Source organism: Eucyclogobius newberryi, unplaced genomic scaffold, assembly GCF_026437365.1.
Source record: "Eucyclogobius newberryi isolate DKJ021-1_F unplaced genomic scaffold, fEucNew1.0.hap1 SCAF_18, whole genome shotgun sequence".
Taxonomy (NCBI): Eukaryota; Metazoa; Chordata; class Actinopteri; order Gobiiformes; family Gobiidae; genus Eucyclogobius; species Eucyclogobius newberryi.
In genome coordinates, this window is record NW_027315812.1 from 20,990,260 (window position 1) to 21,132,549 (window position 142,290).

At 40.4% G+C, this 142,290-nt stretch overlaps 9 protein-coding genes across 18 annotated transcripts in view; 5 read left to right on the forward strand and 4 right to left on the reverse strand.

Moving 5' to 3' along the window:
• malrd1 (MAM and LDL receptor class A domain containing 1) overlaps positions 1-3,532 on the forward strand; it is a 30,914-nt gene extending 27,382 nt beyond the window's left edge. Inside the window, 6 exon segments of the mRNA XM_072450432.1 lie at positions 1,700-1,791; positions 1,900-1,996; positions 2,097-2,157; positions 3,261-3,356; positions 3,439-3,488; positions 3,490-3,532. Of these exon segments, the coding sequence (XP_072306533.1) occupies positions 1,700-1,791; positions 1,900-1,996; positions 2,097-2,157; positions 3,261-3,356; positions 3,439-3,488; positions 3,490-3,532 (439 nt within the window).
• Positions 3,533-8,710: 5,178 nt separating this feature from the next.
• plxdc2b (plexin domain containing 2b) lies at positions 8,711-80,596 on the forward strand. The gene is made up of 14 exons (XM_072450966.1): positions 8,711-8,862; positions 41,418-41,638; positions 48,510-48,656; positions 50,629-50,698; positions 58,327-58,449; positions 62,095-62,213; positions 64,174-64,273; positions 68,170-68,265; positions 68,428-68,509; positions 71,287-71,347; positions 71,425-71,560; positions 74,663-74,701; positions 76,772-76,938; positions 78,830-80,596. The coding sequence occupies exons 1-14, from the start codon at positions 8,769-8,771 to the stop codon at positions 78,947-78,949; spliced, it is 1,575 nt and encodes a 524-aa protein (XP_072307067.1). The 5' UTR covers positions 8,711-8,768; the 3' UTR covers positions 78,950-80,596.
• A 12,786-nt stretch (positions 80,597-93,382) lies between these two features.
• gimap4 (GTPase IMAP family member 4) lies at positions 93,383-95,879 on the reverse strand. The gene is made up of 3 exons (XM_072450967.1): positions 95,739-95,879; positions 94,263-95,048; positions 93,383-94,175 (listed from the first exon to the last, which is right to left on the reverse strand). Exons 1-3 carry the CDS (start codon positions 95,767-95,769, stop codon positions 94,171-94,173), a joined length of 822 nt encoding a protein of 273 aa, XP_072307068.1. The 5' UTR covers positions 95,770-95,879; the 3' UTR covers positions 93,383-94,170.
• A 3,465-nt stretch (positions 95,880-99,344) lies between these two features.
• On the reverse strand, positions 99,345-101,186 carry chmp4c (charged multivesicular body protein 4C). Its single transcript, XM_072451368.1, has 5 exons — positions 100,929-101,186; positions 100,400-100,577; positions 100,209-100,317; positions 100,011-100,128; positions 99,345-99,769 (listed from the first exon to the last, which is right to left on the reverse strand). Exons 1-5 carry the CDS (start codon positions 101,140-101,142, stop codon positions 99,708-99,710), a joined length of 681 nt encoding a protein of 226 aa, XP_072307469.1. The 5' UTR covers positions 101,143-101,186; the 3' UTR covers positions 99,345-99,707.
• A 3,043-nt stretch (positions 101,187-104,229) lies between these two features.
• Positions 104,230-106,080, forward strand: zfand1 (zinc finger, AN1-type domain 1). Its single transcript, XM_072451369.1, has 8 exons — positions 104,230-104,359; positions 104,567-104,609; positions 104,745-104,784; positions 104,847-104,974; positions 105,056-105,147; positions 105,262-105,380; positions 105,457-105,612; positions 105,840-106,080. The coding sequence occupies exons 1-8, from the start codon at positions 104,305-104,307 to the stop codon at positions 106,014-106,016; spliced, it is 810 nt and encodes a 269-aa protein (XP_072307470.1). The 5' UTR covers positions 104,230-104,304; the 3' UTR covers positions 106,017-106,080.
• A 635-nt stretch (positions 106,081-106,715) lies between these two features.
• On the forward strand, positions 106,716-111,782 carry maf1b (MAF1 homolog, negative regulator of RNA polymerase III b). The gene is made up of 8 exons (XM_072450968.1): positions 106,716-107,240; positions 107,844-107,933; positions 109,232-109,363; positions 109,438-109,600; positions 109,678-109,799; positions 109,908-110,027; positions 110,108-110,200; positions 110,286-111,782. The coding sequence occupies exons 2-8, from the start codon at positions 107,851-107,853 to the stop codon at positions 110,308-110,310; spliced, it is 738 nt and encodes a 245-aa protein (XP_072307069.1). The 5' UTR covers positions 106,716-107,240; positions 107,844-107,850; the 3' UTR covers positions 110,311-111,782.
• A 178-nt stretch (positions 111,783-111,960) lies between these two features.
• arl8 (ADP-ribosylation factor-like 8) lies at positions 111,961-116,198 on the reverse strand. The gene is made up of 6 exons (XM_072450969.1): positions 115,976-116,198; positions 115,050-115,110; positions 114,819-114,966; positions 114,009-114,092; positions 113,681-113,832; positions 111,961-113,236 (listed from the first exon to the last, which is right to left on the reverse strand). Exons 1-6 carry the CDS (start codon positions 116,019-116,021, stop codon positions 113,188-113,190), a joined length of 540 nt encoding a protein of 179 aa, XP_072307070.1. The 5' UTR covers positions 116,022-116,198; the 3' UTR covers positions 111,961-113,187.
• A 9,085-nt stretch (positions 116,199-125,283) lies between these two features.
• On the forward strand, positions 125,284-129,138 carry nsun6 (NOP2/Sun RNA methyltransferase 6). Its single transcript, XM_072450981.1, has 11 exons — positions 125,284-125,477; positions 125,551-125,706; positions 125,776-125,867; positions 125,939-126,045; positions 126,102-126,255; positions 126,355-126,436; positions 126,521-126,640; positions 127,107-127,257; positions 127,482-127,627; positions 128,395-128,520; positions 128,620-129,138. Exons 1-11 carry the CDS (start codon positions 125,403-125,405, stop codon positions 128,797-128,799), a joined length of 1,389 nt encoding a protein of 462 aa, XP_072307082.1. The 5' UTR covers positions 125,284-125,402; the 3' UTR covers positions 128,800-129,138.
• Positions 129,139-130,640: 1,502 nt separating this feature from the next.
• Positions 130,641-142,290, reverse strand: part of cacnb2a (calcium channel, voltage-dependent, beta 2a) — a 43,796-nt gene continuing 32,146 nt past the window's right edge. For 7 of the 10 annotated variants that reach the window (XM_072450970.1, XM_072450973.1, XM_072450974.1 and 4 more), the window contains 11 exons: positions 136,862-136,984; positions 136,660-136,790; positions 136,479-136,555; positions 136,159-136,289; positions 134,816-134,896; positions 134,687-134,745; positions 134,032-134,141; positions 133,368-133,519; positions 132,983-133,078; positions 132,303-132,485; positions 130,641-131,626 (listed from right to left, as the gene is read on the reverse strand). In XM_072450970.1, the coding sequence (XP_072307071.1) occupies positions 130,859-131,626; positions 132,303-132,485; positions 132,983-133,078; positions 133,368-133,519; positions 134,032-134,141; positions 134,687-134,745; positions 134,816-134,896; positions 136,159-136,289; positions 136,479-136,555; positions 136,660-136,790; positions 136,862-136,984 (1,911 nt within the window). In that variant the 3' untranslated portion in view covers positions 130,641-130,858. Of the gene's footprint in view, positions 131,627-132,302; positions 132,486-132,982; positions 133,079-133,367; positions 133,520-134,031; positions 134,142-134,686; positions 134,746-134,815; positions 134,897-135,976; positions 135,997-136,158; positions 136,290-136,478; positions 136,556-136,659; positions 136,791-136,861; positions 136,985-142,290 lie in introns of all 10 variants that reach the window. The other 3 variants (XM_072450977.1, XM_072450980.1, XM_072450978.1) reach the window with 1 other exon arrangement.

Here is a 142,290-nt window from a genome sequence, read left to right on the forward strand (position 1 = left end):
ATGAAGCATGTGGGAATCTGCTCATTCCCTGAAGCTTAACTGAAGAGATCCTGCCTCTAATGCCTTCCAAGGGAATGGCTGATTGCTATTCCTAGTCAAAATGTCATGAGAAAAAGGTCGTCACATGAGCTGAATCCAAGAAAGTTTCTTTTGCCTATTGGAGGTCTCATAATACTTTACAAGCTGTTAGAGGGAAACGGACAGACTTGTAAACAAGTTTAGAGCAGCTTTCAGTTATAATAACCCCTCCCTTTGGGCAGGACCGATTTGAGCTCTGGAAAGTATAAATGCTGCTGCTCCAACTTTTCCATCAGAATGAAAATGGCTTTTGGATCGAAAATCTTTAGAGCCTTTTCTACAATGTTATTAGATTGATCTTTTAGTAGTAGTTTGCATATTTGTGGGATTTATGACTCTTCCCTTATATGGACACATTTTGTAGGACAAATTGCTATAACAGTCCTATTTCTTTTTTTTTTTATATCTCCTTGAAATCCACGGAGTTACACATAGTTATCTTATTTTTTTTATTTGATTGATGAAAATAAAAAGTTAAAAAAATGAAAATCAAAAAATGTGCTTTTATTTTAATTTTCAAAGCACAATGGAGCATTTCTTTCTTTCTTTCTTTCCTTTTTACACCATGCTTCCTCTATTGTGCATGGTTTGTTATATTAAAATGTAAATGTCCAAATACTGGGCCAATGTCTCTACAGAGTGTTACATTCTGTTACATTTATTGGCACAAAAATGTTCCCATATTTTCCCCACAGAATATTAATTCTGCAATTTATTCGCGTATTGAGTTTGGGTCTGCTTCCCATTTGTCCTTGAGTCCAACATTCCTCAGAGCGCTGTGGCTGTTGGTGCCTCCTCATTATGTATCACACAGTAGCCTGTCACCCTCCTCTGTCCCAGCCCTGACACAGCCACAGCAGCAGCAGCAGCAGCAGCATGACCTGGGGCCACCTTTGCCTCAGCATGGGCCCCTCCACAGCTCAGGGACGACCAAGCCATCGCCGGACCCACCGCCACTGCCCAAGCCTCGCCTGAATGATAATGACACGGCCTGGCTTAAATCTCTGGGCTGCGTGTTTCACATTAGAAGGTCGTTTGTGCCGAGAAACCAGACTGATCTTGAACAGATGTTGACTTGGAGCGCGCTCTCAGATCTGGAGGGGAGATGCAGTGTACCAAATCAGGCAAACTCTTTACAAGCACAAACTGTTTTCATACTTTAGTGGAAATACGCTGCCAAAATATTCACGGAGTCCATGATTTTCTATTGTGCGTTATACACTGAAATTCACTGGTTCAATATGTTACTAAAAGCCCATTTAACAGTGGATTATAAATGGTTTAATTCAAGGCAGCTGCAAGTTTTGGCATCGCCGAAACAAGTGAAAAACACTTTCAGCTCTGTGGTTTGTCTCAGCCGCTTTGGGGGTCATTCCCATTACCACCGGTCAGGACAGCGTATCCGTCACTTCATATGAGACCTTCAAATCTGTAAATGCAGCTTGCAATGTGGACGATAGGACAGTTCTGTGCTACAAGTGACGACTGGAAATATATAAACCGTTTTTTAATATAACGTTTAAAGATGGGATAATCATGTGGTGTCGTTTACTGTAAAGAAGACAGTGTAATGTCTAATGTTATATGCAGTATTTGTCATTTGTATGTATTTGTATCACAGGTGTTTAGCCGGTTGGACTGGTAACCGTTGTCACATTAAAGAGAAGCCTTCCCTGTCCACCCCATCTCCCACTCTGGAGGACATCAACTTAGGTATGAAACAACTCCTCTGTGTTAAATTGTCTCTCAATCTGCTCAAAACGCCGTTAACAATATGCGCTGAATTAGAGATAGCATAGTAACGAAGGTCTCTTTTATTAGACGCTGTGTACACTGGCATTGGCATCGGGCTTCTGCTGCTGACGGCTGGCGTGGCTGTGTGCGTCCTCGCAGCGCTCAAGAAAAAGGGCTGGTTAATGTAAGTATCGACAGCGACTAAGAACGCCCTCTGTTGTTGTTGTAGATGATGATGTTCTTGCGGGTAAAGCTTGTAATGAGTCCATTTGCCTGCCCCACAGAAAGCCCAAGCCTCTGGACTACGAGGTGATGGATGACCCCGTCTTTGACCAGAGAGCAGAGGTTGGTCCAAACACACAATCAATCATTCAAAGATTAAATTTGGGCGATATTTGGTTTATGAATCAAATTGTTCTCCGATTCATCATTGTTTGTGTCCAGTAAGTGGGTTTTCCATGTGAGCAGGTCATAGGTGTTACTGCTATATTATGTTTCTGATTTAAAACAATTGATTTTGTGGCCTCTGCCTTTGGGGACTGATAATTCAGTTTAGTCAGCACATGAGTGGTACTTTAATATTAAACCGACAAGAAAATCCTTGGTGTTCATGATCAGTGGCTGCTCTTAGTCATAAAATTCAGTGAGTTATATTTTATGCAGCTGTTTTAAATATTGAACATAAAAGGTAATGCGAGGGTACGGATGAAGGTATGTCCAGTTTCAAAGAATATTTATGGTATTTTAAGGTGCAATATGTAACGTTACTGTTGGAGGGTCTGCCACCAGCTCGACTTCTTAGAGATGTAATAGCTTTGCTTATCTATCCAGGTCAGATCTGTGGAAAGGCAAGCACACATACAGTAATAATGAATGTTTTTCTATGTAAAGAAAAATGCAATTGAGTGAATGCTAGATAGATGAGTTACATGTCAAACTGTGGAACATTCCAGGCAATGCAAAAACATCACCATGGAGACAAGCAGGTGACGGACCCCACACATAGAAAAATTACAGAACGTACCTTTAAGTCTATTTGAAAGGGATTTATTTTGTCACATAACATAGAAGTATTGTTTAGTATTGTAGTAGTTTTCATTAATAGAAATCACATGACATCACATACCGTAATTGTAGCTGATATTTCCTCTCCAGACACATTTTAGTGTATTCTCTGATGCTGGACATAGACTAAACAAAGCTCTGGATAACGATATTAAAATGTTTAGATGCTGTTATCTCAACATCCCAGGCCGATGTGCTTCAAAAATATACAACCTGCATTTATTTCCCCTCAGAACGATGATGGGATGTTTTACAAAGGTCAGACGTGTAATTAGAAACACATAACTGTCCAATTTGGTTTTGATTGCATCTGAGCTTTATGTGCTGTAACACATCAAGACTCATTTCACTTTAGCACTGTGTTCACGGTTTCCCTCCTCCAGTTACCGTCGCAGAAAAATAACAGCATTAAGCCCGGGGTGAAGAGCGATCGACGGGGGCTTTCGATCAGCGTGTACCCCTGGAAGAGTGAGCCCGAGGTGAGTCGGACGCTCCTCTTCTCTAATTATCAGTATAAAGTCCTCCAAGTGATCTGTGTCTTTTTGTGCGTCTTTTTTCCAGAATCGAACCTGGAACCGTTCCAATCTGTCTTTTTCTAATCCATTGTACAACTGCTGATGCTAATGGCCCAGACAGCGGAAGCTCTGGAGCATAGCAATAGGTCAGACTAACAATTTGTCTTGACCCGTTGCCTGCCTTGTTCAGCATGAGCTATACTTTTTCTACCATCTGTACCCATTATAAGACATTACCATTCAAAAGATATAGTATTTATAACATAACGTGGGATCTTTAAATGGAAAATCACTATGGCAGTCCAGATTTTCTCATTATTCTGAAACCCATGGATAGATAGTTATGAAGATGTCAAATGAAACCTTTGTAGCACATGCAGACATTCACAAAGCAAATTCATGTAGTCTTTACTTTAAAGACTTGGTAGAGTTGATCCAGAATCTGGCAATTCAAAAAGTGCACGTGCAATAGTTGGCATATGGTTGTTTCATTTGCAAATTAAAATCCATTGCAATTCAGGCTTCCAGCTGCTTTGTGTGCTGCAAGAAACGGCTCCACATTTTTCTTCGGAACAAATGCATCATTAACTTGCTCACTGGTTATTTTTTCAGTTAAGCAGCATAATAAATCTTCTCATATAAGTTATATCATTTCAAAGATATATTTCCATACCGTTTACATAACAATACGCAAGTTCATTTTTGTGTGTGAAACACTCAACCTCTATCAAAGTCCATTGTTTTAATCTCATTTAGAGTAATAGAAAAGTAAATCATACTGTGCAGCCCTCTAGTCTTTGAGTCCTTGCACTTAATCAAAAAATCATCAAAAACACACCTCAATTTTGGCCAAAGTTCAGCTTATGAATCTTTGACTTTCAGACTTTTTAGACTTAGATGACCACATTCAGCGCTGTCATGATAGTTTAGCCTTGTCCTCCATCATCTGGTGTCTTTGCTGAGTCAGTAGGTGGAGATTTATTACACTGTTATACAATTCAAACGCTGCTTATTGTTAAATGTCCCTAACTCCTTCAGTCTCGGAAAAATACTCCATTTTGTAAACCATTGGCTTGTATTTAACATTTTCAAACACAATTTGACTTAGTATCATGTACAAACTAAACAAAGATAAATGATAAACTAGTATTATAACAAACTGTGATATTGTGATAACTGTCGTGAAAGAATAGTAAAAATCAGCTAAACTACATAGACTGTGGTCCTTTGATTTGTTTGCAGCCAACATTTTACTGATTTAAATCTATTTGAATTATTTGTATTTAAATTAAATTATTAAAAGCACGTTATGGCTTTTTAACAGAAAAAATATCATTACAGTAGCACCACAATTGCAAGTTTATTTGTAGAACACAATTCACACACAAAGTATTTCAAAGTGTTTTACAGAAAAAGATGTATTCAAATAAAAAAACAAACAGATAAAACATTCGTAAATTATCACCACAAAATCAAAATTTTAACCAAGCGAGTCATCTGATAATAGTTTTATTTTTCTTCAGATTAAAATGCCGCTCTCAGATAAACAAGCCTTTGTTTTCAAGTTGCTCTGCTGCGTTTGCTTAATCCATTGACTAAAAATATAATACAGCGATGGTTTGGGACCCAACAATAATGTTTCTGGCAGTTTCGTCACTGTAGTTGCTGAATGCGGCGCAGCTCCAGTCTTTGTCAGTAACTCGTCAGCTATTGTTGTCCCCATTTGTTCATGACTGAGCCCTTGTAAAGGTCAGTGTTTTGTTTGTGATCAGATAACAAGATCATGAAACCCTGAGTTTTTCATTCTGTGTTTTAAACCCTCTTCCCACTCAACGTCTGTCTCTTGTGCTATTTTTGCATATGTTTTCTGCATTGTTGTAATTCCATGACGGCATCCGCGCGCAGTCTGAAGCACAGTTGGATTTCTGGTTGATGTCTAAAGCGAACGCACATCACTGGTTTGCTAACGTTGTGATGTGTTCTTTGTGTTTTGAGCTGTAAAACGCTTTTATCTCAGCCTATTGCTTCCTGTCTGATGCACAGTAAAGATTGATTAGGACTTTAAAGTGGTCATGAAGGCTTCTTTACACAATATTGTTCAAGCAGTTACCACCTGCTCATTCGCATCAATACTGAGTGGTTTTCATCAAAATACATCATTTTCAAGTCATTTTTATTGGAAGTAGATGCATAGGACCTCTCATTGACCCTATCTTGTAACATAATTAGAATAGAGAATCTTCTAGCAATGTGAAAATAATAGTTTAGATTAGAAATTAGGCGTATTTGCATAATACACTAAAAGTTGTACGGTATCTTGGAAAGTCCAGCTATAAAGTTCTCATTAGAATTATAGTCTTTGCAGTTTTTAGTAATATGTTGGCCCTGTCTTGTAATTGCAAAAAACAACTTGACATTTTCTTCTCAAAAGAGGGACGCAAACACTGTTGAAACCCGAACATGTATGTAATTATTAATATCATCACAAAACTCCATGTTTCTATCTTTAGATCCAAACCTTTTATATACTTCATGAGCTGTGGAAAAACTAAACCTGTCCAAAACTTTGATGGAAAACAAAACAGAAGGGAGCTTGTGTTGCAGTGTTTCACCGTCTGGAGTGGACCGGTCATAAACAGTACCTTACAACTCAACAAGTGGGCTGGCTCCAAAAATCATAAGAGCAGAATGGAAAATGCACACTCACCTCCACCACCGTCACGTCAAGAGTGTCCTGCTCAAATATACAACTTTCTCGGGGCATTTTGATGCGCTTTACGATGGCCTTGGGGGCGGCAGAGCCAGACAAAACGGACGTCTAATCTGTAACACAAAAGAAAGTTAGAACTGTGAATAGCACGGCAAAAGTCGCAAGAAAAAGTGCGTCAAAACATTCTCAAACTGAGGTAAACATTGAATTGTAATGGAATGAGATAAAGGCGATATGAATATTAAGTTCCCACGTTTACACCAGTGATTATGTTTCAGAAATGGCAAGCAAAGATAAAGAATCATAATATTTCCAGGGAGTTTGGACTAGATAACGCCCCATGGCTCCGGCTGTGGAATAAGGTGATTAAAGGAGCAGACGGCCCAGAGCTTTGGCTGCACTGTGTCAAATGGTGATGACTAAAGTTTGGATGAGGAAAAGAGCATGCTGGACAGAAGACTTTGACAGGAGGCCTCCTCACTTCTCTGCCTGTCAGCCACCACCAAACCACAAGGATGAAGTTGTTTTTGCACGAATAACATATATTACTGTGAAGTGTACTTTTGCTGTGGCTTCGTCCATTTGCTGAACAGACAGTTGATCCGGACCCTGTGGTTTGGGGAGGTGTGTGAGCGGGAGCTGATGCAGATCTATGTGGGAAACTCAATGTGACCCCTGCACATATGAGGCTGTCAGCACCAAGTCTTGTGCTCATGACAACCACATTTTAAAGAAGTGAAAGTTTCATGTTTCCTTTATTTGTTAAGGCTGTGTGGGATATTCACTTGTGCACGTTCCCCAGATCTCCAACTGCTTTTTGTTTTAGGTGGAATATATTAGCCACAGTGAGGACACATGTTTTTCAGTGCAATGAAAACATCCAAAATTAAAAAAAAAAAAAAATTTAGACATTTTAGACCAAATTTTTTTTATTTTTTGGTCTAAAATGAGCTTTAATTGTTTAGAATTAACCAATCCTAATACAGGGGTTCCCAATTTTTTCAGATCCCCAAGATAACCATGCAACAGACTCGGGACACCCACAGTAAGATAATAATTTCAAGTTTTAAACATTTAAAATTGGGTTTATTTGTATTTCTTTTCATGTTTATTATGTTATCTGACCCAATTTCAACAAAACTGACCAAACTTGATTCAACACAGTGTCATAATTTTGAAATAACATCTTGAAATCATCTCGCGACCACCATCTCATGCTTCGCAAACCCCACTTTGAGAACCACTATCCTGGTTTAGGCTTTGGGCATTCTGCTGCATATGCACTACAGTTGAAGGCTCTTGATTGTGCTATTTCTGGAAGCTTCCGCAATATACACACCACTCACAGATGAAGAATGCATGAGAACACTGTAATAAAACAAACACTAGATAAATAGGCTACATTCCTGGAGTTAAACAGGTGCCACCGTTTAGAAAAGCTGCATAGTGCACCTTTAATCATCTTTTTATCCGTTATTATTTGTGCCCAGGCTATAGCATAGTCCATCTTTATTTGCAGAGGAGACATTTCGTACAGACTTTGATTGTGATGAGTGTTTTCCCTAAGTTACAGCTCCTGAATCCTGCCGTGCGCATCTTAATTAGTTCAAGCGTGTGGTCAAAGTGAAGCTTCCTGTGCGCACTGACAGAAATGTTCCTCACAGTCTCTCACTCGAGGAGCTTTTCCCACGTCTCAGCCTTCTAAATGTCTGGCAATTCTCTACTGGAAAAAAGAACGAAAGAAGATTTGTGCTTTTTGAATATTGGCTGGACACAAACGGTGTCTGTGCGGGACTTTGACTTTGCCAAGTGCACCAAGAGAGGGCGCTCCGTGGTCCTAACACCTGACCATGACCAACTAGGACAAATGAAGGGATTCTCCAGCACAAAGCTGCAAAATGGCTCAGAAAAGCGTTTTAAAGATGACTGCAATGCGTAAAGGTAAGTGGATGTTTATTAAGGCTTAGGTTTATTAAGATCATTAAGGCTTTTACTGCCCGAGCACTTTCAACTCAGTTCTGCACCTTTAATTACGCATTAATGATCATGTAATGATAAGTAGCAAATGTGACGTAAAGCAAAAAATAATTTAATTTGATTTATGGTTCTTTTAAGGGTCAGATTTAATCGTAAAACACAGAACAACAACATTTCTAACAGAACCAATGTACCAGACAGAACACAGCCTTATTTACCAAAGTGCATGAAGAGGACTTGAATGTTTAACACATCCTTGTCCATATGCAGTGATATTATATATAAATAAGGCAGCAGCTTGACTTTCTGGCTCATCTTGTCCAGGTTCGTTCATGAAAGTGCCACGGCAAAAGGCTGCGGTCCCATTGGCTGAGAGGAGGCGGTGACGCCGCGAGCGCACTCGTCCCTCTCCAGAGGAATAAGAGATGTGCTCTCTGCGCTCCACATCAACTTTACACACTCTTTTCTTTCTCCACAGCGTCGTAGCTTTCTCCCTCCGCTCCAACCTGTTCAGCCGAGTGTGTTTGCCCCTCGGAGCGCATCGTGGTTCTCTCGTCTAAACGCGCGGAGGGAACAACAGGAGCTCCAGTGCAGCGGAGGCAGGAGCAGCAGCAGGAGCCCGGACTGTGAGAGGGAGAACCAGCAGAAGGAGTTCAAACACTTTGGGTTTTGGAGGAATCGACCTGGATATGGCGATGGTGAAGACACTCGAGAGGCTCGTTGGAGTGGTTTTACTTTTACATTACGTGGGGATTGTCCAGGCTGAGATCGCAACCCTCAATGGTAAGAAGCATCTGAGCTCAACATCACTTCTTATTGCTTAAAAAATCAACTTTATGTTTCAGTACCAAACCAACTTTTCTGCTGCTTCTAAACCAAACTCTCACCTTTTTTTATGTAAAGCATGTTTCTGCTCGCATTGAATAAGACTTGTGTAGTAACCATCAAACATGTTTTCTACTGAGCCTAAACACATTTTCAAACAGATGCAAACTGCAGGATTGTGTTTGAGGCTGATTGTCATGATTATTGCTGTTTTGATGACTTGTTAGATACAGCATGGAGAGTTTATCAAAGCCTTGTGCTGTGTCTTTCCTCTGTGTTTTTGTGCATTCTCCACCTCAGCTCTTTATCAGGTGTGACCTGGTTGTGCCAGGCTTTTGCTGCTTCATAGTTCCTCAGTAATTGTCTTGTTACAGTGGAAACAGCAGGTGCCATCCTTGGGTCATAAATGAACAGCCTGTTTGTTTGGACCAGGAGATCAGAACTCCTGTAAATGTATTCTGTGTGTTCAAAGTCCTCCTAATCTCTCCTGGAGACAGTGGAATAAGTTCATACCAGCGGCCGAATCCTCTTGTTTCCTCGTTTCCCATGGCTTTTATAACCAGCAGTGCATTTTCATCACGTATCAGAGTGTGGTTGGAGAAACGCTGGGCTGCTGACAGTGACTGTAAATTAAAACCCCGTGTGAGTGTGTGTGGAATGTATAGCTTTGTTTAGAGAGAGAGAGATGATATCGTCACAGCGGCACACTTTTACTATTTGTCTAGGAATACGCAGCTTCACTCATGGATTCAATCAATCTGATATGCCGCGCTGGGTTTATGGATTTACTGGCTCTTGTATGTGGAAAACAGCTGCCTGCTTCTATTTTCTTCTTTATATCTTTGAGCTGGAATAACATGAAGTTGTTTTTTTGAGCGTTACATTCACGGGACACGTTTGTTGCTCTTTCTGGAGACACTTTGCAGTATATAGGACAGTATTTTTAGACATGTAGGTGAGGTACTTCCTGGTTGTAGACTGACCTCTTCTCTTGTGGCTGTGAGGACTGGTCCCATACAGCGCTTTCATTATTACAGCAGGTGGACTCTTTTACTCAAGTCTAGTGGGACAATATTGTGTATAAATCTACATTCACCGCCTCGAAAGCTTTCAAACTGTCTGAATGTAGCTTTAAGGTGAAGAGTTGCCATAAATCTTGCAGAAAGCCTTCATTTCCGTGCTTGCATTTATTAGTTAGATGAGCACATCTGGGCAAAATTACACAGCATCCTGTGAGCTCAAAGTTTGTACTGTGTCGCCCACCAAGACACTTAGTGGGAGCTATGGCGCACTCGCACAAAAAGAGTCTGATTTGGGGGTTAATTTGCACTCTGGGCTTTTCACAGACTGGAAAAAGAGATGTTCCACTGGAGTCTGGAGTGCGTCTGCATGTGTGATAGGAATGAAAGGCACGGGAGAGGGAGGGAGCGTGAGAGAAAAAAGTGGGAGTGAGATTTTAATTTTCAAGAGTGAGTTTTAACGGTGTGGTCTGATTTAAGTGTATGTGTAGATGTGTAGCTGTTAATGTGCTAAGATTAGACAGTTTTGTGTGGTATACAGACATGGCTCTGGGTTTGTATACTCTTCCTCTGACAGTAATGCCATAACTTCACATGGAAACATAGATCCTTCATGTGTTTGAATGTAAACAAGACATGTTATGGTATTTTTGTCTTGTTAAAATCTATGACGCTCATGGATCATATTGTAAATCGCAAAGCTGATTTACCTTTATGGTACTTTACTGTTATTGTCATTGCAAAAAAGTGTTGTTCTGCCAAACTATGGAGATATTATTTATTCGATGTGTGTGTTTAGTACATGCAATTTCTGTAAATATCAGATTTTTACCAAATTTGATCCAGATGAAGTTAAAATGTTGCTACTTGAGGTCACCCTGATAGAGTATATTACAGATGAAATATTTTTTGATTAAAAACGCTCTACACGTGCCTTTCCTGTGTCATTTTGACATAATTCCTGCTTTGTACGAGTCATAAAACATGTTCTCTCACACATGGGATGTTTTGGAATCTGTTTGTCAGTCCAGAAAACGATTATTCAATCTCTAAATTAGTTGACAATTATCTCAATAATCAATTAGTTGATGGTGTCTTGAATGCAGAAGAATTTTACTAAGATTACACTCAAAATCTTAGTGTGTAAATGAGAAAGTGAAACAATTATAACATGGTTCAAAGCTTTTAAAAGTGTATTTTGTATAATTTATCCTCTTGTAATAAATAATGATACATCTGTGACTAGTACGTCGATGTTTTGCATATCAAAATTCAGTGTAACCATGGAGAGCACAAATTCATCTTTTTTGATTCCGTACAACCCTGATAACAGTGGCGTATAGGCGTAGCGATATGGACATCTCCTCCAGCTCTAGTGCGCTGCTCCTCATTCATCAAACTGCCAGCAGCTTCTTCTGCAGTCACACTAACACATGTGCGCAGAGAGATGCTCAGTTGTTAACCGCTCTCAAAGTAAATGGTTCGACCTTTCCTTTTCCATCAATTCTGAAGTCTGTTTTTATGCCTTGATTCTAAGATAATGCTATAATTCTATAATGTACTCAGAATGGGAGGTCCAGCGTCTTGGATAATTGTCTAATCCTTTTTTGAATCGTAGCCTTGCCACCGCCCTCTGTCTCTCTGACATTGCACATTTCTGAAGGTTTGGTATGAGCCAGCCCGTTTATTGGCCCTCGAAATGACCCGCTGAAAAGGACTCCCCTGAATGGATAAATGGGGGTAGGGTAGGGGTGTTTTGTGTTGCCCCGTTCGCCTCGACAGTGGGCCGTGCTATACATTGGCGGGATTGGGAGCTAAGGGGTCGTCCCGTAACCAGCATGCAACAGCAGCACCAGTCTCTGAGCATTAGTCACGCCCCTGTCGCTGTGCCCCCACCCCGCTCCTCCTCATAGTTTGTGGGCCGGAGCAGACCCCAATGGTTCAATAGGCGCTGCGACAAAAAGCAAAGGGGCCACTAGTTAATGAAACCCTGTGCTCTTAAGCTCCTTTAGGGATTTTCCACCATTGTCTTTCATGTGGTTCTTTCACTTTCTATTGTTGCACTGCTGTATTGGACTTACAAGACTGGAATGATAGTTTTTTTTTAGAAAGGTTGATAGTATTTTTTCTACTGAGGAACTTTTTAACCACTTCATAGTTAATCAAATGTAAAAACAATCGTTGCTGTGTTCATGGTTAAGGTTCACGGTATTGTCCCCCTAGAGAAAATTGTTCTCTTCATTTGTGCATGTTGGTGTGTCATTAAAGTGCTAAGGCTCCCCCAAATAAATTGTATGTTTGCTGTAACCCAACCCAACATTTTTCAAGTGGGTCGGTCGGTAGGTAAATTCTTTATTTTTTTTACTTTAAAGGCAAGAAAAAAAGATCAAAATCGTTGCCATTTTTTGACTCTGAGTGACCGCCAGGGGTCAGGCTTCAACAGTCAATGACGGAAAACGTCTCGATCAACCCGATCCGGAAACTAAATCTCCCGATTTTAAGATATTTCAATCAACCTTTTGTACGCCATTGTCCTTTGTTTTGGTAGCGAAGGCGAGCGAGGGGAACATGCGGGGGACACGGGCGCCGCCATGTTTGTTGTGATGATGCTGCTGGGCGTGTTTCCCTCCCAGAATGCAAAGCGCAGGTCAAATTTAACATGAAGCCACACCATGACGCAGAACGACATGAACGGTGGTGGCCAGGGCAGTGACGCTGACAAAGGCAAACCAACATGTAAAAGGCAATATGGGTTTCCTCCTGCATGGTCTGTTTAATACAGAAGCATTATGCGTTGTGCAATGTGTTAATTGTCCCTTGGGAAGAAAAATAAGTTCACCAGCTCGACAAAATTATTCTACATGGTGTTTTTGGAAAGTACGATCGCGAGTTGGTAAAATATTAGTAAAATAAAATAATTTGGCGTCATTTTGACAAAATGTTGATATTTGTGTTTCAGTCAGCTAGTTTTATACCGGGTCGGTCGGGTTACGGCAAACAGACATATTATTTAGCTCAACCTAATATCAAGCTCTTTTTGGTTGATATGTGCCGATATTGGCTCATGATAATATGAAAATGAAAAGGGTGTTGCCGTTCTACCACCACGTAAGTAGATTGAAAAAATATATATTGTATTTAGCCCTTAGACCTATTCGTAGAGATAACACACAAGAGTGGTTTGATTTTTTGATGGTTAATGTGGCCTTACTTCCGAATCGAAATGTAATTTGTGCAGTGGAGGATAGACCTTGTCCATTGACCATAAACATACCTTTTCAGCAGATGATTGTGATGCTGGCAGCAGAGTCCACAGACAGGCTGTTATCAGCATTAGTGCTCTGAGGCACACATGAGAGAGGGAAACAGCAAGATATAAAATGTCAAACAATTTGTATTAGGGGATTATTTATTACTTATTGGTCAGTTTAGATTTGCTTTGGTTTGCATGTATACACAATCTAAATAGACATTCTCTTGTTTTTGTTCATGCCTGACAGCTTTTTCATATAATTAAATGTAGTGAGATACATTTGGAGCTCTCAGTGTGTAACATTTTATCACACTGCAATTTTGACACTTACTTGTGTGGTCTGAGCGCAGGCCTCCGATTGGGCCAAATCTGTAAAATCATGACCAAATCATGTAATAGGAGTAATAATAATAATGTGAAACCCAGATGGTGTGATTTCATACTTTCACATGTGAGTTGAACATTTTATTAGCCTCATACCTCATTTACCCCAACAAAAATGTGAACCGAAACTAGAGACTTATTTAAAGTATCAGTATCAATACTGAAAGACATTAAATAAACATTACAACATTTTTTGCTATTCCTAAATACTTTTAGAATGGTCTTGGTCTATATCAGAACTACTTTAAGACCATGAGTAATATTGGTAATATTGGGCATCCTTTGTGTTGGTGTCATCAGGAGACATGGATAATTTTGAACCTTATCCTTAGAATATAAATCAAGTTCGTGTCAAAGCTGGTGCCACATTCTGGTCCTAACTACAGTCACTCCAAAAATGAAAAAGGAAAAAAAGAACTAGCTGAGTTTTTGAGGAGTGTTTGAGGTTTATTTTGATATCTCATCCAAATTATTTTTTTAGTGATTTAGTTTTTAACCATTTTAGTGTACAACACACAGCGTGACAGATCAGTAATGCAGTGTTTTTCCTCTCCAACCTCACCACTCTTCCCTTCCCACCCTCTGCCCCCTCAAAAAACAAAAACACATTACATTGTATGTACTAGAGATAGAGGCAAGCGTGTTTTCCATCATAATGTTTCCCTCTGTCTGTTCTGTCTAGTTCAGACCATTCCTTTGGACACCATGGCTGCACCACCAGCACTCGCAGATTAGAGAGTTGAAAGAAACAGCCTTCTAATGGGAATATTGTTATATGATAAAGAAAAGTCAGACCGGCTGGTGGTGAGGCGTCTTCCAGGCTTGTTCTAAGCAGATAAGGAGTCCCCTGCCCTGCTTTAGGCTTCATATCCTCAGCCTAGCAGGACCAGCACACTTGCCCCGCCCCACAAAGGCTGGTGTCACTCACAGGCTTACAGCATGCTGCTACATGCCTTTGCCTATATGCAACGGTGTGTGAAAGGCTCTCTCTGCTCTTCTTTGCAAATTGATGCCCATATGTATGGCTTCTATTTGCACTTCTTACACCATCTACACAAGACAATGAGGACAGCGAATGTAGTCAGCATGTGATTGGCATGGACGCAGACCCTCAGCTGTTTTGGGGACTCAAAATTAGTTTTTGAGAGGTTTCATGCAAATTGAGTTTGTGATGGTGTGCTGCTGCCAAAACTTAATTTTATTTGGCTCTGGTCTTCAAAATAAACGCACTTAGATTCTGCGACCAGCCTGGAAACAGTTACTCGAAGCATGTCCTGTGATGGCTTATGTTTGTGCGCTGCCCCATGCTTATCTAAGCTTAGTCATAGTCTTTACTCAAGATGCAGTTACATTTAGGACTGAAACAAGTTAATCATATAATCACAGCTAATCAATTTGTTTAGATAATTAGCCTCTCATTTACTAATCAAATAATCGGTTTCTGGTTGCTGACTCCAAAACATACCATGAACTGAGAAAGGAGGTTTCATAGTTAGCATAGTGAGCAGTTAAATACTCCTTCCAGATGACCTCAAGCAGCACCTATTAGAGGCAATTTTACAAACCAAAAATACCATTGCAATCTAGACAACAAATCAATTAACCTAAAAAAAGTACTGCTAGTTAATTTGCAACCCTTGTTATTTTCACCAAACACACTTGCATTCATCACATGTTAGCATTTTATCAAAATATGCTTGACAACAGTGAATTATCAAAGCAGTGGGTTGGTTATTATTGTGTACAGTGCTAATTAATTTGTGTGAGTCGAACCCCATTGACCCTTTGGCCCCCTGTTTAACCCTGTGGATGTGTTTATTGGGATTGCCCTTTTTACATGCGGTCTCTGCCTCTTCACTCTATGCTATCTCTCTCCGGAAACAGATTTTTGCTATAATTGGCCACTATTGGCGCACACACAGAGAGCTAACAGAGCCCTGCCAAAGAACTCCTGCAGACAGTGATGTGCCGGGCCGTGGTGGGTCCAACACTGCTGCCTTTGTCCCTCTGCCTGGAGAGCACTTGAGCATCTCTATCCAAAAAACATCGAAATCATCATCAAGTGTGCCCCACAGCAAGGGATGTCTGAAGACTGCAGTGCTCTGACAGGCCACAGCTATTGACGGGTTGCACTGACAAAGAAGTGTTCATAATATACTATCAAGGCACAATATACGAGGCCTAACACACTTTTGGTCTGATGTCATGATGATTCATTGCACTTCTAGTAAGTCTTCTCAGAAGGACTGGCCCTTATAGAAAACAAGTTTAACAGATGCATTGCTTTTCAGGAACATTTGTTTGGCTGTTTTGTTACTACAGCACAGACACAAATAGGCCATTTCAATATCCATTACATCTTTATGGAATACTGTAGAATGTAAAAAGAACAAAGCTGAATTTATGATGTCAGTCAGTCTGCTCAGGGGGAAGTGAACGTTATAAGGACACACGTTACTGTGGTCAATGGCGTAAATGAAAAAGTCAATGATCCAATAGCGGTAGAGTGCAGAGAGATGTTTATGTTTGAATTCGAAGCAGATCATAATGTTCTTTTTTTTGGTTCTGATCTGAACTGCATGCAGCTCTAGAGACTGGTTATTTTGTATGATTATGATACGTCTGCAATCCATAATACCATTTTTCTATTGCTTTATCATTGAGCCTCAATCAAGTTTTATTGAGCATTGGACAACACTGGATTATGAGTAGATGAGTAGTAATTCATTCATAAATAGTAATTTATGAGAAGACGATGTCTGGAGACAGTATCATGGAAAGGATTCTGTACTATTGCAACACGGGATCAAACATGTTATTGTGGTTCAAGATTCCACATAATTATCCCGGCAGTATTTACATTGAACAGTGCTTGAAGAGTGATGAAGAAAAATATTTAAATTATGTTAGATTTTTTGATGTTACGATCCTTGCGCATACTAGGTAACCAGACTGTCCAAACTAGTCAGTGCATCATCCTGTGTGTCACGCAGCCCTCACTTGCCTGTACTTGTTCTGGTTTCGACAACAGGGCCAAAACCAAAAGTCAACAAGTGATTGTGGGAAGTGAGCTGTTGCTGGTGCCAAATTCAGGTTTCACTCATCTGCTGTGGGACTCCCAACCGGGAACAAAGACCTGCATTGAGTGTTTTGGAGGTGAATTGTGAAGGTATAACAGCTGCCTTTGTGTGCTGCACTGTGGACTGGCGAGGCTGGTGCGTTCTCATGCTCTGTCCAGATTTTCAACTCTGAACTTGCTACCTGCGCTTCAGCCAGGGAAACATGCGCGCCTATCAAAAGATGTCAGCTGTGGTGAGGTTTGCACATGTTATGATCTACAAGGCAGTAACATGTCTAGTTAATGGGTGTGATGAATCAAAGAAGAGTGTTCAGACAAGAGAATTGGCTGAGGAAGATGTTTGCTGACTATTTTTCTAGATATTATCGTGTATTTTGGCAGAAACATTATTAAGTTTCTTTTTGTTGACACAGTTCAGTTACATTGAAACCAAAGTGACCTAATTTAGAGATGCAGATATGGAGTTGGATGTGTAACTGCTGTTTGGTCTGCAGTGCATAAGGAAAAAGGGCCAGAAATATAACTGAGCCACAACCACCTCCAGTGTCAATCTGCAGCTATTGTGTCGGCCACAGGAAGCATCCAGAGGTGTATCATTGCAATGGTTGCTCACGGCAACCACACTGATATGTGTTAGAAGGAGAGATGGTCCAGTTATTGATTAAATGTCTGGCGGACTGCCCCAAAGGCTCATGGGATATCAGCAGGAGGGGGTAAAGGTGCCAATGGAGTGTATAATCAGAGCTGCCAAGATCTAAGCTGTCAGCTCACTTCATCCAAACATTTATTTTATTTTAGTCATAAATAAGGGTTTTAGTTCTAATTTAACATTTGTAACAGTAAATCCGTTGTTGCTTTTATCCTTTTTCTCAGTTGACATGAGGGAAAAATAGTCTTAAAAAGGCTTGACACCCTTCAAATACAGTGGTAAATGTAGATTATTATTTGGTGGCCGACCATCATGTCATTTATCTAGGTTTATATTCTCAAAATAAATCAAACATTAGACATGAGGCAGTTTTATTACTTGGGGGTTACTTATTTTTTATGTTTGGAAGTCGTGAATGTCAGCGGTTGTTTTTTTGGGGGTTGTGACTGAAAAGGTTGAGAACTGCTGCTAGAAATGTCCCACTCCAGTGTCTTATGGAAAAGGGTCTGACATACATTTATAGTACTTACTTCTGTTTAAGTGTCAGTGGACTTAGATGGACTTAAGCATGTGTTCTACATGTCCACTTTATTTGAATTTCCATTTTCTTTTTATCTTGACTCTCTTTTCAAGACATCACTCTATAATAATCAACCATGTCATGTTCAAAATCACCATGGATCATTGTTCCTCCCTCTAATTATCAGATTAATTGACTGACAAATAACCAAAGCTCAAAGTTATGACTTTATAACACTACATTTTCCGGCCAGTTTGCCAGGATAGCTATTATTTTTTATTGGATTCTGCTGCCGGAGAAAAGTGACATGATGTTTTTTAAAAGAAACTCAGGTGTTGTTATTGAATGCTATCAAACCATGACAAGCGTTTAGGTGATATTTTTGTTCAGACTGGCGACTCACTAGCTAATGCTGTGGTATAGTGTAGTTTTTCTGCAAACTAGATGTTATTTTCCCTACCGCAGGCCTTGTGTGTGATCTATGTCCTCATGCAGAGGATTTGTGGGACTGTTTTTTCCTCTGTGGTTTGGAGAATCCTCTCAGATCCGATCATCACATGTTGTGCAAGAAAGTCTTTGTCTCTGTTTGCAATCAGGAAAGGACAACAGTGTATTTTGTTAGGAGAAATTATACAGCTGTTTATTCATATTAACAAAATTCACTAAAACAATTATTCTGCTGTTGATTTGTGATCAGTCCATGAATGCTAATGATGTCTCTCTATTTCTATAGTCATTATTTTCCACTTTATCGGGGAGGGACACTCACAGGAGGCGCAGAATCAGATACCTGAGCCTCAGCTGGCTCATCTCAGTGTCCATCTCTGAGGAAGAACCCACTCACCCTGAAACAATGAAACGTCGTGATTATTAACCTCCAGGTCAAGATATTGCAGCAGTTTCCTTCCTCTGCTCTCTAACCTAGTTGGCTTAACACTTGACGCCGCCATATGATGCATTCTGTTGTAAGATTTGAGCAGTAAGTCATCAATCACTTGTTGTGTAGTACGTTCGTCACTGTGTCAAGCTGAAACGACAAAGAGCCTAGAAATCAATACCATGAAATATCTCCAGAAACAAAATGAATCATGGACATATAAAAAATGCCAGTCTCCATCACGCTGTTGTACTAATGAAATCTTTCAGCACAAATCCCGCATTGGGAGTGTTACATGAGATGTGTGTGATTCATTTTTTGGCACATTTTAAAGCTTAGATAGATTTACAGTTTGTCCACAGGACAATGAGTTCAGCCAGTGTTGCTCTTAGGTGTGTCAGTTGAGCCGCACCTTGGACTTTATACAAGCCTTAATCTACTACCTAGTTGATATTATAAAACATTTACAGGCAACACAGTCAAGTCAGGTTTCTCAGCACAGACTCTTAAAGGCAAGGTCACCTGAGAGAGATGGATGTTGTTAAAACATCAATTCAGGAAAGTTGGATAATAAATATAGAGCTTTAGTTTTATTTTGATGATTAGGCATCTTAATTATTTCCCATTCAATAAACAGAATAAGGTTTCTACATTATGTGGATACACAAGAAATGCAGGAGAGTGAACTCATGCCAGTGCCTTAGTCTAAGATAGAGATGTCACAATATATCTTACAATTATTGACGATTATTCAGGATTATTTACAAAAAAACTAAACAAAAGTAAATTAAATCTAAAAAAGCCCGTAGGGAATGCAAAAGTAGAGTTATCGTGATATAAACAGCTGCACAAAAAGCACTATACAGTTTGGAGTACATACATATTCTTCCGCTTCTAAAATATTCACAATGATTAAATTTTTGCCCTTATGATTATATTGTGACCCGAATAATCGTGATCATCGATTTAACAAATAATTTGGACATTCAGAGGGGATTAAATAAATAACAAAATATGTTATGTTATGGACCATCGTACTCAAACACAGCTAAAGGCGAGTGTAAACATTAACAGTCGGCCCACATCATAATCAGGGCGCTCATTTTGACCTGTGTTTTGACCAGAGTATTAATAAAACCCCTGTCTAAGAGCCTTCCCTCAGCAGTGTCTGGGCGTCAGTGTCTGTTAAGTACACTGTCGAGCTGTGGCCTAGTAAGCATGGTTCACGCCAGCAGCTCATACACATGCAGCACCGGACCAGTCGGGAGGCTAATCAATAGGCAAATAGAGCTCTGAATGGGCACACAAGCGACAAGCCTTTACACTTTAAGTTCAGACCAGAGCACATTTGCACTGCAGCTAAGCCTCTGTAAAGCTCTCCGTCAGGGCTGGAAGAGAGGACCACACAGCGACATAAAACAAACAGAAATCCTAGAAGAGCAATCATGTCTATTATTATACTTGGGTTAATTATAGATGCTAAGAAATTAACATGAAGCACTTCTGTGAAGAAACTCGACAGGGCATTGCGACTTCTCTTTGTAATTGACACTAGTCACATATGTTTTTTGTATTGGCTGGTTTACATTTGACTGTGAATCAATTATTTACCATTATATTTTCATAAAATTGTCTCTTATGGCTCATTGGAGCAGCATCATTTTAAGCAATTATGTCCACTCGTCCTAGACACTTCCTCCAGCATCTCCAACCTTTAGTGGTCTTCCAGTCATTCCCAATAGAATAATATCTTATGCATGATATAAAGCTTGTGCCGAGAGCACATTTCCAGGCTGCAAAGAGGGAAATTAACAAACCTAAACAAATTTAGCTTTGCACTGTACCATATATTCAACATATTAAACTATAAATGTGCTTCTTCTAAACTAGATTATGTTATTTCTGTACTTGATTTTGAATAGCATCAGATTGCAGTACTGTTTGCCAGCTAAATCCCTTTTTTTAGACTGGGGGATGACATGACATGGAGTTGCTTTGCCTTGAGCATTAGTGTCCCATGGCAGATTTGCAATGACAAGCCCATGTGTATACAGGACAGGTCTGATAGAGGCACAATCACACTGACAGTCAGTAATGAAAGACCCCTGCTACCTTTCCATCATGGCCACCGTGCCTTGTGTCTGCTTAAGCGTGATGGACATTTTGACCCTGTTTGTCACTGTGTCATTGTAATGTATGGCAAGCAACATTACAGGACACCTTTACATTTACTGTATGTGTATTAAGAGGAGAAGCGAAGCAACAGCAGAGCTAAATTTCAACAAACGGATCTTTTAGAAGTCACATTAGTTAGAAATACAGTCATTTAACAACATCATTCTGTAATGAATCGGTTGGTGAAGTGATCTTATTGAATCCATTCAGTACTTCTTGATGATATGGCAGTTTAGCTCAGTAGGTTAAGTGTCTGCCCTTCATGTGGGAGACGATTCAAAACCCAACCTTGCATGTTATTTTGTTTTTTTAATCGTTGTGTTTTCTACTAAATATTTATGAACACCCTGAGTCTGCCTGCCCATCCATAAAAGTCACCACACGCTACTGCTTTTAATTATTGGTATTGTTAATAATAATAACTGTAGCCTAGTTTCATTTATGGCATTCAAATTTATTTCATAGAGCTTAATACAGGCTTGTATCATTTAATTAAATTTAGATTATTTTATTAGCTTTTTTCTACTGCATAAACCAATGTTTCTGCATCTTAACAGAAGTTTTGTGAAATGTTTTGAAATGCAATGTTTACTTTTTGGAAACACTTAAATGTGTGCGTGTGCGTGTCACCTTCTGTACAATATCAATGTGTGAATAAAATCCTGTGAATCGATATAAACACAGATATATTGCTCATCCCTAGTCAACAGTGGTTTTGCAAATCTAGGTCATTCCCTTTTCCAGTTATTCATGAATAATTGAAGGCCAATATAGCGTCTTGCCCAAACATGTTGCTCCAATGTTTCTGTTTTTGATTGTTTTAGTTCTTAGATTGGCTGTAGAATTTAGAATGTATGAGGTGGACTGCACAAAACCTATACAAATAAATGTCATTCCCCATTATTTAACTACGGTATATGGCAGATATGTTTACGGGGTGCACCTGCCAACATAAGAGCCAGCTGGGTAATTGTGTAAGTTTTGTAAACCTTTTATTGGACATGATTTCACAGTTATTTGTCTCTATCTCCACCGTCCCAATTAACTGTCCAGTTTTAGCCTCTTCCATGATCTATTTGTGTCGGACACGGCATTTGGATCTCAACCATGGATTGTACTGTACTGTAAGTAACAGAAATTGGCCGGCCTTGTGTTCTGTTGTTTTGTGGAGGAAAATGAATGAACAGTGAAGGACAGAGAGAGGTCGTGGAGGGAATTTCAGGGCAGGAAGAAGAACTCTCTGAAGTCTTGGCCGTGGGGTCGAACAGCTGGACTGGCACCAGACGAGCACAGATGCAGTGTTAGAAGAGATCTTTATGGATGTGGATACTCTTGTAATGCTTGTGTTTCGCACAAACTGGGCACTATAGCAGTTTGTTTGTACTTAGGAACCGTTTATCATGTCTCAGCCTTCTTCTGTATGTGATGAGTGCTTGTTTTTCATAAACACTACAACACTCAGACTGCAGGCAAACAAAGCCCACGCTCCACTGCCTCCTTTTAACATTTTTGGTCTATAAAATGCTGCGTGGATTTTGTTACCTCCGGTGTTATTTTTCCACAGTTCCACCATGTTTTCCGCTTCTGCACACGTGAATGGGTTTTGGGTGCCATATGCTTGATCAAAAGTCTGGACAGCATCAGAAGGGAGTACACTGGGAGTACCTTCATTCATATTTTATGGAATGGCAGACCAGAATGTAGGTATTTCATTATAAATGAAACATACTGAAAACACCAGAAGAATAGGAATGTCTAGCATCAACCAAACAATAATAGCGTGGCTGCTCCCTGTCTGATGTTCAAGGAAACTAACATAAAAGACTTTGCTATTTTGAGGTGAGTGTGGCAACAATTTCATCAGAAAGTCTCGATTTTTATTTCATGTGTATATTGCACAAAACCAGGGATGGCATATCGGTCATCAGTGATATCGGTGGGTTTCCACAGATATTGGTCCAATATTGAAAAATTAACAGATATTTGACACCTTTTTTCTGCACTAGCCCAGTCTGTGTGTCCTCAGTGCACCAGATTTGCCTTTTCAAACAGACTCATGAGCAAAAAGGGAAATAGAAGCGTTATAAGGGCACAGTATGCCTGCATGCTTACAAAATTATACGTCAAACATTTTTTTTTATTTTTTATTGATCTTTAATCAACCAGGAAAGTCGCACTGAGATTTAGAATATTTTATTTGGGGCAGTCCTGGCCCCAGAGGGGAGGGGCCCATTGTACATGTTTTTAGTAGTAGAGGAAAACCACGAGGAAACCTACAGACACAGAGCAAACTCCACACAAGTTATTTTTCCAAGAGCAAAATGTTGATTTGTGAACTTTACTATAATTTAGTTTTTGTATAACGTTAATATCGGTCTCGGCAGATTTATTAGTTATCAGCCACAATTGTGAGACAAATATTGGTATTGGCTCAAAAAATTGGCTCATCCCAAAACACAAAACAAAATCTTTTCAAAATTACAGAAAATTTGAAAAGACAGAACAAAAGAATTAAAATGTTAACAACCCATGTGTACAGTTGTTCACAAGTGGCAAGGGATGGATGATAAAAACTGTTTTGAAAGCAGAATCTGACATTTAACTACTGAGTTTGCAAATATGTAGTATTAAAATCCCATCGGGCTCCATTGTGTGCGAAGCTCCTGTGGTGAAAATAGATGGCACAAGCACTGTGACAATCTAGGACTAAGAGTGTAACAAAAGAACCCATTTTTCAAAAAGGCACCCTGTATTTGTTCTTGACCAGTATTGTGGCCTGTGCAGCAACACTATTTGACAATTGATTCGCTGGTTGCAAATTAGTTGAAAGCCAGGATATTTTGTGTTTCAGCTCCCAATTACATAGAGAGGACTGCTGTCACCAGACCAAGAAGCATGATGGCTTTCCAATGTTGTTTTTATTCATTGTCATTCACTCGTATTTGCATTGCATTGCATTTATAGTAGGTCGTAATGTCTGACACTATAAGACATTCAAGCTGTAACATGCATATAGTGTAATTGTATGTGTGTATTGTTATTGTCAAGGTCATGTCTGTTCTTTGATGAGATTTGGAGACAGAGCTTGGTTGTCAGGGCGGCTGACAGTGGTAAACATGTTGAACAGGATTGATTAGAGACAACAGGAGCCCGGCTGAGGACTAGTGTCTTTATGGAGTGTGTAAAGGAGCAAGAGCCTTCATTACTCAGCTTTGCACAACTCTGCTCATGTGATCCTGCAGAACAGGCCCACACATAACCCTCCTTCGCCTGTTTAGTTTATGATTCTGTAGGAGAAATACTATTATTCAAATATCAAGTCTGTAACTGTCGACAGAAGAACCATTACTTTAATTTGTCTATAGTGCCAGATGTCATACTTACATTTGGATTTGTTTCAGATTCGAAGAACTCCTTTGTCATACTGCCAACTACTAAGTGTATCATAATCCTTTTATCTTGTTTACTGTTGACATATACCCAGTTACATTGAGCACTATACCAGTAATTTACAGTAAATATGAGCTGGGTTTGACATAAAACATTTTTCTTGCTGGCCAATGGCGCTAGTCTTTTTAAAAAGATCATACCTACTTGCCAATGCCCAACCCTCTCAGATCTTGGAAGCTACACAGGGTAGGGCCTGGTTATTACTTGGATGGGGAACAGCTAAAACACTGGGTACCACAAGGGGGCAACTAGAGGAAATGTCATTGTGCCCTGCGGCATAATTCTTCACTCACAGTGCATTAGTATGGATCAGGTGTGTGAATGGATGATGGTGGTGGTATGACATGTCTTGGACTAAGGACAATGACAGAACTTGGTTCAAGCAGGAATCAAACCACTTGGTGGACAAGTATTGTTGCCTGTCATAGTCTAATACAGGGCTATTCAACATAAGGCCTGGGGCCAAATCAGGCCCTCCAAGTGATTTAATCTGGCCCACAACTCCAAATGTAAAAAAAAATATGTATAGATTCGAAAATATGGCTTTATTCTTGGTCAGCACTATTTTAAACTTGGTTTGGTCTGGTTTAGTCCTCGTTAATTCTGCTTTAGACCAGTTTTGATTCTGGTTTTGTCTTGGTTCAGACCTGGTTAGTACTAGTCTATTGCTAGTTTATTTCTGGTTCAGACCTGGATGGGCAACAGAGGTCTTGGCCCACCAAAAAATATGGCCCTCTGGAAAATGTAGTTGAATTCCCCTGGTCTAATATATAATAAATATAGCTACATTTTTGTGGAGTAAGGGGTTTGCATTAGAGTTGTAATTGGGCCATAAATGTTAGGCGCTGAAGCCCAACAGAATTCAACCAGAACCCTACAAATATACTTTGGTTTACAGGTTTTAAAGGCCTGAACTGTTCACAGCCCAACACTGTTAAAATGTGCACACTGAGATGCAAACTGGGATAGTTTGCATTGTTTTGAGGTCCGCATTGCACTGGGAGCATCTATAAATGTCACAACCTATTTTGAGACAAAGCTGACCTGAAAACTCAACCCTGATCTCAGTATATATGTGACTCGCCACCGCAATTGTCGGACCATGTCGGCCTCGGTGAAACTGAGAAAAACAGCATTTTACTTTTTTTCCCCCAAATTTGTGATTTTCGTTTTTTTGCATTATGTGAAAGTTGAAGATATGGACCAGCCATTCGATGTATCAGATAACAGTATTTGCAGCATTAAAAGCATAAATAAAGCCGTTTAAAATGTGGTGTTTTCGGGCGCTCTCTGGACGTGCAGAGTGGGTGTGACCGCATTTCCATATGAACAGCTGCGCTATTGTAGTCAGCCAATGGGCTGAGCCGCCAGCCGCATGGCTACTTGATAAGCAGCAACACAGGGACACGCAACACACACTGTGTAAAATCAGACTGCAAATGTTACTCAAGAAGAAAAAAAAATTCTCTACTCTCAAGCAAATCGTGTAGCAGGAAACTCACTCCAGAACTCATGTACAAGCTACGGAGCGACTCATTAGCAGCAGAAAGAGAGTGGCAGGATATGAGGATTATCGGACATATGGAAGCAAACAGACGTTCTGTTGTCACTTCTGAGCTGACGACGTCCACGAAAAAGCCCCAGAAGAAGCGCAGGTTTGCCCGGACAAGCTTTTTCATAGGAGGCACGGAAGTCTGCAGAAGTACTTTCCTGTTCCTCATGGCGTAAGTAATGATTAATATTAAATACGCCTGTTTTAGTGTGCTGTTGTGGTCGTGTTTGTGTTGTGAGTGCCTGTTTTGTTGAGCCATCACAAGCTAGCTAGCCACGTAGCGCCGCTAGCCCCGGCCGTGTCCCGCTCCTCCGCATTTTAAGTCTTAAATACGACGTAAACGTCAGAATGTGAATAATGCAGAATAAATGGCATCACAAACACGCTTGAAAGTTATGTTTTGGTGTGCTGTTGTGGTCGTGTTTGTGTTGTGAGTGCCCGTTTTGGTCTGGAGTTGTAATAAGAAAGAGATGGGCTAAGTGTAGTGACTGATTGGTGATCTAAAAAATATGAATTGATCTTTCAAGGACATTTTCAGGTTTTACCATAGTTTGAAGTTGTCAGGTTATTGCAAATTCCACATTATCTCCTTACCTGCCACAGTAGCAGAGACACCTGTGTTCTCAGCCATTAGACCCTGTGGCATTGTGTCTCTTGTTATTGTCGACCAAGACAGACATGTGCCGCTGGTATTGTGCATTTGACAGGAACAGATTGACTCAGTCCCTCCAGGGCTCTCCGCTCTCACCCCTCTGCACCGCTGACAGCTTTTGAACCCTCTCTTTTCCTCACACAACCCAAAAAAATGCACTTGGTGATCTTTGGCAGCCCATTTGAATATGCCTTTTCTTTGCTTTATAAATACAGAAATAGTCACCTTTTTCCCTACTGTGCTACATACATTTCAGCTGTCAGAAATAGTTATTGCTGTAGGGAAACATCCATGTTTTATTCATGTCCCGCCGCTTGCCATTTGTTTCTATGGATACACCCCGTAGACCTCTTATATTTACTGCAGATATCCTTTTGCATATGGACGATGTATTATGCCTTTGGCCCGGATCTTTAGAGAAGTAAGGGAAGCCAAGGCACTGTCAGAGCAGAGGGGCCCTAAATTTGAACAGTGGAGCACGCCTAGGAGCACCTCAGAAAAATCACACTTTGCTTCATAACCATCAGCACAAGGGAGTGTTCCCAAGAATACAGATCTTAGTCTTTACCACACAGATTTAAGATTGTGTACAGTCATTTGTGTACAACTTTAAAATAGTTCCCTGTAGTCACAAGAACAGGTGTATCAAGGCATGATTCCAGTTTTCACTCCTCGTTGCTTATGTATATATTTTGGCTCATACTTGGCTCAGCTATGAAAAAAACATGTATATTTGTGTTAGTCGGCATGTTAACACTGTCTAAACGGTGTAAATAACCAAGAATCACATGTTCCCACAGGCAAAACGTGGGAGATGAGGTGTTTTGCTCAGGGACAAATTGACTAAATACCAACCCTTTTGTTAACAGAATTTTAGCAACTTTACTTTTTCTATAGCTAATTTTCCAAACTATGTATACTAAACTTACATTTATATATTTTTTCAGACCAGAGTTTGTTTAAAATACAACGGGAAAGGTGTGTGCATCAATGGGTCCAAAGAGGAGATTCAAGGCATAAAAGTCCTTTATTTGACTATCTGGACATGCGTTTTGACCACATCTTCAACTGCTCACTCGTAGTCTTCCTCAGAGTTGTCACATGACGTTGCTGTGAAGGGTCTAGTCAGCTGATTTACATGACAGCGCCATCTGCAGTACGACTTCTTCACGAGAGTATCCCAGGTGTGAGAGAGTAAAAAGGCCCCGCTCGTCCCAGTTTATGATCTCATGGGCATTTTACAATAAATGTTTATTAATACTGTATCAGGAATCATTATCAAACTTGTAGGTCATTACTTTAGCAGCCAAATCTGTTTCACTGTTTCAAGTACATATGCCAAATGTTGTGCCTTGGCCTTAATCCACTTATACCAGCCAGCATTATGAACTGTTTCCCATTAGTCAAACACGCCTGGAACAATATGTCTATGTGAATATTACTTCTCATTGATATATTGGACCACTAATAACTGACTCTTGATGAAAGCACTGTTAGTAATTCTCCCCATGGGAAAAAGCAGTAAGTGTGGGCTGTGCGTACTGCCAAACTGCATTCATCAGAGCGGCTCCAAAATAGCTGCTGCACTTAATTCACTTTTACCATCACCTCCGGGAACATTACACTTACCCTTATTCTTAACATGGGACAAGTAATTTAGTTATGTTTCTTACATTAAAGCTGTAGCAGTTGTATTTCCGTTTTCTGTCTATTGCTTTCAACCTCGCAGCTGTACAAGACAAATGTCAGAGCCCTGAAGTGTACTCGGCACAGGTCGCCATTATGTGTGGATTGGATCAATAGGCAGATTCAATGACCAGCCACAATCAGAGGCAGCAAAACGTGCACTGCCAATTTCACCCTTCATTTGCACTGACCACAATCGGGGCATGTCCGGACAAGACTGAGCGGGCTGCAAATGGCTGTGGTGATGATAAATGCTATGATGGATGTGTCCAGAGGCAACGATCAACCCATTTCAAACCATTATTCAAATACCTCCAGAATGAAAATCTTGATAATATCCTTGAATGGCCCCTCGTATTAAACCACCTCAGACAGCAGTTGCAAGTTTAAAGTTTATCTCTCAAATTAGGTCCCTTTTTATTTCACACGTCTGCTTAAACCTGTTGCATTTGGACCAACACATTTGGTGTATGAATGAGAGTGTGTTGTGAGAGGGAATGCGAGACAACAGTGGGGAATGATCCCATTGCTATAATCCGGCGTGTTTACAGCACATATATCATGTATGGTCATTAACATGCATTCTCCCGACCAAAAAAACACACACAACAAACACGGTTTACACTCAATATATTATCTGAATTGCAATAACACATTACTGTCTGCCACCTTGTTTATTGCTTTCCATTTTTCTGACAGTAAATTCCAGACAGTCAATGAAACTTTATCATTCTTGTCCTTTCGAGTCATTTTTTAAAGAGGATGTTTTTCCTATGTACACTGAACAAAAATATAAACACTTGTTTTCGCCCCCATTTTTCATCAGCTGAAGTCAAAGATATAAAACTTTTTCCATATACAGTACACAAAAGACCCATTTTCTTTCAAATATTGTTCACAAATTTGTCAAAATGTGTCTTACAGAGCAATTATATTAATAATCCATGCCACCTCACAGGTGTGGCATATAAAGATGCCCAGATGAGACAGCATGCATATTGCACAGGTGTGCCTTAGGCTGGTCACAATAAAAGCCCATTCTGAAATATTCGGTTTTGCTTTATTGGGAGGGTTTGAACCTGGTGCAGAAAACCAGTCAGTATCTGGTTTGACCACCAAAATGGCAGCTGAAGTTACTGGATTGTTTGACAGGAACTGGAACACGCTGTCGTATACACTGATCCAAAGCATCCCAAACATGTTCGATGAGTGACATGTTCCTTGTTGTGCCATTCATCCACCACCATCTCCTCATGTTGCACAATAATGCACGGCTCCATGTTACAAGGATCTGGACATGATTCCTGGAAGCTGAAGACATCCCAGTTCTTGCATGGCCAGCATACTTACCTACCCTTGAAAATGATTTGCTCTGGCCGTCAAATACAATACAGGGTGTATTTGTTGTGGCTGAATGTATGCGGTTCTGTATGAACCATAGACAGCGTGTACTTGCACTATTCTTTCCATAATGGGATTATTGGAGGTATTTCGTCCTCTTTTTACTCTCAAGGTCTTAGATGGCATTGTAAACAATGTGTCATATTGATTTCCAGTGAAAGGCTCGTGCTGGTGATGCAAAGATTGACTTTCTGTGACACATTTTCACTGGCATTAAGAAACAAGACTGTTAAGAAAACATCCATTGTGAATGATATATTTCAAACATTTTCAAGACCCAAAAGTAGTTTTTTTTGGATGATTATGAATCCTTACACTAATTACTATATTATAAGGAATCAACTTGTGGATTTCTATAGTCGCCCTCAAAGCTGAAAAATGTTCAACAGCAATACGTGAGTAGCCTCATCTTTATGGATTTATCAAGAATAAATTACTATCATATTAAAAGGTACTGAAATACATTTTGGTTTACAATGTTTTGGTTTTCTTAGTAGTGGCTGGCTTTGGATGTTTGAGGTGAATACTAAGCAAGAAAGATCATTCGATTCGATGCCAGATAAACCAAGCGCAGATACACTTGAAATATGCACAACAACCACTGAAGTTTACCTCTAAATCCTTTTTTAATATTTTAATGCATTTGAAATAGGATTGATGCTCAGGATGTCTTTGAGCTCCTCAGACTGCCCAGACAGTTGGAATGCCTGTCTCGAAGTGTGGGAATAACTGCGACTTGGACCACTCTGTGTGTGTTTACAAAGTGCTTAAGTGCCGAGAGGAAGGGATAGGTTTGGCAAAGATGGCTGATAGACGAGTGTACCAACGCAGGGGCCCTTTTTGCACCCAGAGAAAGACACTGTTAAGGCACTTGAGCGAGTCAGTCAATCTCTAGTCAATCTTTAAAACATTACACTAAGTTACCAAATTGTGCTCACAATTTGTCGATTAAATGTTGCAGCCCTATCAATCACATTTTCATTTTAAAGTACTATTTTATTTATTCCAAAAAGGTCTTAACTGCAAGATGAAAAGATTACCTCTCAAAATCTTCTTTTTTCTTTTATTTATTTAAACACATTTAATAGTTCAGAGATGATAGATTATCCTGTAAATGGCCACAATGTAAGCAGCATTTGTTTTGTGGGTGGTATCTGGAGCACCACAAACACTCTCAAATACTGTATGATCGTTCATAATTAAATAACCAATATGGCACTGTTTGTCTTTGTTTATGTCTGCATGTGTGAATTTATTAAAATTGATGCACTGAATCAAAACGCTGTTTAGTTTTGTGCAAGACTATAAACACCTGAATTATGCTGGAATTTCTGCCAAAGCTTGTTTGTTTTACAGCCTGGATTTATTCCTCCAGGTGTTTTAAAATTATTAAACTGGCTCAAAATGCACTGTGAATATGAGTCAGCAGTTTTGTGGCCTCATATGGCCAAACAACAGCAATCCCTTCATAATGAACTACTGTAGATTTAACATACATTCTAGTTATTTTAGTCAAGATAGTTTCCTATTGTTTGTTCTCAATTTCCTATTCGTTTTAAAGGATTCCTTGGATAGGACAGTGGGGGGCAGGGTTCCATCCATCCATTTTCTACCTGGACTCCTGACTGGAGCCTATCCCAGTGACTTCGGGCCTTAGGCGGGGTACACCCTGGACAGTGGCCAACTTGTCGCAGGGAGGGCAGGGTTATTCAACTTTATTTTCCCAAGGGCCAGATTTTTCAGAGGACCACGAAATATCCCCCACACCGTTTTTATATCTTATACAACTGTATATAGTAAAATAACTACTGATTAGATGTCTATGAGAAATAACACACAACTATGATTTACTAACATTACTTTGCAAATCTGCCTATCCAGGACTGAACCAGAATTAAACTAGGACTAGACTAGAACCAATCAGGTCTAGTCCAGGCCTCGTATTGAATAGCTTTGGTGTTGGAGATGAGAGAGGTAATAAGAACTTTCAACAAATTTTCTGAGCCGGAATAAAAATCATGATGCTGCAGTCAACTGTTCAAGGAGCCTGGTAAACACGCTATCCTATATATATATATATATATATATAGATATATAGATAGATAGATAGATAGATAGATAGATAGATAGATACACACATACCGGTGTATACCTATCTTCAAATTATTTCAGGCTTACAAAAAATATCAATTGCACACATAATTACTTGTCACTAGCTGTCATACCTTTGAATTCGACTTAAAGGACACATATTATGCAAATGTGACGCTAGTTTGATGAATCCTGGTTAGAAATCCTCTCCCTGGTCATAAATCATCAGACTCACAGTATTGATCTCATCAGGATCAATACTGCATGCGGAGACCCAGAAGTGAGGAATGCGCTGAAATCATGGATCTGTATTTATCTGTGGGTAATTCCGTCTGCAGCCAGTAGATGGCACCAAAACTCAGGTTGTCCTGGGGGAAACCGCAGAGACCTAAATGTAATTTTGTTTGTTATATTAATTTATTTTTTCTAAAACATAAGATGCCAAACTAAAGGTACTCGCAAGCATGTTTAAAGGCTAATAACAAAACAAATAATGCATAATATCTGTCCTTTAAGAGATGTTATTTTGTTTCTTGTAAAAGAAAAGAATAACAACGCTTTTCATAACAGATTTGGAAACTATTTCCATTGCTCGAAAATACCAAATTTGGGCTTGGAACTGTACCATGGAACGGTGAATGTGATTTTTCCGCTGGGTGTAAGACTCAACTATTATTCAGGCAATGGTCTGCTCAGGAGGGAGCTGTTATAGTGACGCATTACCTGCAAGTCCAACCTCATGGCCCAGTGATGTAAAAGTGGAATAGCAAAGTGGAATAGCAGGAGGAGGCTGTTCTTTAGTCCCACAGTCCATCACTCAATACGCTCTGACACAAGACTGCTCTGAATTCCTCAGCGTCTGTGTCAGCTCTCCTCAATGATCTTTTCTCCTTGTAATCCTGCTGTCTCCTGAACGCCTGCAGCTAACTTACTTTCCTCTCTATGTGTCAGTGCCAAAACATTTCTGTGTACACTTCCTGTTCTGACCGATACCAGAGCCAAGACAACCAACCAATTACACTTAGGAAGCCGCAGCGGTGACAGCGCACCCTCCATGGTTTGCTTCAGAGCTCCAACCCTGTGTTTTGAGGTTTAATACTGTGTGCTTGGGTATATTGCGGGCTGCTGTGTGGTGCAGCACGCTCTCATTTGTCCAGTGTCTTTAACAAAGTGAGCTACGTCCGACAAACATGCATCAGAGGACTTAGGACTGGACTTAAAGTTGCACTTGTTTGGCTTCCTCGAACATCCATCCCGTCTGTTCACACTTTACATTTATAGTTCAGGACTGACGCGAGCCAGCTCTAATGAATTCTTCTCATCTTCCATTTTTGGCAAATTGTAATTAACACGTTGTGACTTTCTACAAATTGGCTGTTATTCATAACTTCCTTTTACACCTGCCTATCACATCAAAAGGCTGTAAATAGATTTAACAGTTACAAGTGAATTGCTTTTGGCTGGTGGTAAAACCCTAACACTCAATGGGAATATGTTAGGTAGTGTCTTGTTTCATTAGAGATGCTTACGTTATGTGCTTTGCCAGTTGAAGTTTACACCTGGGTGGCACTTTATGATAATACTATGGTTGTCACCCACTATGACATGTATATGACTGAAAAAAGAAAATTACAATGCATTGGAATTGTTTCATCTTGGAAGTGTCTGTTTTCACTTTTTGGGGCAGTTTCACATCAAAACAAAGGCTATTTTTCCGCTTGTTCTTTCCCATTAATAGATCCAGTGTATACTTTTAAGATAAGATAAGATAAGATAAGATAATCCTTTATTGTCCACACATGGGGAAATTTCATTGATACAACGCAGGTAGATACAGAGGAAAAGGACAAATAACAGATTGTAGGAAGTTTAAGACATCAATTATGGTAAATATTTGGTGAAAAGCATGCACATGTATTAAACAGTTTCACATGGCCTTGTACTAACTGACTTATATTTAGGCTCATTTTTGTGGGTCTCTTCTTTTGGATGTGGTTGCATGAATAGTGTGTGACACGTCTGTACTTATTCTAGGGTCTATGTCCTTCATGAAACTGCACTAAATTGGTAAAAACTATTGTACAATGTGTATCTGCATGACTAGACCTACACTTCACAATTCTACTGTCAAACCTATTTATGCTCCTTTGATGTTTGGAACTGTGACTAATTCGTCTAAAATAAAATCTCTTGTGTAGTGGAGCGCGAGGCAATCAAGCACCGTGCTAATTTGATTGCCTTCTGTTCTGTTTTGAATTTGTCAGCATTGAGTTTTAGCTCTTTAGGAGAATGGCATCGCTTTTCTCCTCGCTAAACCCTTTTTCATTCATCATGACTGTCTTGGTGATTATGTGGTGATTTATGCATCTCATATCTAATCTTTCTGAATGTCGTCTATGATCATTGCCATTGTCTTATTTGAAACTGAAAGTCTTAATGGTCCTTGAGTTCACAGGTGCAACTCTCTCCCGCTGACACTTTTATGCCTCTGCTTAATGACAGAGCGTGTGGCTTAAAGGGGATGTGTTAAAGCGGGTTAGAAGAGCACACTTTACAACAACCGCGGGTCTGTCTGGTATTTGTGGAGGCTACACTTTGCTGTATATTTACGCGTGTCTTTACCTGAGGCGTTATGCGGCAGTTAAAGGGGCGGTACCTGATTTTTACTGATTTGAAACGTGAAAAACAGAAGTAGTTCATTTTAAACTCTTTACAGCGGTCCGCATGTATCGCTCACTTACCTAATGCATTCCCAGCATTCTATTCATATAGAGTTTAGAATCAATTTACAAGAGTCTCTGAACTCAGAGCGAGTTTGCCGTCGCGGGTGACAAACATTAACATGCTAACGATGCACGTCTCCCGCTTCTCGAAGAATAAAACGGTTTCATCATCGCGCATTATCTCATTTTATTTTTTCTAATTTGACTGTAATGTTATGGAGAATGGCTGCAGATTGGTATCAGCAGTGTTCTTTACTGGGATAAGAAACTTTGTGGAATTCTGGACCTGCACCACTAGATCTTAATCAAAATATTAATTGCATTTTTTAACTTTTTAAATATAAAATGATAGTGTTACGATTATTGTGAGAAGAAACATCCCGATTTAACGATTGTTCAGGATTATTGAGACTGTGATCTTTAATTTTCTGTCGTTCCCGTGGTATGTCATGTTACGGTTCCTCAAGTTTGTGAGCAGCTTTACGAAATGGAACTTTCTGAAAGACAAACTAAAGTTAAATGTGACCAAAAAAATCCAGAATAATAACGTTCTTTACATTTAGGTCTATTTTTGAGTTGTAAATTTACCAAAGAACACTTAATTTTGCAGCTAAAATGGTCACAATTATTATTTCTTGTTTCTTCCGATTATATTGTGACCTGAATAATCACGATTATCAAATAAACTAATAATCTTGACATTGCTACTTTCTTACCCAAGTTATAATTGTTTTCCCTTCTCATTTACCCAGTCGAAGTTGTATTTAGAGTAATTCATGATTAATCAGAATTGTAGATTATTATTTTATTGCACAAAAACGCATAATATGTCATGTTTGTCAGGTTGTAGATCTGTTTGAGTTGCCATTGTACACTGATAAAATAGAGGCCAGTGAGAAGACCACTGCATGAAAGTATAGTTAATCACTTTTATTAACTTTACCTGCAGTCAGTGGTTCTCATGTAATACTTGAAGCCTGATGCAGACTTAATATCGCTGCATGTTTTGCCTGCCACTTTATATTAGCCGCATGTGAGCTATCATCTATCAGCCCAGATCCGACATCCTTGTTTCATCAGCTTTACGGAGATCAAACCATTTCTTATTAAGCTCGCTTTATTAACTCATCCATCACATTACACATCGTGCCTTATTGACCCCCTGTCTTTTTATTTTAATTTCATCCCGGACTAAAAAGACTCCCGACATTCATTCAGCCTGTTTTTATGTTTCCAAGACATTCTCGGTATCCATGTTATTGAGGCCGCTGTTGGGACGACCTTACACCCTATTAAGTTTAGGATGTGTTTTAAAAGCCAACCCCTCTTTCTCTGTCACTGTCATTACTGGGACTGGCTGAGGGTGGATAAGTCATTATTTCTGACTTTGTGTAACCCTGTAACTGCTTGCCGCGGTTTGTCTATGTAATTAGGGCTAACCTAACATTTATATTACAGTATTTATGGCACTATTACAATTGTGTCATGTTAATATTTGTTCTACAGAGCTCCAGTCAAAACGTTCAGCTTACACAGGCTTTGAAGGGTCAGACAGATTGATGAGGGACCAGTCATGGGGGCGTAACATATAAATGATGAATGTTGTGTCAAGAAGAGAAGCATCGAATTCCTATTTCAAGTTATCGTTTTATCAAAGTTATAAATATAGATGGATGGATGGATGGATGGATGGGATCTCTTCAAAGGACAGAAACTACAACTACCACAACTGACACTTCTTGCACTGAGGGATAGTTAGTCCCAGAGCATTTGTAGACTGGTATTCAGTACAGAAGGTGCCAGCTTCTCCAGCAAGAGCCCCACTTGTCATTAAGCTGCAAACTTATGCAAGGACTGATGTTTCTACTACTCCAACTACTATTATTATTATCATGATTATTGTTAATATTACAATGAGTATTTACAATTACCGTATACAAGTTCTGGGACATATAGCGTGGACAAAGAAGTCACTCATTTAATAAATTTGATAAGGAAATAATGCTGCTTGTCACAATAGTGTTCTATTGTTCAATGAATTATTGCTGTAACAATATTTTTTAGCTCAATATTTCATGTGTGTACTTTTTCTAGCACTAGTTGGGAAATTGTTGTTATTTTTGTGGTCGAAAGATCATATCCGCGTTCTAGAAATTTGAAGAAATAACTCCAAAGACTCATTATCCAAACAGGTTTTATTGTGATATTTATTTATTGTAGCTAATGTTTTTTTTTTTTTTTAATCATAATTTAGAGCATAAAATATTTAAGTATTTGTGTTTTATTTTTTTCTGTAACAATATAGGTTATTGTGACAAGCCTATGCTTTGGACAAGCCTTCGGGATTTGTTAATAGTTTCTTGCAGCGTTGGTGTCGTGACCTTCAGTTAGCCTTTAGTTTTCGGCCTTATTACATGTGGATATGTACTGTAGGTCCTGATGAATCGTGGTGAAAGGAGAGCACACATTCAGAATGCAATTTTCTCTTTTGCGAGGTGCAAATGATGCCAGTTTGGCCTGTGCTGTTCTGTCCAATATCACACTGTTTGCCTGTGATAACCTTGTGCACTTATTATGAGTGGGACGTCCAAGTCGCATCTGAGGAGAGCTTAGATGGTACTACTGGTAGATGGATCGTGGTTTCATTTCACACTTCTTCAGTGCCAGACGAACACATGCTGGGTGTTCTCGGCTTTACTGGAGACAGACACAGCTCTTTGTATGATAAGCAGAAACTAGAGAAGAAACAGAAATATACAACGTAAAAAATATGACACTGCATTTACATTATACTTTCGATCACATTTTAGGCGTGTGAAAAGCTGCTCTAAAGCGACGTTGCTGGAAAGTTAACAAATAATATATTTCTTATTTTTATCTTTTTTTTTTATTTGGTCAGTAGGCTTTATTGGACAGGTCTGTGTAGCGTGAAGGAGACGGGGATGACATAATAAAGGACAATAAACTCACGACCTAGTGGCCTGTTCACAGATATTTGTAAGAAATTGTTTCAGTTTGGGTTCCCCCCATTTTAAATCACACGCTTTAAAAAAATATATTTAAAAAACTAAGGCACGCTCGAAAAAAATATTGCTATTTATATAGTATTCAATATATCAATGTTAAAATATTTAGAATTTTTCCATTTCGGACAAATACTGTTACATGAAAATAAAAAATAAATTGTTTTTTTATGAATCTGCAAAGAATTCAAACGACTTTCTTTCAAGTTGTTATTATGGGAGAATGTAGAATTTTTAGGCCAATAATAAATTTGCGGTAATAAGGCTGTAATGTAAAAATAAATGTGGAAAATTGAATCTTTTCCTGGTGCAGTGTATGTCAATGTTGGCACCAAAATATTATCCATTCCGCTTTTATTTTTTCTAGCCTTACAGTTTACTACATGTTTTCAACGTTATAATGTCAAAATAATAGTAGCCAAACATAAGAGCAAGAGAGATGTCCCTTCAGCTCCTTTATTCTTCTTCTTTAACGCCCTTGAAAAGGTTTAGGCATGACTCAGAGGTGATGACAGACACAGGTCCAGCCAACATGTCCAGGGCTCCACAGTCAGGGTGAAGGAATCCTGGGGCTTTCAGAATCACTGAAAGAAGAGTCAAAGGGGAAAGGATTTCCTCTAAAGCTGAGAAGAGAGTTGTCCTGCTGGGTGGTTATTTTGGTGTCCCGTGGGGGTCTGGCCTAATGCCCTTTCTAACACTTGACAAAAGACCTCAGTCCTCCCTGGATAATAAAATGTCCTCTTCTGCTTCGGGAGGTCATGCAGGTGCAAGTCTGGTATACAGTGACCTGTCATGGGTCCACATTGAACGGCATTCTGGGAAAAGAGCAGTGATTTTTCCTTTAGGGCTCTGTGTTGTCGTCATGCGTGTTTGAACGCTGTGCTGTTTGCCAGATCTCTGAGGTTAGCTGACAAAGGCTCTTTAAAGGATGAGGATAAATGTTCTAGTGGAGTACTATGGCCAAGTGTTTACTGCTTCAGAGTATGTAAATAATGGTGCCAGGAAGTTTGCCGTGCAGTCCACTAAGATGTGTCTAATGTGTACATAGTGGTATCTGTGTTGTAACTAGGATATAGTAGTGGGCCAGAATGAAACCATAGAACACAGCATCTTATCTCAAAAGTGATCATTAGTAATAAGCACAGAATTGCTAAACTATTTAATAAAAGCACTGTAAAATTGCACTTTTTAGTATTGTAGAACTTTCCATTTGGTGCATAGTCTTAACAAGGTCACCATTTCTACCATTGTTGACATTTCTGTGAGGTCAGCTCTATCTGTGGCAGGCGTCGTCCAACTGTTACAGAATGTGTCCTTCTCTAACATTATCAGTAACCTTGGTCAACTCGTCTCACAGAAGTGGTTTACAATGCACTTCTCAATCCTGATCCATTTTTCTTTTTCTTAAATCGCCCTGCCGTGGTCCTCCTGGGGCAGACTGACGGACGCGTGGCATCCAATCTGCACCATTAGCCCCTCCAGTCACACACCACAGTTATATTAGGCCAGTTAGTGAAGTGCCTTGCCTAAGGACACAATAACAGTGTGCAATAGAGCCACTCACCTGGTATCCTCAGCGGTCTCCCATAACAAGGCCTAACTAGAGGCAGATAATAATATTGTGAAATGTATGTTGTAAACTTCCAAATAAGTACGTACATTTCCACCAATTTTGTGAGTAATTTTACAGTAATTTCACATTTGACTGATACTTAAAAGTGAACCATGTTAAAATACATCTTTTATCACCTCTGTTTTGGCTTGACATAATATTGTCTTAATATAGTTTTACATTAAACACTCCTGACCTTTATTTATGATATTCAAACTCCTTCAGCTTGTAAACCACATGGCGTGTCTATTGCTTTTTGGATACAGTTTGATGTAAGAGACTCCACTGGCCTGATTTTAGATTTATTATTAGTACCAGCGTCGTCCCCTGGTGTTTGACCCTCAAGATAGTGCTAGTTTGTTGCTTCTCTGTGGATGCGATCAATCCAGTTAAATGTTATGTTAGAAATTACAAAAGTGCTTCTTGTGCTGCCACTTCTTATGCAGTACTATAAGTGTGTTTGTGCTAAATCATCTTTCATTTTAATTATAAAAAAATTTGCTAAAATGTTGGAGCCTTTTTAGTTTTTACCCGTGACACTCTTTTGAGTTTACTCCCTTCACTTGTTTCATTTTAAATTGAATTAATTGTTTCTGTTACAGTCATTTATGGGAATGTCTACTTGATAAATGGAGAACATTACAGAAAGTTTGCTCTGCCTCAATCTATTTTGCTCAGCCATTGGAGGTGGTTCCCAAAACCTGTACAAGTAACTTTTTGTACAAGTGAGTGAGTGTCAATTTGTCTTTGTCTCTGAGTTTTGAATGAGAAGCACTTACTTTCTTATCTTGCTTAAAACAGCTTGCTGCTCTTTCTCCTCTTGCATCTTATATATAAATCCTGTGAACGCCAACGCCCACCAAGCAAATTGGTCTCAAGTTTTTGCTTATTAAGGGGAGTGAATTGTTTAGCTTATTAGCATCTCAGTTCAGCTTTCCTCCTCTTCTTTAAAAGATTATTGAGGCCGAGAGGATAGTCTAGCCAGCAGGGAGTAGACATGCAGTTAAACCCAGTGACCTCTATCCACAAAAAAAAAAAAAAGAAATAACGACATAAAGTGATAAAAACAGCTTTCTGTTCGCATGCCAAGTCGATTTACATTCTTGGAAGAGCTGTGTAAACTTTGCATTTGTGGTATGAGGAGAGAGTTGATTACTAATTGTATCTAACTGCTTAATCCCATTAGAGGCAGTGGGAGCAGGGGCTGATTGGGGTATGGAAAGCCTTAGCATGACGGAAATGGAAGCTAGTCTGCCACTTAAACCCACATGGTCCATACAGTTGCCTGCATTCACCCCCCAAAAATAAAAAAAGACATTAGAGGATCACGTTATCATGATTTACAAGCCTTGTTTAAGTAAACTTTAAATGTACTTTAAATCCAATTGATTAAATGAGATGGAAAAACAATCTTAATCTTGGTTAAAAGCTCCTACAAGACGATTTTGCATAATAGGTCTCATTTAAAGTACATTTTTGGTACTTTATTATTTGCAATAAAGATAGTTGTGGTCGTAATGTGCAGATAAATCTAATAAATGAACAGATGAATAAACGTGTCCTGCATAACTTCAGTGACACCAATACCAGCTTAAGATAAGATAAGATATTCCTTTATTGTCCACACATGGGGAAATTTCATTGTTGCAACGCAGGTAGATACAGAGGAAAAGGACAGATAACTTATAGGAAGTTTAAAAAAACACTCTTAATAGAAGAACTCTCATGAACAAAACTCTTATAAACAAAAACTCCTATAGACAAAACCTCTCATTTCCTAATAAGGAATGGAGGGGATAAAATAAAATAAAAACAGCTAGTGTAAGACAAAATAATACTAATAATAATGGTAAAATAGACACTCTATTTTCATCAGTTATATGCACATGAATGTGACATTATTGCATGTGAGTACGACAGTAATTGCACATTACTGTCGTTTGTTTTTTAGTGACCAATTATAATTAATATACTGAAAATTGACTCTCCTTATTTGGTCTACTGCAGTATTCTACATGCGAGTATTGACTGTAACAAGACTATTTTCGCTGTACACATTCCTCATCTCATGTTGTGTGGAGTTGGTTGTTTGCAGTGCATTTTCTCTTGATTTCTTACTGATATTTGACTCGTTGGTTACACTGTGATTTACCTGACGGTTGAATATTTCTCAACAGTCGCTTGAGTCTGACTGCTCTAAGGGTCTGTAATCACTGGCATCTCATGAATGTGCATCTTCTTTTGATGTCGTGAGATGCATGTTTTTGCTTTACACATCAGCAAAAGCTCCACCGAGTCCCATTCAGTCATTGACCTTTTCATCTTTCCGCTGGTATTTACTGTTGACTTTTATTTTTGCCTCTCCAGGGGATTACTCATATTTACCGGTGGAGTCTGGAGATGAGGACTCAGCGGTGGATGTGCGGCTCTACAGTCATCGCTGGAGAAGATGGCTCCCTCCCAAACCTCGAAACATGGACAGTAATCGAGCGAGCCCGGAGCAGGACCAGGACACAGAGCTGGAGGTGCCCGGGGGCTTCCCTGGGGTGCTGTCTACAGAAGACACAGACAACAGTTCACAGATAGAGGTAGCACGACACACACTTAGTAGCCGAAGAACTAATAATGCTGTCATGTTTTGCAAGCCACATGTACCATAACACCATGTAATGCTATGGGTTTCCTCAGTGAAGCCACAAAATGAGTGCAGCTAAACAATTATCGCACAAATAAGCTTATGCCCTCGAATTGTTCAGGGAAATTATGATCCAGAAATAGAAACTAGGGATGTGACGATATCAAATTGTATTGCTATGATTATTGTTTTATATTGTATTGAGAACAAACATCACAATTGAATAAGTATTCACACCAAGACCAAACAACAGTAACCATTTCTTTCATTCCAAATATCTAATAGATATTCCACAATTCCTCCTCAGCTTTATGAAACCAAATGTTCTGAATGATAAATCAAAGTTAATAAGGTTATACACTCATAATAATAACATGTACGTTGACATAAACAGCCAGATATTGCTTTCAAGTTTGATTTTTAGAGAATAGACTGAACTAAAATAACACTTTTGCCTTTAAAATAGTCTATTATATTGTGACCTCAGTAATCACAATTATTGATTAACCAAAAAATCCCTACATCTTAGGCTGTAAAGAGAAGCTACTGTCTAAAAGTTATTTGAATCGTTTTAGCTTCATGAGCAGTCAAACTCATTGGAACATGTCCTTGTGTTTTTGATCTTCTGAAGTGCATATACTGTATTCATTAATTAAAATTAAAATGTTCTTCTTTATGCAGTTTTCACATCACTGAAAGTACTATGCATGAGTCTATTGTGTGGTGTAATTAAGTAATAAAGCATACTGTCTCATAAAAAGGTCTGGCTGATATAAAAAGCCCAAAAAGATGAAGGCTTCGCTAAAGCCGTTGCTGTAGTTCTTTCTCCATTCCCCGGAGGCATTATAAGTCTCTGGAAGAGCAGCGGTAATGAAAAATAAGGCCCTTAAGGTTTAATATCAACTTCAGCCGTGCCTTTGTGACGAGGCATTCTCATATTTGAACCACAGCAACTGGTTTTGTGCCATTGTTGAAAGAATGTTGTTTTGTCTGTATAAATAGAAGCTCTCACCAGTGACCCTTGTCCTGACACCTATAGGCTTATGCAGCGTTGTAATGATGGTGGGTTCTGTTTTCAGGCCGCTTGTTAGTCTCCCCACAGGCTCTAATCATTCTTAGGTCCTCGGGTTTGTGTCTCTAAGCATTGAGCACATTGATTTCCAGCTGTAAACAGTCAAACCTGAAGTGCTGGAGATGCCCATGATTTTGTCCTCCCCCTGCCATGTTCTGTTGCTTCAGAAATAGAGGTTGCACACATCTTGTTATTTCTGCAATTCTTATGTGACACGCACAAGGAGCTCACCTGGCAACGTTGTACATGACGTGGAGAAACCTTCACAGTGGGGATAGTTATTGTAGGAATTAAAAATAGCACATGTTCAAAAAAGTGTACTTTCTTTTGACCATTTGTGTATTTGAGATGTAATTGCTTGGCCTGGAATTTTCCTCCGTATTACACGAGACACTTCATTGCAGGTGTTTTTATTGATAAGCAGGTGTAAAGTGCTCCTTCTATTTTATGATTTGTATCTACATTTTGGACATTTGTGATCTTGAGTATTGAGATCGATGAGTGTTAGCTGTAGCGGAATTCTTTAGTGAATTTATCTCCATTAAACTGTGAGTTGTGTTCGTTTGAGAGCAGAGAGTCCAACGCCTGATTGAACTGAAACTATATAGATCACCTTTATGCACCATTACCCCTCATTAAACTGCCCGACTCTTATACAAGGCATGATCCACTTGTTGGGGAGTGGCAGAGGATCATTAAACTGTGAGAAAGTATTCAGTAAATCTGAGATCCCGTTTTAACAAGCTATGTTTTTTACATGTTCTAACCATTAGGCCAGTCGTCAAAGTAATGTACTCAGAGACAAGGTCCTTGTTTTTTTTATCTAAATGGAAGTTAAATAGACCAAGACACAAACTTGGCTGTTGGAGTTTAGGGTTCAGTATATGTGGTTCTCAAATGTTTCAGACCAGTGCCACTCTTTGAGTAATTCCATTCCTAAAACAGGGCAATTCCTGATCTAAATGTGGGCCAAACTAGGTGTAAAATAGAACTACACCACAGTAGTTCTGACCAAGAAATGACCAAATGTGTTTAAAATAGACTCCAAAACATTTGTACTGAGCTGCACACGTAATACCAGAAGGAAGAGTTTAACACTGAACTGTTCAATACTAGGGACGTCCCGATCCGATCACGTGATCGGAAATCGGGCCCGATCCCGTGGTTTCAGACTTGATCGAAATCAGATGTTGCATCTCGATCCGTGATCGGATATAAATTTTACTTTTATTAGTTAGATCAGCGCAATATATTATTATTATTAGTCTCTCACCTCCCTATAATGCATGAATGGATCATAACATTTTACTGCCGTAAAGCCCACACTTTACGGCAGTAAACTCTAGTTTTGTTTTGTTTTGCTCCATGAGACCCGCATGCCCAGGGAATTTTGCGTATCGCACACAGCAGAGCGCATCAAACATATTAAGGACAAAATGTTCAACAACTGGAGTATCGACAAGCAACAAGTCGATGTAATTTTGAGCCTAATAGACACCGTTGCTACCGCGAGGAAGAACACTTGCCCCTGGCTTACTCTCCACTCGAAGACATTCAGACGGATTTCATCAAGAAAAACATACATCTTATTATGTAAGCCAGAAGAGAATTAAGAGTGTAGTTCTGACATTACTGGCCTTACTTTATGACACTGTTGCACTTTCATTTAATGCCTGCTGGATATTTTAAGTTGAGCTGCTATTTTTATTTAATTCAAATTTTGCACTATTATTTCTTATTCAAGCTACATCAAAGCAAGGTGCACTGTTAAAGTATTAAAACATAAGATAAAAACTGGGGACAACCTGTTTATGTTGCATTGTTGTATTTTTTTTAATGTGTTACAAAAGTATCGGATCGGGACTCGGTATCGGCAGATACTCAAAATCAGATGAAAAAAACCTGATCGGGACATCCCTATTTAACTCTGAACTGTTTAACACTGAACTGTTTAACTTCCCATTTGACTTGATTCATTGTATACATTTGAATAATAATTGGCAAAGCATCATATCCCAAAATTATTTATAGACATTCAAAATGCTGTTTAAAGTAGTTGATCTATCGAAGCTTTTATCTCACACAATATGTCTCACATAAACCAGATGACTCAACAACTGGATCACAAAGCTGCACAGCCCATTCTATAGACACAGTATTATACACTAAATACATTTGCATTTTTTTCATTCAATTTTGACATGCTTTTATGAAGAAAAAATAGAAACTCTGAGCACAATCGTGTGTTCTGATCATAACCAACATTTTATAGTTTGGACTGGATTCCAAATTCTTACGTTTTTCAAAAAGCTTTTGTACATGATCGAAATCACATTCATAAAACACCACTTGACAGTTGTAGCATTCCCTCCATGCCACACAAGCCAAACACGAGGTCCTGACCCGACAGTCCAGAATCATGTCTTTAAGTACGCCGGCCTTTTCACTGCAGCTTTTGAAAGAACATAAACAAACCCTGGTGCAGTAGTAGATCCTGTCTGACGCTACAACACACTTTTTATTGAGTGTCAACACCATTAGGACTCTAAACCATCAGACAGACTCTAAACCAGTCTACTTCAGGTTTCCACACTGTTGGCTTAGGCTCGAAGTTTGTGTTGCTGTTGTTATTTTCTTATCTTTCTTTAACGTTTGGCCATATTGGAGGGCTTTCTAGCTCCGAGTTCTTGCTGAAATTCTGGCTGCTGACAGTTTCCCGCTGTGACCGCTCTGGGCTTTAAATGCTTTGGTGCATTGACTTGTTTGTGAGGAGAGCCTGTTCCACCACCAGATCGATAACTACTGTGAGTCACAATTACAACGCATGGAACCTTTTTAAGGCCTAAATTATAACATGAAAAAAATCTTGGTAAAACTTAAAACTTAAAACAAGATTTTGATTGAGTCACAAATGTACACAATGTATCTTTATATTCATTTTAAGAGATAACTAAAGTCTACGTACAAAGATATAAACCTCCCAGTCTTTTCAGTTTTATGCAGCTCAGGCCTCTTCTCTAGAAATGTTCAAATCGAAGCTAAAAACAGTTTTGTTGACTGAAATGATTTTACTTGCACTCTTCTCTTTTATGTCTTAAACTGTTTTGTGATTTCTGTCATGTCTGTGTGACTTTAATGCATTTTTTTCTGTTGCTTGAAGCACTTTGAATTGCCTTGTGTACAAACTGTGCTCTACAGATAAACTTGCCTTGCCAGTCACTCGCTCACACAATACGTTTAGAATAGTGATGAGAAGGTTGTGTTTTGACCCGTGGACTCTCACTGCATTTCAATACGCGACCTTTCTAACCAGAGTGCACTAAACATCCTAACTCAATTCATCTTTGCCCCAAAAACTTGTCCGGCCACTCTCGTCCCATGCAGATGAAAGAACTTAATGATCCGAACTGGGCTGAGGGACGTTCAGGGTCGTCTGGTAATTTAGCATAAGCACCAAATCTTTATGTTTAATGGCTAATAAAATGACTATCACACATACATACACTTTAAATCAGCGTATTAAATCCAAACTAACTGCTAATCCATGGTGGAGGGACGTACTTTGTCATTTTTGCTGATCCAAAACAGGTTCAAACACATGTCTAGTTTGTTCTTGTCTGTTTCTTACCTGTTGATCAGATTGCGCTGTTACATGCAGCATCCACAAGCCACTTATTCATGTTTCCTTGCCTGCATCATCTAAACGTAGTGACGGACGATGACCAATAGGAGAACTCGGCTAGTGTGTGCGTGCAAAGAGCTGCAATAAAAGAATATATCACCAAACTATGGCCACAATTTGTTTCTTATTGTCATATTGACTGGCCCTAATAAGATAAGATAATCCTTTATTGTCCACACATGGGGGAAATTCCATTGTTGCAACGCAGGTAGATACAGAGGTAGATACAGAGAAAAAGAACAGATCACTTATAGGAAGTTTATGTAAGGTGTAAGTGAATTGGTTCATCTAAATTGCCTGTTTTAATGAATGTGAGATGGTGCTTGTCTTTGAACAGTGTATTTTTTACATCACCGAGCGTCGTCATAACTTCTACCTTCATAGTTTTCTGTGATGGAATGCTGAGGTGAATCTATTATTCAATGCCTCTTTTCCTCTGAAGGGCATCAAAAATATACGCTCACATTTGAGGAATTGTAAATTACATCTGCCCCTTCATAGTGTATACCGGCCCAGTCTCTCGACATACTTGGCTTTCTTCACGCATACATGAAACATACCTCCAAGCAGATACAAGCGGCAAGAGAAGGCCAGTCCAATGAATAATGGATCAGAGATGTTATCAGCTGATGAAGTGGTCCACGCATGAGAACCCGCAGCCCTTTAATGCTCATCCAAACGGACTCTAAAGGAGATGTTTACTTGGTTGTGGGTGTATCCAAGTGCGGCGTTATAAAAGAGGGATGGAGGAAGAAATATGCCTGACGCGTGCCATGATTTCAACTTATAGGAGCAATCGTTTAAAGGCAAAAGGAAACGGAAGGCGAGGCTACAGAGGAGTTAAAGTAAAAACATTTTAAACAGAAGAACTACAATGCACATTCTTAGGCTTGGGTCAACAGTTTTACCGTTAATTGTAGACAGGGAATTTCCAGTCTCCTGCCTGTTCACCACATGTACAATCATCCTCGAGCTCTGGGCATTGTTGTCCAATCTGCAACTCTTTCTGATTTGTTGATTTGTATATATATAAAAATATTACAGTCCCATGGAGAGAAGCAGGTGGTGTACCGTCCTCTTTGTCTGAAAATATATTTTGTCCCAATTTGCTTGAGAGTCCTGTCTGTGGAGAAGCATACACGCCCTCCATGTAAACAGCCTGCTGATCATCCAGAAAGAACCATAACTCCTTGTGCTGATTAGCAGAATCTTCATAGCCACATTTGCATGCACACCACAAGTGTTTTGTTCTGTGTTGTTAAGCCTAAGTGAGACTGCTGAGTAAGACAGCAGCAGGAGGAGACAATATCAGCTGCAGATGAATCTAAGATGAGAGGCCTCTGGCACTGTTTGCACAAATGAATCAGATGAAACACAATGGAGACGAGACCTCCTGCATCTTGATAATAACCTGCTCTGAAGTGTTGGGATGATCAAACAGGTAAAAGCATTCTAGACCAAGTTGTTACTGTGCATACATATTTCATGATTTGCATTTATATATTAGCAACAAGTGAATTTGGTTGGTTGTTTATTTCCTAACATCCATAACTGTAGGGCATAACCTTTGACCTCATGTAGAGCAACACAAGCATCCTTCCTAATTGTGTTCAGGAAACAATAAACGGCAGACAGACTGCGCCCACATGCCTTATAAAAGTCTCTATATCGACTTTTAACAGTGGAACCGATGCACTTTGATCAACTTCTTTGTTAATTCAATTAGACAGATGACAAGACTAAAGTGTGGAAGAAAGTTAATTCTCTCAAGACAGTGATGCAATGTCTCGAAATCTGGTGTAAATGTGATGAGAACGCCATTGAATTTTCTTGCATAAAAACATTACTATGGTATATACACAGTTTTCTTTCCCATTACTTTTTTGTATTTTCATCCAACATGTGCTATATAATTCTAATGTAACTGGCAACCTCTATGTATTTCTCCAACTAATGTTGTTAGAATTAAAATGACTGTTCATGAACTGCTTATATGTAGCAAGAATGATATAGTGTAAATCATGTACATTTTGTCAACTTACAAATGTCTGTTTTTGTCTTGTCATTCAGGAGGATATGTACCACAATTACTACACATCCAAAACATATGGCCCTTCAGATCCTATGAGCAAAGACTTGTGGGTAAATGTTGACCAGATGGACAAGGAAAAAGTGAAAATCCACGGTATTCTGTCCAACACGCACCGACAAGCAGCGGTAAGTCACACAAAGTGGTTCAGTTTGTACTCAGTTCTTTGCAGTTCCATGTGAGAAAGAGTATTTTATTTCATTTTGAACAGACATAGACACTCACAGACAAAGTAAGCTAATTATATCAGAAAAAGTTCTTGCGTTGTCATGAACCTTCTCCTAAATTGTCCGCACTTTTATTCAAAATCCTCTCCTAATTCAAGTAAGTAAACTTCAAAGATCTTGTTTCCCAAGCTTAAAAAACTAGTTTAAATTATAAAATAAACATGAATACATAAGTATGCTTGTATATTTGCTTTTAAGGTATAATTTGTACTGTCTAAATATATAAAAGTCTAGATGGCAACCAAAGTGCTCTCAGTATTTATGTGATTTAGTGCGGGCAAAAGTAAACAAAGCACTTGTTTCAACTTTGAAAGGCTTTAGCAGGAGAGGTCTGTAAGTTTAGGCAGTGACTTTGCTGTGCACGAGCAGGTGACTGGTGTGAGCCGCATACAGATGAAGACACACCAGGCTGAGGCAGGAGAGGCAGCAGTCAGCCTGAACAATGGCCTCTGCGACGGAGAATCGCAGAGGCCATTGTTGTGTCGCAGTCCCGCATTGTGTATTCCGCACCTATCGCTTCAGTCATGTAATGATGGATCGAACTATACCGGTTTAGATTGATGCTATTCTTTCTAGTGCACAATAGGCCAGGCCCCAGTCTTCAAATAACAGGGGAAAAGTGGGAAGTAACTCTGATTTTGTCTTATAAAAGCAATAGGAGGAGCTCATCACCAAGGCATTATGGAAACGTGGATAATGTGATTGCTGTGCACTTGACTTGAAACTGTGTCGAGGTTGAGCCACTGCGTCAGGCGGCATAAAACAAATGTATTTTTTTATGACGAGGTTTTAAATCCAGTGAAACGGCGCAAACCTCAAAGTGCTAAAGCAGAATGGCTGCTCGGCGGTGGCACGGTACGACTGCCAGCCCTTTGGCCTGGCCTCTGAGAGCAAATGAGCCCGTGAGGTTGTAAAACCAAACACAGGCGCAGGGTCAACTCCAGCAGAGCCGTAGAGCGAGGGGAAGTTGTGAATGGTCTGTGTGAGGCTTGTGTGGTAGGCCGCAGGATTAGTCCCTCCAGTGTAGTCTGGGAACATGTATGAAACGCCATGTTTACTGCAAGCTGTCCATCTCTATAATATTCTGTGGCTCTGCGTTCAACCAGCTCTATAATATTTTACACAAAGTAGGGAGTGTGCTGCTAATTCGAACCAGGGTATTTTATAACCCTTCAGTTTTTAAAGCCTGTTGGATGATGCTAAGGTAATAAAAATGGAAATAAAGAAGTTAAGACTGGTACCTTATTACAAAGTCAATTACATGAACTCACTGTATGACGGCAAAGGGGTTCTCCCAGAATATAGCTGTACATACTCTTTATTCCTACCAATTATCTCTTTTGAAGTTTAGACTTCTTTAAACAGACTGTTCTTTGTTTGAAAGACAGAATGAGTTGCAATGACATCCATCAATATGTCAGGGGTAAAACACTCTATTGTGCTGTTATTCTTTTAAGTAATGCATTCTTGGGCAACATAACAATAATTTTAGCATAGGCATATTCAAACATGAAATATTATTGAGAGAAATATACAATTGACTAGTATAAGCGCTGCACAATTGGTCCAGCTAAGGTTGTCCTGACCAAGCCACGCTCAAGATCTGGAGACTGGCATTGAAGGACGGGTAAAATGTAGAGGAAAAATGTTGCTATGGGTACAATAAAGTGCACCTTCACCTATGCTATGTCAGTATGTTGATGAAAACCCTCTAGCACGTGAAACGATTTCTCTAACCTTGAAAACAACATTTCTAAAACCTATTATTTCTTCAATTTTTAGTTCCCCCCACAATCCTTGCCCTTTTCCCCTAATACTTTTGCTCACATGTCATCTTTCTTATGGGGTTGTCTGTCTGTTTTTCCTCTCACAGAGAGTCAACCTGTCTTTTGATTTCCCATTTTATGGACATTTCCTGCGTGAAATCACCGTGGCGACTGGTGGTAAGTGAACACAGCTTTCAGATTCTGAAGCTGCTATTACTATTATTATTGGAACTACTTTTACTGTATGTGCTTGACAGATTAGACAATCAGACATTTCTTACTGCAAGGTTAGGGGAAAATATCTCTATCGTGATTTTTTGTAGGAAATTCCATGCAAAATCACAAGATCTATGGTTGAATAGCAAAGAAATCAGCCAACAGTATTTACACCTCGCTGGGATGGTCGTCTAGACAGGGGCTAGAAAAACAAACCACTCCCGGCAGTCAGCACTGAGGACTGATCGCTCGGACTGGAAAGAGGAACGGCTTTGCCAAGTGGCCAAGCAGCACACCCTGATAGACCCGCTTGGATGCTTTATGTGCGGCTTCAACACGTGATTCGCCGGGCGTGTTTGCCAGAGACTACAAGGCTATTTTCCAATTGAGTCTTGACAGCGAAAACCACACCACCACAACCAGCCATTATCACATCAAAAGACCAAAGAGCGCTTCTTAGCCAACTGTTTCAAAGACGCTGCTATGAAGATAATAATAATAAAGTATGCAGTGTAGTTAGCATAATTTTGCGGATTCACTAAATGTTGGCGTCAATGGGAAGGAATCGTGACTTGCAGAATGGATGTCTTTGGAGAAGGAGAGATAGTTGAATTTGCATCGCAGACAGAGATGGAGAAAAGCTATCTGCTCCTCACAGACCTCTGGGGCTTTTGTCTGCGGGACGTTTCTCTTCCTATGCCTCCGCTTTAGGGGTTATCACTCTGACTGTCCTCCAAGTAGACAGCCTCTCCTCCCTGTATTCAGCCACATTTGTACTGTATAATTGTCCTCATTCCAGTTAATAAGCTCATTTGTCGGCTCAGTTTGCACTTTATGGACTTACATTGCTTATACCACTGCCTTCGATAGTTATTCATTGGGAAAATATCTCTAACTAAAATAAGGCAGGTTTAATTGAGGCGCTAACCGAAGTAAAACGTCATTATAATACACTTTTTAAATTATTTTCTGGCCTTAAGGCTAATATTAGACACACATGCTACGATTATAAAGCGTGAAATGGGGACAGGACAAAAGGCTTGAAAATGAACTCGTATATAATATAATATGTATAAATAATATAGCATATTTAGGCTGCAGTACTTGAGTAAATGTTGTTTCCCCCCATATTGTAAAAAGGTGTGAGATGTTATTCCTATTGTCCACTATAGGCACCTGTAGTAACCCCGGGAGGAAAACATTATTACTCCACTGTAAAAGCTGTCGTACTGTGACTATCCCCGGCAGTTTTTCTTTTTTTATTGCCATGGTTCAACATGAGAGGGGACTAAGTGGACTCGGATAACAGTTCATTCATGTCCTTCACTCCTGCTTCAAAATCAGGTCCGGGCCCTTTAAAGTCTGTTCATTCAAAAGATAAACAAATGCTTAAAGCGCATTTTTGAGATTTATTTAAACAGCAACAGCGTACTTTGTTGTAGCTGTACAAACTTTAAAACAATGCACCTTTGAAGCTTGCAAAATGATCTGAAAAAAATCCTCTTTGTAAGCAAGTCAATGCTGACAAAGCTCTATAGAGAGAATGCTTGTTTTTATCTTTGATGCTGGTTAAAGCATGCAGCCTTCAGACAATGCACAGGGAGCAGACTGGGAGTACGGCCAAGTGAAATGATATATGAGCTTTACTGCACTTTTGGGGGTTTTGCATATAGTCATTAGAGATTAGTCTTTAAATGGCTGACATTATAAGAGAAGAGCCTGAGGGTGCTACTTTCTTACTTTCTTGTGAACAATTGCTGTTGTGGCGAACTATTTTGTCTGTTTCAAGTGCCAACAACTTTCAACGTGACGAATTCCCACATGATAGAATAGTCTTATGTGAAGTGAAGATTGAAGAATGTGGCAATGAATCTGCCCGGACAGAATACGTAACTAAAGATGTTTCAGCACCTTGTGATAAGGGTGACACTTGTGTGTTTTATGGGCACGGAACAGCTTGTTTGCGGTCGCTATGAAAGTAAATTTTCTGTTGAGGCTTTAGGATTATGGTCAGTAAATTAGGCATGTCAGTCGGGCTGTTAAAATGTAGTTTTAGTGTTTAGTTTGATTATTGTGTGAGACAAAATAGTGATTTTTTTTAAGACACAACTATTGACACAAAAATAATAGCATATTTTATTCACATTTATTTACACTGTCAGATGTTTTACACAGTTATGTAACCAACTGTATTCAAACTGTTCTTGTTTTGGAACATTTTTATATTCATATTTTGGTTAGATACTGCCAATCCTCACTTTGGGCTCTTTAACATTATTGTGCATAAAAAGGTGTAGATTAGATAAAATGACACAAAAAACGGTGCCGGTGTTAGCCTTAGCAATAACTTGAGTTACTTTTATTTTCTGCTAAGCTATTTCAGATGCCAGAGATGCCGGGATATCAAATAGCACTACAATTTTAGCCCCGGCACTCGCTTCTCTGCCCACTCATATTTTCACTTGACCTTTTCATCGGCTGCAAAAGACTTATAGGATGTCAATAGCAACTAGTTTAGACATTTCTCAAACACTGTGTATTTGTCAAGGCCAGAAATTTCATTCAAGGTTTATATTAGCAATTTTATTTCTGCCATCTGAAGGGCATCATGTGATAAATGTAAGAAATGGTGCAACCTCCAATAATGATGAAAACTACTCAGCGTGTAACAAGTAGCTGCATTTGCTTCTGATTTAACTTTGATGCCTTTACAGTGAGAATAATCAAATCACCCCTTTTTCCCCCTGAGATCTCATCACAGCAAACCAGTCCTTTGGGATTTGGCAGATCATTACTCCAGATGTCCTTCCTGTCCTGACCATCCATGTTAGTGTGGCTGGAGTGGACAAAGTGTCTTCATCAGGGACACAATGCCAGAAATGAACATGGCATTACTCAATAGTCGTGAGTGTTGTATCGAAGGTCTTAAATGTTGTTGATTATTGCACGCTGCGTTCCCATAAGTTCTGCACAAAGTCTGGAGACGCAGATGTGCCTAAACCTGGAGAAGGGTTGTTAATTCATCAACTCATTATTCTCAACAACACATGCATTTAGAGGTGTACACTCTGTGACCCAATGCAGAAGGTCAGCTTCTTCTGTGGATGGAATTATGAAACTCGATCGGACGTGAGAGAAAAGAGAGTGACATTTGTCTGCACCACGCGCTGAAGTTTAAATGATCCAAGCTGAAGGCACCACACATAGAACTGTCCGAACCTGACCCGACCCGGGTTTATTCCCTTCATTATTTTGATAGAAAGTGCTCTTGTAGCTGAGCCCTTGTTCTTTAGGGCGCTCCCTAAATGAAACAATAGTGTAATCTGTGCCCGACCGAGGCGCACTCAAAGAAGTAGTTGAGACGCTGAGATTTACAGAGAGAATCAGAGCATCTGAGAGATATGTAGATAGGTGCCTGAACAATATCTGCAAAAATAATATTTTTATTATTATTTTTTATAGTCTACTTCTTAAGCTACTAAAACAAAATTTAAATAAATCTGTAAAAAAGCTAATTTGATTTGATATGACTGCTGCTGCATGGACCGTAAGCCCCTCCCTCTCTGTCCTGCGTGCCTCGGTCAAACCCACCCAGAAAGATAGATTATTGAATTCTTTATAGCAGATAATCCACCAGAAAATGTTTATAATGCACCTTAAATTAATTCCACCTTTTAATCAAAACTCCATGGGGTCAGGACACACTGAATCACAGTTTTTTTCTGTGTCTGTAATTGTCAGATGATGATCAGAATTACATGAAGCATAAACCAGCATTATGCAGCAGAAAGCAGCAAGAACTGATTTCATTTAGATAAGAAGCCTATAGTTTTTATACAGTGTTTAAAGACAAAAGGCCTGTCTGTGTTTCCCTTTATAAGCCGGCCTGGCCTTTTCCTGGCTCTAGAACAGCTGCGAACAACAGAAAATATCCTGTAAATTAAATTTGGGAACTAAGAGCTTGTCCAAACATTGCATCCAATAAAGTGAAGATTTAGACCGCTAATTCCTGCTTGTGTTGTGATTTTTTCCCCTTTCCAACCACATGACTCCCACATCTTTAGTGTATTGAGAGGCTGTCCGACTGCCTTTAGAATGTTAAATAAGTTGTATTGTGAATCCAGGATGTAGCGGTGTTTGGGGTAAATCACAGCAGGAATTAAATGTGCAGCTTTGTGTGCGGTTCGAAAGTGAAAGGAGAAACGGAGATGTACAGAGGAGAGATAAGGGTGTGTTTATGCCAAGAAGGAAGATGGAATGTGCCGGATAGTGACTCATTTAGTACAAGTCGTTTGTGTCCACATCAGATACTGAAATGGAGATAAGATGTACACCTGGGCAGTCTACATGTCTGCATTTCTCATGACATTACATTCATATAGAATTACACCTTCCTCTCTCGACTGAATTGTTTTGTCTTCATGGAATTCTGATTTCAGTATTTGAGACATACTAGAATTATGCAACACCATGAAGTGTTGCTGTTATTTTGAACTTTAATTACAAAGGCCCCTGAAAAGTGTATGAACTTTTGTGCCTCATGCAAATATCTAATGTGAAGGGCTTTATGAATTTAAAGGTGCACTTTAGGGGTGTCACAATAGGAACTTTTAATGTACAATTCATTCACAATTACTGAGCCCATGACCAAACAACAGTAAAATGTTAAGAAATCCAACTTTCTGAATGACAAAATAGAGGTATATTTAACTATAGATGGAATTTAAAATGTTACTTCTAAAAGTCAGCACAAACTAATAATCTTGACATTCTTTGTGCACTGTGTAAGTTTGGTGGTGATGGTTCCACAGTGTGGCACTTTAGAAAAGTCACACTCAGCACCTTAAGAACATAAATGTCGACTTAGATTCATATTTTTTTCCCCCCAAAAATGCCCAAACCAAATCCCTGCCCTAAACTAAAACTAAAAATGGGCACATAAAACTGGAACCAGCGCTTTTTTAGTAAGTGGACTTTTTTGTGTTCCAATGCAGTAAAAAGATGGACAAGAAATAGGCTCAGCCACATAATCTGGTCTCAATATCATTAACTGAACCAAAACATTGCGCCAAAATACTGCCCATAGGGACGCCGCAGGGTTAAACTTGTCCCTGATATTTTATTATTCATTATGTTTTAAGAAAATGCATTATTTTTGCGATTGGGCTTAACTTTCCAAAGATGTGACCTGTAACTTGGACTTCCACTCGGGAATAAGTCTAATGCTGCAGTGTGGAACATCCATAGTAAAGCAATCACATAAAGTAGCCCTGAACAATGTTCCACTGTTACATTTATATTCAATGCTTTACCATATTCTTAAGCTATTTCCAGATCTGTAGACAACCCCTGACCAAATATGTAGAGTTTCTAAAAGACATTGTCAGTATATATTTATACTTGGGAGGTGTGAAGTTTTTCCCTCTGTTTTGTTGCCGCTGGTTTACACGGTGATAGACGCCTCTGTGTGAGTGAGCAGGACTCACAGCCTTTGTAGCTTTGCCCTCAGTGGATTCTTGCACAAGTCGCTATTTTTCGTGCATGTCTTTTCCAGTTGCCTCCAGGCTACTTCCCTTTGCCATAAAAACGCAGTAAGCGCTTTCAGGTGTCAGTCAGTGCGTGGAGAAAGTGCTATGAAAAATGTAACCTTCTGGCAAGTCTTCTCCAAAGCAAATATATGTCATTTCAGTGTGTGTAGAAACAGAAAATATGTTTTTTTAAATTGCTGACTGTAGGAATCTTGTGTCTGATGGGGGACTGAACTGAGGTGGTTTGACGGCCTGTTTTTCAGATATCCTCCTCCCCTTCCAAGAGCTCAACTCTAGTCCAGTTCAAACTTGTGTAGACTAATGCAAACCAGCAACTTCTTCTATTTCAGTTCTTCACTTCTTCATATGTTTTGACAATGTGACGGCATGTTTTTTCTTCTTCTCATGCAGTTTCTGTGTGTAATCAGAAAAAACAAAACTAAAATACTTTAAAATACAACAAAGTGCCTTTCAAAATACCAATAGTGCTTTACATTGCAATATTTTTGTACTCCTTACATTCAGTAGTGGCAAGCTACAGTCACCAACAGTGCAGCATTAGACTACACAAATTACTTTTCTAGAGTAATGAGTAACTTAACGCATTAGTATTGTTTTACAAGGAAATCTAGTATTTTTTTTTTGTTAGGAGCCAGCTGTTCAGAGGCTGTCGTCAGTCTGCAAACCGTGGACCGCGACAGGAACCAAAGCATGCAGCGCAGCACTTCCTCTGCCCCCGCGGAGCCTTTTCTGCACCTTTTCTCCTCACACATGGCGCCTCATCTGCTCCCGCGGTTCAAAACATCTGCCACACGTCTCTCACACACACCTCCTCTGCCCGCACAGAGCTTTACCTCCTACACATCCCATCACGCCTCTTCTCCACAAGCAGACGGACCTCAGCACGTATTTACGAACTATTGAGTGTGGAATAAAATTGAACCACTGCTTGGTTGATGGTAAAGTTTATGTGTGGAGCGGAGGTGTCTTTTTTTTTCTCTGACACATTATTAGGGAGGAGTCTTGAGCTCTGCAAAAATAGATCCCCAATAACTGAAATGTAGGTTATAAGTGATAAATGGTAATGCAGGAGTACTCTAACGCACTACTTTTTTGTGTTTGTTTTGCATGGCAGTAATGAAGTAACTTAACAAGTTACTTTTAAAAACAACTCTACCCAACACTCCACACCAATTAATCAATCACACTCCACATTCACACAGGCAAAGTGGTTTGGGTGTCATACAATTATGCCCTGTTCCGAGTGAAGAAGGGATTGAGCTACCAACCTTTTAATGACCACGATACTCAAAGGGGTTGTACTGTTTTTTTTCATGTACTTAAGTCAAATCTGTTTTGCTCCGGTACAGATGTATTGTAAAACCAGATCTTATGCTCAGAATCAGACCGTTGTGTGTTGGCGGCTTCTAACTTCTAATTATAGAGAAGATTATACTCCGCAAAGTATAAAGTCTGCTGTTAGCATGCTGTTTGTTGCTGGAGTAGCTTAACCTTGATGGCAAAACTCGCTCCGATCAAAAAAAGTTATGAAAAGTGCTTCGAAACTCATCTCTGTGAATAATTAGGATGCTTGTAGGGCATTATGTGTGACAAATAAAATGCTGCAAATAATTTAAAATGTAAAAATTAGGTACAGCGCCTTTAAGAAACTGTTGCAACTCTTGTTTAAGTGTGGATAAAGGTTTAGGACTATATAAAGCGCATACGATGTCCAACAAATGAGGCTTTCCAGTCGTTTTTCCCACGTAATAATCACATTTATTGTGTCCTGTGCCTGCACACTCAGCACAATCCGCAGCCCTCCGGTCGCCTTCTGCTCCTAATCACAGATTATGGCACTAATTAATAGCTCTGAAAAGTCTCCTGCAGCGTGGAGACACAAATTCAACTCATGGCTGTTCTTTAACGAGCCATTTTTAGCTTTTGTCCTGGGGGCAGTGTTATTGTCTGCTGCAAAGAGGTTTCATTTAAAAAGCTATTATTGCAAGACAGAAAGTGTAAGAATAGAAGATGTGCTGAAATATTGTTTTTGTCCGTCAGGTTTTATCTACACTGGTGCGGTTGTTCATCGGATGCTCACTGCGACTCAGTACATCGCTCCTCTGATGGCCAACTTTGACCCCAGTGTCTCCAGGAACTCCACGGTCATCTATTTTGACAATGGTAACACATTTTAACTGCACTTTCCACGCAATACATACAATTTGGGGTTGTTAAACTGTCATACACAACAATGATTATGCTCAATGTTAGGCTTAAGTGAATTATGTTAATTATAGTTAAAATACTGTTGCTACTGCTATAAATATTATTACAGCTCACAGACTAGTCTCACCAGCCAGACCTGTTTTCATTTTTTGCTTTGTAAATTGTTGTTGTGGTTTTGAAGATTTTTTTTTTTTATAGTGAAAAATGCTACAAAATGAAAATGAAAAAAGGTTTTGTTCAAATAAGGGTATAAGGGGATATTTCTGTACTTTTTACAGACCTTTCACATTTGTCTGATAATTAAACCTCAAATAATATATTTAAAGACATGTTTTAACACGTTTCTGTTGGAGCGCATGGATCTATCATAATATAGTTCCCTCAGTGTACAGGACAAAATTAAGAGAAAGACATGCACACTTCCGCTTGAGTTCTCAAATCGGCGAAAAATTGTCCATTACGCCTTTAATATTGCCCACCCCTATCTGAAAGCAGTTTTTATATACCATATATACAAAATAAAGACCTATTGCTCCTTAAAAAAACATAATTTAATGTTGCTTTGGCTTCATGTTTTCGCTGCCCATTGAACTTGATGCAGATCTATCATAATATAGTTCCCTCAATTGTAGATTACAATTGTTCACCCACCTCAAGTCAAGCCAAAACTAAAACAAGCCCCCAAAAAAATTGCACAATAATGAAATGTCCCACTTGTCTAAAAGGCCGCCTCATTCCATTGCATTGCCGTCTTTTTTGTGAGCCATCTCCAAGGACTATTAAGCACCATGCCAGTCATGTGTCTGGTCCCAGAGCTGCCTTGTGTTCTGAGGTTCATAGAGTGACAGCAGTCAATTCACAGCAGACTGCTCCTGAGCGCTCTGTCCATCCATCACTGTCCTGCCAATACCACACCAGCAACTGCACACATCCAATCTAAAAGTGTTGTGTGGTGGACTGGGGCCTGAGTGTTGATTATAAAAGATGTAATTATTCCCGGAGATGGTGTAAATCTCACAATCACATCCTTGTGTCCGACAGTGATGGGGAGGTGAAATTAAATACTGATAGTCGTTGCTTTGTTTTATTCTTGGTTACAAATCCTAATGATTGTTTAATACCCTGAAAACAAAATTGAGGTTAGAATCGGGGTGTTAATCAGTTAATCAGATTTTAATCGAATAGAGTTCCAAATGAGCATCTTTTCCAATTAATTCTTCCAGAATTTGGTGGAATGAATTGGATTATTTTCCGTGTTATAATGCACTGATCAATGACGAGGAAAAGCCGTATATATTGTTTTTGCTTATAACAAAAAGTTTTTAATAGACAATTTTGATTGTCCTATACAAGCCATGTTGTATTGTATTTGCCAATTGATACAGGAAATAACCCAACAGTCTGAGTCAAAGTCTACATTTTCACTTGTATCATGCTTTGCTTAGCAATTAATCAACAAATCGTGACTAGTATTTTGATAATGGTAATTGTCGGTGTAATCCCTCATTCGTCCAGGCGTGTTCCATAGTAGAAAAAGCTTCAGTTGTAGTCATCTGGACTCAGTTTGAAACTGAGTCCAGATGACTACAACTGAAGCTTTTTCTACGATAATGGTAATTGTTATCTGGACTACACAGACTTTAAACCCTAATGAAAAGACCTTTTATAACAAAGACAGTGGCAGTATTAATTAATCAAGATGTTAAAAAAGAATGTCTGATTTTCATCACTAATAGACTTAATTTGTAAATATTCTCTATCTAGAACCCTTCAGTCTCCATATTTCAACCTTTAGTTGATGGATAATGTATTTAAATGTACAATTGAAATAATATTTTAATTTATTGACTTAAATAATCACTGACTAATCAAAAAAGTATTGCTGACTAGTCTGAATTAATCTAAAAAAAAAATACAAAAATAAAAATAAAAAATCCCTGACTACTAAAATAATCATAACTTTTAGTCCATTGTAAACAAAATTAGACTTGACCAAAAATAAATAAAAACGTGATTTTTATGATTTGCTTTAGTCATTGCTATTGATGAACTAAGGAATGTACTGTGACCATAGAATAGTTGAAATCAAATACAGTGGCACATCTATAATTTCAAAACCCATTATTGGCTCAAAAGCAAGTTTAACACTCCTTTTCAACAGCATAAAATTCCACCGCAACAAAATACCGCCGTACAGTAAATGCCTAAATTACAGAGCGGCCCGTGCAGACAGTCTTTCCATACAAATCTCTGTGTTGTATTTGAAAAGACAATAAACCATATGAAAATGAAGCTACCGTGGTGGGATTGCAGTCAGACTGGAAGGTGGTCTATGGCTTTTCTCTGTTTGCTTTAACACAGACAAAAAGGTTACTGTGTCTCAATGCCTCACCAACTCATTTTTGATATTTCAGCCGGGGAATCCCAGATACTGAAGCTGCAGAAGCAATCTTCTCCTCATTCTAACGCAGCGGAGCAGGGCTTTAAAGCAGCGACAATTTAACGCTCCACTCAATCTTCTCCTCTTATTGCACAGCGCAGCATTGCCACCGTCGCTCATTTTATTTTACTTGCACGTCCGCTACGTGATTAAGTATCATTTTAACAGGGCTTCACATCTCTTCTGTTAAAAATGCACAGTCCGTATTCTGCAGCAGGGAGACATGGATTAACACCTGTGAGTTATTATGGGTTTTCCTGTACCAACTGTCGGCTGCTTGCTCCGAACATGTAAGGCGGGAGCTAAATCTCGACATGGCCTGGGGATGGGGGGGTGGGCAGAGAAATGGATGAGTTGTGTTAACAAACCTTTATTGCTCTGGATCGCGGCCAAATGACTGTAGCTCCAAAGGCTCAATAGATTCCCTCAAGTCCACAGTAAATCTGAGAAGTGTGAAGAGTAATGCGCTGAGGCAAGAATGACTGCAATCTCCAGGGACAATGATGTTAATTAAGTTCTATAAGTTGGAAAAACATGCTGCCCCAACTCCTTCCCACTTCAAAAACTTGAGCAACTGAATTTGTTTGGTTACTAGAACTTTTTGTATTATTTCATTTTCTTCACAACAATCAGTACACCATCTGGTGCAGTTGCAAAAAATGATATATAAAAAAACAATACTCTTAACAACAAATTAAAAGATGGAAAACGTCTGCCTAAAAAGTAAAACAACTTTTATTTGGAACACGTTTTGGATCTGGGCAGCGTTGCCACCTCCAAATACACTGCTGGTGCCAGAGAATCAAACACTTTATCTTAAAATAAGTTGTTTTCTCAGCTCTCTTCAACACTTCAAACTTTACCCTAAGCACCATGTCTCAAAGTGACTCTCTGGAAGTGTGTTTTGTCACAGTCAGTGTCATTGCCATCTCCAGCTCTGGTGAAGTGTTATCTGTGCTGCTTTACTGTCAGTCACCACACTCCCACTGGAGAAAAATCAAAAAGTTATTTTTCCCCCAATGATATAATCTTCCAAACAAACATGAAGTTAGTTTGCAAGTCAACTCACAACATCTACATTGTCATTTGATAACTTTTCTATCCCCCTAAATCCTCCCACTCAGCGCTTCTCTAATATCAATGTTTGTCTTTCATTTTAGGCACTGCTCTGGTGGTGCAGTGGGATCACGTCCACTTGCAGGACAACTACCACCTGGGCAGCTTCACTTTCCAAGCCACGCTGCACAACACAGGGCGCATCATATTTGCATATAAAGAGGTATTTATTTTCAACCTGACATTTGTGAGATTTAAAAACATTTTTTAATAATTGTTACGCCAGCTTTTGTCATGATTATTGTTCTCTTATGTCCTGCAGACTTGAAATGAAATGGAAAGCAGTCAGTTTGGGCATATAGAGCGTAATGATTAAGACATCTTTTATAATGGGGCATTTTTTATCATTCTTTGCTCTTGTCATATGTTCTTTTCAGATGCGAGCAAAATTATACATGATTGCACCCCCTGATATATCTCTGACGAACAAAGTCTCTTTTGATCATAGAAAGGGATGAATTATGTTTCTGTCAATTACAGTTTGTATAGTCCTTCTGTGTTTTGTTGTTGTTTTCTAGAAATTGAAAATGCCTAAAGACAAGGCATTTTATTTTATTTATTTATTTGTAGAGCACAATTCGTAAACAAGGTAATTCAAAGTGCTTCACACAACAGGGGAAAAATGCATTAGAATCACAAACACATGACAGAAATCACAAAACAATTTAACTCCTAAAAGAGAAGAGTGCAAAGAAAATCATTTCAGTCATATGCACAGCAAAAACTGTTTATCTTAGATTTGAACATTGTCAGAGTAGAACCTGTCTCACATCTTCAGCAAGTTTCAGATTTTAGCTGCATAAAACTGAAACGCAGATTTTAGTCCTGACTCTGGCACCAGCAGGAGGCCGGTCCATGTTAAGATGTACTTTGGTGCTAGGCCATGGAGAGACTTGTACCCAAGCAGAGCTGCTTTAAAGTCTATTCTCTGAGCCACAGGAGCCAGTGCAGAGACTAATGTGATGGTACTTCCTGGTTCTAGTCAGGACCCGAGCAGCAGCGTTCTGGATGAACTGCAGCTGTTTTACAGCTCGTTTGGAGAGGCCAGTGAGCAGGCCGTTACAGTAGTCTAATCTACTGGAGACAAACGCATGGATAAGTCTCTCCAAGTCTGGTTAAGGGTTTGTTTCTGAGGGCCAAAAACGATGATTTCAGTCTTGTCTGAGTTGAATCCACTGGTCCATATTCACCTGCCGACAGTGAAACATAGATCTGAGTGTCGTCTGCATAATTGTGATAGGACACATTTTTGCTGCTTATCAATTGATCTAACGGCAGCATGTAGAGGTTGAACAGAATGGGTCCCAGAACTGACCCACGTCTGAGACACAGCTACCAATTTCAACAAAGTACTTCCTGTCTTCTAGATAGGACTTTAACCAGTTTAGGGCAGTGCCAGGGATGCCCACCCAGTCTATCCCATGATCGACAGTGTCAAAAGCGGCATTTATATGTCTCCTCCGAACAACTGCAGGACCAGCCGGTGGTTTGGGAAAAACAGACAGCTCAAAGAAGACACAGAAATGATCAGACAGAGCAGCATCGACCACATTGACATTTGAAATATTTACCCCCTTTGTAATTATGAGATCTAGAGTGTGCTCTCTGCTGTGGGTGGTGCCACTCTGCTGTGGGTGGTGCCACTCTGCTGTGGGTGGAGCCACTCTGCTGTGGGTGGGGCCACTCTGCTGTGGGTGGGGCCTCTCACATGCTGAGTAAGACTGAAGGTTTCAAGGATAGCATTAAGCTCTTTAGTGTTTCTGTCACAAATATTATCAACATGCACATTGAAATCACCTATAATGACCAAACCATTCAATTCTGTGCATACGACTGAAAGCATCTCAGTAAAATCATCAATACCCATTTTCTTTTAATTATTATTATTGAAGCAAATTTTACGTTAAACAACATACTCGATATTCAAATTCAAACATTGGTGATATGATCTAAATTTGTATATATTGTCCACTGCTAATGATGCAAACAATCCATACATCAGGTTATTTATAACTGGTAGAGCTGTAAATAAATTGGTTGGCTTGGCACCGTCAGACTTCCTCTATTTCTAAGCAGCAGATCTGTGGTTGTGGTAATTGATTTCTGCACATTGCTTTTTTCAGATTCCCATTGAGGTGTCTCAGATCAGCTCTGTCAATCACCCGGTGAAGGTGGGCCTGTCTGACGCCTTTGTGGTGGTGCACAAGATCCAGCAGATTCCCAGTAAGTGTCATCTCAGCCTGTTATTATAAATATACATCTTAATCAGGATTACTCAATTAAAAAGCATTTACCTTCCAGCCTTCAACCTACAAAGTACGATTCAATAATAGATGTTTAAACACAAAAACATAATACAAAATTATTCATGTTTTATAACTCAAATTTTAAACAGTCAGAAATGTTCCGTGATGTGATGTTAATTGTAATAATTTTGGCTGTCATAATTGTGACATGAATTTCAATACAGTCCCACTCAACTCCATTAATAAAACATTATAATTAATCATTACATGTTGGCGTAACCACCTTGTCTGTGCTGCCTGGGTTGTTGTTTAGTATCCAGAGAGTCTCATCTGTTTTGCTTTAGCTGGGCCTGTCAGCACCTCCTCTCCCACACCGCTGCACCTCTCCTGGGGCAGAGTGGGCAGAGCCATGGGCACCCCTCCAGAACTCCTCTGTCCCGCTCACTACTGACTCAAAATGTCTGCAACTTTGGCCCATTAAATTAAAAGCAAATGCGAGTAACTTTGAGACTCTTCATTCTTATTTCCTGGGGCCCTGCTGCAGTAATGAGGTGTCAAAAATGATTTATTCACTAATTTACATAGCATGTTTAACATGGGGAAGCATTTATTTGTTACAAATGTAAATGTATTACAAATGTAAAGTGAGGAGGAGTTTGCTGTTTTAGCTGTGCTGTGTCAAGCAGGAGGTTGTTGGTTAGATTCTTGAGAAAGGTTTAATGCAACAAATCACAAGCATGATAAAGGTGAATAATTCATGTTTTTGTCTATTTGTTTGAAACTACATTTAATGTATTTGTGAATATAATTAGTTTAGATTGAGCTGCACAATTGTTGCAGTTTTAACATTACAAAGGTGGCATTTATTTAGGTTTAGAATATTCTCTCTAACAAGAAAATAATAATTTTAAGGAACATTAAAACAAAACAAAAATCTTGTATTAATTTATCAATTCCTATTTCATTTTAACCACATCCAGGAGAATTAACTTTTAATTCTGTGGTTAATGTGTACTTGTTAGTGTCATTAGTGGTCCAGCTCTAGCTTTAATACTTATGTTCTCCTATTTTGCTGCAGTTTCCATTCATCTTGCCAGGAGACTTGTTCTTTTGTAACTCTTCTCTCCTCATACTTTATAAAGCCTTGATTCTTTGATGTCAGTGACAGTGGGATGAGATCAGCATGTCCCGCTGCAGCTCATGGGGTGATGAAATCTAGAATGGAACATATTGGGAATATAAAAGTTGAATGTCGTCTCCAGCTATTATTCTGTGTTAAGCTTTTTTTCTCAAGATGAAAGTACCTTGCGTAAAAAATGGAATTCTTAGTAGAACATGAAATCTTACAAGACAAAACACTTATTACACAAATGCAAACAAGTATGCTTTATTTTAGGAACGAGTTAAGTGAGTTTGTGCTATTCCATCCAAGTCCACTTCTGCAGGAAACGGGCAGTTTTTACATGTCATTTCAAAGCAGATTTATAGCTTTGAACCAGGTGTAAATATCAGAGGTTTCATCTCTGTTCCAATTTATATGGCGATGCAAATGTTCTAAAATGTAAAGGTAATGGTCAGAGGAGAGAAGCTGACCTTTTGAAAGAGCAGGGATCAGCAGTCTGTGCAGTACGTAAAGGGTGGTTTAGTGGTTCATTTCTCCTCAGGATTTCCAGCTTTCAGATTTCATTTTAGTTTTTCATGTTCCATTTTATTTATCATGAGTCGTGTACACTGTCTATTTTCCTATTGCCTTTAAGATGTAAATAAAGTTATCTGCTTCTTCAGAAGGTTCACACTGTTTCTCGGTCTGTGTCTGTGTTTGAGCCGACAGCGGAATTAAATAGAAAAATGGTGAATTACATTATGACGATTTCACCCAACTCTCAGATCGTCACAGGGATGAGATGTTTTTCACCATATCGCCCAGTCCTAAATACACCAGTGTTGTTGGATATATAGTTTATTATTGACTTTTCATGTGTTGGAATTAACTTGGCTCACAACTGATAAACGTGCACTTATACAGCATTAAACATTACATTTTGTGGAACATAAAGCTGTTTAAAGATTGTCATCTGATGTAAAATCTGAAGTTAAACATGCAAATTGCCTATGCACTGATCCCATAAAACGGACTCTTTAAAAAAACAGAAAAATACATTTACTTTGTTGGACAGAAAATAGATAACGATGAATGTGGAAGGAAATTACTGAAAAAGTACTGGAATTTTGTATTATGGTTGAGCCCCCCAAAAAATGCTGTTCCGTGTATCTAAATCTTATTCTACTCACATACTTTTACATCCCATGCCCATCATGCCGCTGCTTCAAAGCCCAGTGAAGTGCTGTGGCGCAACCATGGCAACGAGAAGTATTGAAGCCCCCCCTGGGACTGAAGATTAAGATATTTCAGTATATATGCTGGACTCGGGGCATTAGCGAAGAGGACAGGGACCGCGGAGATGTGCCTGTCCTCTGTGTCATTAAAAGATTGCACCAGTGTGAAGATAAAGGCTTAAAGTGTGCTTTCTCAGACAATTCACATGATCAGTCACAGTCAGTTATTCAATATCACCTCTGTGTCATTAGAGCCAGAGTGGATTAAACCAGACTCCCAAAGGAAAGTCACTTATCTTCAGCTTATATTGTATATTTTTACATTAAGGTGTTGATCCAATTAATTAAATTCCATATAATTCAACATGGATTTATTTTTTTATATCTCAAAATGGTAATATATGTATAATTAGATTTGTGTTCATTGTAAGCGGTTCATATTTCAATTTTCTCTCAAATGTAATTCTCCTTGACATGTTTAAAATGTGGATTAGAACAGAATCCTACAATTAAAATACAAATTGAAAATCTAATCACAATGCTTGTTAGAACAATCCTAATTTGGATATTTAGAATCCAAGGCCTCTATTCAGAATTAGAGTCCTTCTTCCACCTCTGTGTGTATTCTGTCTCTCACAGATCAGGCCCGGCAGCGGTTCAGTTTACCAGGTTGTACTCATCTCCTCACCGCACACATCAGTGTCCCAGGGCAGAGCGGAATGGGAGATCTGACCCTCCCCTGAACTCCTGCCGTGTCATTAGCCACCTGATCGCTCCTGCACTGGAGGCGAGAGGATGTGGGTCGCCAGGGGAGGCTGAGGGGGGAGAGGAAGGTGCTCTTAAACTTGGGCTAGCTTTGATCACTCGTCCTGTCGCTAATGAACACAAGCAGCTCTGCAAGGGAACAACATCCGATCTGCAGAAACACTTGCCAGCAATTGTGGAAAGACTTCAGTTTCACAATAGCTTTGGGACTCTAGACATTTATTAGTGCACAAATAAACAGAATTTAACAATGCAATTTTATCATACACAAAGGTGGATCCGCATTATGGACTGAGCGTGTATATAAAACCTAATCACATAAAAGTCCACTTAGCTTTTAAATGAAATACTATATTGCTATTCTCAAGGGGTGATATTGTCTTTGCGGTGACAAATGATTCATGTGTCCTTTCCTAATGTCAGCGCCATGATGCTAGCAAAGGCTCAGATAAGCGGTTTCACACTGACCCGGGAGAGTTATAAGCCAGCAACACAATGAGGGTTGATGATGTGTCTAATCAGTCGCTCCATCTCTTCCCCGCTGATGGCTTGATGTTACAGATGACTTAGGAACCCATTCACATTACTCTGATTGATATCTCCTCGCTGAAGAAACTGCGACTGTCCGCTGTCAAATTGTGGACTGACACAGCACATCAGGACAAAGAGAGGGATAAAGTGTTGCCAAAGCACAATCTACTTTAACCTCTTTTACTTCAAGGACTTCTTGTTCTCGTTTTCAAGTTCAAGTTTTCTCTTTTCTTTTTATAGACGTGAGGCGGCGGACGATATACGAGTACCATCGTGTGGAGCTGACCAAGACGAGGATAACCAATGCTACAGCTGTGGAAATTCTGCCTCTGCCCAGTAAGATTTCCCCCAGTCACAAGCTGTTATGACATGCATTTCTGATTGTCATGTGATGTGTGAAGGGTCTTTAAGCCCCACGGGAACTCAGCTGTTTGTCGGAGAGGCCGGCTCATGTGTAAACTGTCCGTCTGACCTTTTGCAACGATTCTCTTTTTGCAGCGTGTCTCCAGTTCTCCAGCTGCAGCTCATGCATCTCCTCGCAAATCAACTTCAACTGTAGCTGGTGCCACAAGCTCAACAGGTTGGTCACTGTTACGTACATAAACAAAGCACCGGTGGGACTTACCTGACAGGGTTTCTCAAGGAGGTTGGAGTTGTATATATTTTACTTGCTAGCGTAAGACAAGATAATACTACTAATAAAGGTAAAATAAACACTCTATTTTCATCAGTTATACGCACATGAATGGGACACTATTGCATGTGAGTATGACAGTAATTGCACATGAATATGACAGTATTGCACATGGTTAAGTTAGTATTGCACGTGTTAAGGGCTAACAGTGTTTGTTATAAAGTCTGACAGCAGCAGGAAGGAAAGACTATCATAAAAAGATTATATTATAAAAAGGAAAGACCTATTATAAAGACCTATATAAGTAATGTTGGCCTAAAAGTGGACGTTATACTGAACCTTATGTCATTATCCAGGCCTGTACCAGATTAACTTTAGTAATCAAATACGTTTTGGTCACACTGCCACTAAAATCTTAGTTTATATTTAGTTTTCAGTTGTCCTTTTTTGACATCTCACCTGCTTTTCATATCTGACTCCCTCAAGCTCAAAGCACATAAAGTTCATTTTCGAGCCTTGTGACTGAGTGCTGACGTCTCATTAGGCTGCTTTTTAATTGGACTTCTAACTGTGCTAATATCTGTGTTCAGCCTCACTTTGCCCACTCTTTGAAACAGCGAAAAGCACTCGGACCAAGCACTAATTAAAACTGTGGTGGCCTGTTGGCTCCAGGGTTAATGAAGGGCGACTGACATTTTAAGAGAACAGCCCTGGTGAACTTCCCTGCCTGTGGAGTGACGAGAGGGCAAGGGGGGCACAGTGTTCTCACACTCAAATTATTGACTAAATCCAGGGCCAATGTGTTCAGCCGCTACTGATTCAGGTTAATAAAGCATGACATACATCCCACTGTGGGCCTGGACTGGCAATGCAGTTCACGAGTTAAGGCTCTTTTGGGACAGCAGCCAGGGAGCTTGTTGCTTTGGCTATTAGACTCAATTAAATGTTATATACTTTTTCTTTGTTCAGGCAGACTGATCTCATTGGTATAAGATAAGTAATCAAACATATAAATATATATGGAAATTAGCTACAGCCTGGTACAATGCATCCGTCCTGTTACGGTTAATGTATATTGTGCACTGTCCCTGTCTCATTATATAAATAAACTAAAATAAACTAAACATAGACTCAAAGAAGCCACAAAGTCTGAACACGTCACCACGATCGAATACAGTAATATAATAACTGATCCCTTGTGGCTCGAGATCTTTGGCCCAAACTTGCAATTGTATTAAGTCTGACTAAACAAAAAGGGTCCAGATGTTGCAAACAAATCAATACTGATAAAATGAAAGTGACAGAAACGATTGCCGTAGTAATGTTTTCTCTTTTGGGTGGCCTAAAATGACAAACGTGATCCCATTTCACATTAAAAGTACATGAGTGCTACAGAGGAGACAGAAACAACACAAAACACAAGCGCTCCTCAGGGACAGGTTAGAAACCTAAACCTAAACCTGATGCAAAATGGCGTCTCATTCTGCTTCTCATATCTTGGGCTGAGCAAAAAGTGGGGGATTAAGCTGAAGAATCTCTCGCCTGATTGAACAGATGAAGCTGTGGTATTTTACAGGAAATAAAAGGAAGAGGATGATTAGAAAGGTGCATAGCTGGCCATTATATAAAGACATTACCATAGGGGAAACGGAGGTCTGGCGGTCTCAGATGAGCACGATTGTTAAAGATGCATAAGAAAAGCTGCCGTTAAAGTGCTGCGCTGGAGTTAGACTGTGGTAATTTTGAGTGGCGTTGCTCAGACTTGTTGAAATAGCCCAGGTGTGGATGTTTACTGTTGTGGCGGCTGTCTGGCATGTTCACAAAGTTATGTTTTTGCATTTACAGCCAGACACCCTCCTTGCTACTGGTTTGAAGACTGTCTGGCCCTTGGGTTTAGTACCACGTCATTCAAATTCCCATGACATGATTGACTATTGCATACAACTATTACTCTGCATAGCCTGGATTTTATTTTGACTGTTCAGCTCAAATTACTGTTTAAGGCAGACCTGGTTAAATCTTCCAAACCACACATAGAACTATTCGAAAGATCGTTTTGCAAAGAAGTGTTTGAAATGTCTGCAGGATCCAGCTCGTGCATAAAAGGGTGCTTAAATGTGTGGATTACTTGATTAAAACAAATAGGCTCTGCATGCCACTTGAACAGTTCTGTTTAGCAGACAATTAATTTCAAACCCTTGACCATAATTCGTTTTTTGAAAGTCCTTATGTTGTTGAGGGCTTGGGTACTTCAACGTCACACAAAACACTGTGGAAAAATATATATATACAGTATATGCGTGAATAAATTTGTGCTAATACATTTTAAATAGTAAATTATGTGTATTTATAACCTGCGTTACCTGGTCATTGTCTGGGATGCAATGTATAACTTGTTTTTAATAGTTTTTATTTACTCTATCTATCTTGTGTTCAGAATATTATGGCTGCATCAAGTTAATCAATTAATCGCAACTGATCAATTATTGACATAATCGCCAGCTTATTTAGTAATTGAATAAGGACTATCTGGCCTGTACATAGGCTCTAAAACATGCCATGTGCTGAGAGAAGCAGTTTGATGACTCAGAAAGAGCAGCAATTACAGGAAAGTGACACTGATGATGAAAACACTCTGTAAATATGCTCTCCCGGACATCCTTTAGCTGGATCGTGTAAAAATCTGACATTTATTCATCAACATGTATTATTCATTTTCTTAGATGCTCCAGTGGCTTTGACCGACACCGACAGGACTGGGTGGACAACAGCTGCCCCGACGAGGTCAGATCGACACAAACTAAATGATCGCTAAATAACAAGACGACGATGTAATAATGACTTCAACGTCCATGTTTCAGACCAAGGATAAGATGTGCGACCTCACGGACACCACCAGCCCGTACCCATTCACTACATCCAAAACCACCAGAAGTAAAGATGGGACCGGGGACACAGCCTCCACCTTATTCCCGCCCACGAGTGTCCCGACTGAGGGTAAGAGCTGGACAAGGGCCGCGCTGCACATAACACCACACAGCCCCTTATTAAACGTGATGGATGCCTCCCGCCAGAAAGATGGTAATGAAATGCATTTACAGGAAACACTCTTTACTAGTATTGATGAGCAGCTTTTTACAAGGCCGCTTTGGCATATGCGTAAATGGAAAGGAGCGTTCCGAGAGAAATCAAAGAACCAGAGTGATTAAAATGCTGAGTGATTGAATCAGGGCTGTGATTTGTGCAATACAGATGGACACGATCTGTTTTTTTGTTAAGTTTTTTTTCTATAAAACTTGCAGAATGAATAAATGCAGAAAAGCGTTTACATGTTCAATTGGTGATCACAGAAGTACTTGTAGAGGAGGGCGGGGGAAAGTAGTCTGGAACTCCTCCCATCACATAAAATCACTCATTAATACTCAATACAGTACATTTTTAGGTAAAGATAACAAATGTATGATCGTATAGGTACAAAACAATCATACTTTACATGGGTTTCCGAGTGATACATTGTTTTCTACAAAATCAAGATATACATAGGAAGCACTGGTCATAATACAATTTTTTTACATTTTTTAAAGGTGTGGACATTCCAGTAAGTGAAATATAAGCTTGGTTCTGCTGATCTAAAACATTTGTAACTCACACGGAAAGTCGACGGGGTCTTTTCTTTTCAGGTTGGGTGGCTATAGTTTTCTCAAGGAAATCTGTTTCAATTACACTTAAATGTTCACATATGATCCTTCCAAACTCAGACTGATTATCTCTGGGTAAATCTGGATAAACATTTCACTAAAGAGACCGTGACAGTTTATTTGTGTACATTGTAAGAATATAAAGTAGGAAAACACGACCATCACCTTGCTCTCTTGCTGTTTGTTTGGATCCTTTATTTTCCGATGTGCAAAGAAAATGTTTATCTCTTCTCCATTACAGTCTTACCCTCCCAAGGTCCTCAGGGTGGCTCTGTTTTTGATCGTGCAGTAGAAAGTACAGTATAGGGAGCATGATCCCGAGCCGCAGCAGGAGGCTAACCCCAATGATACAGCGGCATAATCTCACAGTTATCGAATGCAAATCCTCGGAGGAAGAAGCAGACGGCCTTTCTGCTGATGAGGAGAAAGAACATGTGACCTCCAAAGTTTATTTACTTACAAACACTCCGTCAATGACATCCTTTCATTATTCCAGTTTGAGCTCATTTGTATTGTTTTGACAGTTTGGGAAATGGAGTTAAACAAACAGGATTTTATGATGAATAGGCTGTTAATCCAATGCACGATGTCATTATGTCATCTTCTGCATGTTGGGCGTGAGAGAGATGAATGTAAAGCACTAATGGACAACCAATCATCCCGGCCGCCTCTCCCCTATTAAAGCAGGTGTCTAACTCAATTAGTGTTCACATGAAAACATACAGCATGACAAAGAACGCAAACGTAACCTTGTGGATTAATTTACTCCAGGCTTTTAGCGCCATTTGTGAAATTATTGCCATAGCTGCCACAATATGTCTAGATGTGAGAGGTATGAAAAGGCCAGAGCTGCATTCAAACTAGGACAATGGAGAGCCACTTCCACCAAGATAAAGATATATGCTGTATACTCAAATTTCAAACTTCCTATAAGTGATCTGTTCTTTTCTTCTGGATCTACCTCTGTATCTACCTGCGCTGCACCAATGAAATTTCCCCATGTGGGACAATAAAGGATTATCTTATCTTATATCTTATCTTATCTTATCTTAAATAGAGCCATTTTACATTGGAGGTTACATTTGGATCATTTTGTTGGAGTGTAAACCAGATGAACTAGTGAAATGTTATTGTTCAGCCAAGTTCAGCCTAAATGAATGTTGAATTTGTCATCATTTTTAAAGGCCATATGAGCAAAATATTGGATTTAAATCAAGAAACTGTAATGTTACAAACCGAGCTGCAATTCACTTATTTAGTTTGTATTAATTTGTATTCACCCTCAGTCAGAAGCAACTTTGCGACTGAACTGATGGATCAAGGTAGTTGTGTGTTTTAAAGCCAGTAAGCCAATTGGAGGTATTAAAGGCAAATACAAATACATATGCATTCATATCATTTAGTCTTTGTAACTTTCTGTCCTTAGAAGTCCACATGTCCATGCTGAACCTGCTCTTCTCCTCTTAAATCATCTTGTGAGGGCTAAGTTTAAACAGCTACTCCGTCCAGTCAGGAATAAAGATAAAAGTGGCTGCAGTAATTTCAGGGAGGAGTGTCAAAGCGTTCCAGCTGCGATACAAAACTCCCCTGTTTCTAACTCCTCAGATCACACCGGTGCGCGGCGACAAGACAAATAAAATGTGTGTGTTCATATCCCCGGAGTCAAAAGGTCAAGCGCCGGTATTTGTTGTGAAGTTGACACTTAAAAACTTGACATGCACCGCGGATCGCTTTCTCTGTCATTTCAGCTGCAGCGATCAGAGGTCAGGGTAAAGTGCAAAGTGGGGGGCCGTATGAGAGTATCGCAAATGTGCAGCTGGACAGCACAAGAAGCCGTGCTAATGTGTGTGGGGTAGAGAGCTGTTTTGAGCTATACATTCCCTTAGTGAGCAAAAACATTACTATTCATATATACGATGCGTCGCTACCTGTTTTCCCCAAGCAGCCATTATGATTTATATTCATAACTGTAACGCTGTTGTGGGACCGGAAAATCCCATCTGGTGCTTACTGTACTATAACCCATTCACCAATGCTTTTCAGGCACTAAATATGAGGACTTTCACTGCCAAACTCAAATTTTGAATGCAACATTTCTTCAAGGGTCTACACGCAATTTACATAATGTGTTTGTTATGGTGTGTGTCCATTTCGGGTGGAGAAGTGGGTCATTTCCATTTTTTCTGTGGGTAACCCCCAGACTGCTCTTATGTGCTAAATTATGCATGGTATCCCAGACATTTATTTTTAATCTGGTGTGGCAAATTTCACATTGAGAGCAAGATAGTAAACCGTTGAAATGGGCGTAATCCCATTAGGAACTGATTTATAAAGCGGAAAATCTAAAAGTGAAATTTAGACATTTATGACATTAAGTTTTTCTCTGTTGTTTATTGAACAGATGACACCAAGATCGCTCTACATCTCCGAGACAACCAAGGTAAGTGGTTCAGAGTAACAAAAAAACACAATCCAAATCTTCTTTGGGTTTACTATGAGCTCAGTATAATCCTATATAGTTTTATTTGTATTATATATGTGTAATGCTGTGACTACATAACCATATTAATGTAAAACAAGACACTATCTGGAATATTAGCTGGACAAGGCACACCTTTTGCGAGTTACAAAAATCCCTAACAACTGGCAGTGAATAACAGCAGCTGATGCAAACAGTTGTTACATGTCGGCCATCAGCTGTCACAAAAACCCAGCCAAGCATATTTCGTATTCTAAATTATGTCCATTGTACTATTAGAATAGGCAAACAATCAATTGGAATGTGTAGGTTTCACATTGATACTTATGTCTTTGAATCATAACTTACTCTAAACTGTTACACTGCAAACATATTCTTTCCTTCTTGTGTAGAATAGAAATGATGCATCTGTATTACACTTTGATTGCTTTTCCTTGTGCACATGCCATGTTTTTATCACTCTAAACTGGTTTGATTTTGAGCACATTTAGCGCTTAGTCAAGTAAGATTGAATTTAGATAATTAAATGATCCAAAAATCCACCATTTAGTCTTATTTATTTATTTGATGTTTTCTTTGAGTTACTTTTCAGCCATGCAAGGTCATCGCTGCAGTAGAGAGGATATATTTAGCTGCTTGGTGAATAAGTCTTCACTATCCATCAATCTCCAGCTTGCTCTTTTTCAATAGTCAGCGTGCACATCCATTAGTCCAGTGAGAGAACTGCTGCGGTCGTTCACTAGAGCCATGTCACTAATTCACCAACAAATCTGCCGCCTACAGATTCTATTTGCTTTTCTCCAGTGCTTTTTCACTCTGTTCAATTGCGTCCAGGATTTAGTCCATAACCTTGAAACCTTTGTGTAAAACATATGCTTGTTTATGACATAGATGGATGGCTAGTAAATGGATAACAGCACAAGACTTGACGTACAGTCGTTCAAAAAGACATTACTTAAAAGACATTACACTGCATTATCATCAGTTTATTCTGTGCGTGTTTAATCGATGGAAGCAGGCAACCAATACAGTCATACAGTATATAGATCAACACGGAAAAAAACAATAAAAAAACAATGAGAAAACGTTTGATAACCTTTATAAAATGTTCTAAATGTTAAGTTGGTAGTAGTGATTCTCTACAGATGAGGTTTGAGTATTTGGTCCATTCTTGCTGCTGACAAATTGCAGGTGAAAACCTTTAGTTTCTCACGTTTCCAAAGAGCGGCAGTAGAAAGGAAATCCAGAGATCCTGCTGGTTAAGGACTCTCATATCCCCTGATATTTCTTCAAAGACTCCTCCAAACACCTGCTGTTTCACTATGAATCTCTTCAAAGTCTTAGCTGAAGGACAAACTGATTAGTTAGTCGCTTTATCTCTACAGTTAGCGCTATCAAGGCTGAAGGCAATAATGGTTATTTCAAAATACTTTCTTTTTTGAATAATATAAATATATCTCTCTGCCAGTAAAAAAAAAGAAAAGAAATACTGAGCACATAAAATAAATCGCTATGCTATGTTATTACTGAAGTAAAAACTCAACTGCACTCTGGAAATAATGATGCATGATGAGCTCCTCCTGTTGGCAGGTCATGGCATTACAATCACATTGGACTTCAATCAGAATCAAAATGACTTGTATTCATCCCCAAGGGGCCAGCAGTAGCCGTAATATCATAAAAACATCGTAGTTTAAAAATAATGATAATAAACTGAATGAAATGTCAACATAATTATAGAATGAAATACAATAACTGTTTTTTCAAACGACAACCGCAAACTACTACTAGCACGCTAACAGTGCTAACGCTTGGATGCAGTATGCACTTTTTGCTCTCATAACTCAAAAAGCTACTTTGCAACATATCTAACATAACAAATTATAAGTTACAACATCATGTACAGGCTCTTTGACTCGTCTTCCACCAAATCCTGTCAAAACATGATAAAAATAACAAATTTAAATGAGGTGCAAATCATTGAATTACACATGCATTGGTGTTGATCCTGCTCATATGTTTCTTTTGTAGCGGTTCCGGCCGAGAGCACAGTGGACAGGAGCCCGGGCACACACCCCCAGCACACGGGCCTGATCCTGGGCATCCTCCTGGTGTCTCTGATCATGGTGGTGGGGATTCTGGTCACTGTGTACGTCTACCATCACCCCACGTCTGCAGCCAGCCTCTTCCTCATCGAGGTTTGTGTGAAAAAAACATCAACATGTGATAGAGATCCATGTATTTAATGGATACGTGAGGATAGGAAAAAAAACATGTCTGCAATTGATTTGATGTCATTATATTCAAATTTCAAGTTCAATTTTGATACTATGGAAAAGACTCAATACTACACCAGTTTCTATACAACGATGATAATAAAACACTCTTTCTTTTATAGACAATACAATAGAATTTTAAAATATTGCCATGAGATCTTATACTAGTTTGAATATAGATCAAGAGCGTTCTAAATATATTGAGGAAAGGTCAAAGTTTGTGTCATTTAAATAATTTTTCATTAATACTCAAATGAGGCTCAATGCTAGTTTAGTATCAACTAGTATGAGACGATTGATTTTTTTTTGACAACCCCAGTTCTGATTTAACATTTCTAAACTAAACCAGCCGTGCGCCTCCTTTTTCGAATGCTATTACTGTTACGCCGCTGTAAAACAAACCGTAAAGAGCGGTGTCTTTGGACAGAGCTCAGTGCATTTTATTCTCTAGTTTCTCTAGTCTCTACCTCATAAATATGTATTATGATATTCAGAGGGGGATGATGAAACTCTGTGCTTGGTAAATGAATAAACGTGAAACCCCAGAAGTTGAGCTGGAGCTGTTTAAAGCATTGTGCGCCAGGAGACGTAAACATGTTTTAAATAAGGAGAGAAGTGTTGGTTTACAAGGTCAAAAAAAAGGAGTCTCATTGCACGCCGCAAACAAGAAATGTGGTATTGTTTACATTTTACTGCCGCGTTCTGGGAATATTAGAAGTTTTACACAAGCGAGGCCGTTACAGTGAGAGAAAGTAGCTCCAGGGACGTCTGCATATAAATGCAACAGAGCAAGAGCAAAACTGGTGCAATGGCATAATAAATACAAATGAAAATGACCTTGAATTCTAAATATCAGTTAATTCATTACTGTAAGCGCCACACATATCAATATAATAAACTACATTTTGCCAATTATTATTTAGAAGCAAATGTTTCGTATTTTCTTTACAGCACTGTCGACATGGTTGTAAAGTGTTTAATTTGTTATACACGGTCCCTACATCCCTTTCCCTTGAGTAAACTATAAGGTTGTCCTTGCTGTCAGTCACAAAGTCTGCAGAGACAGTGGTTCTCCTTTCTCTAATGACATCAATGCCACCGTCAATCAGTAGCAGCTCCTGGACGCTGTCTCTTTCACTTAGTCTGCAGGAGCCGCTTTGAAATTGTGAAGCTAGCTGTTATGGCAAATGCACGTAAAAGAAGATTGAATAGGTTGCGATCACTTGCATTTATTCTTACGTCCTTTCAACCGGGAGCGATCACGTCTTTGGGGTTGAACAGTTGCGCCACTCACTTTCTGAAGCAAATGGCAAAAGATGATTTCACTTTTGTTTATTTGAATCTGACAGAGAAAACGTTGAACTGTGCCAGTTTTGGTTTCATGTGGATAGGCCCAGTAATTAAAGTCATGTGAACCATAAACAGTGACAACAAATCTGCAATCTGACAGCTAAACAGCCAAAGAAGTCTGACTTTGACCTCCAGCTCAGATTTCAACTCAAAATGAATTCAAAATGTTGTTATGTCACACGAAGGCAAGGTTTTGTACACGCTTTAGTCCTGTGTTATGTTGCGGCTTGCCCTGGTTTGGATCTGTTTTACACCTAGTTCAGTCCTGCCATTTCACATCTAGTTTATACCTGTTTTTCTTCTTGGTATTGTCCTGGTGGAGCTGGGTGAAGCCAAATCCTTCAATTGGTGTTACTTAGCATTAAACGTTATAGAACCACCGAATTAATCATACTATTTGCACATGAAATACTTTTTTACCGTGCATTTTGGACCCTCCTCACGCTCTCCTTTCCTTCGACAGAGACGTCCGAGCAAGTGGCCGGCCATGAAGTTCCGCCGCGGCTCGGGACATCCGGCGTACGCGGAGGTGGAGCCCGTGGGCCAGGAAAAAGACGGCTTCATCGAATCTGAGCAGTGCTGAGAAACGATCCTAGCCACACCGAGCAAAACGTTCTCCGGCTCCTCCCAGCTGCTCACTCTGAACCCTCCTGGACCCGATCCACGTCAGTCCTTATTGCTGTGTGTCGTCTGATTACACACGTGACATTTGGGACATTGGATGCAGTGGACAGTAAACTATAAACAGGGGAGTGGGAGAAACCTGTTGTCGGTTGGACCAGACGAGGCAGCAACACCACTGACATCATTTGTTGCCATTGACGACGGTCCAAATGCTCTCTGAGGAGGCGAGCCGGGACACTTTTACAATATATATTTTCAGAACAATACCTGAACATAAATTCTCACTATATTGTCAGTGGGGGTATACAGCATAGGCCTTTGTATATGTCAGGGTTATATTTTATTTTATTTTATTTTAGGGTTGGCACATGTTTCTGTACAGACCAGGGCGTGGCGGGTGCTTTTCAGTGCTGGCTGTTCACATTGACTTTTCCACTGAAGCATTGACTCATGACGAAGAGCTCTTCTCCTGTCATTGCGGCTGGAAATCACTCTGTTGTTTTTATTTTTTTTATATATATATGACAATAAAAGTAGGGCTTTTTATTGTTTTGGGTGATGGGCACACGCTATCGACTTTTACATAACGACTGTGCCATGTACATGTACGTGTTGCACAATTATTCGTCCGCATTTTGTTTTTTTCCTTTGATTACTTTTGCAGATGGACAAGACAGGCGCTTGTGAGTGTATGTGGATTATATTTTCTATGACATGGTGTGTGTGGGCGAGGGCAGTGGTGACCTGGCGTCCTTGATACTGGTGCATTTTCTTCGAGCTGGCTCTGCACAGTCGGTCCCTTTGACACACTGGTTGGTTTACTCAGAGCGTGGATGAAAGTATGGATATTCACGTACTACTACACTTTTTCATGTTGCAATTGCAGGTTGTATACTTTTGCAGTTTCAGGTGATTCGTGGCAAGCATCTGTTATATCACGACATGAATAAAACAAGACATTTTCTGTGTGAGTGACCTTTCTTTTGATACTTTGTCTTTCTTTTTTTAATTTAAATGTGAATAGTTGTACAATGGTTGCGATCACAAACAAATACAATTGTCATTATCTGTTCAAAACACGTTTAATTTACACAAGTCAATATTCAGAAATCATTAAATAAAATGTGCGATATGATGCCAAATCATTTGTAACAGTTTGCTGCTCATCAACTTCATCCCAAGACCAAAGAATATTCAGTATTTCAGCGAGATAAAATAAGTTCCTCAACCTGCAACCACTTCCAGTACAATTTTTTATTTTGCTTTTACTTTATTTTACATTTATTCATCGTAATTACAAATTAGCTGTAACCTTCACCATCAAAGGAATCCACAACGTTTCAGCAGAAGTTGTTGTTTGGGTAAAACAGACATTTGTGGATTGTTTTACAGCTCTGATCTAGTCCAATCTTTCATTCATTGTATTTTTGGTGTGCACTTGTCATCTGAAACTGCAGGAGTGTATTTGTTTGTGTGACAGAGTTTCTGTATGAATTAAAAGAAAACACCTGGTTTATAGCGATACATCGATATACGACATGCCTATGGTTCTGGTTTACATAAGACTTTTGGCCTGAGCACAAAGCACGAGCCCAAATCACACAATATCACATCTGTATTTTTTTGTGTAATTGTTTTTGATTACTTTGGAAATAATAAATATGTCCTTTAAAGCAGACGAGTGAGTCTGACAGATTATTTTACTGGTGGCACCAACATCTTGAAATCATTACCGGTAATGAATTTTATAGATTTTTTTAATGTTATGCTTTAAATGGTTCTTAAAATTATGTATTGCCACATTTAATTAATAATCGACCATTCAATTATTAATTGTACATTAAATTAATTCATTTTGATTAAAGTAAGTAATTGCTCATTCAATTAATTGATTGCACAATTTTAATTCATTAAATATGAAATTTAGTAAATACATATATAATGAATTAATTGATTGGGCAATTAAGATTTTTGGCACAGCACAATCCTCCATAAGCTTTGCATCCGTCACGTTCGGTTGATGGTCAGTCATAAATATAACACCAGGGGTCAAATAAAATGCAAGCGGACAAATCACACCAGCTACAAAAGTATTAAATGTTAAAAAATGTATATATAAATGTTGTTGTTCAAAATTCCAAATTGTAGCAGACAACTTCCACAACATAAACTAGTTAGCTATGGATTAAATAAATGTATGGAGTTTATTGTTTACCAAAAGATGTTATTTTACTCTTTTTTTCAATCGCTTTGGCACATTTTATGAAACTTCATGAATCTGGCAAAAACTATAGCAGACAAAATAATGATGCATAAACTTATCTCAGCATCATCAAGACTGCTGCAAATATGTATAATATATTACACAATTAAAAAAAAACTTTTATCATCTGAAATCACAACTGCTTCAGACCTGGACTCTTTGATTAAAAGTTGATTCAGAAATGTTTTCACTGCAGAAGTTTTTACTTTGTTCTTTCTGTTCCTTCTGTTGTCAGACTGTAACAGATCTTCATATTGTGTGTTCTGTGTGTGTTCTGTGTGTGTTCTGTGTGTGTTATGTGTGTGTTCTGTGTGTGTTCTGTTGTGTGTTCTGTGTGTGTTCTGTGTGTGTTCTGTGTGTGTTCTGTGTGTGTTATGTGTGTGTTCTGTGTGTGTTCTGTTGTGTGTTCTGTGTGTGTTCTGTGTGTGTTCTGTTGTGTGTTCTGTTGTGTGTTCTGTGTGTGTTCTGTGTGTGTTCTGTGTGTGTTATGTGTGTGTTCTGTGTGTGTTCTGTGTGTGTTCTGTGTGTGTTCTGTTGTGTGTTATGTGTGTGTTCTGTGTGTGTTCTGTTGTGTGTTCTGTGTGTGTTCTGTGTGTGTTCTGTTGTGTGTTCTGTTGTGTGTTCTGTGTGTGTTCTGTGTGTGTTCTGTTGTGTGTTCTGTGTGTGTTCTGTGTGTGTTCTGTGTGTGTTCTGTGTGTGTTCTGTGTGTGTTCTGTTGTGTGTTCTGTGTGTGTTCTGTGTGTGTTCTGTGTGTGTTCTGTGTGTGTTCTGTGTGTGTTTTGTTGTGTGTTTTGTTGTGTGTTCTGTTGTGCGTTCTGTTGTGCGTTCTGTTGTGTGTTATGTGTGTGTTATGTGTGTGTTATGTGTGTGTTATGTGTGTGTTATGTGTGTGTTCGGTGTGTGTTCTGTGTGTGTTCTGTTGTGTGTTCTGTGTGTGTTCTGTGTGTGTTCTGTTGTGTGTTCTGTGTGTGTTCTGTTGTGTGTTCTGTTGTGTGTTCTGTGTGTGTTCTGTGTGTGTTCTGTGTGTGTTCTGTTGTGTGTTCTGTGTGTGTTCTGTTGTGTGTTCTGTTGTGTGTTCTGTGTGTGTTCTGTGTGTGTTCTGTGTGTGTTCTGTTGTGTGTTCTGTGTGTGTTCTGTGTGTGTTCTGTGTGTGTTCTGTGTGTGTTCTGTTGTGTGTTCTGTTGTGTGTTCTGTTGTGTGTTCTGTGTGTGTTCTGTGTGTGTTCTGTGTGTGTTCTGTTGTGTGTTCTGTGTGTGTTCTGTTGTGTGTTCTGTGTGTGTTCTGTTGTGTGTTCTGTGTGTGTTCTGTGTGTGTTCTGTGTGTGTTCTGTGTGTGTTCTGTTGTGTGTTCTGTGTGTGTTCTGTGTGTGTTCTGTGTGTGTTCTGTGTGTGTTCTGTTGTGTGTTCTGTTGTGTGTTCTGTTGTGTGTTCTGTTGTGTGTTCTGTGTGTGTTCTGTGTGTGTTCTGTGTGTGTTCTGTTGTGTGTTCTGTGTGTGTTCTGTTGTGTGTTCTGTGTGTGTTCTGTTGTGTGTTCTGTGTGTGTTCTGTTGTGTGTTCTGTTGTGTGTTCTGTGTGTGTTCTGTGTGTGTTCTGTGTGTGTTCTGTTGTGTGTTCTGTTGTGTGTTCTGTGTGTGTTCTGTGTGTGTTATGTGTGTGTTCTGTTGTGTGTTCTGTGTGTGTTTTGTGTGTGTTCTGTTGTGTGTTCTGTGTGTGTTCTGTGTGTGTTCTGTTGTGTGTTCTGTCTGTGTTCTGTTGTGTGTTCTGTTGTGTGTTCTGTTGTGTGTTCTGTGTGTGTTCTGTTGTGTGTTCTATGTGTGTTCTGTGTGTGTTCTGTGTGTGTTCTGTGTGTGTTCTGTGTGTGTTCTGTTGTGTGTTCTGTGTGTGTTCTGTTGTGTGTTCTGTGTGTGTTCTGTTGTGTGTTCTGTTGTGTGTTCTGTGTGTGTTCTGTGTGTGTTCTGTGTGTGTTCTGTGTGTGTTCTGTGTGTGTTCTGTTGTGTGTTCTGTGTGTGTTCTGTTGTGTGTTCTGTGTGTGTTCTGTTGTGTGTTCTGTTGTGTGTTCTGTGTGTGTTCTGTGTGTGTTCTGTTGTGTGTTCTGTTGTGTGTTCTGTTGTGTGTTCTGTTGTGTGTTCTGTGTGTGTTCTGTTGTGTGTTCTGTGTGTGTTCTGTGTGTGTTCTGTTGTGTGTTCTGTGTGTGTTCTGTGTGTGTTCTGTGTGTGTTCTGTGGTGTGTTCTGTGGTGTGTTCTGTGTGTGTTCTGTGTGTGTTCTGTGTGTGTTCTGTTGTGTGTTCTGTTGTGTGTTCTGTTGTGTGTTCTGTTGTGTGTTATGTGTGTGTTATGTGTGTGTTCTGTGTGTGTTCTGTGTGTGTTCTGTTGTGTGTTCTGTTGTGTGTTCTGTTGTGTGTTCTGTTGTGTGTTATGTGTGTGTTCTGTGTGTGTTCTGTCTGTGTTCTGTTGTGTGTTCTGTTGTGTGTTCTGTGTGTGTTCTGTGTGTGTTCTGTTGTGTGTTCTGTGTGTGTTCTGTGTGTGTTCTGTGTGTGTTCTGTTGTGTGTTCTGTGTGTGTTCTGTTGTGTGTTCTGTGTGTGTTCTGTGTGTGTTCTGTGTGTGTTCTGTGTGTGTTCTGTGTGTGTTCTGTTGTGTGTTCTGTTGTGTGTTCTGTGTGTGTTCTGTGTGTGTTCTGTGTGTGTTCTGTGTGTGTTCTGTGTGTGTTCTGTTGTGTGTTCTGTGTGTGTTCTGTTGTGTGTTCTGTGTGTGTTCTGTGTGTGTTCTGTGTGTGTTCTGTGTGTGTTCTGTGTGTGTTCTGTTGTGTGTTCTGTTGTGTGTTCTGTGTGTGTTCTGTGTGTGTTCTGTGTGTGTTCTGTGTGTGTTTTGTTGTGTGTTTTGTTGTGTGTTCTGTTGTGCGTTCTGTTGTGCGTTCTGTTGTGTGTTATGTGTGTGTTATGTGTGTGTTATGTGTGTGTTATGTGTGTGTTATGTGTGTGTTCTGTGTGTGTTCTGTGTGTGTTCTGTTGTGTGTTCTGTTGTGTGTTCTGTGTGTGTTCTGTGTGTGTTCTGTTGTGTGTTCTGTTGTGTGTTCTGTGTGTGTTTTGTTGTGTGTTCTGTGTGTGTTCTGTTGTGTGTTCTGTTGTGTGTTATGTTGTGTGTTCTGTTGTGTGTTCTGTTGTGTGTTCTGTGTGTGTTCTGTTGTGCGTTCTGTTGTGCGTTCTGTTGTGTGTTATGTGTGTGTTATGTGTGTGTTATGTGTGTGTTCTGTGTGTGTTCTGTGTGTGTTCTGTGTGTGTTCTGTTCTGTTGTGTGTTCTGTTGTGTGTTCTGTTGTGTGTTCTGTTGTGTTCTGTTGTGTTCTGTGTGTGTTTTGTTGTGTGTTTTGTTGTGTGTTCTTTGTGTGTTCTGTTGTGTGTTATGTGTGTGTTCTGTTGTGTGTTCTGTGTGTGTTCTGTTGTGTGTGTTCTGTTGTGTGTGTTCTGTTGTGTGTTCTGTTGTGTGTTATGTGTGTGTTCTGTTGTGTGTTCTGTGTGTGTTCTGTTGTGTGTTCTGTTGTGTGTTCTGTTGTGTGTTCTGTTGTGTGTTCTGTTGTGTGTTCTGTGTGTGTTCTGTTGTGTGTTCTGTGTGTGTTCTGTTGTGTGTTCTGTGTGTGTTCTGTGTGTGTTCTGTTGTGTGTTCTGTGTGTGTTCTGTGTGTGTTCTGTGTGTGTTCTGTTGTGTGTTCTGTGTGTGTTCTGTTGTGTGTTCTGTTGTGTGTTCTGTCTGTGTTCTGTTGTGTGTTCTGTTGTGTGTTCTGTGTGTGTTCTGTGTGTGTTCTGTTGTGTGTTCTGTTGTGTGTTCTGTGTGTGTTCTGTTGTGTGTTCTGTGTGTGTTCTGTGTGTGTTCTGTTGTGTGTTCTGTGTGTGTTCTGTGTGTGTTCTGTGTGTGTTCTGTGGTGTGTTCTGTGGTGTGTTCTGTGTGTGTTCTGTGTGTGTTCTGTGTGTGTTCTGTTGTGTGTTCTGTTGTGTGTTCTGTTGTGTGTTATGTGTGTGTTCTGTGTGTGTTCTGTGTGTGTTCTGTTGTGTGTTCTGTTGTGTGTTCTGTTGTGTGTTCTGTTGTGTGTTATGTGTGTGTTATGTTTGGTTTCTGTGTGTGTTCTGTCTGTGTTCTGTTGTGTGTTCTGTGTGTGTTCTGTGTGTGTTCTGTGTGTGTTCTGTTGTGTGTTCTGTTGTGTGTTCTGTGTGTGTTCTGTGTGTGTTCTGTTGTGTGTTCTGTGTGTGTTCTGTGTGTGTTCTGTGTGTGTTCTGTTGTGTGTTCTGTGTGTGTTCTGTTGTGTGTTCTGTTGTGTGTTCTGTTTTGTGTTCTGTGTGTGTTCTGTTGTGTGTTCTGTTGTGTGTTCTGTTGTGTGTTCTGTTGTGTGTTCTGTGTGTGTTCTGTGTGTGTTCTGTGTGTGTTCTGTTGTGTGTTCTGTGTGTGTTCTGTGTGTGTTCTGTGTGTGTTCTGTTGTGTGTTCTGTGTGTGTTCTGTGTGTGTTCTGTGTGTGTTCTGTTGTGTGTTCTGTGTGTGTTCTGCGTGTGTTCTGTTGTGTGTTCTGTGTGTGTTCTGTGTGTGTTCTGTGTGTGTTCTGTGTGTGTTCTGTTGTGTGTTCTGTGTGTGTTCTGTGTGTGTTCTGTGTGTGTTCTGTGTGTGTTCTGTTGTGTGTTCTGTGTGTGTTCTGTTGTGTGTTCTGTTGTGTGTTCTGTGTGTGTTCTGTGTGCGTTCTGTGTGCGTTCTGTTGTGTGTTCTGTGTGTGTTCTGTGTGTGTTCTGTGTGTGTTCTGTGTGTGTTCTGTTGTGTGTTCTGTTGTGTGTTCTGTGTGTGTTCTGTGTGTGTTCTGTTGTGTGTTCTGTTGTGTGTTCTGTGTGTGTTCGGTGTGTGTTCTGTGTGTGTTCTGTTGTGTGTTCTGTGTGTGTTCTGTTGTGTGTTCTGTGTGTGTTCTGTGGTGTGTTCTGTGGTGTGTTCTGTGTGTGTTCTGTGTGTGTTCTGTGTGTGTTCTGTTGTGTGTTCTGTTGTGTGTTCTGTTGTGTGTTCTGTTGTGTGTTATGTGTGTGTTCTGTGTGTGTTCTGTGTGCGTTCTGTTGTGTGTTCTGTTGTGTGTTCTGTTGTGTGTTCTGTTGTGTGTTATGTGTGTGTTATGTTTGGTTTCTGTGTGTGTTCTGTCTGTGTTCTGTTGTGTGTTATGTTGTGTGTTCTGTGTGTGTTCTGTGTGTGTTCTGTGTGTGTTCTGTGTGTGTTCTGTGGTGTGTTCTGTTGTGTGTTCTGTGTGTGTTCTGTGTGTGTTCTGTTGTGTGTTCTGTGTGTGTTCTGTGTGTGTTCTGTGTGTGTTCTGTTGTGTGTTCTGTGTGTGTTCTGTTGTGTGTTCTGTTGTGTGTTCTGTTTTGTGTTCTGTTGTGTGTTCTGTGTGTGTTCTGTTGTGTGTTCTGTGTGTGTTCTGTGTGTGTTCTGTTGTGTGTTCTGTTGTGTGTTCTGTGTGTGTTCTGTGTGTGTTCTGTGTGTGTTCTGTTGTGTGTTCTGTGTGTGTTCTGTGTGTGTTCTGTGTGTGTTCTGTGTGTGTTCTGTGTGTGTTCTGTGTGTGTTCTGTTGTGTGTTCTGTGTGTGTTCTGTCTGTGTTCTGTTGTGTGTTATGTTGTGTGTTCTGTGTGTGTTCTGTGTGTGTTCTGTGTGTGTTCTGTGTGTGTTCTGTGTGTGTTCTGTTGTGTGTTCTGTTGTGTGTTCTGTGTGTGTTCTGTGTGTGTTCTGTTGTGTGTTCTGTGTGTGTTCTGTGTGTGTTCTGTGTGTGTTCTGTTGTGTGTTCTGTGTGTGTTCTGTTGTGTGTTCTGTGTGTGTTCTGTGTGTGTTCTGTGTGTGTTCTGTTGTGTGTTCTGTGTGTGTTCTGTGTGTGTTCTGTTGTGTGTTCTGTGTGTGTTCTGTGTGTGTTCTGTGTGTGTTCTGTTGTGTGTTCTGTTGTGTGTTCTGTGTGTGTTCTGTGTGTGTTCTGTGTGTGTTCTGTGTGTGTTTTGTTGTGTGTTTTGTTGTGTGTTCTGTTGTGCGTTCTGTTGTGCGTTCTGTTGTGCGTTATGTGTGTGTTATGTGTGTGTTATGTGTGTGTTATGTGTGTGTTATGTGTGTGTTCTGTGTGTGTTCTGTTGTGTGTTCTGTTGTGTGTTCTGTTGTGTGTTCTGTGTGTGTTATGTTGTGTGTTCTGTTGTGTGTTCTGTGTGTGTTCTGTGTGTGTTTTGTTGTGTGTTCTGTGTGTGTTCTGTTGTGTGTTCTGTTGTGTGTTATGTTGTGTGTTCTGTTGTGTGTTCTGTTGTGTGTTCTGTGTGTGTTCTGTTGTGCGTTCTGTTGTGTGTTATGTGTGTGTTATGTGTGTGTTCTGTGTGTGTTCTGTGTGTGTTCTGTGTGTGTTCTGTTCTGTTGTGTGTTCTGTTGTGTGTTCTGTTGTGTGTTCTGTTGTGTGTTCTGTTGTGTTCTGTTGTGTTCTGTTGTGTTCTGTGTGTGTTTTGTTGTGTGTTTTGTTGTGTGTTCTTTGTGTGTTCTGTTGTGTGTGTTCTGTTGTGTGTGTTCTGTTGTGTGTTCTGTTGTGTGTTATGTGTGTGTTCTGTTGTGTGTTCTGTGTGTGTTCTGTTGTGTGTTCTGTTGTGTGTTCTGTTGTGTGTTCTGTTGTGTGTTCTGTGTGTGTTCTGTTGTGTGTTCTGTTGTGTGTTCTGTGTGTGTTCTGTTGTGTGTTCTGTGTGTGTTCTGTGTGTGTTCTGTGTGTGTTCTGTTGTGTGTTCTGTGTGTGTTATGTGTGTGTTATGTGTGTGTTCTGTGTGTGTTCTGTTGTGTGTTCTGTTGTGTGTTCTGTTGTGTGTTATGTGTGTGTTCTGTTGTGTGTTCTGTGTGTGTTCTGTGTGTGTTCTGTTGTGTGTTCTGTTGTGTGTTCTGTGTGTGTTCTGTGTGTGTTCTGTTGTGTGTTCTGTGTGTGTTCTGTGTGTGATCTGTGTGTGTTCTGTTGTGTGTTCTGTGTGTGTTCTGTTGTGTGTTCTGTGTGTGTTCTGTGTGTGTTCTGTTGTGTGTTCTGTGTGTGTTCTGTGTGTGTTCTGTGTGTGTTCTGTGTGTGTTCTGTGTGTGTTCTGTTGTGTGTTCTGTGTGTGTTCTGTGTGTGTTCTGTGTGTGTTCTGTGTGTGTTTTGTTGTGTGTTTTGTTGTGTGTTCTGTTGTGCGTTCTGTTGTGCGTTCTGTTGTGCGTTATGTTATGTGTGTGTTATGTGTGTGTTATGTGTGTGTTCTGTGTGTGTTCTGTTGTGTGTTCTGTTGTGTGTTCTGTGTGTGTTCTGTGTGTGTTCTGTTGTGTGTTCTGTTGTGTGTTCTGTGTGTGTTCTGTTGTGTGTTTTGTTGTGTGTTCTGTGTGTGTTCTGTTGTGTGTTCTGTTGTGTGTTATGTTGTGTGTTCTGTTGTGTGTTCTGTGTGTGTTCTGTTGTGCGTTCTGTTGTGCGTTCTGTTGTGTGTTATGTGTGTGTTATGTGTGTGTTATGTGTGTGTTCTGTGTGTGTTCTGTGTGTTCTGTTCTGTTGTGTGTTCTGTTGTGTGTTCTGTTGTGTGTTCTGTTGTGTTCTGTTGTGTTCTGTGTGTGTTTTGTTGTGTGTTTTGTTGTGTGTTCTTTGTGTGTTCTGTTGTGTGTGTTCTGTTGTGTGTGTTCTGTTGTGTGTTATGTGTGTGTTCTGTTGTGTGTTCTGTGTGTGTTCTGTTGTGTGTTCTGTTGTGTGTTCTGTTGTGTGTTCCGTTGTGTGTTCTGTGTGTGTTCTGTTGTGTGTTCTGTTGTGTGTTCTGTTGTGTGTTATGTGTGTGTTGTGTGTGTTCTGTTGTGTGTTCTGTTGTGTGTTCTGTTGTGCGTTCTGTTGTGCGTTCTGTGTGCGTTCTGTGTGTGTTCTGTGTGTGTTCTGTGTGTGTTCTGTGTGTGTTCTGTTGTGTGTTCTGTGTGTGTTCTGTCTGTGTTCTGTTGTGTGTTATGTTGTGTGTTCTGTGTGTGTTCTGTGTGTGTTCTGTGTGTGTTCTGTGTGTGTTCTGTTGTGTGTTCTGTTGTGTGTTCTGTGTGTGTTCTGTGTGTGTTCTGTTGTGTGTTCTGTGTGTGTTCTGTGTGTGTTCTGTGTGTGTTCTGTTGTGTGTTCTGTGTGTGTTCGGTTGTGTGTTCTGTGTGTGTTCTGTGTGTGTTCTGTGTGTGTTCTGTTGTGTGTTCTGTGTGTGTTCTGTGTGTGTTCTGTGTGTGTTCTGTGTGTGTTCTGTGTGTGTTCTGTTGTGTGTTCTGTTGTGTGTTCTGTGTGTGTTCTGTGTGTGTTCTGTGTGTGTTCTGTGTGTGTTTTGTTGTGTGTTTTGTTGTGTGTTCTGTTGTGCGTTCTGTTGTGCGTTCTGTTGTGCGTTATGTGTGTGTTATGTGTGTGTTATGTGTGTGTTATGTGTGTGTTATGTGTGTGTTCTGTGTGTGTTCTGTTGTGTGTTCTGTTGTGTGTTCTGTTGTGTGTTCTGTGTGTGTTATGTTGTGTGTTCTGTTGTGTGTTCTGTGTGTGTTCTGTGTGTGTTTTGTTGTGTGTTCTGTGTGTGTTCTGTTGTGTGTTCTGTTGTGTGTTATGTTGTGTGTTCTGTTGTGTGTTCTGTTGTGTGTTCTGTGTGTGTTCTGTTGTGCGTTCTGTTGTGTGTTATGTGTGTGTTATGTGTGTGTTATGTGTGTGTTCTGTGTGTGTTCTGTGTGTGTTCTGTGTGTGTTCTGTTCTGTTGTGTGTTCTGTTGTGTGTTCTGTTGTGTGTTCTGTTGTGTGTTCTGTTGTGTTCTGTTGTGTTCTGTTGTGTTCTGTGTGTGTTTTGTTGTGTGTTTTGTTGTGTGTTCTTTGTGTGTTCTGTTGTGTGTGTTCTGTTGTGTGTGTTCTGTTGTGTGTTCTGTTGTGTGTTATGTGTGTGTTCTGTTGTGTGTTCTGTGTGTGTTCTGTTGTGTGTTCTGTTGTGTGTTCTGTTGTGTGTTCTGTTGTGTGTTCTGTGTGTGTTCTGTTGTGTGTTCTGTTGTGTGTTCTGTGTGTGTTCTGTTGTGTGTTCTGTGTGTGTTCTGTGTGTGTTCTGTGTGTGTTCTGTTGTGTGTTCTGTGTGTGTTATGTGTGTGTTATGTGTGTGTTCTGTGTGTGTTCTGTTGTGTGTTCTGTTGTGTGTTCTGTTGTGTGTTATGTGTGTGTTCTGTTGTGTGTTCTGTGTGTGTTCTGTGTGTGTTCTGTTGTGTGTTCTGTTGTGTGTTCTGTGTGTGTTCTGTGTGTGTTCTGTTGTGTGTTCTGTGTGTGTTCTGTGTGTGATCTGTGTGTGTTCTGTTGTGTGTTCTGTGTGTGTTCTGTTGTGTGTTCTGTGTGTGTTCTGTGTGTGTTCTGTTGTGTGTTCTGTGTGTGTTCTGTGTGTGTTCTGTGTGTGTTCTGTGTGTGTTCTGTGTGTGTTCTGTTGTGTGTTCTGTGTGTGTTCTGTGTGTGTTCTGTGTGTGTTCTGTGTGTGTTTTGTTGTGTGTTTTGTTGTGTGTTCTGTTGTGCGTTCTGTTGTGCGTTCTGTTGTGCGTTATGTTATGTGTGTGTTATGTGTGTGTTATGTGTGTGTTCTGTGTGTGTTCTGTTGTGTGTTCTGTTGTGTGTTCTGTGTGTGTTCTGTGTGTGTTCTGTTGTGTGTTCTGTTGTGTGTTCTGTGTGTGTTCTGTTGTGTGTTTTGTTGTGTGTTCTGTGTGTGTTCTGTTGTGTGTTCTGTTGTGTGTTATGTTGTGTGTTCTGTTGTGTGTTCTGTGTGTGTTCTGTTGTGCGTTCTGTTGTGCGTTCTGTTGTGTGTTATGTGTGTGTTATGTGTGTGTTATGTGTGTGTTCTGTGTGTGTTCTGTGTGTTCTGTTCTGTTGTGTGTTCTGTTGTGTGTTCTGTTGTGTGTTCTGTTGTGTTCTGTTGTGTTCTGTGTGTGTTTTGTTGTGTGTTTTGTTGTGTGTTCTTTGTGTGTTCTGTTGTGTGTGTTCTGTTGTGTGTGTTCTGTTGTGTGTTATGTGTGTGTTCTGTTGTGTGTTCTGTGTGTGTTCTGTTGTGTGTTCTGTTGTGTGTTCTGTTGTGTGTTCCGTTGTGTGTTCTGTGTGTGTTCTGTTGTGTGTTCTGTTGTGTGTTCTGTTGTGTGTTATGTGTGTGTTGTGTGTGTTCTGTTGTGTGTTCTGTTGTGTGTTCTGTTGTGCGTTCTGTTGTGCGTTCTGTGTGCGTTCTGTGTGCGTTATGTGTGCGTTATGTGTGTGTTATGTGTGTGTTATGTGTGTGTTATGTGTGTGTTCTGTGTGTGTTCTGTGTGTGTTCTGTTCTGTTGTGTGTTCTGTTGTGTTCTGTTGTGTTCTGTGTGTGTTTTGTTGTGTGTTTTGTTGTGTGTTCTGTGTGTGTTCTGTGTGTGTTCTGTGTGTGTTCTGTTGTGTGTTCTGTGTGTGTTCTGTGTGTGTTCTGTTGAGTGTTCTGTGTGTGTTCTGTGTGTGTTCTGTTGTGTGTTATGTGTGTGTTATGTGTGTGTTCTGTCTGTGTTCTGTTGTGTGTTCTGTGTGTGTTCTGTTGTGTGTTCTGTGTGTGTTCTGTGTGTGTGTTCTGTGTGTGTTCTGTTGTGTGTTCTGTGTGTGTTCTGTCTGTGTTCTGTTGTGTGTTATGTTGTGTGTTCTGTGTGTGTTCTGTGTGTGTTCTGTTGTGTGTTCTGTTGTGTGTTCTGTGTGTTCTGTGTGTGTTCTGTTGTGTGTTCTGTCTGTGTTCTGTTGTGTGTTATGTGTGTGTTATGTGTGTGTTCTGTTGTGTGTTCTGTGTGTGTTCTGTTGTGTGTTCTGTTGTGTGTTCTGTGTGTGTTCTGTGTGTGTTCTGTGTGTGTTCTGTTGTGTGTTCTGTTGTGTGTTATGTGTGTGTTCTGTCTGTGTTCTGTCTGTGTTCTGTTGTGTGTTCTGTTGTGTTGTGTGTTCTGTTGTGTTGTGTCTTCTGTTGTGTTGTGTGTTCTGTTGTGTGTCTTCTGCTGTGTGTTCTGCGTCTTTGGTCAACGTGCCTGGATCAGATTGTGCAGCTTTAGGTGAACAAACTGTAGAACATGCAAAAAACGTGTTACAATTGTGGTTTGTGTTTAAATAGTTGATCATGGTGTTTTAGTAGTTTTGGAATAGTCCTGTCCGTCAATCATTGAGTTCTTCTCGGTCTGCTGCCATCTAGTGGTCAGGTTCTACCTGTACGGTAAGTCTAAAAATACACACACATCAACATTCAGCTAAATTAGTCACTTTATTTTAAACAACAACGTATTCAATGCAACGCCCTTGGAGCATTACTTGACTTATAAATGAGTACATTTGGATAATACATAACAAAAGATACACAAAAAACGGCCAGTACTAAAATGTGCAAGTCACTTATTTTCTTGACATATGTTATTAAATATACCTAGGGCAATTCGAGAACCACAGAGGATAATGAAACTGTGGTACCAGTTGAGGGGAATGTTTAATCACGTGGGATTGTTCTAACAAATAATATAGCCTGTGTGCAGTAACAAACACCTTTGTGTTTGTTACGGCCTTTTGCCCCTGGTAGTCCAAACTTCCGAAACAGTTGCGGCCATGGCCTCTTACTGCCACCTGGAGGAAGAAACATACAATGGCACAACGCAAATCAAGAAGTGGCACCATTTTCGGAGCTACACGATCCGCACATGCGCAGAATGAGCCACACCCTTTTCCCAGTAACTATTCACTTCCTTAAGTTTGTTCTTGGAATGATATTATATTCAGTCTTGGTTTACATTATGAATGTATTGACAGATTATTGTGTATAATGCAAGATTTAAATGCACAATAATCATGGGACTTTAAACATAAAAGTGAAAGTAACAGAGCCTGTTCCTCTTGGACTGAGAAACATAAACAAAGCACTTATGTGGGACAAAGAGCAAAGCCCTGTCCATAACAGCTGACAAACAGAGGAGAGACAGTGCCAATAAGAGAAAACAAACATTATCTTCACAACATGTAAACCATAGCAGTTTGATGTTGTTGGTTTGTTTGTATGTAAGATAAGGAAAGGAATATCTTATCTTATCTTACATACAAACAAACCAACAACATCAAACTGCTATGGTTTACATGTGCCTTTTGAGTTATAAAGTTTACACTTTATTGCCCCCATAGGGAAATGTCCTCTGTACTTGATCATGCCACCATTACTGTATTCATTGGTTGTATAAAAGCGTATGAATTAAGGTTTTCCTTATTTGTTACACAACTTTGCAGAAGTAAAGTCACAAGATAGAGAAGTGTTCTCAGTAAATCCATTTGGAACTAATCATACATATAAAAGTAGCTAAAATAACAACACAATACATTCTTTCTGTATACCATTTTTAATGGTAATAAATATGTGTTTAAAGAACAGTTTGGTCATTCGAATTATAACTGCTGAATAAATTACACTGACAAAGCACTACTTTAGTAACAAAGTTATACTGTAGTGCATCTTTCCTCAACAAAATACTTCATAGGAGTGTTTCGCTTTTAAAAATGGTCATGTTTGGCAATTTAACAGCTTGTGTTTTTTTCAAGTCATTCACTAAAATGGATAATCATCATTATTTCAAACTATGCACATGAAAAAATAAATACTCCCATAGCTTTGTACATTCTAAGCAGTTCACTAATCTTTCATTGTCATCTTCCACTAATCATCTCATTGTCTTCCTCGCTTTCTCTTTCGCGCTCTCTTTTTCTTTTTTTCATAATAACAACTACTGTAGGTGGCGGTAAAAGCATCTTTCCAGTTTGCTGCCAACCGCCATTAAAAGTAACACAACAACATCAACAACGACAACAATCTTACATTTTGAACAAAAGAGAAGTCAGCATCAGAGAGCAGCGAGAGAGCTTCCCATCTACAGAGACGCCGCTGTCAGCCACAAGTATCAGGTTAATCTGAAACCAGAAGAGGTAGGTCCAGCATTAAACAGGTCCCTTTGTAGTAGCACAAAGAATGTAGAATGTGTTATAACTTGTACTCACTTGAAACTGGTTCCACTTCCATCACTTTGGACAGAGACAGCCCAGAGTTCTGTTTGGGTCGTGCCCCGAGCTCCCTGGCGTCTCTTTCTAGGTTTTGATTCTCATTGTTTGGCTTCTTTTCTTCCATCTTCTCCTGTGGGACAAAGTGGCCCCCTTCTTCAGCCACCAGCTTGTCTACCTTCTCCAATAAGCGTCCCACCTGAGGGTGCTCTCCAAATATACAGTTATTAATGACAAAATACCGCCGCTTGCACTTCTCCAGCACCCACTCCAGGTCCTGGCCCTCTCTTCGAATGTAGCGCTCTATAGAAATTTTCCTTAGGAGTTCCACCCAGGGGAACACCACAATGGTGTGTTTCCAGACATTTTCACCAAAAAGACTGACATGTTCCTCAATGCGAGACCGATCCACGTCTGTGAACATTCCCACTGGGATGACTAGGAGGAAGGCGTGAGGACCAGGGGGGCAGAGAGTTGCCCCTTTCACTAGTTCCTGTTTGTAGGAAGGGGGTGTGTCCTGTGCAGAGAACCAGCCTGGGGTGTCCACTACATTGACCTGCCGTCCCTTTACCTCTGTCTGTCTCGTCACACAAAACTCTGCGGCACGCTCCAGTCGAAAATCTTCTCTGCCCAGGATGGTGTTCCCGGTCAGGCTCTTCCCGGGCCACCTCCAGCCCAGCACCACCAGACGCACCTCCTCCAGGAGGGGCACAGGTGCTGCTGCTGCTGCTGCACTGTCCTGTTTGGTCTCTGGTTTGGTCTCCTCTGGGTCACCAGTGGCAACACCTGATAGAACAGAATTGTATTTCCATTTAGGAATGTGTTGCCTTCATGTGTTATGGTAACTTTGTCAAGTGGAACATTGCACAACAACTCATGTCGTCATTTCTACAGGAAAACAGGGAAATGATTTGGGTGCCCGAATGATGAGATGAAATAAATGTTGACCTCTCAAGAATCACAATTGAAAACTATTGAAGGTTTTGTTTTTTACACCCACAGCGTGGTATTTTGATGGCAGCAAAAGGATATGGCATCTATATTTTCACTTAACGGAATCAAATACAATGTAGAATTGTTCCTTTCTTTCCTGTACCATCTGTAGGCTTTTGTGTCACGTGAATTTACTTGATTACACTCTATGTATATATATTTGTCAAAACGCGCTCGGAATTAAAACTTCACAAGTGGAAAGGTTATCTTTTCAATAGCACTTGAAGGTCGCATTAAAAAGACAAGGTACAGAATTAATACAATAATAAGATGTCATTACCCTGTGTATTTGGAAGCACTATTCAAAACAAAATGTCTTAAATCACTTTCTTAGTAATGTACTACGTGCTAACGTGACAAACGTGCCACATCTCACATCCCCGTCCACGCAGAAATGGCCTTTCGCCAGATAAAGCCATTGCGGGAACAGAAGCGGGAACTCAGAGCGCGTAAATGTGAGACACAAAGTCCATATTCACTCACCTTTAGACTCCGCGGGGCTGTTCGTGGCCATGACCGAGTTTACCTGACTTTGTGGACTTAGACAAGCGGCGATCCTTGTAAAGGCAGAACTTTACTTATTTGTCGAACTTCCTGTACTTTCTTTTGACAGATGTGTCACAGTAACCAATGCTGTACTTCCGCTGTTTCAAAATAAAAGAAACACAGAAAAACCGCACGAGGAATAAAGTGAAATTGAAACAGAAGTGGGGATTTTTCGGGGGATTTTTTTTTCTTTCGCATTGTCAGATTTTAGAAGCCTCAGAGGGGAGTAATATAAGTTGAATTAATTTATAAATCTTCTAAAACAGGGGCTAGAGTCTCAGATAAGATCTGATTAACATTTACAATAGAAATATTTGACATTTTAAGAGACAACCACTCTAATATCACTCCAGAATATTGTTGACAGAGGACAATTAAAGAAAAGGTGATGCTGGATGAAGCTTCTTTTTATTTTTTTATTTTTATCATTTAACAGTATGGATTTGAATGTAGCTAAATGTGATATTTTTTTCTGTCTAACAAATTAATATTATCTTTTTTAAACTTGGTGGGGAGGATGTAACATTGGAATGAACAATGGGATTTTGGAGAAGGTGGATCAAGGCTGTTGGAATAGCTTTCCACATTTTATGATACTCCCTAGGTGTACAAACCAAATCAAATTGGTCAACAAATCCTTTATGGTCCAATAGTTCCCTATTACGGCCCACTCAGATCTATGTCTCACTGACGGCAGGTGAATATAAGATAAGATAAGATAAGATAAGATATTCCTTTATTGTCCCACATGGGGAAATTTCATTGGTGCAACGCAGGTAGATCCAGAGGTAGATCCACAAGAACAGATCACTTATAGGAAGTCTGAAAAACACTTTCAGTAGAAGATCTCCTATAAATAAACAAAAACTCCCATAGACAAATAAATAAATAAATACCATTGCATGTGATCACGACAGTAATTGCACATGAATATGTGTCACGACAGCACATGAATTGCACATGAATTTCACAGTAATTGCACATGAATTGCACATGAATTCCAACAGCAATTGCACATATGACAGAATTGCACATCAGTCTTAGGTTAGGTCAGTATTGCGACGGGATAACGTGACGATCTCCGGGTAAGACGACTGTTCTCCGCAGTTTCATGAGTTCCTCCTTTGTGGAAACGCGGTACGGCGCCGGCCGGGGGGCGGGGCCGGAGCCGGGGGGCGGGGCCGGAGCCGGGGGCGGGGGCGGGGCCGGAGCCGGGGGACTCAGAGCCAAGACACATCGCAACGACACGACGAAAACACTCAATCCAGCCGAATAAAGTCAAAACAAGTTAATTTAAAGCGATTCCAGTGCGTGTCCCGATCGTTCGTGAAGTTCCTCTTTCATATAAACGTGTATATAAACGTGTACCGACGACACGCCGTACTTTAGCGCGGCCGGAGGGCGCGGGGGGGGGGGGGGCTGGTGGGCTCGCTCGGAGCTAGCTCACGTCACAACAACACAACGAAAAACGCTCAAATCCAGTCGAAAAAAGTCAAAAACAGTTGAATTAAAAAACTATTCCAGCGCGTGTCCCTATCGTACAGTAAAATAGAAAAAATATACTAACTATATTTACAAAATATAGGAGATAAAGCACAATAAGTGTGAGAAAGAAGAGAGAGCGTTTACACCGGGCTGCCAGCTGTACCAGCGCCTTATGACGAATATGGACCAGTCAATTCACTCTGTCATTGCCTTCAACAGATCAGTGAGTGGATGCAAAACAACTTCCTCCAGCTGAATCCAGACAAAACCGAAATCATTGTCTTTGGCAACCACCTCCAGTCTCTCTCTCTAAAACCCGTAACCAAGGTAAAAAATGTAGGAGTAATTATGGACATCAATTCAATAACATCAGTAGCTTTCTTCCATCTGAAAAACATTGCCAAAATTAAATACATAATGTCCCAACCAGACTTGGAGCGACTTATCCACACATTTGTCTCCAGTAGATTAGACTGTAACGGCCTGCTCACTGGCCTCTCCAAACGAGCTGTAAAACAGCTGCAGTTCATCCAGAACGCTGCTGCTCGGGTCCTGACTAGAACCAGGAAGTACCATCACATTAGTTATGTTCTCAGGTCTCTGCACTGGCTCCTGTGGCTCAGAGAATAGACTTCAAAACAGCTCTGCTTGTGTACAAGTCTCTTCATGGCCCAGCACCAAAATACATCTCAGACTTGTGTGTGTCATACGAACCACCTCGGACTCTAAGGACCTCAGGGACCGGCCTCCTGCTGGTGCCAGAGCCAAGACCAGACACGGAGAATCTGCGTTCCAGGTCTATGGGGCAAAGGTCTGGAATAGCCACCCCGGCTGTGTTCAGATCCAAACTAAAAACTGTTTTGTTTAGTCGCGCCTATGACTGATTTTACCTGGTTTTTAATGTTTTAAAATACTACATTATTTTTATTCTTTACTTTACTCTGATGTACATTGTTTTACGTTTTTATAAACTGCATTGTGTTTTTAATTTATTACTTGTTTTAAATTGTGTTTTAAACACTGTAAAGCACTTTGAATTGCAGTTTGTATGAATTGTGCTTTATAAATGAATTTGATTTGATTTGATTATATCAGTTAGAAACAGAATTCCCTTGTTAACCAATCAGATTGGAATACTGATTTCTTGTTGATTAGTATTGACCGGACCCAGTTAGTTATGTGTGAATATCATTTTCAAACACAATAATTGACTGGGATATTTTGACAGAGCAAATAGAATCTTGGTTGTCTCAAAGTCAGACTGTAGGGAAAAATCAAGGCTGCCAAAATGATCACAAATAGCCCGAGAAATGTGAAACCAAAAGAAGGTTCCAATTGACTCTAAAAGACCCCGAAATCTAAGACTTTTACACCCCCATTTTTATATTCTTCAACAAGTTGGGATCTCTTTAAGTGTGTTTTATTTTTCCAGAAAAACTTAAAAAATACTGAATTGGCTTTTTAATTGTTGCCCAGGCAAAAAGACATGGGTAAAAAAAAACTTTGACACACCTTCGGCTTTAGCTAAAAATAACATAGTGAGTGACAGACATGTAACAAATGGAGAAAATACATTTGGACACATTTGACGGACTGTAATAAATGAGATGTGTGTAGGTCAGACTATGTCGTAATTTTATCTATGTATTTAGTGTGTGACTTTTGAGTTGATGTTATTTTTTCTTCTTGTAGCTCCTGCTCTCTGGTCTTGTTCTTTGTTTTATATATGTTTATACTTATATGTATATATTTATTTATTATGACACTTTTTACATGTCAGCTATGTTAACCTCTTGCATTGTTTCAGCATCTTTGGAAATGGTAAAAGTATTTAATCTCAGAATGAACATGTATGGATTCTATAGAGCTTTCAGGAAGAGTGCATCTCAGTTATGAAGTCAAAAGGATTTGAAGATACTGTCAAGTGGGTACTTTTTATAAATGGCATTACTTGCTACAGCCTCATCTGAATATGTAAAAGGTGAAAGGGTGATTTAGTGGGCATTTTGCTGTACTACCGGTAGTTCTTTCAGAATAACAGATTATTGGGGTCAAATGCCTTTTATTGTTTCCACATATAGTCCCAGATCAGCACCTTCATGTAACAACAAACAAACAAAATGAGTTAATATTTTATTACAATAAGTACAGTATGGTCATATACCAATAACAGCATAGAAAACCAACTCTACATGAACACAATGCCTAAACTTTATATACAGGTCGATCAAAACATAACACATTTCCACCTTATGTCTCAAAAAACAGTGCATTTTTAGAGCGCAATAATGAATGAGAAAAAAGAAGCTAGAAAAACAACCTAGCGTAGGACAAATAAGTTCTTCCTCTTTTTTAATATTTCCTTCACTTAAAACCTTATTTTTCATTATATTACACGCAGTATTCTACAGTATCAACAGACTAGTTTGCCCATGATTCCAGCATACGCATGTCATCATCCTCTTCAACCCTTTTTCTGGATGCTGCAATACAAAAACAGTTAATATTCCACTAGATCAAAACTTTATTTATCTATTTAATCTTTGAACTGGCGTAAAGTTTTTAATCCCGACCAAATTATGAACGGTGATTATAGAACAACCACAATTTAAACTTACTTTGTAAGAATGTATCACTGCTAATAGGGTCCAGTCATGTCTGGTCATATTTTTCTTTCTGAGCTGTGTGTTGCGGAGTAGTTAATCACGTCGATTTTATACTTACACGCACGCTGGCCAGGTCGTACTGAAGGTAGTTTGGATGCAGGAACACTGGGGAGCTCGCCCATAGCGTCCTCGAGCTCCTCCTCCTCCAACTCGGCCAACTCTGCCAGTAGCTCATCCTAAAACCAGATCAGTTTACATGATTAATGCACGACAACAGGTACAATAAATTAGATTTGTTCATAAGAATAACACGAACCTCATCATACGTTTCACCAATGGGCCCAGAGATGGCTTCGCTGATCTCTCTGGCGAGGTCTTGTTGCTCTCCAATATCTAACATCATGTCCTCAATATTGTTAACGTCCCTAAAATCAAAGACAATTAAAATGTAGGAAATGAACCGTTTTTAAATGTGTTAAAGTACCATAATGTGTTCGGATATCTTACAAGCTCTCGTGGACTTTCTTCATAGCCTTTGCAGCGTAGCCCATGTTTTTGAGGACTTCTGTGTTGGTATGCGAGTTCTCCAGCGCTTCTCTCTGAAACTCAATAGTGGACAAGGTGCCATCTATCTGCGTAAGCTGCTGTTCGTACCTCTTCTTCCTCTTCAGGGCCTGTAATGCAGCTGTGAACAGAAACAAAAAGGGAATGGTACAGTCCTGGTCACCATTTCATATCTGTGCTGGTTTTTGCCCTATCGCCGCTACCTGGGTTAGGCATTTACAAACAATGGTCCCTCCCTAAACAGGTTTTATTTTGTTAGGCTCAAGTGATTCACTGTATGTGTTTATGCATATTTCAGGTGTATAGATGCTCTCATAATTCATATAAAGAAATAGACTGATCAAAAGACAAAACAGGTCTAAAATATGTCATTGAACCATGTCCACTGGGCATTAGACATTATCAAGCTGGACTTAAAGAACAGTGTTTAAAAGTTGACACAGATGCAATGATTAGAACCAAGTGAAATTACCTCGCTTGTCTTTGGTGCCGTGTTTCTTTGCTGTTGCTAGTTCCTGCTGTATCCTCTGCTCCAGGTAGGCTTGCTTCTTTGTCAGCATGTCCTCTGTTTCCCTGAGTTTGTGGATGGCCTCTTGAGGAGTGGGGCCCCCTCCTCGTGACCGATGTTTGGAGTTCGACGAATTCGAACTTGAGCTCCCTTTGAAAAATTTGGAAATCTTGCTCATTTTGGCAGCTTCTATGGGCGGAAGTAAAATCCCTGAGACTCCGGTATGGTCAGCCGTCCCCACCTGCGTCTGTACAAGCGAGTGTGCGGATCGAGCCAGTAGAATTTCCAGATCAACTACTTTACGATTCTGTTGTTCGAACAAAACCAGCCAGTGAAAAGCTCCGCCACACCTTTCCTCTGTTACCTCTATGACGTCACCTGAAACTACCGCTCTGCCCCTCCCTCATCCAACTTAGCCTACTTTCCTTCTCCAGCCACCTCAGAATAAAGTTTGTCTCAAAGGCTGGGAGCGCAATGGCACTTCACTGCTGAAAATACGGTATAAAAAAAGCCGCACTTGCGTTACTTCTCGTTACAGTAAATCACTTTTATTATTGCAGGTCCACGACTGTCACACACGCTTTCTGCGTGTTGCTGACTAGTTGTTGTTGTGTTACTTTTAATGGCGGTTGGCAGCCAACTGAAAATGTGCATTTACCGCCACCTACTGTAGTTGAAGAAAAACCAGGGCCGGCCCAAGCCTTCAGGGGGCCCTAAGCGAAAACATATTTGGGGGCCCCTCACCACGTCATCAGAATCAGTTTTATTGCCATTGTCAGTGAACAATTCACATATGGGAACTTTCTTCAACGCAAACAAAGCGCACCAAAACGCCAGGGCATCCGTTTGCCAGTTAGTTTATTCTCAGAACCTCACAAGCTCAAATATTGATAACTTAAATCCCACAATGCAACTTGGTATTCCGCTGACATCACCTCTACTCCCTGAACAAATAACACACGTCCCAGATATGTTTTTGGGTGTATTTGTGGGCGTTAAGGGTCTACAGCCACATTAGCAGTTTAAATTAATGAACAGGGGGGGTCTGAGGGCTCTCCCCCAGAGATTTTCAGACCTTTTTTGGGTCTTCTGGTGCATTTTAATGTGGTCCAACCGGCTAAAGTAAGAGTAAAATGTTGTGGTTGTAATGCTATAAAATGATGTGATGAAACTGTGCCAGGAGAAAATGATTAAAGCCAGTTATTAATACATTAGTGTACTTAATTACTCAATACAATATTGGCTATGAAAAATAATTATGGTCAAATTGATTCATTTTAACTGAAAACGTAAAAGTAATAGTTATCCTTACTAATTTATCTTTTACTGCTCCCAACTGTTCCTTCTTGCCAAAGTGACAAAACAAGTTATATTAAATTAAACAAATGGCATAAGCATTGCTTGATTAACAATTAACACTGATAAAACAGTGCAAACATGTTATTCCCAGAGAATGACCAGAACGAGAAGTGAAGGTCCAAACCTCGCTATAGTGAAGAGACTGCGTTTCTGCAACTTTGCCACTTTTATATAAAAATATATAGTATTATTCTATAACAGATGTAATTTTAATATGTCTGGTTATGTTTCCCTATCAATTTATTATAATTTATAACAAATAGTCTAATGATGCTTTTTAAATAAATGTAAATGTTTTATTGCTCTATTAAAAGTTAATTAGAATGTAAATGTTGGTTCTGATCAGAACATCACACACTGGACTCCTGCATGAAACAATGCTGCGATGTGATTGGCTGATGGACCTTACGTGCATAAACCTTTACGTTCCTCTTATTCCACTTTAAGAAGTCAAAGTAAAACAGACATCACGAGTCACGATTGATCTCACACATGGTGATGTGAGAGAGAGGGACGCAAACTCAAACCCGCTCATCTCTAACTGAGGCTGCACAGGGGCCCGGGACAGGGGCCCGGGACAGGGGCCGCACACTGTTCACTCCAAAGTCTCACGTCAGAGGTTCTGGACGAGACGGCGCTCGTCCGGACCGGATCTCCGCCTCTTAGTGACCGGGGCACAGACGCCCCTCCCCGGCCTCACCTGCAGCTCACACTACCGGGCTGGTGTAAATGTGAAGCTTATTATCTTTCATTCAGACATATTATTATGCGCGGGGCAGAGCTCTCGTCTCCTCCAGCCTGAGCGAACTAACGTGACAGAATCGTGTTGTTTCAAACAGCAGCATTAACCGTCTCTTTGTAAGAGAAGTTCAATACCTGGAGAGTGTTGTTGAGTTTGCAGTTTCTTTACATCGTCAAGAAGTTTCTTCTTTCGTTTTTCGGCATCAGGGGGATATATTCCTCTGGACATGAGGACCATGTTCTGTTGTGTTTATGTTTTGCTCTCGAGCTCCTCGCGCACGATGAAGTTGACCAATCAGCGCAGGTTTGGTGTCTTGGTTGCCAGATTGTAATTACAAATAAATGCTGTTTGTGCGTTATGTTACCGCTGCCGCGCCAGCATCGCTACTACACTAGTGGCGCACGCTGCGCTTGCACTTCGCATAAGACGGGTTGCCAGATTGGGGGCCCTTTTAACGCCTCGGGGCCCTACGCGGCTGCTTAGTTCGCTTATAGGCTGGGCCGGCCCTGAGAAAAACCCATATTTTTGCCAATATATTTTAATAAACATTTTTACATTCATTACATAGAATTGTTCTGGATTAATTTGGGTTGAATGGGTAACAAAGCCTATAAGTTATTGAAGACAAAACATAAATATACCATTTATAATTAAATACAATAATTACCCTTTCGTAATTTATTGGCGAAATATTGGGCGTGCCAAGCATGTGTATTTATTTAACAAATTTATTTTTCAATATTAAGAAAACAAAGTTTTCGCTTTTGTCCAAGTAAGACAAAATATCCATGTCGCATATCGAATATCCAAACAAATTCACCGCGGTCTAGGAGTAGTGACCGAGTTTCCAATTACACCGTGTATTCGAAGATTTTTTAGACAAAACCGACAAAAGTCATTTATAGTTGTCTCCGCTCTACTTGCCATGGCCATGCTGGACAAGCATTCGGGTAATACAAAACCGTACAAACATGCCATGTTGACATCTTATAATAGATCCACGGTTGACATAGGCTACGTAATATCCGGTTAAGTGTGTCACGTTTTTTGCGTCACTTCTGGGTTTATGTGATTGGTTCTGGTCTCTGCTCGTTAACCCATGGATCCGTCTAAACCCCGCCCTAGAAGTTGAAACGCTGCGGACCCTGACTGTTTTGTAAAGTAGTCTGTCGAAACGTGTTGGGACTGGCTGGTCAGGCAAATATCTAGTGGTCACTTCCTAACCCTACCAAACTTGTAATGGCTGAATTGGATATCGGAAAACACTGCCAGGTTGAAACGTGTTCTCTAAAAGGTGTGTACCTTCTATGTGTATGTCAGTGTTGTTAGCTGTTAGCTAGTTGGTAGCTAAGGTAAAATACCAGCCTTTTTCAGAGCTGTGTTTTATTAGTCATCATAGCCAACAATAATGTTGTCAGTTGTGCTAAACTCAAAACAGAAACTCAAACTAAATTTAAATCTGCATAATATGGCTAAATTAACAAAGTAATTCTTATTTCAGACTTTCTCCCTTTTGTTTGTGAATTCTGCAGTGGGGTTTACTGGTATGTAAATATTTTGTCCTAGTGAAATCATGACACGTTTTACATTTACATACACTATCACTCTGAATATCGTTAAAGAAACACTTCAGCATTGTGCTGTAATGTGGAGTATTTTGTATTTTTGTGTTTTTTCAGCCTTGAGCACAGAAACAGACATTCTCATACATGCAAGGAGGTAGGCAATATTGAATAGATCAATGGTCAGTTTCCAGTTTCTGTTAACAAATTCTCTTTTAGGAATCTATGAAATCAGAAACCCTGCCTTCAAAGGGCAGTACGAGTTATCCATGCTCATTTCATGAATGTAGTGGGAAGGAATTGCTGCCTGTTATATGTCCACAGTGCCAAAAACATTTCTGTTTGATGTAAGTGTATTTGTAATTTAACGTGTGTTCTCCTAAAGCTCAACTTAAACGCATACTTACTTAAATTATAATGCTTTTTAGACATCGGCATCAAAGTGATCATCAATGTGAGAATTTGGAGGTTGCAAAACCACGAATGGCAGCCACTAAAGAGCTGGTGCAAAAAATTGTTGGTCAGTTTATTCCCATGATATTCTCTTTTTAAAACATCTTACAAAGCTGTTTTTCAGTGGTCTTCATTTCACTTGTTGTATAATTTCACTGAACTACAGTTTATTATGTAACAGAGTCAAAAGAAGGACAGAAACCTAAAGGACGTAGAGGAGCAAAAAACAGTGAGACTGCAGCAAAGGTAGCCTTAATGAAATTAAAACAGCAGGCTGTAGGTGATAAGGGCCTTCCACAGGTACACATTTAACATTATATGGTATGGTATATTTTTCATCAAGTCATCATATTATGTATGTTTAAAACTTTTTCAGACTGAGAGGACCTACTTCCAGGTATATCTTCCTAAAGAATCAACAGTTTCCTCCAAACCCATGTTTTTCTGCTCTAAATGGAGTGTAGGCAAGGTGGTTGATTATGCAGCCTCTCTCGCAAGTCTAAAGAACAACAACAATGTTCAGTCAGCAAAGGTAAGTGCTATATGGCTTATCAAATCGAACTATTAACTTCTCAGAACAATTACGGTACTTTATATAAATATATTTTACCTCTATTTGCATAGTAATACATTGAAAATAAAGTATATTATTAAAGTTGCTTTTGTGTTTGTTCAGAAACATTTATTGTGTGTTATCAGTTGATCAAGGAGACAATATTTGGACTAATTGTAATACATTTTATGTTTGTTACCTTACAGAAACTGCGTCTATGCCACCCCTTGACTGGAGAAGCTTTCCAGATGGATGAGAGTCTCCAAACTTTACTGACTCTCACAGAAACGCCTCTTTACAATGGGGGAAACGTGATTTTGGCCTATTTAGAAAATGACCTTACTAGTCTGAATGATGTTTCTGATTACATCACTCATAACTGAGTTAAGAACTGTTTATACTTTTTATGCTGACTGTTTTTTACATTAAATTATTATACTCCTCCCATTGACGTCTTCCTTTTAAAAAAATCAAATCTATTATATTGTAACGAGTGCGTGAAAAAGTAGCGAGAAACAGGTTTGATCGACAACGGGAATCTTAAGAACAGTCGGTAACGGGGGTTTTACTAACTAACTTCCCCGTCCTACGAGACCACCCCCACCAAACTTCCCGACAACCTTTGCGGAAACGTTAGAACGCTACAATATTTTAGATATTAATTCAATGTACGACTCCCATCTCTCAAAATCATCATTAGCTATTTAATTTTCAATTGTTTATTGGCTGTAGCGTGAAGGATAGACGTGACTGCGCTAATCCCACGTATCTCACGTACACACAGCAATTTGACGTTATATGTCTGAATAATAACTGACGTTTATGGTGAGATTCGTCATACGATGCAAAGATTTCATATGTGCATAAGTGCAAACGTTTGTGCAAAAGTAGCCTGCCTTTCTAAACTAGTAAATCAAATGCGCAACACAATTAATGTTTTGTAGTTTCCCCTAACAAAAGAGGCGGGCTATTGAAGAGTTTAACCAATGATATCGGTTTATAGTTTATTGATGGATGAAAGAGCCAATTGGCAGAGAGCTTGGGGACAAGGAGGGGGCGTGTCTATCTGCCTGCGTATATAACACAAAAGGGGCTGGGTTTCGCTTCATCTCATAGACGATCCCCTTGTTTTGAACAGAATTGATGTAGTGTTGTAGCCGTCGACGAACTGCTCTATTATTCAAACCTTTTCCCCCATTTTGCCCAAGTAGCTCTTTGCTGCTTTTCGATCGAGTCGCTCCAAAAAGGCGGCTTGATCTCACTAATCCAGACGTCTTTGTAAAATCTGGTCAAAAGGGATGCCGCTGCAGATAGACTCCGACGTTCGCTCTCTGGATTTAATTTCATCGCATTTAATCGGACAAAGCAGTTTTTGTATAGTCTTAAAGGGTTTCAGTAAGAGCCATCCTCGACCGAGTGCTTTTGTAAGATGCTTAAGTTCCTGTTAAACACCAATCTGCGAAGAGAAGATTCCATTTGAGCAGCTACCCGCTAATACTAGCAACTTGACTTGGGATATTGTATTACGTAAACCATTGGTCCAAGAAGATATTTCACTCGATTTTAAGAGTTTCAACGACGTATTTTTGACACAGCAGCTGAAATTGGTAAGTGTATTTTTTTTTTAAACCAGGAAGACAAATTATTTACCAACGCAGTGGGGGAGGGGAGCTTGATTACTAAAAGCGGAAATGGTGTTTTCATCGTAAAGCGCCCCCCAGCGCCATTCTCACTTTATCTAGAAGCAACATTTTCTAACATATGCCATTTATAACAATATTATGCAAAATAACTGAAAGTTGTTTGGCTCCGCTTACATTTTCTCTTGCTTTCTCTTATATATTTCTCCCTCTTTCACTCTTTTTTTATTTTATTTTTTACGGTATGTCGTAAACACACTTTGAAGAAGTCAAAATACAGTGGGTAGCGATAAGTGCACCTTTTCATTTGGCTGCTAATCGCCATTAAAATACAACCACAACAACAAGACAATTCTGCCTACATTGCCTTCTGACAGTCTGCATCTGTAAACAATGGCTTGCAGTAATGTGGTTCTGTCCTGACTTTCCTAGATTGCAGAAAACATTGCATTACGACCAATCACGCATGTCTGGAACCTTTTTAATGACCTAGTTGATGATAGAATATGCTACTTAAATAAAGTTTATTGCAGTGGATCTTTATTAATGCACAATTTCTTCTCCTTGTAGGTCAACAATGAAGCTTTTGGAGAACTCTAGCTTCGAGGCCCTGAGCTCCAGGCTGTGTGTGGAAACGGGGGAGTCTCGCATTCTTGGCAGGTGTGGGTCTTGCACTGTAACTGTTCTAGTGTGTGAGATTCCACTTTGGTGCAGTGGTGTTAATCCATACCCTAAAGGTGTTGCATATTTTGAGAAGTTTAAAATCTGTTGTAGCGACTTGGAAGCATTTATTTTCGTGGGGCAGGCTTGGCTTGAAACTATCATGTTCAATGTCATTAAAGAGTCATGGTATGGGTAATCTAAAACTAGGAAACAGTGTTCGCACAGTAAAACCACTGTGATGTAATGGAAAAGGGGGTAATTAGAGGTGAGGTTCAGAACAGTGCATTAAGGCTAGTGGAGCAGACGACTATTGAAGTGTTGTGTAATTCTGTGATAAGAAGGTAGATCTGTCCTTAGTTTCCATAGTGCAGCTTAATAGTTAACTTTTACTAGTTCGGTTGGTTTAGTGGCCCTTTGGTCATGCATCGTAAATATTCTTGTTTTCGTCATTACCGTAACCGTGGTGGTGGTGTTGTTGCGTAAAGCTCCCTCCTGAGTGTGGGCCGTGTCACTGAGCCTGTATTCTGGTGTTTACCTGCTGTAGTGCAGAACAAGCTGTACGTTCACTTTTCTCTCCCCGTGGCTGTTTGGAGTGTGATATGGGGGCCTGTGTGTGCGCGTTTGTGTGTGTGTGTGTGTGTGTGTCTGTGTGTGTGTAAGTAAAAACTATGCAGTGCTGAATGTTTGGTAGACCAGACTGCTTAGTGCAGTAGTGAGGCAGGTCATCCTACGGTATAACTGCTCCACTTTGGCTTCTATTCTGATGTGATTAAGTTCAATACAAACTTCTAACTTTTTTTTAAATATGTCACAAAAGTCTGTTGGTCTGTTACAAAATCCCTCTGCTGTGTTGTGATAAGTCATCTGTGTTGCGGGTGAAAAAAGGACTGCTATTTCCACTGTGCCGTCCAGCCAGGGGTTTCTAAATTGGGATTGGCAAGAACAGTGAGAACCTTTGCTGTTGCATAACCCTTCGGTGGAATGGAGCAAAATAAACATCCACGGGCCACAGACATGTCATTGGTGTCTGGCCCAGAAGTGTAGACCTGTGTGTTTGAAATGTGACCCCGGGCTGGCACTAGTGAGGTCATGGATATCAGGGACACCAGGTACTGTGGACATGCTGTGGATGTGGTATAAGGCAGACTGTAACAAAAGTCACTGTCAAGGGGGAAAACCAGAATATGAGTGAGTTCAGGGGAATACCAGGACTATGGCTAAAAAGAAACCGAAAGTTTGAAACTGTAGTCTTGCGGTAATTTAAATAATGATGCCTTCATTTCTTTTCCCACCAGGATTGAGAGCTACTCCTGCAAGATGGCAGGGGATGATAAGCACATGTTCAAGCAGTTCTGTCAGGAGGGGGAGCCCCATGTCCTGGAGGCCCTGTCCCCCCCTCAGTCCACCAGCACAATCAGTCCAAACCAGTAAGGGCCAAAACAGTCATTTGTGAGCTCTGACCATCACAGTTTTCACATAATCTTTCCTGTACTTTCTGTAGGCTGGCCAAGAGCATTGAGGATGGGGAAAACCCACTGAGTGACAAGTGTTGCAGGAAGACTATATTTTACCTCATCACCACGCTCAACGAGTCCTTCAGACCAGACTACGACTTCAGCGCCTCACGGGCCGATGAGTTCAGCCGAGAGCCTAGTCTCAACTGGGTCAGTTTATTAATGATGAGCGGTTTGTTTGGAAATGCAGCCTGAGTGGTCGATGATGCCAGTGTCTTTGTGCTCAGGTGGTGAATGCCGTAAACACCAGCTTGTTCTCAGCCGTGGGAGAAGACTTTAATTCTCTTGGACCAGAGCTCTGGAACTCCATTGACCAAGAGATCAACCTGCAGAGCTGTGACATTTACAGGTTAGTTCTCTTTTTTTTTTTTTTTTTTTTTTTTTTTTTCCCTGCATGGTTGAACTGTTGGCCACATACCTTGCGTGTAAGCTACATTTTCCTTTCTTTCCTTTGTAGCTACAACCCTGATTTGGACTGTGACCCTTTTGGTGAAGAAGGAAGTCTCTGGTCCTTCAACTATTTTTTCTACAATAAAAAACTTAAAAGGATTGTGTTCTTCACCTGCCGCTCTGTCAGGTGCGAAAGCATGCCAGTTCAGTAGATTCTCCTGCTGATAAAATTTTGCTTTTATATATTAAATGATTTGCACGCTTTAGTGTCCTAAGTGGCTATGGCCTTGGATCTCTGGACAATGAGCTGGACATGGAGCTTGATGATGAGGAGGAGATGGACGGCTTCACTGAGGACAGGTGAGCCTGACATTTCATCCAATGTTATGTAATTGCTTTTATGAAGTCTGTTACTAACCCCCTTTTTTTCCCCTTTACCTCTCAGGTTCCCCAGAGCCTTGTGTGTGTAGATTCCCCAGGATGCTTCTTGGCAAACGGATCTCTACACATTTCCTCCTTTCCATCTCATCTTGTTTTAGCATTTGCTGCATCACCCAAAGCCATCTTCACATTGACTATATGCATGCCTGAAGCGTTCTTTGTTGGCTCCAGTTGTGTAGCATTTTGTGGCCGTTTTTTGTGCTCTCCCTTCACTGTTTTTTATTTTGTCCAGCTACAGCACAATTGGCCACATCTTTGACTCTAAATTCACAAATCAAGAATGGATATTTTGGTAAAGCTGGACTGCACTCAAAGGACCACGCTCTACAAAGATAGGAGTTTTCTCCACACCAGCATTGATGAGACTTTAAAGATTTCTAACATGGCAGCCTGTGTTGTGGTTTTGCTGGTTCTTTTTAGATTGTCCTGCATTTAGTTTAAGGAATTATGGAGGATTTTTTTTTTTGGCATCAATTCTGAGTCATTTCCTCGCCGCGTGAACAGCCAAATAGTTAATTCACACGTCAATCATAGGATGTATCTACTGCTCGCCTGCAGCCTCTTTGGCTTGTGCCCAGGAGAGCAGCCCGTTTCCCTGGCTGCGCATCTGTGGTTGATATGCCGGTGTGTGTCTTAAGCGCATGGATCTATTATAATATAGTTCCCTCAGTGTACAGTACAGGACACAATTGAGACTGAGAAGGACAGTTCTAGCTGGCTCAGAAGAGACGGAACTTTACGGAGAGAGAGATGTGATCCGTTGCGCTAATAAACAAACGCACAAACAGCAAGGCTGTTGCACGGGAGCAGTGCGCATGCGCACTTCCACTTGAGTTTAATTCAATTTATTTTTGTAAGGCCCAGAATCACAACAACAGTCGCCTCTGAGGGCTGAATCAACAATGTTTGTGGTGGCGAGGGATGATGTCCCAGGGTCCTCTGTCCTTAGACCCTCCTTCTTGGCCAGGAAAAACTACAAAAAAAACCTTCTTGGGAAAAGTAGAAACCTGGAGGAGTTCCAGATTCCCAAATCGGCGAAAAATCCTCCATTTATTCCTTTAAAGGCACCTGTGTGTTCTGCGTTAACTGCACTGTATTGCTATTTTAGTGTGACATTGGTGTTACTGTGAGTTTTATTTTTTTAGGTTTATGGAACCTTCTATACCAATACTATGGATGTTTACCTATATTTGTTAGCCCAGTAGCTCCTGAATTGCAGCTTACAACATATCGTCTATTCCCATGTGTACTGATATTGTCTTTTTTTTTTTTTGGTCCGTATTTTTCATTATTAATCAAAGCATTTTAATTACAAATTGTGCCCATTTGATTAGATGCAGAGATCAGTGCATTAGCATCACTGAATGTGTAGGTTGCTTTAAAGTTGGTTGTTTTTAGAATAATTATTCCCTAGTGTACAGGAATGTGGGTCTTGATTGCTCCAAGCTTTGAGTGGCCAATATAATATAAATGTGATTAAACTGATGTTTTAGTTGTTCAATTTGTGATTTTATATAGCATCAGATTTCACAACACACAAATGTAGTTTTACATTTTATTATAATCATTATGTACATGATCCATACTTTAATGCATGTTAAACTGAAGGTTGAAACACTCTGCTTAAACCTCAAAGCTGCTTCAAAGCATCACAGTAGTCAAATCTTTAATATTCAAAAATATTCCACAAACACTGCCATACAATATGATCTCTGGCCTTACTATTTCATGTATGCGTTTACCGTATGCAAAACCACAAATTAACCTCATGTTCAACCCTTCAGGAGTCTGCAAAAAGAACAAGGCTTTAAAGTGACCTGTGTATACACCTGTAAGCAAGTTGTAGGAATTCTCCAGATGGAAAGATTAAAATTAGTGGAGAACTCCATACACAATTCAGCACACACATGCACAGCAGCTTCATTAAGGCTGAGGTTCAAGTATCTGGTTCTTAAATATTGACCACACTGAGTTTAAAATGTGGCACATAAAACCGCCTAGGTGGTACAAGAGCAGTCTCAATTTGTCCACCAAGGCTAGGAATCTATGCAATCCCTTTATAAACATCACACGTCTGCAGGACTGTCCCAATCACTTCAAACATAAGAATGAAGTGTTTTGAACCACAGCCTCTTATTTTGCTGCACACTAAAATCCTGCAATACTAAAGTCTGCCTGACAGCTTACAAAACGTAAACAAAAATTAAATAAAAACAATTGCCAAATAATACACTTAACTGAAAAACATTACGCAGGCATTGTATTAATAATTGACAGTCGCAGCCAAATCATGCTTCGTTACAGAGGAACCCATTTGCATTAGAAAGATACTTAAATGCAACGCAAACAATCATTTACAGACTCAATGTTACGGGCAATTTCATTACCACATTATTATCTCACCACCATTATCCTCAAATGTGATTATTCTACCACAGTGTAGCTTATGAACTTTTGTAACAGAATGAAGTATGAGAACTTTACATTTTAAAAAAAGTGTAGTGTAACTAAAGTAGTGTCAAAATAAGCTTCAAAAATACTGCTGCAAATCAACATCCCTTTCAATGCACTCCTGAATATGAACACGCCTAGAAGAAGGCAAGAATGATAAAAAGTCGCACATAATAAGTAAAGTATATAGCGTACATGATATGATGATATGTCTGAGGTGTTAATGGTCCATGTCCATTGCAGCTGAAAAATTCCTTTGTGGTAAAAACAGTTCCATAACCAGGCTAACCCCACTGATATTGGTGTAACGGGTAATTCAATGCTCTTGTTCATTCAAAGAGATCAAGGTCCATCACAGTCCCTAAAAAAACCTTTAAAACAAAAAAAATCCATCAAGACGTGTTGTGATGCCGTCTTGCGAGTGGCGCAGGAAGTCAACCAATGGCAAAGAGATGCTATCTTAATCCAGCCCTCGAGGTCATCCACTCCAGGCCTTGGCATAAACTAAGCAACAGAACCAAAACAAGTTAGTCCACTACTCAATACAAACAGTTAACCTATGTAAACAGTACATTTTTGTCAATGCAAAATGGAAATGGACTTATTTGACTTTGACTTATTTAACTGAACCAGAAGGAAAGCTGTAAACCTAGTTCTTGGAAGGAAAAAAAAAAGGCTTTGAAAAATACTAACCTTCACTGTACAAAAGTATTTTCTCTCTTTGTTCAATAAAATAAAATTGACATGACCAGTGCCAGACAAAACGAAAGCTAGAAACTTTTTACTTAATTATTTTTAGTAGAAGAAAATATGATGGCCAAGTTAGAGAGAGTTTCTATGACACTAAAATTGGCATAATTGATTTTTGTATTTTTCTACAGCGTGATGACATTTGTTGTTGAACTCATTTGTTACGTTACACTAAAATAGGAAAGGCTCTTCACTTACCCCTCTCCACTAAGTGCACAACACGACTGTATGTGCCAGGGGTGATCTTTGATGGAGCTCAGGGTGAGGTATTTAGAAATCTCTGCAGCAGACATACAGTTCTTCATATCCTGCTTGTTTGCAAATATCAACACAGCTGCTTTCCGGAGATCCTGATGAGGTAAAAAAGAAATGTATAAAGAACACTGAAACCACACCCCCGTCACCTTATAGCACAGACAATAAACAAAGAATGGGCCAGTCTCACAGGAAAATCAATGTTCAATTACAAAAACATGGTCAGTATTGTATAGTCTACTTCCTCCGGCCCATTGAAACAGGCATTTACCTCATGAGCCAGCATCCTGTAGAGCTCCTCTTTTGAAATGACCAGCCTCTCTCGGTCTGTGCTGTCCACCACCAAAATAATAAACTGTAAATTAAAAAGAATAATTTAGTCTCAAATCTCATTTTCTACAGATGCCTTTTGTGCAGATGAAAATGAACCACAGTGGGTGGGCATATCCGGACCCCGGGTTACACAAAGGCTGTTTCTAACGGCTATGTTAATAGACCCTTATGAACGAGCATGTGACCTTGTATGACAAAAGACCAAAGGCCCATTGGTTCTGAAGAGACGCAAGAGACTGCAATTAAAAGTGAAGTGAGCAGCGACCCAGGACCCAGCCTTTCTATGGCCCAAGTGCATTTTACCAGCACAGCCGTGACCCGACTCGTGCTGTTGCTCCTTGAACTTGTAACAGCATTTGACCATGTAAACTTTAAACAGAACAAAAACATTTCATACAAATATTGTTTTTTATAAATTGAGTGCTCAATTTCTACATTTTATTTCATTAAACTGTAATGTTAACCAGAATAAAACAGCAATAGCCAAACGATTACGTAAAGAAAGTAAAGGACTAGGTTCAATAATCTGTCTTTTTCCATTTTGCACCAGACAAAGTTGAACCTTGGCTTGCTTTAAGGCAGGCCTTTGTAAAAGGTTGACCTTTGACACGTGTGGCCCCTGCTCCATCTGTGCTCAACACAAAACACACCAGCTGCTCTGCTCAAGGACAGATGCAGGACAATGCCAAAGTAGAAACATGCAGCCAACACTTTACCTAAAACTATCTCCACTTATGGAAACACTCACCTCTGTGTTGGAGTAGTAGGTGTTCCAGGACGACCGGAGAGACTCCTGCCCTCCAATATCCCACATCAAGAAGTGGGTGTTTTTCACCACTATTTCTTCCACATTGCTTCCGATTGTGGGAGATGTGTGGACAACTTCGTTCATTAGGCTTAAAAATTAAGCACATTTTATGAATTAATGCAAATTCAACAGTTTAGTTAGACAACAGAGGCTGGATGTGTACCAACTTACAACTGGTAAAGAATGGTAGTTTTCCCAGCATTGTCAAGTCCAACAATGATGACTTTGTGCTCTGCAAACAACAAATGGCAAAGTTATTAACATAATATGTCACACACATATTGTAATAAAACATTCAAAATGACTTGACTTCTGAAGCACAGTTGCTTCTCTGCAATACTGCTGGTGTTGAGGCAGACTAATCTATGGGCTGAGTGCGAGCTAACACATCCATGTCAAAATGTTCCACTCGGTGGTTTGACTTTTCCACACGGGGAAGGAAGTCTGGCCAAAGGGCTCACAATGCAGACAACCAGGTTACACTGTATTGGGGCAAAGCACACTGTATACAAACAATATGACGCTCCTTTGATTCAAACCAGGTCATAAGGATGTGATCTTAGGGAACCTGTGGATGTGGGTTTATGTCAGCACTTCAGTTAGAACACAACTTTAAGTGAGTGAAGCCGCTGGGAACCGTGTAATCCTGAATCCTTTGTCATCCTCACATATTACCTCAGGATTGAGGAAAGAATTGTTTACCATTTGATTAATACACAATAATATATATATATATATATATATATATATATATATAAATACAAATAAAATAATAGTGAGTATAACTATTATTTTGTTGTTTTGCCTGTGTATTGACACAACTCGCAAACAAAACAACGGGAAGTGAACAAAGCTGAATAGGCGCTATTGGCTTTAGTGACTTAAAATGATTAAATTGACGGTGATGCCCAGATTAACAGCGCGATTGTGATAGATTAGCAATGGTGTTCCTCCTTCAATAGTGTTGTTCAAACATTGGAACATATTTAGAACAGGGGCTGCACATGATCAATAAACTATTAACTTGAATGTATCATGGGCTTGTTCACTCCACGCTAATAAGGGACTACGCTGCCTTTCAGCAGGTATAAACTCACCTTGATTACAGAAGAAGCTCCACAGTTTGGCGAATAAAAGCCCCATTGCTTGTGATGATGGTCCTCTGCAGCAGAAGCTTCTCCTCGGTCCACACAGCACAAGGGCTACACGGTTAGCAGCATTAGCCGGACGAGCTTTTCCCCACTAAACAAACACCTCAGCGACTTCTTCAACACCGACTCCATGCGGCGCGACCCCGTCCACAGTGAACAGAGTCTTTACGGAAACGTGCTCGTGGCAGACTAAAGCTTTAACAATCCGCACCAACAAAGGGGAAAGTGAGCGGCGCTGCAACAGCCCGTTAGGTATTCTTCTTCTACGGTTTGTTTTATGGCGAGCAGCGCTCAGGATTAGGAGCGTTTACGCCACCTGCTGTATTGGAATGTGAACCAGATTTCTATTTCCCACCTAAGAAAATAAGATGAAAATAAGATTAAAAAAATATATCGAAAACAAACCACACACGCACTCGCAATAATTAAATTCTATTGATCAGACCCGAGTCCTTCATGAATCTAATTAAGGTCTTAGCTTAACACATTTAAATATGTTTTGAAGACTGTGAATTCCACATGCCCCTGGTTTCTCAACTCATTGATAATAATAACACACTGCCTTTTCTCTGCACACTGAATGATGGCATGCTTGATCGATTCTTCTTCACTACAGTGATCGCAAAGCCCTGTTTGACGCTTGTTTATTAAATGTAAAGACTTGTTAAGCTCTTCCATGGTGCTCCCTCTGATTGTCCGTCCTGATCCAACTGTCTTCTGATGCCTCCCTTTCTTTGTCCTGTCCCAATGTGACCGCCATAACAAAGCTTTTGATTAATGACTTGGCCTGTTATCTGCTCAAAGGTCTGTCCATGAAAGGAGTTTCTGTTAAAAGTGCCTGCTTGGCCAGTTTATCTGCTTTTTATTGCCATGTGAGCAGGGACCCACAAAAAAAGACCGCGGTGAAGTTAGTTTCACGTTGGACGTTGGTTCCTCTGAGTGTGCCCCGCTTTCAGTAGCTCGACGCGGGGAGCTGCGCGCTGAAGTGCCGCTTGGTACGCCAGTTAGGGACCGTCTCTAAAGTACCGTTTGTTATCTTAAAAAATATAAACATATTTATAAAAAAACCAACAACATTGAGCATGAATCCAAGTTGCTAATATTAGATGCAATAGTCCTTTTGGGCTGAAAAATTAACCCTTTGTAGATTTTTAAAGAATATTTTTAGTCAAAAATCAAGGATTCTTATCAATAGCTCCTAAGTCAGCTAACCTAGATAGTAAACGCTAAGTGATTATAATAGTTTGAGTCTCCAGGTATCACGCACACCTTTTACTTTTTCAAATTAACCCTTTATAGATTTTTAAAGATTTTTTTTTCGTCAAAAATCAAGGATTCTTTTCAATAGCTCAAAAGTCAGCTGACCTAGAAAGTCAAACCCAAGTTATTATAGTAGTTGTGGTCTCCAGGTATCACGCACACCTTTTACTTTTTCAATTTAAATTGAAAAGGTAAAAGGTGTGCGTGATACCTGGAGACCACAACTACTATAATCACTTAGCTTTTACTATCTAGGTTTGCTAACTTAGGCGCTATTGAAAAGAATCCTTGTTTTTTGACGAAAAATATTCCTTAAAAATCTACAAAGGGTTAATTTGAAAAAGTAAAAGGTGTGCGTGATACCTGGAGACTCAAACTACTATAATCACTTAGCGTTTACTATCTAGGTTTGCCAACTTAGGAGCTATTGAAAAGAATCCTTGTTTTTTGACGAAAAATATTCCTTAAAAATCTATAAAGGGTTAAATTGAAAAAGTAAAAGGTGTGCGTGATACCTGGAGACCACAACTACTATAATCACTTGGGTTTGACTTTCTAGGTTTGCTAACTTAGGAGCTATTGAAAAGAATCCTTGTTTTTTGACTAAAAATATTCCTTTAGAATTAACAAAGGGTTAACCCTTTATAGATTTTTAAGGAATATTTTTCGTCAAAAATCAAGGATTCAGCTGACCTAGAAAGTCAAGCCCAAGTGATTATAATAGTAGGTGAAATAAGAACAAAATAGGGACAAAACAGGAACAAAACAGGAACATAACGGGACGGCAAAATAGGCACAATACAGGATCAGAACAGAGCAGGAACAAAACAAAAAGAAGCCAAGAAGGAACTAAACAGCAGAGGGGGGCGTGCCCAAGCCGCTGCGGACCACCACAGGAGACCTGCAATATTACCAGTGGAATTACTACATTCAATCGAAACTGATCTAAATAAATTCTCGGCACATACCGGGCATGGTTGACGGAGTAGCACACGATACTTCCTTAGCTGCTCAATGGGATCGCTCCACACCACAGGCTGCATCCAAACTGAGTGGACCAGCGCACGCAACGTTGGCCAGCTGTTGCCGCACAACAGCGCCTTCGCCGCAATCTGCGGCGCGTGGTCATGGACAAGGCGTTAAAAGCCAAACGGGTGTACTTGACCGGTGTATCTGGGGCAAACCGGGATTTAGGAGCGTTGAAACTGAATGACTGAGGAGAATTGGGAGTTCATTACCTGCTAGGTTGATTTGCCAGAGCCCCGAACTGGATAATGGGTGCCTGTGGCACTGCAGCGGCACTACCGGAAGAATTTAATTCATGAATTTGTGAAATGAATGAATCGAAGCCGCGGGATTGTCATTACCTGGAATGGAGGACGGAGTGGCCAACAACCAAGGCCCGGAAGAACGTGTGGGCGAAACGAGAGGCGGATGAGGAGGGCGCGCTTAAATTGTCTGCCAGCTGAGCGCCACGGAGCGGCAGGTAAGTGTACCCTCAGCACAGGCCTCTACAGCCCATATTGCCACATTCCACCCCCCCCCGAAATGCGTCGTCGCCCCGACGATGAAACACAACTTAACACCAAGGCCTAAAAACTGCTTGTGTCAGCCTGGAGGATGACACAGGAGCACCTTGGCCGGATGGTTGTTCAACTAGGGACCTTGGAATACGGTGGGGATTTAGGTATTGGCCAGCGGTCGTGCGAGTGCACCGGCGTACAGATACCTCGCTGAAGCCAGGATTGGCCACAGGGTCAATTGCTGGCAGAGCCTGGTCAGTGACCACGGTGGGGAGAGCAACTAATGGTTCTTGAGCACTCGGCACGTGTAATGGGACGTGGGAGGAGTTTTGGGGCACAACTGTTGGCTGCCGCACCGGCGGCTGTAAAAACAAATCATCTTCAAATGACTGTTCATCTTCTACGATTGGTGCTACAGGTGCATTCGGAGGATTCACACCAGGAACAGTGGCAGGGGAGTCACTGCAAAGCAGGGCCTTCAACAGGGATCGGTGGACCCTTTTTACCTTGGTTTGTTGATCCACAGGAGCCACCGTGTACACCACACCATCTTCCCTTGGGGCTTACAGGACATCATAGGTTGAGGACCCCACAGGTCTTGGGTCTTCCGACAACCCCTAGCACTGTAATCGCGAAGTAGCACCAGCTGGCCTTCCTTAAATGGCACATCTCTGACCCGTTGGTCATGATTTGCCTTTCTGCGTGAGGCCGCCAGACGCAATCTTTCTCTTGCCCCGTTGAAAGCCACCTGAAGACGCGTCTGGTGCTCTTTTCACCCACTCTTACGAACCTAGGGATTCTGTAGGGGTGTCAGCTCCCTGGGCAGTGGGAGTCAGCACCCTCTCCTGGTTGCCAGGTGATTCTCTCCACTGCAGGTCCCTCCTAACACACCTTAGGATCATTTGGCTTGAGTGGAGCCAGCCTGGATATAAGGGAGGCTGGTGGGAGCAGTCTCTCTCTCTCTCGCCACGCCCCAAGACTGGTTGCTGTACTGTTTGGCAGCATAGTTTAATTAGGCCCGAGCGCCACAAGCTGGCGAGAGGCCTATTAATCTCGTAAGGCCGTGCGAAGCACGGCTGCGAAAGTGCGCACGTAGTGCGCACGAAATCGAGCGCGAAGCGCTCGCCCACTTCCAAACACTCACTAACGCACTCCTTCACTCACGCACGCCCCGTGCATACTAATTAATAGTAGGAAAATGGAACATTACCGTTGTAAACGGGCGAAGCCCGTGCAAAAGTGCGCACTAAACAAGCACTTTACATTGGGATAAAGCACTCATTTGCCCTAAGTAGCTCACGAATACGTTCCCCATCTCTTGCATGTTCCGTGCATATAAGCATGTAATGCAAAAAATGAACATTATTACTGTATAGAGGGCCAAAAACACAAAGTGGGCGGAGCCCACTCAAAATTAACGAAAGTACCCGTCAGTGACCAGGGACCCACACCATGAGGTAGCTTGTCTTCTTCTTCTTCTTCTTCTTCTTCTTCTTCTTACCAACCCCCCTATTTTTCACCCAGTGAACATTGACGAAAAGTCACAAAAATTTGCACACCTCTAAAAATCGTGCCTCTCTACATTCTGGCTATTTCCCTTTTCTAAAATAAAAAAATTGGCGCGTCAGCGCCCCCAAATGTACCAAAAATGCATTGAGAGATGGGAAATGACCCAAAAAAAATCTGATCGTAGAATCATGAAATTTGGCGCAGAGGTAGATGGTGACAAGAGAAGTAAAAAATATTATTACGGCAACGCCGTCCGCCCAACCAAATGTCGGCCATATTGCTTCAAAAATGGCTAAACATGATTTTGGAGTTTTTCCAAACGTCGTACTTTTACGAACTCCTCCCAGGGCGTTGGCCCTAAAAAGCTGAAATTTGGTGAAAATGCTACTGAGGAGTGGGACATCAAAAGTTATCCAAATTACATTGATACCTCTCACGGTCTCTGTGCGGCGAAGCCGCAAACTGTAGCTAGAATTTCAGAAATCTCCCATATTTAAAATTTCTGCCGTTTGCGCAGATAAAGTCCGAATTGCGTCAAATTAGAATCAGTTGTTAAACTCTTTGCCCTAAACCCACTTGAAGTGAAATAAATTCATTTGGCGCCACAGCGCCCCCTACAGATTTTATATGGAGGTTAAATGTTTAGTTTTGCGAAATTATATGAAATTTGACACACAACTCAATTTTAGCATCCCCATCAAAAAAGTCAATGAGAGCCATGTCATAATTGTTATGGCGTTGCCGTAACGATGACCGAAACCTTCCATGTTATTCCAATGGGCAAATCGCCAGAACATGTTTACACTTTATACTTTCACAAACTCCTCTTAGGGCGTTAGCCCTATTAACCTGAAATTTGGTGAGACTCATCTTCAGGGGTGGACCATCAAAAGTGATCCACATTTTTATTCAAAGAGTCACGGTGTCTGTGCGGCAAAGCCGCACATTGTGCCAAGAATTCAAAATAAAATTGCTTTTTGATGGTAAAACAAAGGGGAGAAGATGTGACAGCATCACAGATTCAGCAGTAGGCGCAATAAAAGGACAATTGGGGCGCGTTAGCGCCCCCTCCTCTTGCGGCGTGGCGGCGGCGTGGCGAGGGCCGATCATTGCCGCTTGCGGCTATATTTCTGTTTATTTTTGCACATTTTCATTGCAACGATACATATCACACTACACTTAGTTGTTGCCATCTACACAGATACATTAGTTTCTTTTGTCAGGGCCTGATTATTTATAATAAAAATATACTATTAATTATTGTGAGTGCCGTGTGGACTCCCCTCTTTGTTTGGCTGCCGTTGAGCCAGGTGGTCGTAACACCCACTCATGCACACTTCCCCCCCCCCCCCCCCCACGGGGTCTTGCACCCTACCCAACAAGAAATCAATAGGCAGACGTGGTTCTTGCCCAAACATCAGGAAGAATGCAGACTCACCAGTGGACTGGTGGAGAGTGGTGTTATATGCGTAGAGCACCTGGGGTAAGCAACCACTCCAGTCCCTCTTACGGGATGCAGGAAGAGCACGCAACATATTGTGAAGTGTTCGATTGAACCGCTCACACTGCCCATTTCCTGCTGGGTGGTACGGAGTAAGATAAGACAAGATAAGATATTCCTTTATTGTCCCACATGGGGAAATTTCATTGATGCAACGCAGGTAGATACAGAGGTAGATACAGAAGAAAAGAACAGATCACTTATAGGAAGTTTGAAAAACACTTTCAGTAGAAGATCTCTTATAAACAAAAACTCCCATTACCCAACAAGGGATGGAGGGGAAAAATAATAATGATAAAAATAAATAAATAAATACATAAATACCATTGCATGTGATCACGACAGTAATTGCACATGAATATGTGTCACGACGGCACATATTGCACATATGACGGAATTAAACATTGTTAAGTCAGTATTGCGAGTGTTCAGGACTAACAGTGTTTGTTATAAAGTCTGATAGCAGTAGGAAGGAAAGACCTGCGAAACCTTTCCTTCACACAGCGAGAGTGGATCAGTCTCTCACTGAAGCTGCTCTCCAGAGCGGACAGAGTGTCCTGCAGGGGGCGACACTCATGGTCAAGCATAGATGTGAATCCAGCCAGGACCCTTCTGTCCCCCACCTCCTGCACCGAGTCCAGAGCGCAGCCCAGGACGGAGCTGGACTTCTTGATGACTTTGTCCAGCCTCTTCCTCTCCCTCTCTGCGACGCTGCTGCTCCAGCAGACCACACCGTACAGGGGGGCTGATGCCACCACAGAGTCATAGAAGGTCTTCAGGAGTGGCCCCGTCACTCCAAAAGACCTGAGTCTCCTCAGGAGGTAGAGCAGACTCTGGCTCTTCCTGTATAGTGCGTCTGTGTTATGAGTCCAGTCCAGTTTGTGGTTCAGATGAACACCCAGGTACTTGTATGAGTCCACTCTCTCAATGTCCCTTCCCTGGATGTTCACTGGTAAGGGGGCAGTGGGGTGGCGTCTGCGGAAGTCCACCACCATCTCCTTGGTCTTCCCCGCGTTGATGAGGAGGTGGTTCCGCTGACACCAGTCCACAAAATACTGCGCCAGTCCCCTGTACTCTGCATCATCGTCGTCTGTGACGAGTCCGATGATGGCAGAGTCATCAGAGAACTTCTGCAGTGTCGTGTCTGAAGTCTGCAGTGTAAAGGGTGAAGAGAAAGGGCGCGAGGACAGTGCCCTGGGGCGCCCCCACACTGCAGGTCCGAGTGTCAGACACACAGTCCCGTGCTCTCACAAACTGGGGTCGGTCTGTGAGGTAGTCCAGGATCCACTCTGCCAGGTCATACTCCACACCAGCAGTCTCCAGCTTGTCCCTCAGGAGCTGATGGTGTTGAAGGGGCTGGAAAGATCGAAGGACAGGATCCTCACAGAGCTGCCAGGCTTTTCCAGGTGAGAGAGAAGGCGGTGCAGCAGGGAGATGATGGCGTCCTCCACTCCAATGCCAGGCCGGTATGCAAACTGCAGCGGGTCCATGGCTGAGCTCACGGTGAAGCGGAGGTGGTCCAGGACCAGCCGCTCCAGTGTCATCAGATGGGACGTGAGAGCCACCAGCCTGAAGCTGTTGAGGTCTTTAGCGCGCGGTGTCTTGGGCACAGGTACCAGACAGGAGGTCTTCCAGACCTGTGTTACCACCCTCAGCTTTCAGGCTCATGTTGAAGACATGCTCAATAACTCCACACAGTTCATCTGCGCAGAACTTAAGGAGCCTGGGGCTGATGCTGTCAGGTCCATCTGCCTTCCTCACTTTAATCCTCTTCAGCTCACTCCTCACCTGTGCTGCTGTGACAGTCAGTGGTTGGCAGGGGGACTGTGTGCTGGGGGGATGGGTGAGTCCAGGCGAAGTGGGGAGCTGATGGTCCGGGGCGGAGAAATGAAGAGGAATGGATGCAGGGCATTGTCCAGCTGTGGAAGTGGGAGCATGCAGCTGTGCAGGGGGAGGGGCGGGTGACCAATCAAATCTCTTTCTGGGGAGGGGGGATTTTGAAGCCGAAGTACTATCTAGGCTAGCTGATTTAGGAGCTATTGAAAAGAATCCTTGTTTTTTTGACGAAAAATATTCCTCAAAAATCAACAAAGGATCAATTTGAAAAAGTAAAAGGTGTGCGTGATACCTGGACACTCAATCTACTATAATAACTTGGGGTTGACTTTCTAGGCTAGCTGATTTAGGAGCTATTGAAGAGAATCCTTGATTTTTGACGAAAAATATTCCTTAAAAATCTATAAAGGGTTAAATTGAAAAAGTAAAAGGTGTGCGTGATACCTGGAGACCACAACTACTATAATCACTTAGCGTTTACTATCTAGGTTCGCTCATTTAGGAGCTATTGAAAATAATCCTTGTTTTTTGACTAAAAATATTCTTTAAAAGTCTACAAAGGGTTAATTTTTTAGCCCAAAAGGACTATGACATCTAGGATTAGCAACTTGGATTCATGCTCAATGTTGTTGTTTTTTTTATAAATATGTTTATATTTTTTAAGATAACAAACGGTACTTTAGAGACGGTCCCTAACTGGCGTACCAAGCGGCACTTCAGCGCGCAGCTCCCTGTGTCGAGCTACTGCAGGCGGGGCACACTCAGAGGAAGCTCCCGCTATAGTTGCGGAGGCGAATATCCAACGTCCAACGTGAAACTAACTTCACCGCGGTCAAAAAAAGAGACCCGGAGGCTTCTTCTGTCAAGTCTGAGACCATTTTCATATACTTCTATTACCAAGTCTTGTCTGCTCGAGGACCTGAATGTTAAAGGTGGTATGGACGATTTTTTTCAGCAAATTTTGTATCATATTTCCTCGTGGCGTGGGTAAATCATTTGTCCTGCCACGTATCAATCATAAAACGCACCTACCGCTCACCTGCAGCCGCGTGCGGTTCGTCCCCAAGTTTCCGCGTGCCTAAGCGCATGGATCTATCATAATATAGTTCCCTCAGTGTACGGGGCAAAATGAAGACGGAGAAAGACAGTTCGAGCTGACGCAGAAGTGGACAGAAATCTACAGGAGACGAGGGATGCGATGCGCTCTGTTGCGCTAATAAACAAACGCACGTGTGTGTTGTATCAGTCCGCGCGGGGGAGTGCGCACTTCCGCCTGCGTTCTCAAATCGCCGAAAAATCGTCCATACCGCCTTTAGGATAGGATCAGCCCGTTAGGTGTTGGTGCTTCAGTGAAAAAAGCTCCCCAGCCAAACTAACTTCCGGTTACGTGATGACGTCGTTGGCTCGTTTCAAAGACCGACCAAAACAAACTTGCTATTTCTTTCTAGCAATAATGAATACTAAGTGCATTTAGTTTTAATTATCTCAAAACGCAGTAGTATTTGCAATTGGACCCAGACATATTTCTGGAAATACAATATTAAACTTCAATCACATGATCAGTGACGTACAAGGAAGCGTCTCCCACAACAACAACCCCAAAGAAGATTTCGCACAACGTGGGTCTTATTTTATGTATTATTAGATTGTTAGATTAAGTCTGCGTGGTGAAATAATATCGAGATAATTCACAGAGAAATCGCTGTATATTTATTACAGCTGATGTTTTCAGGATTAAGATAAAATGCCAGCTTTCCCAAGAATTTCTCTTAGAGCTGAAGTCATTGATTACCTCAGGAGCGTATTCCTAAACAAAGAGGTACATATTCCCACTCACGGCCAACTGTCTCTTCTTATTACTGGTTTATACTAATACTAAACTATTGTCACAGTTGTTGGCTGTTGTTGGGCTCCATGAAGCAGAACTGCGCTTTGAGAAGCTGCTCACATGTCTCTCCCACCCTCCTTCACACACATGTGTAAGGGCCAGCACTCACCTGGCCCCCCTGGAGGAGATTAGACTTAGACTAGGACAAGAACTGAATAAGGTAAAAGCAAATGTTTTACAAGTGTAAAGTGGTAAAGGATCGTCTAAGTCTGTGGTTTCTTCAACGCAGCATCTGCATGGCTCATCATCTGGAGTCTCCATGGAGATCGTTCCTCACCCATGCATTCCAGATGTGCTGCTCCTTCCTGTGGATGGACCACGGTATGCAAGGAATGCCAGATTCAAACTAGCCAAACAATGTGAAGAGCTCATGTTATTTGTTGTGTTTGCAGAGCTGTTGAGCCTCTCCAGTCGGAGGTGGTTGTGGGTGCTCAGTGTGGCAGTGCTGTTCTGAGAGGAGCTCATGTTTTTGCCCCTGGGATTGTTGCCAGCCCAAAAAGTAAGACAGTTTACACTTAAATATATTAAGACATCTAACTGGTCCATCTATTTCAGTCATGAAGGCTGGAGATATCGTCTCTGTATTTTCTGATATTGATGGAAAGTGCACTCGAGGAGCCACAAGCTTCCAAGGACAGAAAGTGTTTGTGGGAAATGGTGTGGCTGAAATGGATCGCTCAACAATATTTTGTACAAATGAACCATTAAAGTGAGTTTATTTATATCTTGATTATGTTTTGTCTTGATGAATTTGTGAACAAATGTACTTGACTTCATGTAATTATTATTTATTTTCTTATTTATCCAGAGGCGTTGCAGTTCGTATGACAGAGCCAATTTATCAAAGTCCTTCTTTTGATGGTGTTCTACCCAGCCTTGTATTCCTACAGGTGAAATATAAATTGCATTGTTTATAATGATGAAATGGTACAATATATTTGTATAATATATTTGTTATTTATTGTCCACGACAGAATCTCCCGTCTGTGGTTGTGGGACATGTCCTTGGGCCTCGTCCTGGAGAGCGTGTTCTGGATATGTGCGCAGCCCCAGGAGGAAAGACCTGCCACATCGCCTCCCTCATGAAGGACCAGGTGCCATGACGCATGTGATTCATGTTTGCTTTCAGTTCAGCCTTGTGTCTATTGATGGTTGTGTTGTCACAATACTAAAAGTACAAACGCTATTTCGATACTAAGGAATTGTCTCCTTGCCACCGTTTTTGGTTCAACAATAATAACTATTGGTCTATTGTTCAGACAATACTGTAGACCAACCCAAAAGATTACTTTCTTTATGTTAACATGTAGTCTTATACTAGAGCTCATCAAGCTCAAGATCATTCTAAATCTGTTCAGGAAAGGTCACATTTGTCCTGTTTGTATTTTTATTTATTTATTAATCAATACTTGTTTAAATTAGTCTATTTTTTAACTAGTTTTAGTGTTGATTAGTATCTTATTTTTGAGACTTTTGACAACCCTGATTGAAAGCCGTCTAGTACAAATACATGATCTGATATTTGTGTGTCAATCGATAACGTGTCTTTCACACACACAGGGTGATGTTGTGGCACTTGACAAAATCCGAAACAAGATTGATCGTATTCGTCAAAATGCCCAGATGCTGCATCTGGAGTCGATCAAAGTGTTTTGCTTTGACAGTCAGAAAGCAGTGAGCAGTGACACTGGAAAACTGAGCGTAGCTGAAGGTACAGTAGGAATTATGTTCTTTTCAATAATAATATTTTCATGAATGCAGCTTAAAGTAGAAAAATGTATTTTAATTTTGACTTTGCCAATAGTTATTTTATTATGTTTTATTTTCAAATACATTTCTCTGTGTAATTTAACTATTGTTTACATTTTACGGGTTAGTTTTAGACATCCAGCTATTACTAATTATTAACACATTGTAATATGATTCTTTCAACAGGCCCTCCATTTCTTCCTGAGAGCTTTGACCGTGTTTTACTGGACGCTCCTTGTAGTGGACTTGGACAAAGACCCAACATGGCCAGCACATGGAGCCTGAAGGAGATCTGCTCCTATCAGCCACTTCAACGCAAATTGATTCACTCTGTAGGTTATACTTGGATGATTACATATCTTAAATATATCAACATCTCACTTCACAATGTCATTCCAATAGAACATTTTCGTCACTAGATGGCAGTGCAAGCAAGTTATTGCTTATTTCCCATTTCTAGGATGGCTTCAGTCTTCTTGCTTTTTGATTTTTCTATGGTCTTAAAGATGCACTATGTAACATTTCTGGTGGGGGTACATCATGTACCGTCTCCATGGAGAGGTTATTACTTTGCCTGGAATATTCCTCAGTAAGGAATGAAATTGATCCTTCCTTTAAAAAACAAACAAAAAATAACCAACTGAATTGTATTTATTTCTGACTTTGAGCGAAGTCACCTCTCCCCGGATCTGACCCGTAACTTGCACTAACATCTCCAACATGTTGCGGACCCTCTACCAGAAAAGTTACACACTTGACTTTTAACAGATTTTGAATATTATAGCTCACAATGTGAAAATAGTGTGAGGTTAATCCAATTTGCAACCAGTATTGTCTGTGTTGTTCTATGCAGACACCAGGAATAATAGTTATTGCTGTGGTAATAACTATCCAATAAAAATAATTAAGTATTCCTTTTCAACATTAACTATATCGGTAACTATATTGGTAACATTTTGCACTATCTGGCTCCCCTCAATGTTATCCTCTGTAATGTAATGTCCTAGGAAATTGTTGGATGGCTTGTATTGAACATGCATAGACAAGCTACTGTGTCCACAATGCTTACAGTATTTTGTATATTTTTGTGTAATTACAGGCAGTGCGTTTATTGAAGAAAGGCGGTGTGTTGGTATACAGCACTTGTACCTTGACTCTAGCTGAGAATGAGGAGCAAGTTGCATGGGCACTCAAAACTTTCCCATGTCTTACTCTTGAGCCTCAGGTAAAACATTCAAACGGCTATAAATAGAAAGTGTAAACATGTGATTGTAAATATGTCTTTTTGCTGTACTTATTTGGTTGTTTGTTTGCTTGGTTTCAGGAGCCTCATATAGGCACAGAGGGCATGCCTGGAGCCGGTCTGTCCCCTGATCAACTGTGCCTTCTCCAGAGGTTCAGCCCAGAGTTGAGCTGGGAGCAAACTCCGCCGAATACAGCGCTTCCCCACAGAGCCAATACAGACACTATAGGCTTTTTTATTGCAAAATTCTTGAAAAACTAACCAGGGGACTCAATGTGTGAACTGAGCATGAGTGGGGGCTTTACACAAGATTGTTGGAACTGAGCTGTTTATATTAAAACAGCTTTGATGGTGGTGTTGACAAAGATGCTCACTGCAGAGTTGACAGCATCTGTTTCTGGCAGCTGCACTGTGAGACTGCAGGCCATATAGGGATAAGCTTTATAAACATTCAGGGCAGTAGAAAGGAGAGCTGGCGGGATGGGAGGGGCAGCCACGTGGGGACGCAGCACAGAACAGACTCATTGGCAAATGCAGCAAGGCGAGTGTCGCCATAACAACAGTGACGACAAGGCTGCCATGACGACGGAAGATTCAGTGGATATGTGAGATCAGGAAGTAGTGCGCAAGAGATATTAACAATTAATGCGTTTTAGTGGGACAACCGAGAAATGAGCACTTTGCCTACTGCCTCAACATTTAAAATAACTGAATAAACAGTATTAGATTTATATATCTGTAAGAACTTTGAGAACTTCTATATTTTTCAAATCAATTGTATTTCAATAGCTAATTATCAAATATATAAATGATATTGCAGATACTGTTATAAAGCAGTAACTTTATATTTGCATTCGCAAATGCACACATTTGGTTAAAGTTGCTGGTTCTGTCCTCTCATTATTGAGAATACTGCTCATTTTTAATCTCGTTAATGCACATTTATGTGTAAATATAGTCTTGGCAGCTGTGCACCTCATGTTTTTTTGACAATAGAGAGCTCCAGAATAAATCAGACGGCACTGTGCGTCTTTGCTTAGAAACATTCATGTGTACATGAGCAGCAAAAGCTGCATCCTCTTTGAGACTCGTCTCCTCTGTATTGTCATTCATGTCAATGTTGTCATGGCAACCAAGAGGGAGGCCAGTGTGGATACACCTAATATTTTCAGCAGAGTTTAAAAGTACTATTTATAGACATGATCGTTCTCAGGATGAGCGCTCTGATGAAACACAAACTGTCTCTGCACCAGTCTATTGCTGCTAACTTTATTATATATGACATTTTATGTACATACTCATGTACATGTACAATATTCAAAATCTGGAATGCCAACTTTGTAGCATAGAAACGAGTCAGTATTTAAGTGCAATTGTCAGGTGAAAAAAAGAAAGAAGAAAAATAGTGTGTGGGCCTGAGTGCAGTTGAACGTGTGTTTATTTGTAATGTCGGCATTGAGTCATTGAGTGACCAGTTTGATCTATGTCTTAGAAACTATTTGGAGAGGGAAAAGCTTAAAGGGTTCAGACAAAAAATCTATTGTTTTAGTTTTTTAATTCACCTTTTGAAATGAATCCTAATTACTGTATGTAGGAGGAATTGGGAAGACTCCAAGAAATATTGTTTACTGAATAACTTGGGATTAAAAAAGAAGGGGACTTAACAACATTCATTAGAAAAGGGATCAGCCTTAATAAAAGATTAACCTAAATTGAGATTTGGTGGTGGACCAGCAGTAACTTGCAGAAACATTTGTGTTTTTACCAAATCTTTGTCACTTGATTACACTTTGAGAAAGTACAAGTGCAGAATCAATTATGTATCAATGTTATAAAGATTCTCTGGAATCAAAGAACAGCACTTCATTTAAAAGTACATTATTGTTGAGCTTGTATTGTCTTGCAAGCAAGACATCAGTGCAGATGGGAATTTATGGCCAGTATAATTAGAAAAAAATAACTAAGATGTAATTACAAAATCAAACTAGCCCCGTTAGTAGTCTGAAGGAACAAATGATTCAAGTGACAGCAAGCAAAACAAAAGCTTCAGAAAAATATTTGCCTTTGTGTCATGCTTTGTCCAACACAGTTTAAGATGCATATTTGAGAAAAGTCATGCATATCCACACATAAACATTGTCTATGCATAGATACACATACATATATTTATATTTGTATCTATGGTACCAAAACTCCTGTTGATGAAAAACAGCATTTACAAAGGTGTACATAAATAGGATGCTGTGGTTTTGGGGTGTAGCAGCACAATTGGATGACAAAATGGTCTCTCTAAGGAGCCCATCCTTAGTGTATTTGTGATTCAGGGTTTTTGTCTGTTTGGGTGGATGTACGTGTCTCTGGCCCATTCCCCTGTGTCACCCCTCTTTTTGGGAGCCACCTCTCCCTCTCGGTCCCTGTCTCTGTCCCGGTCATAGTAGTGGTGGTGGTGGTCCCGGGCAGGTCGGTGGTGATGGTGTGAGCGCTGTTTGTTGCGTTCGTTATGGTCCTGCTCGCGCTCTTTGGACTTGTGGTGTCCAGTACCATGTCCTGTCCCATGCCCCGCCTCTTCCCCTCCTCTGTGATGGTGGTGATGATGGTGGTGATTATGGTCCCGGTGGGGCACTGGCTCATAGCGCTGTTGATGCTGGGGGTGCCCCTCCCCTAAATCATCCTCCTCATCCTCCTCCTCCTCGTCTTCCTCCTCCTCCTCCTCCTCCTCCTCCTCTTCCTGGTGGAGGAGCTGTGTCTGCTGCTCCATGTAAGCTGATTCTTTGCTCTCCTTACTCTCGGGCGTCTCTGAGTCCAGTGTCTCCTGCCGGGACAGGTCCCTGGCGCGGCTGCTCTGATGGTGGTGGTGATGGTGGTGATTGTGGTGCTCAGTCCTGGTGGAAGACGATCTGTGGTGAACGTGCTCAGGTCTCCGCGATGAAGGCTCGATGCGCTCCTCCTTCGGCTCGTCCTCTGCCTCGTCAGGCTGGTCCTGGCTTGGATGGTGATGGTGATGGTGGTGGTGATGGTGCTGGTGGTCTTCTTTGGAGCTCTTTCTCTCCACCAGAGCTTTGTCACTTCTCTGCTCAGTAGCGCTCCCCTGTGGTCCGTAAAACATCAGTTAATATAATGAATGACATGTACAGAAAACACTGACAGCCCATGCACAACCATGTATATATATATATCCCTATTAGGGGAAAAGAGAGAATGCCAACTAAAACTGAGGTTTTAAATTGATAGCAAAAGGTACAGTATCAATTCAAGCACACGTACACACCAAAAAACATGCTACCTAATATATTATTACTGTACCATTATGTTCAAGTGCAGTCATCTGGACACCGGCTTGAATTTCAAAACTGAGTCCAGATGACTACAACTGAAACTTTTTCTACGATGGAACACTCCTGGATGAATGAGGGATTACACTGATTTGTACCATTAGGTGTAGCACTTCAACCTTCAGATTTCACCCCACACACTCACCACATAAATAACTATTACATGTGTAGCTCAATTCTCCTCTTCTGACAGCTCAGCATTTGCTTCATTTTCAGCCTTATAAATCCATTTGTGTTGGCATTAAACAAAAAATTTAAATGTAGCAGGCAGGACAACCAATAAAAGCTGTGAATGTGCTGGATATTTAGTATCAGCTGTAAAAAAAAATAGCTATGTCCTAAAGTGTCTGAATTGACATATATTCACATATACATGCATTATATTTTAAGTTAACTACTGTTCATCTCCTTTTTTGAGGGTTCGTCTTATACCTGTAGTGCAGAGAAAGGGGCTGTGCTGGAGGGCAGGGGGGCCGGGGGCAGCTGGGCCAGGAGTGGGTCAGGCGGGCTACCGCTGCTGGGGTGAGTGCTTTTCCAGTAGGCCTCCAGGTAATCAGCCATGTGCTCACAAGCATCCTCCAGCTGGTTTTCATCCAGAATGATGTCAAACATTTCCTGAGATAGAGAAACAGACAGTTGCAGAAAAAACCCGGGTCAAGACTTCAACACTGTACTAGTTTTGAAACATCTTCTAGAACAAAGCACGGTTTAATGTAGTATTTGCATCACTGCTTCAGTGATATCTAAAATATCATTGAGGGAAATAATGTAACTCATGACGTTCTATTTTTTCTTTTTTCATAATTATATCTCAAATTATCTAATAACCTTGAAGCAGGTGATGTGGTTTGAAATGCAAATGTATAACCTTGACACTTTGTTACCGACACATATTGCTATTTCACAAGTCCCCATCCCTGGGGTACTTTCTTCATTCTGGATTTTTTTTTTTAAATCACTAAGCAGATTACAGAAATAGAAGTGAAATTGAACTGGCAGGACTGATAAAGCTTCTAAAAATGGGACTTATCAGATATGCACAAAGCTCATGTCTCCAGGGGCCAGAACTGGGCTGAAGTCAGCAACTATTTGGGTTCAGCGCAGGGACTCACAGGAGGGCACTGAGCCAGCTTGTCGGCCGCCACCATCTGCACGTTTAGGTGTTTGGCCTGCGATTTGCCTCTGGATTTGATGAGACGCTGCAGCACCTAAACGTACATGACAGTCCATAAAAGGGGCAGAGAGTGGAATGTTCATCCAGTGCACATGTTTACAACGTATAATCTTTATTAGTGTGAAATATCAGGCTTGCAAAGTGTGTATATTCAGGTAAAAAAAAGGTGAAATAAAATCATTTCTTTTTTAAACAAGTGTGATTCTAGTATTAAGACATTTTTTGAAGTGAAAGTGAAGCAGGCCCCTTATGCAAATACTCTATGAAACATGAATGCATGCATAAAACATGAGTTACTGCAGCAACCTTCAGACCATTTTTACCTTGGGAGAGGTGATCTTTACATAGACTATAATGGGTGCAAGTGACGTCTTCCCCAGTTGTGACGGGTGGTTGATGGTATCAGCGTCAAGAACTACTAATTGTAATGTACGCGCCAGTTCGAAAATACGTTCGATCTCACTCTGGACTTCAGCTGCGGGAAAAAGGGGTCAGTTAATATACCATCAAACTATTTTAGCAGTGTCAAAAGTCCATATTACTATATATTAACATCTCCCGTGGTCAGCTGGACTAGGGAGCAACCTGAGCAGCTGCTAATTGCTTGACCTGGGGGTTTGGTGGTTCATTCCCCCGTGAACTGAACTGGCTGGCGCCTTGTCACGGACAACAACATACATCATGGACATATTCCACATTGTCATCCATAAGGGATTTGTGTGGATATTTAGGCAATTTATTTACAACATTGATGAGTTTATGATCAAATGGCTCACAGAGATCAAATCATCAAGCATGCAGTGTATCGCATTGAAGTGATAACGAGATTAATATTTCTCTGTGAATACAATGCCCCCCCGTGGTGAACTTATGATTAGTAATGTCAAAAGTTTCTTAAAACGCTTCCATCCATTCCCACATGAGCAAGGTAACCACATCAAAACACCAGGGGTTTCCCGGCATCACAATGATTCTAGACAAACATACCTAAGTTGGAGCGCGTGTTGGAGCGTTCAATAATGGCGTGTTTGCTCGGGTTGTTGAGGACCGAGCGTTTTGCAAGAGAAATGTCTGCAGTGACACGAGTTATTGATATTCTGCCACAAGAGACAAGAGAAAACAGCATGTCAACAGAAATACATACTATGACCAATACTAAACTAACAGGACCTGAGACAAACTGTAAGTTATTAGCTCTTGACTTTGATGATTATCAAAAGTACTGACTTCTTACAGGACCAAAAATGTGCCCGTGTAGGTAAGAAAAACAGTCCCCATTATGTTTCAAATTATTTGAATCTCTGTTGTCTTGTGTTGTACTTTTGAGCAGTGTCTCCAGCTGCTCATGGTATGAGTTGTATAACTTAAAGTCTCTTTTGTTCTGACCAGTCAGAAAGCAGGACGAAAAAGTAAAGGACTCAACATTGTGAAGGAGAATCTGCTCTGCTCTAGAGCCCATTATGGCCTATTAAGGACATGTAGAAGGCCTATTTAAAGCAGCAGCACACATCTCCAGGCCAAACAAACTTGTTACACACTCTCTCTGTAACCTCTAGGGGCACATAAATACCAGCCTATAGAGCTGGAAGAAGACAAGGAATGAGGAAGGAAGCATGGGTCTGCAAAGTCACTCTGAACTCACCTTCCTTCAAATCTGTGTTTTAAAAAGTCAAAGAGAGCTTTTTGCATCATGTCCGTCACCTGTGAAAGCACATGAAGAGAATGAAACATAAAAACTGAAAGGTTGAATTTGAGCTTGGCTGTATTGTACCTCATAGCCCTTAAGTGACGGTCCAACCAGAACCACAGGCCGCATGGAAGGCACAACATCGTACGGAGGAATGTGTTCCGTCTTCAGTTAAGAGAAGAGAAAAAACACTGGATCACATTTATGGAGAAAAGAGCACAGCCACCATCACAAATCACCAGAGGGTTAGAGTAACAACGAGACACAGACGAGACGCTTAAGAAAACACACTGAACCATGGCATGTTGGTCTAGGCCTGTCCACAAACAGCAGACTGAGATTTGATTTAAGACAGATTTGGATATTTTCTCACAGTGTCAACATTGCGCTGTTGGAATTAGGTTACAGTAAACTATGAAAGTGCTTTAAAACTAACAAAGAGTAAAGAGTGCCATGTCATGGTTCGGATGTTACGACGGGAAAGTGTTAGTTCAACTGTCACGGGACATGGAGGGAAATATATATATTACTTTTTGTGGGATATAGTGAGACATCAATTTACAATGTAATTATTTTGTCTTAATCTTATAGCACTTTACTGAGTTTTCACAGCTTAAACCTGCCACACTGTAAACGCGTTCACAGTTCACCACTTCTCTCCATAGTTTATTTATTTTTTGTCTTATGTTTGCTGTCGTCATTAGGCCTCCTCCAGGGAGGTTGTGGGAACTGATGCACACTCTGGCTGGCTAGCACAAAAACATACATGGACATCTGTTTAGCACTACTGATCATAACAAGATCCAGCATTCATTTACTTCATTAAGGGGCATAGGAAACTCAGTCATAAGTGTTTTAGATTATTATTATTTTCATGAGTAAGACACAATTATTAATTAGAATAATATTGTGAGAATTTAGCTGTCCCATGATTGTTTATTTATATCAATTATTGTGTAATTTAAGGTTCCCATTGATGACCATTTTAACTAGACTCATAGATTCAAATTACAGTTAGTGTGGGGACCCTAAAACTGCACCAAAGGGGCTTTCTAATTCAATAGGTTTATATTTTACGTAAAGGTTGCAGAAAAAGTTTATGGGGTCTTATTATTTGCTAAACATTTGTATAAACTGATGTCCCACTGACACAGGAACACAGGATCAACATAAACAGCACACTTTGCGGGGCCATTAGAAAGGTCAGGAGCCTGTGCTGACTGTGCACTGTTCTCCACAACTTACCGACTTTTGCTTCTGCTTAGCTGTGGTGGAGAGGAGAGAGAGAGAGGTTAAGAACAGACAAGCATGCTCACTGTGGACAGTGTTATGGACAGAACAGAGAGGGCAGTCTGAGAGAGCAGCCACGGTGTTCAGTGAAAGCTGAGCGGACGACACACAGGGGCACAGCGCGCTGTCCCGTTTACCTTCTTAAAGAAAGGCATTCGTTTCTCTTTTGCTAGGGGCGTGACAGTGTTTGGACTGGCTTTAGGGGAGCGCAGGTTGGCCGGGACCTCATTGTCCTCTGGGTCTAAGCCTGTGGCGTCTATGTCAATGGCTATGCACACAGACACACAAGAACGCCATCACACTGGGCCGAAACATGATATCTACAAACACTTTGTTTGTATTGACAAATATATGTAACTACAGACATACAAGGACAATAAAAGTATCTGAACTAGAATGTACTGGTCTCATCTCACCTGGATATGAGGGTAATCTAAAATATCTTTATAGTACTTACCAGAAGATGGAGGAGTAGATTTCCTTGAGTTAGGAACCACTTCACCTAAACTAGAGACGGATATTGCTCCCAATTTACTGAAATAAAAATAAACACAAGAGAGGGAGTCTGAGAATGATGAAAATGTAATGTGACTGCAAAGTGGTAGCAGTAATCTGGCCGGATGCATCTATGCGTGTACCTGAACTTGCCCTGCTTGGCTCGTTGCTCCTGGAAGATACGGGTGTTTTCAAGCTTCACTGGACTGGGGATGAAACCGATTTCACAGCCTTCTTTCACCAGACGTCCAATCCACCAGTCGTTGTTGAATTTCTGCACATCAGAATTAGTGTGAATCAGCCGACACATGTCATTGTTTTGAACGCTGCATGGTTATAGTGTACCTCTTTGACATGCAGGAAGTCTTTAGCCTCAAAGGAGACAGCCATGCCTGGTACAGGGACGTCATCATCCAGACTGGCGCTGTAGCTGACATTTGTGCGAACGGCGAATGCAACTGGTTTGGTCTGAAACAGAGAGATATCACTTATTTATGACAGAATAATTTTTGATTTCTTTCTGGAAGCATTTTCTTCTGACGAGTATTGAAATTGCTATAACTTTAACTATATTGCCCACTGTAGTGGACATTTGTCTCACCATCACGTGACACAATCAGTCCATCAAGCTTTACAATCAATAAATAAGTATTATACAATTCTGCTGCATTTAAAAGGAGTGTGCACCATCGCACCATCAGTGAGTATTCAACAAACAGACTGCATTTGGTACAAATTAACCTTTGTACACCTTCTTTGTAGCTAAAGGCATTCTGTATCGACCCTGATGGCATTAACTTAAACTCATCACACAGAGGATGTTCTGCATCTCTGGTGCTTTTACATCGAGGTTAAGTGGAGGGTAGAGATGTACCAATACTGGTACTGGGCACTGTGTCAGAGTCTAGATTTTTTCTTGTGTGAAAAATGTTCACTTGACAAATCAGTCATTCACTAACCTTCCCCGTAAAGTCCAATTGAGGTAGCAAAGTGTTTCTTGTGCAGACAGCTTCTATTTGAATCACATGTTTTTGTAGAAATACATTTTAGGTACCGGTACATCTCTGCCACTCACAGTGATGCAATTTGTTTGGTACAAAAATACACCACAGTAGATTTAGAACACGACAGATCAATTGTAATGTCATAAAAGTACCATGCTTAAACAGTCAAATCCAGATATCTGGACAGGTTTACAAGCCCACATTTGAGCTATGCAACACACACATGCCTTCAGAATTACATAAAATGCTTTGGGACATAATCGTGGAGTCAGCCTGGCAATGCTGGAAGCAACAGTTGGACATGCCCACAACCAGATTACATTCAGTGGGCCTCAGAGAGTGTGTGCAAGCTGACAGGAGGCGACTGCTGACAGGAGGCCACGGCGAGCCAAAACCAATGCACAGGAACGTGGCTTAGGGTAATCTCCCAACATAGATTTGTACACTCAATATTTACCTGCACATGAAAGAGGCTCAAAGGTGCAATATTTAGTGTGGAGCTTAACGGCATCTAGATCTGAGCTTTGACGTGCTAGCACACACAGACCATAAAAACTGCTCCAAATATCAGTTACAAGGCTGTGCCAGGCTGTGTACAACCAATGTTATAGGCATGTTACAGTGCAGATAGGGTAGAAATGGCGCAATGTACGGATTATAGAAAATCCTGTAAATGTTATATAGCAAAATATGGCACGTTATACTGGCTATATATCAAATGTATTTTTGAGCTTAGCCATACAGTAATCTAGAGCTGGGTGTTGTACCTCACAGTATGATACGTGTCCTGAGACATGGATAGTCATTAAAACCGCTGTTAAAATTATGTTTTGATTAAGTAGAACAAAATATATTTCAGCCTTGATGCAGCAGTCAGCAGGTTATCAGTGTTTGACAATTTATAATTAATTTATATTGTTTGAAACCCGTCATACTGGGATCTGTTTTTCCTTGGAGCACAAACAATTGGCTGGACTCTCTGGGATGTGGACCCTCTGTAGGTCTGTCTGATTTTCTGTAATTATATGTGGTAACAAGCTCTGCACAGAGGAAAATCATTCATTTTTTAAATTTGTGGGTTTGGAGAACAAACTGATCCTGATTCTTCCCAGAATTATTGATTTGACTGGAAATAAGTGGGTTACAGCTTTCTTTTTAGGGAGTGTCTACAGAGCCTAACCTTAACTCTAACCTTAACAAGGCGCGGTCTAAAACGGCGCGGTCAAATAGCGCATCAGTTTCAGGAGCCGCGGCACAAAATAACATGGCTCCTGAAACTGATGCGCTATTTGACCGCGCCGTTTTAGACCGCGCCGTGTTAAGGTTAGGGTTAAGGTTAAGGTCAGGGTCAGGGTCAGGGTGAGGGTGAGGGTTAGGGTTAGGGTTAGGGTTAGGGTTAGGGTTAGGGTTAGGGTTAAGGTTAGGGTCAGGGTTAGGGTTAAGGTTAGGGTCAGGGTCAGGGTTAGGGTTAGGGTTAGGGTTAGGGTTAGGGTTAAGGTTAGGGTCAGGGTTAGGGTTAGGGTCAGGTTTAGGGTAAAGGTTAGGGTCAGGGTTAGGGTTAGGGTCAGGTTTAGGGTAAAGGTTAGGGTCAGGGTTAGGGTTAAGGTTAGGGTCAGGGTTAGGGTTAGGGTTAGGGTTAGGGTTAGGGTTAGGGTTAAGGTTAAGGTTAGGGTCAGGGTTAGGGTTAGGGTCAGGTTTAGGGTAAAGGTTAGGGTCAGGGTTAGGGTTAGGGTCAGGTTTAGGGTAAAGGTTAGGGTCAGGGTTAGGGTTAAGGTTAGGGTCAGGGTTAGGGTCAGGGTTAGGGTTAGGGTTAAGGTTAAGGTTAGGGTCAGGGTTAGGGTTAGGGTCAGGTTTAGGGTAAAGGTTAGGGTCAGGGTTAGGGTTAGGGTTAAGGTTAGGGTCAGGGTTAGGGTCAGGGTCAGGGTTAGGGTTAGGGTCAGGTTTAGGGTAAAGGTTAGGGTCAGGGTTAGGCATGAGGCGTAGGGTTAGGGTTAGGGTCAGGTTTAGGGTAAAGGTTAGGGTCAGGGTTAGGCGTGAGGCTATACGGCAGTGCCTTGGTTCCTGAAACTGCTGGGCCATTTGACACAGCCTTATTTTCAAGCAAACATGATCAAGCATCTTGAGAGTTCCCTTTTATCAGATGTGGACAAAATGGTATAAATAAAGATAAAAACCCTAGGGTTAGGGTTTAACCCTAACCCTCAATTCAATTTGCCATGTTTGAGTCAGATTTTATTATTCATAATACGTTTCCACTTAACATTAACATTATTTGGAGCAAAACAACATGAAATATGAATGAAATGAAGAAATGCACAGTATGGAGCCTCCAAACTAGAGCTGTACTCAATATTTTGATATTGTGATATATCCAGACAGACTTCTTGCCAATACGTGTATCAATACAGAGATGTGTATCGTGATCCTTTTAAACAACATAAAGTCATTACAGTCTGCTCCATCAAAGCTGAATCTGAGGAGCTGAAAATCTGATTTAATCATAGGCGAGTGGTGTTCCAGTGTTCTTGCTGAGGGCTTTTGGCATGGCGGCCCGCCATGCGGCCGCCGGCACCCGCCATGCTGAAAAGATACCTCCAGGTATGACGATAACCGTGCGCGTGCCGCGGCATTTTAGGGTGCTGCTGCATTCGCTTGCACATATGGGTGCCGCAGGCGGCGCGGGCGAGGAACGGGCACCGACCGCCGTGATACGCCACTCCAAAGTGGCGGAGTGTGATCATATTGGCTTTCTATATCGAGGGCGCGAGCGCCGAAGGGAAATTCTTTGGTGTCCCAAATCCATCCTCAAACCTCAGCCCAGCGAGAACACTGGGGTTCTGATATTGAGGACATTGTAAACATGAAATTATACTGCATTTTGTTATTCCACTTAAACAAACATAGTAAACTCTTTTAAGGTTTAACACTGATTTTATGGTATACCCATGTATCAGGGAGCGTATCGTATCAAGTTCTGAGTATTTGGATTTGTATCTTGCATATTTATTGCAAGTATCTTCATATTTATTGTATCGTGAGGTACTAGGCAATACCCAGCCTTACTCCAAACCAGTGCAGTTCAGTCTAAAATTAAAAACATTAAGCAATTCATTGACTGACATGGATTTTTTTCGATGTTCCATTACAAGTGTATGAGCATTTCACCTCTCAAGTTGAGAGATTGGATTGTGAGAGGATATTATTGATTAACTAGCTACAGTGAGGGAGTTTTCAAAGCTTCTTGCTAAGAGCGAGCAGTTTCTAAATTCCCTATTCGAAGTATTTAACTTTTTTAAGTAACCCAAGGATTATTACAGATATTTTCCTCCTCCACAGGTCAAATGGAGTGATTTGTTTGCATGGATCTGCTGCAGGTTTTAAAGGCGGGCTGTGGGGGCCTCGGGGAAATGTGCGCTCAGGTCGATCGTTAATCAGAGCTTTCCAGGAGCGCCTTACAAGGGACAAGTGTCTGCCTTTCACGGCCTTCACTGTCCACTGCAGCAGGCTGAGTTACAACAGGTGAAATAAACTAGCTGGGATTATAGCTGTAATTCATGAGTGAAAGCCCTCCTCTGCTGTATAAATATTCACTTGCTGGTTGGTGACATTTCTTAAGAGTTGTGGAGGCTGCAGAGGACGGGGCGACCTTGCTAAAGCGACCCATTAGCGCTTGTATGTAGTGAATGTATTCTCTCACATCTTGTGGGCTCCACGCGGGCGGCCTGTCACATTATATTGGTTTAATTGCATTTTTCAGCCAATCCCACGCAGCGCTGGTCCCAGTTTACATAGAGCAAGCTGAATTTGTAAAACCACCACGGTCCAATGTTGGTTGTTACGTAACACATGAGCTTTCATTATGGATGTCAGAAGGACTGCGCTGACAGGGAGAAAGACATTGGAAGAACGTTAGAGAGGAAGTAGGGGTGTGCAATATTGACAAAAATAAATATCTTGAGGATTCCGATAACAATAGTAGAGAATATTATGTCAATCCAAAAGAAAGGCATTCAAATGTGTCTTTAAACCTTTTAGTTTAGATTAGGGATGTCAAGATAATCACAATACAAGTGTAACAAAAAAATAATAATCGAGACAATTTAAGATGCATAATTTTGTCTTGTATGTAAAGAACGTTAAAATTATTTTGTCATTCAGAAAGTCTTAATGTGTTAAGAAGACAATGGGGATGAAAGGGAATAATTTATTAATAATCATGGCATTTTTTCTCACAATAATTGTAACACTAACATTTGATATTACGACATCCCAAGTTGAGAATCAGACAAATTTGAAATATCTCGAAAATGAATCACAAAAATGCTGAATTATTATCACATACAACCTTATTTGAAAGTTTAGAGCATTAATCTATAAAGGATATACTCAATATTCAAATTTTGCCTAATTTCAAAACAACACTCACAATTTTATCTCTGATGTATTGCCCGTCTCTACTGGGCAGTAAAATGTATGTGTAAAATAATGGAGATTGAGGCCAAGACATGGACAAATTGCACAGTCCAGAAATGCCCAATCTGTTACTGGGATCCAAGGTCACAGAGCAATGAACCACAGCCAATTAATATGGCATGGCAATATCACAGCGCTCAGTGAATATTTTATTGGTTAATACCTGGATGCCCTCTGTGCGCTCAGACTGACGTGCTGGCCTTGTGGCTGTTGATTTGCCACCTTACATGCCTTTGCTTCTCCATTAGCAGCTCAAGTCGCCTCTCTCTGCCGCTATAAATCTGCGATCCACATTGT

Coding starts and splice junctions, on each gene's coding strand:
- arl8 (XM_072450969.1), bottom strand. CDS start 116,021: ATGGGGCTTTTATTCGCCAAACTGTGGAGCTTCTTCTGTAATCAAG. Junction 114,967..115,049: donor ACTACCATTCTTTACCAGTT/GTAAGTTGGTAC, acceptor TTAATTTTTAAG/CCTAATGAACGAAGTTGTCC. Junction 113,833..114,008: donor ACAGGATGCTGGCTCATGAG/GTAAATGCCTGT, acceptor TTACCTCATCAG/GATCTCCGGAAAGCAGCTGT.
- nsun6 (XM_072450981.1), top strand. CDS start 125,403: ATGCCAGCTTTCCCAAGAATTTCTCTTAGAGCTGAAGTCATTGATTAC. Junction 125,707..125,775: donor TAGGACAAGAACTGAATAAG/GTAAAAGCAAAT, acceptor TCTTCAACGCAG/CATCTGCATGGCTCATCATC. Junction 126,256..126,354: donor TGTACAAATGAACCATTAAA/GTGAGTTTATTT, acceptor TTATTTATCCAG/AGGCGTTGCAGTTCGTATGA.
- chmp4c (XM_072451368.1), bottom strand. CDS start 101,142: ATGAGCAAGATTTCCAAATTTTTCAAAGGGAGCTCAAGTTCGAATTCG. Junction 100,318..100,399: donor AAGAAAGTCCACGAGAGCTT/GTAAGATATCCG, acceptor CTTTGATTTTAG/GGACGTTAACAATATTGAGG. Junction 99,770..100,010: donor ACGACCTGGCCAGCGTGCGT/GTAAGTATAAAA, acceptor TTTGTATTGCAG/CATCCAGAAAAAGGGTTGAA.
- maf1b (XM_072450968.1), top strand. CDS start 107,851: ATGAAGCTTTTGGAGAACTCTAGCTTCGAGGCCCTGAGCTCCAGGCTG. Junction 109,364..109,437: donor AGCACAATCAGTCCAAACCA/GTAAGGGCCAAA, acceptor TACTTTCTGTAG/GCTGGCCAAGAGCATTGAGG. Junction 109,601..109,677: donor GAGAGCCTAGTCTCAACTGG/GTCAGTTTATTA, acceptor CTTTGTGCTCAG/GTGGTGAATGCCGTAAACAC.
- plxdc2b (XM_072450966.1), top strand. CDS start 8,769: ATGGCGATGGTGAAGACACTCGAGAGGCTCGTTGGAGTGGTTTTACTT. Junction 71,561..74,662: donor CACGAGTGTCCCGACTGAGG/GTAAGAGCTGGA, acceptor TTTATTGAACAG/ATGACACCAAGATCGCTCTA. Junction 76,939..78,829: donor CCAGCCTCTTCCTCATCGAG/GTTTGTGTGAAA, acceptor TTCCTTCGACAG/AGACGTCCGAGCAAGTGGCC.
- zfand1 (XM_072451369.1), top strand. CDS start 104,305: ATGGCTGAATTGGATATCGGAAAACACTGCCAGGTTGAAACGTGTTCT. Junction 105,148..105,261: donor GCTGGTGCAAAAAATTGTTG/GTCAGTTTATTC, acceptor ATTATGTAACAG/AGTCAAAAGAAGGACAGAAA. Junction 105,381..105,456: donor GTGATAAGGGCCTTCCACAG/GTACACATTTAA, acceptor AAACTTTTTCAG/ACTGAGAGGACCTACTTCCA.
- gimap4 (XM_072450967.1), bottom strand. CDS start 95,769: ATGGCCACGAACAGCCCCGCGGAGTCTAAAG. Junction 95,049..95,738: donor CAGCCCCGCGGAGTCTAAAG/GTGAGTGAATAT, acceptor CTGTTCTATCAG/GTGTTGCCACTGGTGACCCA.